The 121,896-nt window shown below is 49.5% G+C and overlaps 1 protein-coding gene across 11 annotated transcripts; it reads right to left on the minus strand.

Moving 5' to 3' along the window:
- Window positions 1–60,944: 60,944 nt before the first annotated feature.
- CTNND1 (catenin delta 1) lies at window positions 60,945–119,897 on the minus strand. 11 transcript variants are annotated; one of them, XM_043548554.1, is made up of 21 exons: window positions 119,684–119,886; window positions 119,294–119,352; window positions 90,827–90,945; window positions 89,434–89,745; window positions 86,807–86,878; window positions 85,588–85,746; window positions 84,767–85,299; window positions 76,926–77,389; window positions 76,658–76,841; window positions 76,126–76,243; window positions 75,274–75,427; window positions 74,575–74,643; window positions 72,761–72,888; window positions 66,346–66,496; window positions 65,709–65,901; window positions 65,443–65,557; window positions 64,430–64,517; window positions 63,928–63,975; window positions 63,588–63,688; window positions 63,207–63,269; window positions 60,945–62,958 (listed from the first exon to the last, which is right to left on the minus strand). In XM_043548554.1, the coding sequence occupies exons 4-21, from the start codon at window positions 89,626–89,628 to the stop codon at window positions 62,947–62,949; spliced, it is 2,847 nt and encodes a 948-aa protein (XP_043404489.1). In that variant the 5' UTR covers window positions 89,629–89,745; window positions 90,827–90,945; window positions 119,294–119,352; window positions 119,684–119,886; the 3' UTR covers window positions 60,945–62,946. The 11 variants fall into 11 exon arrangements, with proteins under 11 accessions (XP_043404489.1, XP_043404496.1, XP_043404491.1 ...); XM_043548561.1 differs by lacking the exon at window positions 63,207–63,269 and having other exon boundaries at window positions 60,945–62,955; window positions 119,684–119,897; XM_043548556.1 differs by having other exon boundaries at window positions 63,588–63,685; window positions 119,294–119,891.
- Window positions 119,898–121,896: the final 1,999 nt, after the last annotated feature.

The following is a 121,896-nucleotide window of genomic DNA, read 5'->3' on the forward strand; positions in this document are numbered from 1 at the left end:
AGGGAAAGAGACTTTTGGGTCATTGGACTTTTGGGACTTTGGGTGATTTGGGGTTGCTGGACTCAGAACCAAAGGAAAGAGCATGCCCCAATTTGCTTGGGGTGGGGTTTTGCTCACGGGTTGTGTTACGAATCCTGTTGGTGGTGTTTCCCCAACATAATGCCACATTGTTTCTCTCTGTTATTAAAAGGCTTTTGCTACACTCAGACTATGTGCTTGCGAGAGGGGAAGTATTGCCTCTTGGAGGCGCCCAGCAGGGGTGGTATATATTTGTCCCAGGTCACTGGGTGGGGGCTCGAGCCTGTTTGCATTGTGTTATTGGAATGAATCCCCTAGATATTGAACCTGGCCCTTGTTGCTGCCAACTCTGATGGGCAGAAGGGTTACACCAGTTAATTTCACAATCAGGGTAGGAACTCTCTTATCATCAGGGATTTCATGTATTACACACAGCCTTTCAAAGGTAGCCAGATATTCAACAATATCATAGTCTTCACTGTATGCAGGACATAAGTGTTCCCACTTGTGGATTTTTGGAGTGATGGGAGTCACTGGGGTTGGGGGGTTCTGGTTCTCTAGCAGGTCCAGTTGGTGTTTTTGCTCTCTCTCTCTTTCTTCCCGCTCTCTTTCTCTTTCTTCTCTCTCTCTCTCTCTTTTATCTCCAGTTCTTTCAGTTGCAATAATCTCTGGTGCTCCCTCTCCTTTTCCGGAGTCTGAAGCCTAAAAAGCTCCAAGTTTGCAATCACTTCACTGCTTTCACTCATTTTCCTGCTTTTCTGTTCCTACTTCTCTTTCCCGAAATTAGCAAACAGAAAATAACAAAACTGTGATCTCCTCCTGACTGTTCTTAACCACTGCACTTAAGACTCACTTAAAATCACAAATATCGGTGCTTAAAGTATGAACTTCGCTTGGAGTAACAAGCCGTACACGCACCCTGCTCGTTGTGCCACTGTGACGTTCCCCTCTGTTGTTATCCGGACTGGTGATCTGCTAGGCCACTCCAATCCTTGACTCTGGGAGCCAGCCTTACCCTGCTCTGTATGAGAACCCCCACTCCTGGGCTGGTCACGCACAGCCTCTGGCATGTAAGCTGCTCCCAGCTACTTGCAAGCAAATATCTCCACTTGCAAATATCTCTCTACTTGCACTAGCCAATATCTCCAGTCAGTGCCGGGTTTACGATGGCTCCATGGAGCCGGGCCCATGCTCAGAAGGGGCCTTGGCCTGCTCCACTTGCATTGCGCCCCAAGACCCCACTGGCTCCCCCTGCCCACCACTTGCTCCTCTTGGCCTGCCTGCGAGCTGGCCGAGGGTTCCTCTCTGCTCCCTGGCCCCACCCCCTGCTCCTCGGCCCCTGGCTGGACCCCAGTGCACCTCCAGCTCTGGGCAGCCTCTGCTTCCTACCACCTGGGGGGCCCTGCCTGTCTCCACAGAGCTGAGCCACCTGGGATTGGGGCAGAAGCCTGGCCTGTCTCAGCTGGGGGGGAGGGGTGAGGCAGGAAGACAATGTGGGGGGCTTGGCTGGGCCCCTCCAGGCAAGTGCACCTTGAGAGAGGCTGACTGGGGCAGGCCCTGGCCTGGCTGATTGCACCACTCCCGAATGTTAGGATATAGATATTCAGGCCTGTCTGTAAAGGCCTATACTCTAAGAATTTAGGTGTATTCTTATCACTTGGCTAGTTCTAGAGGTATAAAAGAGAGAATCAAAATCACTGTCTGCTGGTGTAAGGGCCTTCTCTTACTGTGACAGTCTGAGGCCCTGTGCTTAAGCTAAGGCCTTTGGCTAAGCAGCAGAGGCAGCCATAAGCTAGGAAGCGACAGGTCACATCCTCACATTCCAAACTAGTCACATTGAAAGAAGGTGCTATTGGGCTGTTAGGAATACAATCCTGTCCTGATAATGCCTATCACCTCCAGAGAAAGGGAAGTGCCTAGAAAATGTAAAAGGAAACAGCATCCTGTCTGGCACGAACTCACTTATCAATACTGGGATGTGAAATCCTCACTTCTGTATTGTTTTGTCATTATAGTTCCCACTTTGTTATTGTTTGTCTGTATAATCTCTGTCTGGTTCTGTGATTGTTCCTGTCTGCTGTATAATTAATTTTGCTGGGTGTAAACTAATTAAGGTGGTGGGATATAATTGGTTACATAATCATGTTACAATATGTTAGGATTGGTTAGTTAAATTTCAGGAAAATGATTGGTTAAGGTATAGCTAAGCAGAACTCAAGTTTTACTATATAGTCTGCAGTCAATCAGGAAGTAGAGGAGGGGGCCTTGGTGGGAGGGGGTGGGCGTGGGAGAGATGGGAACAGGGAATGGGGGTGGAGAAATTGGAATCATGTTTTGCTAAAGGGGGAAATGGGAACAGGGAATGGGAGTAAGGAAATTGGAATCATGTTTGGCTAAGGGCAAGAATGGGAACAGGGACACAGGTGTAAGGCTCTGTGGTGTCAGAGCTGGGAAGGAGGATACTAAGGAAGGAAACTGGAATCATGCTTGCTGGAAGTTCACCCCAATAAACATCGAATTGTTTGCACCTTTGGACTTCGGGTATTGTTGCTCTCTGTTCATGCGAGAAGGACCAGGGAAGTGAGTGGGTGAAGGAATAAGCCCCCTAACATAAGCCCCCTAACACCGAAGGGATGGAGCGATTTCCAGCCCCGGGACCAGCCTTAGCTGTGCTGCCAGCTGAGCCCAGCAGACACAGTTGCCTCCCATCAGGCCAGTGAGTGAGGCCGGGAGGTAGAGTGTGGGGGAGTGGGTCTCTTGAGGATGGGGGGGGCTGGGCTGTGAGGGGGTGGGGAAGGTGTGTGTGTTGGGGCACTAGGCAGTGGGGGTTCTGTGGGGGTGCTGGGCAGTTGTGGTGGGGCTGTGAGCAGGGGTGGTGTGCAGGGCACTGTGCATTTGTGGGTGGGTCTGGGGGGGCACAGCAATAGTGGGTGCGGGAGGGTTCTGGCCATAGGGAGTTGGGTGGGGGAGGCTGTGTGGTGTGGCATGGGCCTGCCCCCAAGGGGAAGGGTATGCTGGCAGCACAGGGCCGGGCAGGCCACTGTGCATCTGGCAACTGCCGGTTTGTAAATAGTGCCCTTGCATTGGGCGGAGCAGGGGGTGCCTGCTGGCTGGACCCTTGCTCCAGACACTGACCTCTCTGCGCCGTGCTCCATTGCCTCCATGGGGGCCCACAAATATGTTTGGCGCCAGGCCCACAAAAGGTTAATCCGGCCCTGTCTCCGGTCCCAAACACAACCCAAGGAACCTCCGTCTTGCAGTGTCCAGTTATGCCCACTGGACGCTGCAAACTTATATTAGTTCATCAATTTAACAAAGAAATTGATATGTACCAGGCTTGTTCTCCCAAGGGGAGCCTCTGACACACTGCAAACCAAACACACTACTTCAGGTAGAATAAGCAAACAGATTTAATAACTATAAAGGTAGATTTTAAGTGATTATAAGTCAAAGCACAACACGTCAGAGTGGTTACTAAAAGAAAAGAAAATATAAGCACACAGTCTAAACTCTCAACCCTATTAGACTGGGCAGCAACTAGATTAAGCAGTTTTTCTCACCCCACTGGATATTGCAGTCCCTTATACAGGTTTGTTCCTTAAACTGGGCCAATCTCTTGTGTTAGAGTCTTGTCTTCTTCCCAGCGTCTTGGTTGCTTGTGGCAGAGCTGGGGGCAGGAGAAGGGCCCAGTATGTGTCCACTCTGCCTGTTTTATACTCTCAGTCCACGTGCTTGTTGAATATAAGTCCTGGCAGGTCTGTGTGGCATTGCTGAGTCTCTTCAAGCAAGGTTGAGCAATTCCCCTGGTGGTGCCTCATGCAGGTGAGTCATTGCATTGTAGCTCCCTTGCTGGACAATGGCTGCTGATGGGTTGATGGACACCCCAACTGGGCATTGGTTACTTTCCTTGCTGTTGCCTCTGGGGAGCTAATATCTGGCTGATTCCCCAACTTACAGAATGCTATAGTGACCACCATACAGCACACTTCTCATAGCTACATATGCATTCATAATACACATATCTGGGTAGAGAAATGACTTTCAGCAGATCATAACCTTTCCTTTACAAGTCATGCTTTATATGTGAGATCATGATCTGCTGAAAGTCATTTCTCTAATGAAAATGAAGAATATAGGGGTTATAATATGCTCCCCCAAGGTACAGAATGTCACAGTGTATCATTAGCTTTCAGAAAAGGCCGCACTCTATACACTTTTATAGGGCAGTAATATTGTATACAGTTGATTCAATTGCTTATCACTTGAGGTTCAGACCACATGTCTTTATGGACCAGTAAACCTTTGCAATGTATTCTTGCAAGGGTTAGCCCTCCAAGTAAAGTTTATTCAAGCTGTGAGGAAGGCGACACGGAGTCTGGTGGGGAAGGAAGCTCCATGCTCTTTCTTCCCCCATGTGTTAGCATAATAGCTTTGTTTACCTAATGTGTAAGAATGCACCTTCATTGTCTTTGCCTGAAAACCGGGCTGGTCAGAGAATAAAATACACATTCCTTTGTCTGAGCCAGACCTGCTTACCAACTTCCCCCACCCCACCCCGACATGCCTGGCTTGAACACATTTTAGTTATCATTCCAGCCTATATCCATGACTCTTACTCCGTGGACATACATCACACATGGTTATTAGTGATCAGTGAGTTATTAATTTTCCAATGACACCTCACGAGGCATATTTTGTACAAAGATTATTACACTAGTGTGTAGAGTGTGAATACGGGGTGCTGAGTGTCACATCAGACCCAGCTCCACACACCCCTATGCCTTCTGGCAAGAGGTTCCCGGGTCACACCCTAGCACTGCAGTAACAATGGCTAATTATTACAGCCACAGCTAACCATTTGCTATTCACCCGCCCCACCCCGGCTTCATCTACACTGGAGCAGGTGGTGTCATGTCCAGCTTTCCGTGCTAGCTCTGTTCGCGCCAGGGTGTTAAAAACAGCGGTGTAGCCACTGCAGCACAAGCAGCAGGAGGGGCTAGCCGCCCAAGCACGTCCCTATGGTGTCAGAGGGGCTCACTCTCGGACAGCTACCCCCGCCTGCCATTTGCACCACCACGGCTACGCTGCTACGGGTAGCTCGCTCACTCGACTGGGGTGGGGATGTCAGCCGGAGCCGGGTATGACATCAGCCTGCTCTGCTGCAGACACAGATTCACGGGCTCCCGGAGGAAGCACTGAAGAGATTTAGGATTAGGAAGGCTGGGCCCACAGACAAGACATTGCAGGCTCCGATCGAGTCCACGGGCACACCCACATCCTGGGACGGAGCATCCGGAGGGAGAGATGCTCAAAGAAAAAGTGTCTTACCTCGCTCGCAGCTCATCAGGCACAAGTAACGATGTGTGAGAGGGGAGGCTTCAGAGTGTGTTTTAGAGGGACACGGACCCCCACCCTCCCTTGAGAGCTATCCCCACCTTTTGCAAAACCACTTATAGAGACTTAAGAATGTCACCATATGTGATGAAGCGGGACTATGCTTAATGTTTCCTCTGAATATTGTGGGGTACCTCAGTTTCCCCTATGCAGTTCTTAGGTATCTAGGTGGTGGGATAAGGGTGTATGATCATTGCAGAGCCCTAGAGGGCAGGTGTGTGCAGGGATCTGGACACAGAGAATGGCCAACACCCTGTTTCCTGGCAACTGGTGGCCTGGCCCTTCCCCCCTGCAAGGTGAGAGCTAAAGGGTTGGAGAACAAAGAATCAGGTGACCTCCTGGCCCGGGAAAGGGACAAAGCCCAGAGGAGGAGGAGGGGCTGGAGGGAGTTTCAGTTTGGGGCTGGCTGGGGACATGGAGTGAAGTGCAGACGTGGTTGTCTGGCTCACTGCCCCCCAAAATGGACCCAGCTGAGGGGTCCCGTTCTCTGCACCTGCAAGCTCTGTTTTAGACCATGTTCCTGTCGTCTAATAAACCTTCTGTTTTACTGGCTGGCTGAGAGTCACGTCTGACTGCGAAGTTGGGGTGCAGGACCCTCTGGCTTCCCCAGGAACCCGCCTGGGTGGACTCGCTGTGGGAAGCGCACGGAGGGGCAGAGGATGCTGAATGCTCCCAGGTCAGACCCAGGAAGGTGGAAGTTGTGTGAGCTGTGTGTCCTGAAGACAGGCTGCTCACAGAAAGGAGACTTCCCCAGAGTCCTGACTGGCTTCGTAGGGAGCAGTTCCAGAGCATTGCCCGGGGACTCCGTGACACCATAAAAACTGAAGCTCATCGGCTGGGACTGATGTCGCCCCGGAGCAGCTCAGAACCAGAGCTCCCTCTTCACCTTCCTGGGGAACCAGAGAATCAAAAGTTTCTACCCTTCTGTACAATTCTCCTCTCTGACTATTAAATGTGTTCCGTCCAGGGCTGGATGAGTGTCGACTTCCCCTTTACCTGGGGGGTGCTCGACCCCCCACCTCCGCCTCAGGCCCCTTCCCCACTCCACCCCTTTCCCCAAGTCCCCACCCAGCCTCTTCCTGCCCCGCCGCGACCCCGCCTCTTCCCCTCCTCTTTCTGCCCCCTCCCCCGAGCGCACCCCATCCCCACTCTTCCCCCTCCCTCACGGAGCCAACCTGCACGCCATGAAACAGCTGTTTGTGGCGGGCAGGAGGTGCTGGGAGGGAGGGAGGGGGAGGAGTGATCAGTGGGGCTGCTGGTGGGGGAGAGGCCCTGGGGGGGAAGGGTGGAGTTTGGCTGCCAGTGGGTGCTGAGCACCTGCTAACTTTTCTCCATGGGTGCTCCAGCCCTGGCGGGGGGGGAAAGTTTTAGAGTGAATGTAGGGGACTCAGAAAAAATACAGCCAAGCCCTCTGAGCCCTTTTCGTTACATTCAGAAAAGGGGGAGATTTGGAGGTGTAGGTGAAAAGAAGGGGCCAAAACCCAGGGAAGGGATAACCGTGGTACAGAGAAGTTCCCATCACCTTAGTATCTGAGTGCCTCACAAGGTCTAACCTATTTCTCCTCACAGCCCCTCAGTGAGGCAGAACAGGGCTGTTATCCCCATTGTACAGATGGAGCAGTGAGGCACAGAGAGACTAAAGGCCAGACTTTCAAAGGTATTTAGACACCTAGTGAGATTGTCAAAAGCGCATAGAAGGTTAGGTGTCTGTAAACCCCACTAGATACCTAACTGCATCTTTGGGAGCCTAAAAACCTTTGAAACTCTGTCCCTAAGACACTGGCCTGAGATCATACAGAAGGTCCACAGGGGGAGTAGAACTCAGGTCTTTCAGAGCTAGCTTCCTATCCAGCAGACCAGCCTCTCTCTCTGCTGCATGCTGCAAAAAAAGAGGACTCTGGTAGATGGGAGCAAAACTAAGGCAGCCAGTTCTCTGAGACTCCAGCACACGGTCCCAGGAGGTTGGGATGGAGGTCGTGGTGAAAAGCAGCACAGAGGCCAGGAAGGATGGAGAATGAGAGTCAGCTGAGAGGAGATCACTTAACTCCTAAGGGGTTTCAGGTTCTGCCCCAGGCTGGGTTGTAGAGCGATGGCTGCTGTGCAAGTTTACATTTTAACTGAAAACCATTTTGTTTTGTCATTTTTTGGTTCTGAGTTTGAGAAAAGGAAGAAATGAGAAAGTGTCATATAAGTATCAGATGTGTTTATGCCTCAAATGTTTAGGGTTTCAGCTATATCCAGGCCAAATCCAGAACAAAGAACAGAAATTGCATCCTCAGAGGCCATAAAATCAACAATTATTGTCATGATTTGTATTATTCACTGGGCACCATCTGTGTGCTCAGCACTGTTCAGAATATTCCAGACAATGTAGTCATAGAATATCAGGGTTGGAAGGGACCTCAGGAGGTCATCTAGTCCAACCCCCTGCTCAAAGCAGGACCAATCTCAGTCCCTGAGAGCCACTGTATTTTCTACTACATGCATCCGATGAAGTGAGCTGTAGCTCACGAAAGCTTATGCTCAAATAAATTTCTTAGTCTCTAAGGTGCCACAAGTCCTCCTTTTCTTTTTGTGAATACAGACTAACACGGCTGCTACTCTTGAAACCTATGTATAAAATAGGTAGCCCTACATAAGATGGCTGATATTTAAGTATGAAGTGTATAGTTATTAAGCGCATGTTAATATCTATGAGTGGAGGCTCTGATGGCAAAAGAAGTTTTACTGGATTAAGGACTAGAAGATTTCACTCTCCAACTTTCTTTTTAGAGGAAGAGCTGCCCAGAGCTCCTGTGCCTCTTTATTTTCCTTTCCTGCCTGCAGTGGCCCTGATATACCTCAGAAGTCTCAGTTTTTTTCTCAACTTTAAAATATAGAATTGTCTTGGGTTTTGGTTTTAAATATTCTCCTGTGAGAACTGCAACCCAATTACTGTAGTGTTGTGCTTAAGAGCCTTCTGGAAAGTAACTAGACTTTAAACAGAAGTAAAAGCAGTGTTGACAACGCTCATGATTTGGTCATGAGTCTCATGATAATTGTTTTCCCTAAAGCCCCAGCTCCTGGAGTCAAGTGGATATGTGATGATTTCAGCCTTCATTCTTAAAGAAAAATGAAACTTCTAGCCCTCGTGGCTGTGGAGAAAGATTTGAAATGTGACCCCAGTGCACCCTAAAAGCTCAAAAAGCAGAAGTCAAATGAAAAGAAGACCAAATCGATTATTTTTATATAATCTCATGATTTTAAAGCCAATTTCATGATTTTTGATGAACCTGATTCATTATTTTTGAACATTTGCGGTTGACAATATTGTGAAAGTGACTTGAAAGTGTCAGTTTCACTCCTGTTTAAGGTTAGTTTCTAGTCTATTATTTGTAGTGAGGTAACACCCCTAGAACTCCAGGCACATGTAGGGTGACCAGATGTCCCGATTTTATAGGGACAGTCCCAATATTTGGGGCTTTTTCTTATATAGGCTCCTATTACCCCCCACCCCCTGTCCCGATTTTTCACACTTGCTATCCGGTCAGCCTAGGCCTGTGCAGTATAAATTCGGGGGGGGTTGCCATAGTAGGATGTTTCCAAAGTTAAATGATCTATTTCCTTGATGAACTGCAAAAAAGTGATAAAAAGTAATCTACAGTTGTTGTATTCAAGAGTTAGTAACAAAGAATATACATTACGATATTAAACCTAACCAGTGTTCCTTAAGTGACTTGACAAAAGATTTGAGAACATGTTAGTATTAGAGCTGAGTGGGTCTAATATTTATTTAATCCTCTTTTTTTTTATATCAGAATTAGATACTGTGCCCTACCAGCTAATTTCTAAGTTATCTGCAAAAAAACCCCAACCCTAGACTTTTCAGGTGCTTAAGTAGCCCCTGGATTCATGGTTAAAGTTGCCCCCCCCCCAAAATCTGAAATGGCGCCCCTGCAGAGTTGACGCCTATATGCCCTGACATTGGATCTCCCATGGCCCCACATCCCATTGGGAAAGGTGGGGGGCTGAGGGGCGCTTCTCTCCTCCAGAAAGGCACTGGCAGCAACATGGGGTCCCCCTCCCTCAGAGACCATGGGTTTTCTGTCCCCAGAGAGGCAGCAGGCCCTGTCACAAGAAATTTGGGGCCCCAATACATCATGTTCACTGTGATCTCCTTCCCATTTCACAGACATTACAGACAATTACACCTCTCAGGGCCTTGGTACAATTGTCCCCCTTTTCCTCCCCTCTCATCAGCCCTGGATAACTGGGGCCTGACAGCCCTATCTCAGTCGTGAGCTCAGTTGTTGAAAAGTGGGTAAAGGTTTATTCTAAAATGTCACCATAATCTGCCCCAATGAATATCTATGGGCAAAGGTACAAAAGGAAGAGACTGAATTAGTCCAAACCAAAAAAGCCTCCTGCTCTAGCTCCAGGCATATGTTGAGATCACATCTGGTACATAAGAGGATGGGCCCGGAAATCAACGGACCAAAATTGGTTTGTGGGAAATTAGCCTAATTGGTGAACAAAATAATGAGGGGAGGGACCATCGCTCCCTTTTTGAGTTCTTAAAATTAATTAGCTGGCAGGTAGGCAGGTGGGTGGACAGGAAGGAGCAAGCTTCACCGTCATGACTGCTACCCCCACCCTGTCCTGTGAGCCCTGGCTCCACTGTGACAGCTTTGCACCTTCCTTGTCTTGATCATGAGGGATGTCCTGACAAGCAGGGCCAGCCTTATGTAGGGGCGAACTGGGCGAAATCCCAGGCACTGTTATAAACGGGGCACCTCCGGAGCAGGCATCTGCAGCCCCACGGCTTTGCCCCCTGCCTTGGAGCCGCCCCTGGCCCACTGCTCCTAGGCGCTTCCTGTTCTGTACGGGGGAGGGGTGGTGATGTCAGGGTGTCTCCTGCCCTCCCACTCCCCGGCCCATGTACCCCATCTCCGCACAGCAGGTGGTGGGGCGGGGGAACAAGCCCCACCAAGAAAGGGACTGAGCTGCTGGCAGGTGCTGCTGCATCTGAAGGAGCTTTCCTTCAGTCTGGTGAGTGCCACTCTTTTAAAGGGGCAGCGTGCGGTCTCTCTCACACTCCCCCAGCTCACACACGCTCTCTCTTTCACACTCATCCCCCAACACATCCTTATATTCTTGTTGTTAGTTGCTGCAATACATATATGTTCTCTAATTTTATTCTTTCCAAGTGCTGTTATTTTAGTTTTTTGACTGGTCTGTGCATTTCATAATTTTATTTCTCTCTCATGCTTACATTTAATTCTTTGAATAGTGAGTTCTAAAATGCCTAACCTGTCCTGGCTGGAGTAATTATCATTATTACTTTTATTATTATATTGCTTTTTGTCATTCATTATTTAAAGTGGTCCAATCAAATAATAGTATCCTTCTAGAATGTAACTTTAGCTTCTACTAATCTTAGCAGTGCCAGTTTAAAAAACATTAGCTGAACACATAACTTTAGACACGGGGCAGATGAAGGTCGCTTATTTTCAAATTGTATTTTTAGTTATATCTGTAAAACAACTTAAAATTTGCATGAAAATAAATGCAGTTCCAACTATGATACCAATAGCAATGATGGAGTCACACACATGATTGTGATTGGTAAACATAAATGCCAAAATAATTAGAACAACAAATTCCCTTTCTTAATAAAAGAGAAAAAAAAAAACCTTAAACAAATATAAAATTATGTTTTTAGTGAAAAACAATTAACTAAAATAGAGTAGGTAATGGCAGTAACACAGATTTTAAACAGATTTTATTTATTTTTATGTATCTCTACTAAAGATAGCGTACAAAGTATCAAACGTGTGTTTCTGATGTCTGTGTTAAAGCTCTAGAACTGATACCTCAAGGCTTGGGATTAGGAATATCTTGCTGTATTAGCTCCTGATTGTTCTAAATTTACATATAAACTTTAAACGTGGCTTTAATTGGAGTTTGTATATATTTTTTCTTTCTTTATATAACAATTAGACACAGTGCTCCTGTCAGCTAATTCCTCAGTTATTATGTGCAAAAAACTTAGAGTTTTCAGGTGCCTAAGTAGTCCCTTGAATCATGGTTAAAGTTTCCTTGCCCCGCTCCCCAAATCTGAAATGGTGCCCTGGATGAGCCAGGAGGGCCATGGGCTCTGGAAAGATGCAGCTCCCATGTGACAGCTCAAAGCCTGTGTCATAAATATAAAGGGAAGGGTAAACCCCTTTAAAATCCCTCCTGGCCAGAGGAAAAATCCTCTCACCTGTAAAGGGTTAAGAAGCTAAAGGTAACCTCGCTGGCCCCTGACCAAAATGACCAATGAGGAGACAAGATACTTTCAAAAGCTGGGAGGAGGGAGAGAAACAAAGGGTCTGGGTCTGTCTGTATGCTGCTTTTGCCTGGGATAGAACAGGAATGGAGTTTTAGAACTTTTAGTAAGTAATCTAGCTAGGTATGTGTTAGATTATGATTTCTTTAAATGGCTGAGAAAGGAATGTGCTGAATAGAATGACTATTCCTGTCTGTGTGTCTTTTTTGTAACTTAAGGTTTTCATAGATTCATAGATATTTAGGTCAGAAGGGACCATTATGATCATCTAGTCTGACCTCCTGCACAACGCAGGCCACAGAATTTCACCCACCACTCCTACAAAAAAACCTCACACCTATATCTGTGCTATTGAAGTCCTCAAATTGTAGTTTAAAGACCTCAAGGAGCAGAGAATCCTCCAGCAAGTGACCCGTGCCCCATGCTACAGAGGAAGGCGAAAAACCTCCAGGGCCTCTTCCAATCTGCCCTGGAGGAAAATTCCTTCCCGACCCCAAATATGGCGATCAGCTAAACCCTGAGCATATGGGCAAGATTCATCAGCCAGATACTACAGAAAATTCTTTCCCAGGTAACTTGGATCTTACCCCATCTAAAACCCATCACAGGCCATTGGGCCTATTTACCATGAATATTTAATTACCAAAACCATGTTATCCCATCATACCATCTCCTCCATAAACTTATCGAGTTTAATCTTAAAGCAAGATAGATCTTTTGCCCCCACTACTTCCCTCGGAAGGCTATTCCAAAACTTCACTCCTCTGATGGTTAGAAACCTTCGTCTAATTTCTAATCTAAATTTCCTAGTGGCCAGTTTATATCCATTTGTTCTTGTGTCCACATTGGTACTGAGTTTAAATAATTCCTCTCCCTCTCTGGTATTTATCCCTCTGATATATTTATAGAGAGCAATCATATCTCCCCTCAGCCTTCTTTTAGTTAGGCTAAACAAGCCAAGCTCCCTGAGTCTCCTTTCATAAGACAAGTTTTCCATTCCTCGGATCATCCTAGTAGCCCTTCTCTGTACCTGTTCCAGTTTGAATTCATCCTTCTTAAACATGGGAGACCAGAACTGCACACAGTACTCCAGGTGAGGTCTCACCAGTGCCTTATATAACGGTACTAAAACCTCCTTATCCCTACTGGAAATACCTCTCCTGATGCATCCCAAGACGACATTAGCTTTTTTCACAGCCATATCACATTGGCAGCTCATAGTCATCCTATGATCAACCAATACTCCAAGGTCCTTTTCCTCCTCCGTTACTTCTAGTTGATGCGTCCCTAGCTTATAACTAAAATTCTTGTTATTAATCCCTAAATGCATGACCTTACACTTCTCACTATTAAATTTCATCCTATTCCTATTACTCCAGTTTACAAGGTCATCCAGATCCTCCTGTAGGGTATCCCTGTCCTTCTCTAAATTAGCAATACCTCCCAGCTTTGTATCATCCGCAAACTTTATTAGCACACTCCCACTTTTTGTGCCCAGGTCAGTAATAAAAAGATTAAATAAGATTGGTCCCAAAACCGATCCCTGAGGAACTCCACTGGTAACCTCCCTCCAACTTGACAGTTCACCTTTCAGTAGGACCCGTTGTAGTCTCCCCTTTAACCAATTCCCTATCCACCTTTCAATATTCCTATTGATGCCCATCTTATCCAATTTAACTAATAATTCCCCATGTGGCACCGTATCAAACGCCTTACTAAAATCTAAGTAAATTAGATCCACTGCGTTTCCTTTATCTAAAAAATCTGTTACTTTCTCAAAGAAGGAGATCAGGTTGGTTTGGCACGATCTACCTTTTGTAAAACCATGTTGTATTTTGTCCCATTTACCATTGACTTCAATGTCCTTAACTACCTTCTCCTTCAAAATTTTTTCCAAGACCTTGCATACTACAGATGTCAAACTAACAGGCCTATAATTACTTGGATCACTTTTTTTCCCTTTCTTAAAAATAGGAACTATGTTAGCAATCCTCCAATCATACGGTACAACCCCTGAGTTTACAGATTCATTAAAAATTCTTGCTAATGGGCTTGCAATTTCTTGTGCCAATTCTTTTAATATTCTTGGATGAAGATTATCTGGGCCCCCCGATTTAGTCCCATTAAGCTGTTTGAGTTTCGCTTCTACCTCAGATATGGTGATGTCTACCTCCATATCCTCATTCCCATTTATCATGCTACCATTATCCCTAAGATCCTCTTTAGTCTTATTAAAGACTGAGGCAAAGTATTTGTTTAGATATTGGGCCATGCCTAGATTATCCTTGACCTCCACTCCATCCTCAGTTTTTAGCGGTCCCACTTCTTCTTTCTTTGTTTTCTTCCTATTTATATGACTATAGAACCTTTTACTATTGGTTTTAATTCCCTTTGCAAGGTCCAACTCTACTTGACTTTTAGCCTGTCTCACTTTATCCCTACATATTCTGACCTCAACAAGGTAGCTTGCCTTACTGATCCCTCCCTTCTTCCACTCCCTATATGCTTTCTGCTTTTTCTTAATTACCTCTCTAAGATGCTTGCTCATCCAGCTTGGTCTACAACTCCTGCCTATGAATTTTTTCCCCTTTCTTGGGATGCAGGCTTCCGATAGCTTCTGCAGCTTTAATTTAAAATAATCCCAGGCCTCCTCTACCTTTAAACCCATAAATTCTTCAGTCCAATCCACTTCCCTAACTAATTTCCTTAATTTTTGAAAGTCAGCCCTTTTGAAATCAAAAACCCTAGTTGCAGATTTATTTTTGTTAATCCTTCCATTCAGTTTGAACTGAATTAGCTCATGATCACTTGAGCCAAGATTATCCCCTACAACCATTTCCTCTATGAGGTCCTCATTACTCACCAAGACCAAATCTAAAATGGCATCCCCTCTAGTCGGTTCAGCAACTACTTGCTGAAGGAATCCATCAGCTATCGCATCTAGGAAAATCTGAGCCCTATTATTATTACTAGCACTCGTCCTCCAGTCTATATCTGGGAAGTTAAAGTCTCCCATGATCACACAGTTTCCATTAGTATTTACTTTATTAAAAACATTAAAAAGGGCTCTATCCATATCCAAATTAGATCCCGGCGGTCTATAGCACACCCCAAGCACTATCCCAGGGGAGGCTCTAATAGTTTTCTTCCCCAATTTAATTTTTGCCCAGACAGACTCAGTCATATCCATTTCATCGCTTCTTATTTCTTTACATTCTATCTCATCATTGATATACAGTGCTACTCCACCACCTTTACCTTTATTTCGGTCTTTCCTAAACAGCACATACCCTTCAATACCTGTAGCCCAGTCATGACTACTATTCCACCAGGTCTCTGTTATACCTATAATATCTGGTTTCACTTCCTGCACCAGTAACTCTAGTTCCTCCATTTTGTTACCTAGGCTCCTTGCATTAGTGTACAAACATCTTAATTTTTGCTGTTTAGCCTCACTCACATTCTGTACCCTATTAGGCACGGTTATTTTACTACCAGTATAACCTATTAGACTTGTATCTACACTGCCCTTCCTCCTACCTACAGCTGTATCCACTCTTACTTCATTTTCTTTCCACTCTATGCTTAATTCTGGCGTGGAGATTACCTGGACATCTCCCAACCATCTCCCCCAAATTCCTAGTTTAAAGCTCTCTTAATCAGTTGTGCCAGCCTCCATCCTAGAAGTCTATTTCCTTCCCTACTCAGATGAAGTCCATCCCGAGAGAACTGTCCTCTATCCATGAATGCCTCCCAATGGCCATACATCCCAAAGCCCTCCTTATAGCACCACTGCCTAAGCCATCTATTGATAGTCATAATCTTGTCACACCTTTGTTGCCCTTCTCTAGGAACAGGCAGAATCCCACTAAAGATCACCTGAGCCTCAATTTCCTTAAGCGTCCTCCCCAGCCTAGCATAGTCTCCCTTAATACTTTCCAGCGAGAATCTAGCCGTATCATTTGTTCCCACATGAAGGATAATTAGGGGATTCTTTCCCGCTCCCTTTAGAATCCTTTTCAACCTCAGGTCTACATCCCGTATCTTAGCACCCGGAAGACAGCACACCCTCCTATTTTCTGGATCAGCTCTGGTTACAGGCCTATCTATTCTTCTCAGTAAAGAGTCCCCAATCACATAGACCTGCCTTTTCCTAGTGACTGTGCTATTCTCCAGTCTATCCCCTGTTCCCTCTGGCTGCAAGTTCTTTCCATTCCCATTCTCCCTTGTAATCCTTTTTAACCCATCCTGTATCCTCCTGGGGCTCATATTTGGTGTAATCTCCATTAACTCTTCCCCTTTTCCTATAGGACTAACCTCTCTTCTCTTCTTCCTTGCCCTGTCACCTTCAGTGACTACCTGCTGAGCCCCTTCTTCATTTTCCAACTCTGCAAACCTATTCTTAAGCTCTATTTCTCCTTCACTAGCCCGTCTTTTCCTCTGCCTAGTTCTTTTAGTCACATGCTTCCACTGACCACTTTCCTCACCCAGTCTCCCCTCAGAATTCCCTAGTCCTGCTTCCATCTGCAAGTCTGAGCTTTTCCCTTCAGATACCTCATGTCTTTGCTCCATAATCTGCTCAAACCCCTTCCTAAACTCTACCAGACTTTCCACCTGCATCTCCAAACCTTGGATCTTTTCCTCCATCAGCTCTATCAGACGGCACTTCATGCAGACAAAACTCTTACCAGGTGCCCCCTCCAGGATCATGTACATACCACAGCTTCCACATCCAGTCATCTTCATTGTGTCTTCTGCTACATGGGTCACTCCCACTGCCACCTCTGTATCTGTCATATCCTTCCCACCTAAATCCTGTTAATCTGGGAAACACAAACCACACCAAAACACCACCACCCACAGCAAAACCAAACCCAACACAAGCACCGCAAGACAAACTCCCCTTACAAACTCCCACTCAAACTCCCCTAGAGGGATTCTCTATGTTTTGAATCTAATTACCCTGTAAGGTATCTACCATCCTGATTTTACAGAGGGGATTTCTTTACTTCTATTAAAAGTCTTCTTGTAAGAAAACTGAGTGCTTTTTCATTGTTCTCAGATCCAAGGGTTTGGGTCTGTGGTCACCTATGCAAATTGGTGAGGATTTTTACCAAACCTTTCCCAGGAAGTGGGGTGCAAGGGTTGGGAGGATTTTGGGGGGAAAGACGTGTCCAAACTACGTTTCCCAGTAAACCCAGTTAGAGTTTGGTGGTGGCAGTGGAGATCCAGGGACAAAGGATAAAATTAATTTGTACCTTGGGGAAGTTTTAACCTAAGCTGGTGAAAGTAAGCTTAGGAGGTTTTCATGCAGGTCCCCAAATCTGTACCCTAGAGTTCAGAGTGGGGATGGAAACTTGACAGCCTGTCTTGCGCCACATGCCGAGCACCAGGCACCACAAGCCACAGCGCAGAAAGGTGGCAATACACCATATACCGTGCCACCCTTATTTCTGCGCTGCTGTTGGAGGTGGTGTTGCCTTCAGGGCTGGATGCCCAGCCAGCACCCACCGGTATCAGGTCGCCCTCTCAGAGCTTAATTTGTGCCAGGGCTGAGCTCCAGCCTCTGGCATCTCTTTCAATATAAATTAAACACTAGGGGAGCCAGCGGGGCCCAGAGATGATGGGTGGGGGAGAAGCCCAGGGAGCCTGTGGGGGCCAGGAGTGATGGGGGGGGGGAAATACAAGTTTGCTCAGTGTGCCATTTTCCTTAAGGCCGGCCCTGCTGACAAGACTGGGCCAGAGGGATGGACCCATCCGACATCACCACCTCCTGTGACCTCAGCTGACCCCTAGACTCCTCCTGCAATGTGAAATTTAGTCAATCCATCCTTCCCCCAACGTGTGTCCTTTCCTTCCCCACCTTAATTCTTCTCTTTCCCCTGTTGCCTTTGGTTTAATAGGAGTCTGGCTTAGCCAACCAAGACGGTGTTTTTCAGGGGACACCATCATAGGGCCTAATCACATCAGCCATACTATCAAAGGCTTATTCACCTGCACATCTACCAGTGTGATATATGCCATCATGTGCCAGCAATGCCCCTCTGCCATGTACATTGGCCAAACTGGACAGTCTCAACGTAAAAGAATAAATGGACACAAATCAGACATCAAGAATTATAACATTGAAAAACCAGTCGGAGAACACGTCAATCTCTTTGGTCACTCGATTACAGACCTAAAAGTTGCAATTCTTCAACAAAAAAACTTCAAAAACAGACTCCAACGAGAGACTGCTGAATTGGAATTAATTTGCAAACTGGATACAATTAACTTAGGCTTGAATAGAGACTGGGAGTGGATGGGTCATTACACAAAGTAAAACTATTTCCCCATGTTTATTTCCCCCCCACCCCCACTGTTCCTCAGATGTTCTTGTCAACTGCTGGAAATGGCCCACCTTGATTATTACTACAAAAGGTCACGTCCCCCCTTCCCTCCCCCCGCTCTCCTGCTGGTAATAGCTCACCTTAAGTGATCACTCTGGTTACAGTGTGTATGGTAACACCCATTGTTTCATGTTCTCTTTGTATATAAATCTCCCCACTGTATTTTCCACTGAATGCATCCGATGAAGTGAGCTGTAGCTCATGAAAGCTTATGCTCAAATAAATTTGTTAGTTTCTAACGTGCCACAAGTCCTCCTTTTCTTTTTGCGAATACAGACTAACACAGCTGCTACTCTGAAACCCCCAAGTAAGTTTGGCCATGTCCTTTTCCCCTCAAGGTCTTAAGTCCAGCAACCCAATAGTCACACACACACACCCCCGCCCCCAGTTTCGGTCCTTGGTCAGTGCAGCCCCTCCCCCCAAGTTCAGAAATTCATCTGCAGAGTTTACCTCCCAGCCTGGGCGGAAGCGGAGGGAGGTATGGGCGGGCATCTTACACGCTCCTCTGCTCGATGGCCAAGTGCCACACCTCTCCATGGGGCTCTGCTGTAGTCTTCACCACCAGCCACACCGCTCCATCAGCTGCCCTGCTAGCCCCACCACTCTGCACCTCTTTGCTAGCTGTCCTCTCCTCTCCACCAACCACCCACTATGCTCTTGCCATCCACTCACCAACTTCTCTTCGGGCCCCCCCACCCTTACTTAACACAGCTCTCAGCTGGTAGTAGTAGGAGCCACAGTACTGGTACACCACTAGCCCAAAGTAGGTCTAATGCTTAGATCTAGGCATCAGTGATTTCAGCTCTGCAGCATGTAACAAGACTCCTAATAGAGCCAAAATTAGCTCTGTTATTACACCATAGAGAGGTCAAAGTAGTGTTTTGTGCCACCAGGCCCACACTATGAGGTACACATACCTGTCCCCACCCTCTCTCAATTGACTGGGTTTTGGAACCCATGTCCCTTGCCTAGCAAGTGCTACTTAGTTGAGGGCGAGTCCCTCCATCATAAAATGCCAAGTACAGTTCTACTGTCCTTGATTCACATAACCAGGATAACAACGCTTTATTACTCCTACCCCAATAACAGAGAGACTGGGGATCCCACAGCAGCCAAAGTGACCATTTGGGCAAGCAGTCCATCATGCTAGGCAGGGTGGGTGTGCCCATGCAAACAAGAGTGCCCATGCAAATGAGATCAGCCCTTGAAGTCCTTTTCCACAGCTCACCACCAGATGTCAGGGTAGAGCTCATTCTGACTCTGCTTACATGTGTTTGCCATGGGATGAAGCACGCTGAGGTCTCTACCTACCAAACCCTGAACCTTGCTTAACTGTTTAATATTCTACAGTGACAGGGACATATCAACACCTTTGACTCCAGGCCTATTTATTCCATCAAGATTAATACGACAAGTTTCTTGTTTGGCCTCACTGAACTCTTCCTCTGTTGGGGTCTTTTGCTCTTTATACAACAACATGAGGAAAGCACACAGGCACAGTTGGGTCCCAAATAACAGACATGCCAAGCCTGGTGACTAACACAAGCTGTTCTGGCAGGTTTGTGGCAGCTTCTAAAACACAGAGAGCGCCACTAGAAGGCTCACCTCCTGTTCTTGTACATCAGACATACCTCCTCCTTTGAAGGACTTATTTCAAAGAGTCACAACCACATTGCTGTCACTCAATGCACAACTTCAGTCTGAGAGGTGGCTGACGACCTCTCTGGACAGCAGCTCGTAGGCATCTCCACAGTATCTGGAGCAGTGTCTGCACTTTCTGCGGTAGCTGTATGAGCAACAGCTCCCTGTTCCATGACGTCAGGGCCACTTGTAGTAACGTCAGGGGCAAGGCACTGATTTGATCACAGATTACTGGCTTGCCGCTATTGAAGGCTTGGTAAATTCAATAGACATCACTGGTGTGGAACGTCCTGCGGATAGGGTGACCAGATTGCAAGAATAAAATATCAGGACACATTGGGTGGGGGCAGTCACAGGCTCACAGCCCACATCGGAGCTATGGGGAAAGGGGGCGCACAGCCCAAGGAAGCTACAGATCAGGGGTGCACGGCCCCAACAGCAGCCCCCATGCTGGGTTTACAATGGCACCAGCGGCACCATGGAGCCGGGCCCATGCTCAGAAGGGGCCCTGGCCTGCTCTGCTTGCACTGCGCCCTGAGACCCCACCAGCCCGCTGTCTCCCCGTCCTGCTTACTTCTTGCTCCTCTCCACCTGCCCATTGGCCAGCCGGGGACTCCTCTCCATCCCTCTGGCCCCACCTGCCAGCTTTTCTCTGCCCCCTGACTGGACCCCAGTGCGCCTCCAGCTCCGGTCAGTTTCTACTTCCTAACACCTGTAGGGCCCCACCTGTCTCCCCGTATCTGAGCCACCTGGGACTGGTGCAGAAGCCTGGCCAGTCTCGGCTGGGACGAGGGGCTTACCTGGGCCCCTCCAGGCAAATGGGTCCTAAGGAAGCCCGGCCGGGGCAGGCCCCTGCCTGGCTGATCGCGCCACACCCAAGGGGCTGGAGCGATTCCCCGCCCTGGGATCTGTTATGGCTGGGCTGCCGGCTCAGCCCGGCAGACACAGGCACCTCCCAGCAGGGCCAGTGAGTGTGGCCGGGAGGCAGGGCATGGGAGAGTGGGTCTCTGGGGGGCCTGGGACAGGGAATGCTGGGCTGTGAGGAGGCGAAGATCTCTGTGTGTTGGGGCACTAGGGAGTGGGGTTCTGTGTGGGGTGCTGGGTAGTTGTGGTGGGGCTGTGAGCAGGGAGGCACTGGGTAGGGATGGTGTTGTGCAAGGGGCTGTGCATCTGTGGCAGGGTCTGGGAGGCTCTGGCCATAGGGAATCGGGGGGGGGAGGTTCTGGTGTTGGGCGGGGGGGGCTGTGTGGCATGGCATAGGCCTCCCCCTGATGGGAAGGGGCACTCTGACAGCACAGGGCTGGGCAGGCCTTTGTGCATCTGGCAACTGCCTGTTTGTGTAAATAGTGCCCTCACACTGGGCTGGGCAGAGTGGGGCCATCCCTGCCATGCCATGCCCTATTGCCCTAGCTGACCCCTCGCTCTGGGAACTGACCCCCCCATCCCCCTGCGCCATGCTCCATTGCCCTCATGGGGGCCCACAAAAGCTTATTCCAGCCCTGGAAGCCTCTGGCCACAGCCTCCTCCACAAGCTGCAGATCGGGTCACACAGCCCCAAGAGCAGTCCCCAGCCCCGCCTCAAGCTGGTCCAGGATGCATGGGCTGTAAGTTTGTCAGAGGTGCATGGCCCTGGCCCTGGCCCCTGCCACAAGCTGGTTGGGGCTTCACAGCCCCGGCTCCGACCCCGCCGCATGCCGCAAGTGAGTTGGGGATGCAGGGCCCCAGCTCCAGCCCCACTGCAAGGCGGGGGTGTCTCAGGGCTGGAGCAGGAGATTGGTCCGCAGGGGGATTCAGGGTGCTGACTCTGGGAGGGAGTTTGGGTGTGGAAGGGGGTGCGGGCTGGCGCTTACCTCAGTGGTGACATCTCCCACTGGGTCCTAGGGGGAGGCACGGCCAGGCGGCTCTGCATGCTGCCTCATCCACAGGCGTTGCCCTTGCAACTCCCACTGGCTGTGGTTCCCAACCAATAGGAGCTGCAAAGCAGGTGCTCATGGCAGGAGCAGCACGCAGAGCCTTCCTGGCCATCCCTGCGCCTAGGAGCCGGAGGGAGATGTCACCACTTCCGGGGAGCTGCTCAGAGCCGGGTAGGGAGCCTGCCAGCCCTGCGCTAACCAGACACCTGGCAACTTTACAATATGGGGACAAATGGCGTCCCGATCATACATTGGTCGGGACGTGGGACAAAAAGTTAAATATTGGGACAGTCCCGATTTTATCAGGACATCTGGTCACCCTACCTGCAGAAAACGTGCTCCCAAGCTGGTTTCTGTCTGCTCCATGGTGCGTTTGATCCAGCTTCTACCCGATCAGTCAAGAGGACCAGACTGAAGTGTTGCTCTAGCTTTTCACAAATCATCTCAGTCGGCTCTTTCTAAGACTCTTTTCTCCCCCCTGAAACGCTGTGCAGGCAGGTGTGGCTGTGGCCATTGGATACCACCATTTCTCATGTTGTTCTGCTACTTTGATGAAGCGTACACTGTTTTGTACAAAGGATTTTTATTTTACATTTGGAAAACAACTGTTAGTGGTTGCTGTGTTGCCGAGAACTGCACTGGGTCCTGGCTTTGCATTGTCCTCTGTTCCTGTAAGATGTCTGACTATACATTCCGGCTTTCTGATCCTTCCCAGGCATATGCATTAATTCATTAGCATATGCAGCACACCCTTCCTTTACAAAAAAAACCAAAAAAACACCAAACAAACTAAACGATACAGCGGTGAGACATGGTGCCCCTGCTGCTCAGCAGCTGTCACAGGGGTCGGCAACCTTTCAGAAGTGGTGTGCCAAGTCTTCATTTATTCACTCTAATTTAAGGTTTTGCGTGCCAGTCATACATTTTAACATTTTTTTAGAAGGTCACTTTCTATAAGTCTATAATATATAACTAAACTATTGTTGTATGTAAAGTAAATAAGGTTTTTAAAATGTTTAAGAAGCTTCATTTAAATTAAATTAAAACGCAGAGCCCCCCGGCCTGGTGGCCAGGACCCGGGCAGTGTGAGTGCCACTGAACATCAGCTCGTGTGCCGCCTTTGCTGCGCGTGCCATAGGTTGCCTACCCCTGAGCTTTCAGTTCGCCTCTGGTTTTTTGACCATTTTGCTACAAAGTGTTCTCATCTCCGCTGAGCCCGGTCTGATGTGTAGATGGTTTTACTCGCAAATCCTGCACTGCATGTGGCAGTAGCTCATCTGGGACATTTATCATGAGAGATGCTTACGGTTCCATCTCAGCAAAATTCCCTTTTCTGTTATGATCTTGGAGCAAGCTGCCGAATCACCTCAGCCTTATCTCTCTAAGAACCATTATTCCAAATCTGAATGGCTTTTCCAGGGTATAGTTCCTTCCGGTGCACTGCAGTTTTGTCATAGTAGGACTTTTTTTGCCTTTATGTCTTCCCTTTCCTTCTGCACCCATTTATGCATTTGTTCCTGAGCTGCACCCTATTTGATCTTCAGCTGATGAAGTTTAGTTCATATCCCTTATCCCTGGCAAGCTGCAGAACTTTCACCAGCCTCAGTGTGGTCCTGCTCTGTAGTGCCCCAGAGGAGACTCTCATCTGTGCACACCATGACACCTTCAATGCCATCCAATCAGTGTTGCATGGTTCTGTGGAATACTTCAGGTGCAGAGCAAAAAGGTAGGGGTCTGAAGCAGCATCCGCCAAAAGGAATGTTAAAAGTACACAGCCGTGAGCTCTTAGAGGTCCAGGGAATTTGCCAAAATGGTGAAAATTTGGCACCCACCATCCCTCCCAAGATTTCCTTTCTGATCATACTCCCTTCTTATGTTAGCATTTAATTAACTGGGATTGAGACACAAGCACAAAGATCCAGATTTCTTTTGGACTATCACCAGTGAGTGCCCCCCCTCTGTAGGTTCCTCAACTCTTTAGTTCCATGGCTAGGAGACGTTGCAGTGCTCGCTGGAGTCTGCCTCTCAGGGCCACAAGTACCTTCCTGGCTGGGTGAATAACAGGGTTTGCACCCTTCTTCAAAGTGACTTTGTGCATGACTGGCAGTTTTCCCAAGCCTTTGAACACAGCTGTATGTTTCTTTTCTAAGGTTCTGATGCCTTGCGACAAGTTGTGTTCTATATTAAACTGTTTGCATGTTAGTCCTAATTTTTGACTGGCTTCCCAGCCCAATACAGGCATTCCTGTAACAATAACAAAGCTGTCCTTTGTCTTCTCTTTCTTATGTGTCAGACTGAGCCGGCATCTGCCCACCACAGGAATAGGGAGCCCATTGCAAGCTGTCAAGACATTTGCCTGTTTCTCCTGCAGGGACTTAGATTGTAATGTTTGCCACAATTGTGCTGGGGGTACATTGGTATCAGCACCTGTATCTACTTTATATGTGATTTGTTAGCCATGAGTGATGAACCAGTTCTTGTCTACTGGCAGCCGTTGCTGTATGGCATCAACATATGCTGGCTTCTCCGTGGAGCTCTCACCATATTCCTGCATTGCATCCATGGCTTTCTCTTGTCTGCAGTGGTTAAAAAAAAGGTTGTACTTGAAACATACTCTGCACGTTGTCCAAATGCTGGGCATTGTCTGTATGCATGCTTAGGTCCACACTTCCCACACATTTGTTTGGCCTGGCCGTTCCAGAGAATTGTTTTCCCACCCTCCCTTATATATGTAACCCTTCTGCCAGGCCAAGTTGATAGCAGCAAGGGCCGGGTTCAGTACACAGGGGTTCCCTCTCATCAAAGTAAATACAAAACTGGCTCGAGCCCCCACCCAGTGACCTGGGAAAATCTTACACACCCCCTGGGCGCCTCAATGAGGCAATACTTCCCCTCTCGCAAGCACAGAGTCTCGGTGTAGTAGAGAATCTTTAATAACATGAGGTAAACGACATCAGCGTTAAATTGGGGAAACACCACAACTAGTGTTCATTAACCAAACCATGAGCAAAAACCCACCCCAGAAAATTGGGCCACCTCCTTTCCCTCAGGTTCTTGAGTCCCAGAACCCAAACGTCTCTTGAGTCCAGCAATCCTCAAATCACCCAAAATCCAAAAAGTCCAGCCCCAGAGTTCAAAAGTTCATCTGCAGAGTGTTACTCCCCAGTCTGGCTAAGATATGCCTGTGTGTGGGGGAAAGAGGTAAGGGGTACCTTACGTGTCCTGAAGCTGACTGCCCCACAGGGCTCTGCTCTGCTACGCTGTCTCACGAACGGCTCTGCTCCACCACGACCGGCTCCGCTCTGCACAGCTCGCCGTCTCACGAACAGCTCCGCTCAGCTCAGCTCAGCTCGCCGTCTCACGAACAGCTCCGCTCTGCACAGCTCGCCGTCTCACGAACGGCTCCGCTCTGCACAGCTCGCCGTCTCACGAACGGCTCCGCTCTGCACAGCTCGCCGTCTCACGAACGGCTCCGCTCTGCACAGCTCGCCGTCTCACGAACGGCTCCGCTCTGCACAGCTCGCCGTCTCACGAACGGCTCCGCTCTGCACAGCTCGCCGTCTCACGAACGGCTCCGCTCTGCACAGCTCGCCGTCTCACGAACGGCTCCGCTCTGCACAGCTCGCCGTCTCACGAACGGCTCCGCTCTGCACAGCTCGCCGTCTCACGAACGGCTCCGCTCTGCACAGCTCGCCGTCTCACGAACGGCTCCGCTCAGCTCAGCTCGCCGTCTCACGAACGGCTCCGCTCAGCTCAGCTCGCCGTCTCACGAACGGCTCTGCTCAGCTCAGCTCGCCGTCTCACGAACGGCTCTGCTCAGCTCAGCTCGCCGTCTCACGAACGGCTCTGCTCAGCTCAGCTCGCCGTCTCACGAACAGCTCCGCTCGCCGTCTCACGAACAGCTCCGCTCGCCGTCTCACGAACAGCTCCGCTCGCCGTCTCACGAACAGCTCCGCTCAGCTCAGCTCGCCGTCTCACGAACAGCTCCGCTCTGCACAGCTCGCCGTCTCACGAACAGCTCCGCTCTGCACAGCTCGCCGTCTCACGAACGGCTCCGCTCAGCTCCGCTCGCCGTCTCACGAACGGCTCCGCTCAGCTCCGCGTCTCACGAACGGCTCTGCTCAGCTCAGCTCGCCGTCTCACGAACGGCTCTGCTCAGCTCACCGTCTCACGAACACGCCGCTGTCTCACGAACAGCACCACTGCACTCTAGATCTTCTGGCTCCCCACTACTTGACACAGTGCTCTTAGTGATTTCAGCTCTTAGTGATTTCAGCTCTCAGTGATTTCAGCTCATAGTAGTGGGGGCCTTAGTGCTGGTGCACCATAAGGCCAAAGTGAATGCAGCACAGTGCCTGCAGCAAGACTCTTAATAGACCCAAAATTAGCTCTGACATTCCACAGTGGAGAGAGACAGAGGTGCAATTGGTGCTTCAGGCCCTCACAAAGGGGCCCACACCACCAGGTACTAATACCTGTCTCAAGTCTCTCTCAATTCACAGAGTTTTGGAACCCATGTCCCTTGCCTAGCGAGTGCTACTCAGTTGATGGTGAGTCCCTCCATCATAACAAAAGGCCAAGTACAGTTCCAAGCACAGTTCCCATAATCAGGGTAATAACAATTTACTCTTCCTGCCCCAATAACAAAGACACTGGGGATCCCACAACAGCCAAAGTGACCATTTGGGCAGTTATGGCCTCATTCTAGGCGGGGTGGGTGTGCCTATGCAAATTGAGATCAGCCCCTGAAGTTCTTTTCCACTACTTGCCACACCTCACCACCAGATGTCAGGGTGGAGCCCATCCTGACTCTGCTTACATCCTCCCCCCAGCCGAGAATTTGGCGTCCCGACAAATCATACTCCCTTTATACCAACTCATTGGTTTCCTCCAAAGGGCCTCAGAAAGCCCACTTTGGCTTCCACAATCCTGTGTGCTAAATGTATTGGCTCCTCACTAGTCACCCCAGGTGCATCATAAGTCAACCGTTTTACTGGTCTTATCACCCTGTCTCGTCTATTGAGAATCTCTGTTGCCGAGGTAGGGGGAACATCCTCTTGATTGACGGATGGAGAGGCTTCCTTTGAGGGTCCCTCGACTACTGGCGTAGGCCCCTGCACTCCTAGTTCTAACGCTGGAGGGTCCAAGGTGCCCAGGACATCCTCTACCTGTGTGTCTCCACTGTCCAATAACCTGTGTGTGTCGTCACACGAGGGTCTCATCAGCGGCACAGGGGTGTCAGAAATGGGCCTAAATAATTCCGCCATGGGGTTTAGGGTGGAAGAGGGAAAACTCTCGTTTGGTTCAGCTGATCGAGACTGAAATCTTGTCTCCATCCCAGGATACACCAGGGTTGTGTCTTCCTCCTCAGACTCACTCTCAGATGTGCAGAATAGGGGTAAGTTAGCTGCACGGGGCCCGCTGTCTGTGTTGGATGGCGGCTTTGGTCTAGCACCTCTGTTCTGCCCGGCTGCCCTGTCGTGGCCCGTCTCATAAGGGATGCTTACCAATTCCCCCACAGGGAGCAAAAGGTTTCTATGCACCGTCTTTATTTGCCCTGGACCGTCTTCAGGTTTGATCTTGTAGACTGGCAGATCTCCCAGCTTTTCCATCACCAGGTAAGGTATTGCCTTCCATCTGTCAGCTATCTTGTGTTTGCCAGCAATACCCAAATTTCGCAGCAGGACTCTGTCCCCCGGCTGGAGCTCCTGCGAACGCACTCTAGCATCATATCGATGTTTGTTGCGGTCCGCGTTCTTCCGAGCTGCAGCGGTAGCTAAGCGATAAGCATCCCGCAGCTTTTCTCTTAGTTGGGATACATATTGCTGGTGAGTTTCATAGCTATCTCCATCCTCTGATACACCAAAGCACAAGTCTATGGGTAATCTTGGTTCTCGCCCAAACATCAACAGATATGGGGTGACTCCCGTAGCATCGTTCTTTGTGGCATTGTAGGCATGCACCAGAAATGCGACATGCTGGCTCCAGGTTGCCTTCTGCTCTGGTCGCAAAGTTCCCAACATATCTAATAGGGTTCGGTTGAACCTCTCTGGCTGAGGATCACCTTGGGGGTGATAAGGCGTTGTCCTAGACTTTTTAATTCCTGCTATATTCAGCACCTCCTTCAGAAGGTGACTCTCAAAATCCCGCCCCTGATCAGAGTGTATCCGAGCCGGGAATCCATAGACTGAGAAATATTTGTCCCACAATACTCGAGCGACGGTCGTGGCCCTCTGATCACGTGTGGGATATGCCTGTGCATACCGTGTAAAATGGTCAGTCACTACTAGAATGTTCCCAACATTCCTCTTGTCTACCTCTACAGACAAGAAATCAATGCATACCAGTTCCAAAGGTTTGTTGCTGGTGATGTTCTTGAGATATGCAGCCCTCGTGGGCAGAGTTTTCCTTTGAACACATCGAGCGCAAGTCTCACATTTCCTGCGAACATCTTCAGCCATTCGGGGCCAATAGAACCTACTACGAATAAGTTCCAGGGTCCTCTCCATCCCTAAATGCCCAAAGTCATCATGCAGAGCCCTCATGGCCAGGGCTCTGTACTTTTTTGGCAGCACTAGTTGTGCTCGTTGTTTTTGTAAAGGGTCAGTGGTCATTCGGTGTAGCACTCCCTGAATCAGTTTTAGTTTGGTCCATTCTCTCAATAGTAGTTTACCCTCCGGGTTAGGTGGGACAACCGCAGCTGGGCTTCGCCCCTCCCTTTTGGCAAGTAGTGTATCACGAATGTCAATATCTTGTCGCTGGGCTTCTTGCCAGTCAGCCGCATTGAGCATGGGCAAAGGAGATTGGTCCAAGGCAATATAGTTCACTGAAGCAGAAGGCATGCATTCAGGGGGCAGGCCCAAAGCTTCTGCAACACATCCCTGAAGGCTCTCACGGGCCTCTGGCTCTCGGCGACTCACACTGCAAATAGCTCTCACTCCATCTGTGGGTATCACAGCAACTTCTGGAGCCTGCGGACGCCTGGACAATGCATCTGCATCTACATTGCTTCTCCCTGATCGGTACTGAATGCTGAACTCATAGCTAGCCAAGGCGGCCACCCATCTCTGCCCTGTAGCATCCAGCTTAGCACTTGTTAACACATAAGTCAGTGGATTGTTGTCTGTCCACACCTGGAACTGAGCACCATACAAGTAGTCTCGAAATTTCTCAGTGATGGCCCATTTCAGGGCCAAAAATTCCAGCTTGTGGGTGGGATAGCGAGTTTCACTATCAGACAATCCTCGGCTGGCAAAGGCTACAGGTTTACGTTTGCCTTCCACTTCCTGGTACAGGACTGCTCCCAAACCCTCCAAACTGGCATCAGTATGCAGGATAAATGGTTTGCTTGGGTCAGCAAAAACTAGGACTGGAGCATGAGTTAGGCAAATAATGATTTCTCGAAAAGCCCTTTCACATCTCTCATCCCACCGTGGCCCAAATGGTTCAAATGGGCCATAGTGTCTCTGCACGGGGGGCTTTGGGGACCTCCCCTTATTCTTGGACTTAGATTTGTTCTTGCTGGACTGATGTCCCCTGGTAAGATCATTCAGAGGCTTTACAATTGTAGCATAGTTTTTCACAAATCTGCGGTAGTAGCCACTAAATCCGAGAAAGGTCTTGAGTTCTCTGTAGTTACTTGGACGTGGCCATGTAGTGAGTGCTTCTATTTTATCAGGATCAGTACTCACACCCTCTTGGGACACGATGTGACCCACATACTTCACTGAGGTTCTGCAGAACTGGCATTTGTCAATTGAAAGCTTCAGACCATAATCCTCCAACCTATCAAGCACTTTAAGAAGTCTTTCTTCATGCTCCTCTAAGGTTCTTCCAAACACAATCAGGTCATCCAAATAAACTAACACTTGCAGTAAATTCATGTCTCCCACAACTCTCTCCATGAGACGTTGAAAGGTGGCAGGTGCTCCAGAAATCCCTTGGGGCATGCGTTCAAACTGATAAAACCCTAATGGGCAGATGAAGGCTGTCTTCTCCTTATCTTCTTCTCCCAGAGGGATCTGGTAGTACCCACTTCGAAGATCCAACACAGAGAACCACTGGCTTCCCAGCAAACAGTCTAAGGCATCTTGCACTCGAGGCATAGTGTACTGGTCGACCACAGTACGGCTGTTTAGGGTGCGATAGTCAATACACATCCGGATTTTCCCATTCTTTTTACGTACTACCACAATGGGTGAGGCGTATGGGCTGCGGGACTCTGTAATGATGCCATTCGCAGCCAGCTCTTGAAGATGATGTCGCACATCTTCCATCTCAGAGAGAGCAATCTTCCTAGATCTCTCCCTGAAAGGTCGAGAGTCATGGAGTCTGATATTGTGTTCTACTCCTTTTGCACATCCCACATCCCACTCATTCAGTGAGAACACCTTGGATCTTTCACAAAGTTTCTTCCTCAGGCGATCTTTCCACTCCTCGGACACTGGTGAATCTCCAAAGTCAAACTTTGCTGGGTCTATCATTGGAACTTGAGTTTCCCACTGGGGGGTTACAATTGACTCGGGCTCAAAGAGGTCTGCTATCTTTTGTCCTTGCTTCACAAAAATATCACGACTTGTTTCATTAGCAATCAGTATAGTCACCTCTTCCTGGGCTTCAGCAGGTAGGGTTATGACTCCACCAAGAACCAGCACTCCTTCAGGGAGCCCTCCCTCGGTCGGCTGCTCTACCACTGCTAATGTTCTCTTACTGCCTTTCAGGCAGGTACTCATGACAATCACCTCCTTTTCTGTCATTGCAGGCACCACTAAGGGGATCGGGCCTGTGTACCTCAATGCTCCCACCGGCAAATCAGGCATCACTCTTTTTGCGTCCTCAATTTTTCTGTAGGCTGCGGCACAATGTGTGTGTATCACCAAGGTATTCAGGTATTGGTCCCCTGCTCGTTGTCTGCAGTAATCTGCAAGTACCTTAAAGAGGCTGGAGTTGGTCCCTATTAGCACGGACACATCAGAGACACCTTTAGGGTCGGGGCATATTAAAGCTGCAGTGTCCACCTCCTGTCTTACCCCAGCGATCTCTTCTGGGAATTCCAGGTGTACAATGACATACCCCTGATACGGGTATTCATCCATGCTGAGACCACACAGGCCAAGCCCTGTCAAGGGCTGTATAGGCAGATGCATAAGCATCTGCTGGTAGAAGGACTGGAATATGATAGTCACTTGGGATCCCGTGTCAAGCACTGCTCTACATTCTGTCCCTTCAACCTTTACAGTGACCTCTGCTCGAGGTCCTATCAATCCTGGTGGGATTCGGGTGGCATGGTTCTTCGCAGGGGAGCCTCCAAACCCTGCAGGCCTAGGCGGCTCCCTTCCCAGGCCCTGGGGCCGTTTCCCGACTTTCCCCAGGTGGTCCTCAGCTTTTGGTATACTAGCGGGGGATTCTCTGCATTCTGACACCTGGCAGCAATGTGCCCATCCTGGCCACACCGGTAGCAGAAGGAGGATTGCCCTTTCCTGTGTTGCCGGGGTGGGGCAGAGGTTCTAAATGTAGTCTTCTGGACCGCGGTAACGCGGGGTTCCTTGTACCCTGAAGTCTTTGCTGAATCGATAGTATTCTCTAGTTCAGCCACTTTCTGTGTCAGGACCTGCACTCGTTGGGTAAGTTCCTCTTGAGGATTCACCATCAGCGTCTTGGGCATTCGTATGGATGTTGTGGCAGTTGCCTGGGGTGGCTGAACCTCCCAAACCTCACCAGCTGCCTGCCTCTCTTCCTCCTCTCGGACCTCTTTTATCAGTCGAGAGTAACCCGGTGGATTGTCTTGGCGCTCCCTTAATCGAAGGTGGAGAAGGATTGGGTTCTGATATTGAATTCCCCTCACAATCTGAGCCAATCTAGTCCGGTCCATTTGCTCAACCGCTACTGCTCCCCTCATGATGGCTCTCTGTAATAATTTCTCCAACCTCTGCATGTAGGCAGAAACTTTCTCTCCCTTCTGTTGCCTGGCATTGAGGAACTTGCAATAAACATCCTCTGAGCCCTCGGTTCTCCCAAAGGCATGATCAAGGGCCTCTAGGCAGTCCTTTACCTTGACCCCAGGGTTACTGAGCTTCAGGGTGCGAATCACATCTAGGGCTGGCCCCCTGAGGCACTCTACTAGTCGCCTTCTCTTTTCAGCATCAGGTACTGCCCACTCCTGCAGCATTTCAGTGGTGTGTTCCAGCCAGGGTTCAAATGCTTCCTCCCCAGGTATTGGGGTGGGACCCCCAGAAAACAACCTTAGTTTACGATAGGGGCTTGACTCAGGATGGGGTGGCACAACCTTCTCTAATGCTTGCCCCAAAGCCTTCACCCACTCATCAGGTGATGGAGCAGCCTCCCGGGGTGGGACTCCTGGGTCAAGGCCCAACAGACCCGGCATATCAGCCAAGGTCTTCCCCTCTTTCCCCAAAAAGGCTGACATTTTCTTTAAAAACTCCACTTCAGAGGCAGGGGCTGGTGAGGGCTGGCTCCCAGTAGTTATTACCTTCCACTCACCATCTTCCACTGCTATCGTGCCTGGAACCTGTAGAGGGTCCACAGCCGACGGCAGTTCACACAGTACCGCAAAATCTCCATCCTCCCTCACAAATATGCGCCCACGCATTTTACACTTACTCAGGTACTCAGTGGATGCCCTTAAGGTAGGCTCTATAACTCTGTGAATTGAGAGAGACAGAGGTGCAATTGGTGCTTCAGGCCCTCACAAAGGGGCCCACACCACCAGGTACTAATACCTGTCTCAAGTCTCTCTCAATTCACAGAGTTTTGGAACCCATGTCCCTTGCCTAGCGAGTGCTACTCAGTTGATGGTGAGTCCCTCCATCATAACAAAAGGCCAAGTACAGTTCCAAGCACAGTTCCCATAATCAGGGTAATAACAATTTACTCTTCCTGCCCCAATAACAAAGACACTGGGGATCCCACAACAGCCAAAGTGACCATTTGGGCAGTTATGGCCTCATTCTAGGCGGGGTGGGTGTGCCTATGCAAATTGAGATCAGCCCCTGAAGTTCTTTTCCACTACTTGCCACACCTCACCACCAGATGTCAGGGTGGAGCCCATCCTGACTCTGCATACATCTAGACTGTTTTCAGTGTATTGCTTTTTTGTGGGTTTCCTTCTTGCCTTACTGAGCAGCGAGCTGTGTTTCTGTGATCCTCTTTGCTTAAATTCTGCACTTGCAGTTTTGCCTGGCCCACTGATTTGCAGATCTTTATGGCTTGTTCCAAAGTTAAGTCACTGTGTCGCAGTAGATGCTCCTATAGAATCATAGAGCCATAGGGTTAGAAGGGACCACAAGGGTCATCTCATCCAGTGGTACATATATGGGGGTATGTAATGGTCTTCCAGGGGGTACATCAAGTCATCTAGATATTTGCCTAGATTTACAACAGGCTACATAAAAAGCACTAGCAAAGTCAGTACAAACTAAAATTGCATACAGACAACGACTTGTTTATAGGGCTCTATGTACTATAGTCTGAAATGCAGGTATAATATATTCCAATTGATTTATTTTATAATTATATGGTTAAAAATTAGAAAGTAAATTTTTCAGTAATAGTGTGGCTATGACACTTTTGTATTTTTATGTCTGATTTTGTAAGCAAGAGGTGAAACTTGGGGTATGGAAGACAAATGAGACTCCTGAAAGGGGTACAGTAGTCTGGAAAGGTCGAGCCACTGATCTAGTCGAACCCCCTGCCAAGATGCAGGATTTATTGTGTCTGTTTGCATTACTGGAGCCTGACATCAACCTACCTCTAATCAAGGAATCTCTTATAGGCCCAAAGCTGCAAGACTGGCTCTTATGTTTCAAGTCTGTGATGTCATCCTCAATGCCTTTGTGTTCCTTGTATGTGGAAAAGGAATCTTTCACAAGTTTCATTCTCTTGAGGAATGCAACGAGTCTCAGATTGTGTTAAGACCTTATTAAAATCTTCACTGTCCTCAGGGGAGAGCTGGAAGCTGTTAAAAAGATCTAGCCCTGGTCTACACTATGGGGTTAGGTCGAATTTAGCCACGTTAGGTCAATTTTATAATGAATGCATCTACACAAGCAACCCCATTCCGTCGACCTAAAGGGCTCTTAAAATCCACTTCTGTACTCCCCGGCGAGGGGAGTAGTGCTAAAATCGACCTTGCTGGGTCAAATTTGGGGTAGTGCGGACGCAAATCAACGTTATTGGTCTCCGGGAGCTATCCCAGAGAGCTCCAATGTGACCACTCTGGACAGCACTTTTAACTCTGATGCACTAGCCAGGTACAAGCCCCAGGAAATTTTGAATTTCATTTCCTGGTTGGTCAGCGTGGCAAGCTCAGCAGCACAGGTGACCATGCAGTCCCCACAGAATCGCAAACGAGCTCCAGCATGGAGCGAACAGGAGACACTGGATCTGATTGCTGTATGGAGAGAAGAATCTGTGAAGGCAGAACTCCGATCAAAAAGAAGAAATGCTAACATATATATATGCCAAAATCGCACAGGGCATGGTGGAGGGAAGCTACAACAGGGACACACAGCAGTGCCGCGTGAAAGTCAAGGAGCTCAGGCAAGCCTACCAAAAGACAAAGGAGGCAAATGATCACTCCGGGTCAGAGCCCCATACATGCCGCTTCTACGATCAGCTGCATCGCATTCTAGGGGGGGACCCTACCACTACCCCACACTGTCCATGGACACCTGCAAGGGGGAGTCTCATGCAACAGGGAGGAGGATTTTGTGAATGAGGAAGAGGAGGAGGAGGAGGACAATGCACAGCAGGCAAGTGATGAATCCGTTCTCCCTGGCAGCCAAGACCTTTTCATCACCCTGGAGCCAATACCCTCCCAAGGCGGGATCCCTGACCCTGAAGGCGGAGAAGGCACCTCTGGTGAGTGCACATTTGTAACTACAGTACAGGGTTTAAAAGCAATGGTGTTTAATGTTTGATTTGCCCTGAAGAGTTGGGATGCATTTGCGGCCAGTACAGCTACTGGAAAAGTCTGTTAACATGTCTGGGGATGGAGCGGGAATCCTCCAGGGACATCTCCATGCAACTCTCCTGGAGGTACTCTGAAAGCCTTTGCAGAAGGTTTCTGGGGAGGGCTGCCTTATTTCGTTCTCCACAGTAGGACACTTTACCACGCCAAGCTAGTAGGAAGTAGCAGCACAAAGCATGGCAGCGAATGGTCCTGGATTTTGGTCACATTCAAGCAACATTTGGTCTATATCTTTCTGTGTCATTCATAGAATATCAGGGTTGGAAGGGACCTCAGGAGGTCGTCTAGTCCAACCCCCTGCTCAAAGCAGGACCAATCCCCAACTAAATCATCCCAGCCAGGGCTTTGTCAAGCCTGACCTTAAAAACTTCAAAGGATGGAGATTCAACCACCTCCCTAGGTAACCCATTCCTGTGCTTCACCACCCTCCTAGTGAAAAAGTTTTTCCTAATATCCAACCTAAACCTCCCCCACTGCAACTTGAGACCATTACTCCTTGTTCTGTCATCTGCTACCACTGAGAACAGTCTAGATTCATGGTCACTTGGTTGAAAAAGGGGAATTTTTGTAAGGGAACAGTAAAAGGACCCCATTCATGCTGAGCTGTTTGTGCTTGGCTAAAAGGGATCATCCCTGAGAATAGCCACGTGGCATGGGGAGGGGTGAAGGGATCATCCCAAATAGCCATGCGGAGGGGTGGTGGAAGGTGTGTGCTGCACATCCACTCGAAAACCGCAGCCCCTCCTTTTAAATGGCAAACCCAACCAGCATTGCTTGCTATGGGAAAGGAGGGCGCTGCAATTGAAAACATTCCCACATGTTATGAAGGTGTTAGAAGCTAAACCCGCATACCCTTTGGCTTACCATGGCTGCCTGGAAACCAAATTCTGTTGCCCAGCCATGTGTGATGTGTCACCATATTGGCAGGGGCTCAATATAAAAGGCAAAATGCGACCTTGTACCTAAAGAACATGTGCTGTCTTCTATGAATTGCTTGATTCACTGTGAAAGAGTCTCCCTTTTGTTCTCAGATATGTATCATCTTAAATTTTACTCTCCCTTTTTATCCCTCTGCAGATGCAAATGTTTCCATGCTCCCCCTATCATCTCTGTCCCTGAGGTTATCGCAGATTAGAAGGTGAAAAAAACACATTCACGCTGACATGTTTTCCGAGCTCATGCAGTCCTACCACACTGATAGAGCACAGCTGAATGCATGGAGGCATTCAGTGGCAGAGGCCAGGAAAGTATTCAGTGAGCACCATGAGAAGAGGCAGGATGCAATGCTGAGGCTAATAGTGGAGCAAACGGACATGCTCAGGTGTCTGGTGGAGTTGCAGGAAAGCCAACAAGAGCACAGACTGCCGCTGCATCCACTGTACAACCGCCTGCCCTCCTCCCCAAGTTCCATATCTTCCTCATCCAGATGCCCAAGAACTCCGAGGCGGGGTGGGGGAGAAGAGGCTCCAGGCACCCAGCCACTCCACTCCAGAGGATGGCCCAAGCCACAGAAGGCTGTCATTCAAAGAGTTTTGATTTGTACTGTGGCTACAATAAGCAATGTGCCCTTGTCCTGCCCTCCTCCCCCACCCCATCCTACTTGGGCTACCTTATCAGTTATCTCCCTTTTTTTAAAATTAATAAAGAAAGAATGTATGGTTTCAAAACAATAGTGACTTTATTTCCTTTGCCAGCTGTGATCAAAGGAGGGAAGGTGGTTGGCTTAGAGGGAATTAAAATCAACAAAGGGGGTGGGTTTGCAGCAAGGAGAAACACACACAACTGTCACAGGTAGCCTGGACAGTCATGAAACTGGTTTTCAAAGCTTCTCTGATGCGCAGTGCACCTAGCTGTGCTCTTCTAATCGCCCTGGTGTCTGGCTGCTCAAAATTGGCAGCCAGGTGATTTGCCTCAATCTCCCACCCCGCCATAAATGTCTCCTCCTTACTCTCACAGATATTATGGAGCACACAGCAAAGCAGCAATAACAATGGAAATATTGGTTGCGCTGAGGTCTAACCTAGTCAGCAAACAGCAACAGCGAGCTTGCAAACGTCCAAAGGCACATTCTACCATCATTCTGCACTTGCTCTGCCTATAGTTGAACTGCTCCTTACTACTGTCCAGGCTGCCTGTGTATGGCTTCATGAGCCATGGCATTAAGGAGTAGGCTGCGTCCCCAAGGATAACTATAGGCATTTCAACATCCCCAATAGTAATTTTCTGGTCTGGGAAGTAAGTCCCTTTTTCCAGCTGCTCAAACAGGCGGGAGTTCCTAAAGATGCGAGCGTCATGCACCTTCCCTGGCCATCCCACGCTGATGTTGGTGAAACGTCCCTTGTGATCCACCAGTGCTTGCAGCACCATTGAGAAGTACCCCTTGCAGTTTATGTACTGGTTGGCAAGGTGGTCCGGTGCCAAGATAGGGATATGGGTTCCGTCTATCACTCCACCACAGTTAGGGAAACCCATTGCAGCAAAGCCATCCATTGTGACCTGCACATTTCCCAGAGTCACTACCCTTGATAGCAGAACATCAGTGACTGCATTGGCTACTTGGATCACAGCAGTCCCCACAGTAGCTTTGCCCACTTCCCTGGGCAGCGAGTTATATTCTCTCATGGTGCCCAGGCTCCAGGAATATTCAAGGCTGGGGGCCCTGCTCCACCAATATTTGGATCTGGGACTCTCCCCCAGCCCTGGCTTGAGTGGACCCCAGCTCCCCTGCCACCCCCAGCCCCAGAGCGTCCCTGCTTGAATGAAAGCGGCAGCGCAGGGCTCCCCCTTGTCTGCCTGCGCTGCCAAGCGCTGCTGCTGTCAAGGTTCCTTCCCCACTCTGAACTCTAGGGTACAGATGTGGGGACCTGCATGAAAACCTCCTAAGCTTACTTTTACCAGCTTAGGATAAAACTTCCCCAAGGTACAAACTATTTTACCCTTTGCCCTTAGACTTCCACTGCCAGCACCAAATGTCTAACCAGTATTATTAGGAAAGAGTCCGTTTGGAAACGTCTTTCCCCCCAAAATCCTCCCAAATCTTACACCCCCTTTCCTGGGGAAGGTTTGATAAAAATCCTCACCAATTTGCATAGGTGACCACAGACCCAAACCCTTGGACCTTAAGAAGAATGAAAAAGCATTCAGTTTCTTAAAAGAAGAATTTTAATAAAAGAAAAAGTAAAAGAATCACCTCTGTAAAATCAGGATGGTAAATACCTTACAGGGTAATCAGATTCAAAACATAGAGAATCCATCTAGGCAAAACCTTAAGTTACAAAAAGACACAAAAACAGGAATATACATTCCATTCAGCACAGCTTATTTTCTCAGCCATTTAAAACAGAATCTAAAGCATATCTAGCTAGATTACTTACTAAGTTCTAAGATTCCATTCCTGTTCTGTTTCTGGCAAAACCATCACACAGACAGACCCAGACCCTTTGTTTCTCCCCCCCTCCAGCTTTGAAAGTATCTTGTCTCCTCATTGGTCATTTTGGTCAGGTGCCAGCGAGGTTACTTGTAGCTTCTTAACCCTTTACAGGTCAAAGGGTATTTCCTCTGGCCAGGAGGGATTTTAAAGGTGTTTACCCTTCCCTTTATATTTATGACAGTGCCTATGGCAACAGCACAATAGATGCCGCTGGGGCAGCTGGCTGCTGCACCTCAGGAGGGGGAGGGGGCAGGGGCACGGGCACACACGTGCTTGCCAGCCCTCCCCTCCCGGCCCCAGCACCCACCAGGAGGAGATGCAGAGGGGGCTTCTGGGAGACATGATCATCTGGAGTATACTCACTCACCTGAGCAGCTTCTGGGGCTTCGGTGAGTGTTTGACCCCGTAAGCCACTCCCCCCTACCCACAGCCACCACTCCTGCCCCACACTGGGCAAGGGGCAGCCCTATCCCCCACCCCAGTGAGGCTATGGTGAGGGGCAATAGGGGAGGAAGGAAGCCACATGTGATGGCAGTCCCCTTCCCCCCAGCACCCACTCACCCACTGCAGGGGAGACGGGGTGGGGGGCTTCCTGCACCTGAGCAGCTGGGATTTGGGTGAATTTTGTGACACCCTGCCCTCCCCCCCAGCCACCACTCCTGCCCCATGCTGGGCAAGGGGCAGCCCCATCCTCCACTCCCAGTGAGACTACAGTGAGGGGCAGCAGGGGAAAGGAGGGGTCCCTCACCCAGAGCCCGGTGCTGCCAGCAGGGAGGTGAAGGGTGGGGGGGGTCCTCTCTGACCCTAGCCCTGGGGCAGCCTGTCTGCACCCCAAGCTCCTCATCCCCAGCTCTCCTCCACCCCAGAGCCTGCACCCCCCAGCATCCCAGCCCCAGCCCTGAGCCCCCTCCTGCACTGTGAACCACTCATCCCCAGCCCCACCCCAGAGCCCTCACCTGAGGGGGAAAAAATGCAACTTAAATTTGGCTGTCAGTTTGGGGTATGATCGTGTTTAGCACAATACTTGATTATTTTACAACCTTCAAAGTATATAATTGGTTGTATACAGGTGTTACAAAGTGGGAATGTTCTTAATTTTTTCTCTGAATACTGTGTGGGTGCCTCAGTTTCCCCTATGCATTTCTTAAGGATCTAGTTAGTGGGATAAGGGTGTGTGATTGTTATAGAGCCCTAGAGGGCCACTGTGATGGTGTCTGCATAAAGAATGGCCAACACCCTGTTTCCTGGCAACTGATGGCCTGGGCTCCTCCCCTGCAAGGTGCCAACTGAAGGTGTTGGAGAACAAAGAGATCAGGTGGCCTCCTTGTCCAGAAAAGAGAGAAAGGCCAGAGGAGGGGCTGAAGGGAGTGTCAGTTTGGAGCTGACCGGGGATACTAAACTGCTCAAGATAGTTAAGACCAAAGCAGACTGTGAAGAACTTCAAAAAGTTCTCACAAAACTAAGTGACTGGGCAACAAAATGGCAAATGAAATGTAATGTAGATAAATGTAAAGTAATACACATTGGAAAAAATAACCCCAACTATACATATAATATGATGGGAGCTAATTTAGCTACAATTAATCAGGAAAAATATCTTGGAGTCATCGTGGATAGTTCTCTGAAGACATCCACGCAGTGTGCAGCGGCAGTCAAAAAAGCGAACGGGATGTTAGGAATCATTAAAAAAGGGATAGAGAATAAAACAAAGAATATCTTGCTGCCCTTATATAAATCCATGGTACGCCCACATCCTGAATACTGCGTACAGATGTGGTCCCCTCATCTCAAAAAAGATACACTGGCATTAGAAAAGGTTCAGAAAAGAGCAACTAAAATGATTAGGGTTTGGATCAGGTCCCATATGAGGAGAGATTAAAGAGGCTAGGACTTTTCAGCTTGGAAAAGAGGAGACTAAGGGGGATATGACAGAGGTATATAAAATCATGAGTGGTGTGGAGAAAGTGAATAAGGAAAAGTTATTTACTTGTTCCCATAATATAAGAACTAGGGGCCACCAAATGAAATTAATGGGTAGCAGGTTTAAAACAAATAAAAGGAAGTTCTTCACACAGTGCACAGCCAACCTGTGGAACTCCTTGCCTGAAGAGGTTGTGAAGGCCAGGACTATAACAGGGTTTAAAAGAGAACTGGATAAATTCATGGAAGTTAAGTCCATTAATGGCTATTAGCCAGGATGGGTAAGGAATGGTGTCCCTAGCCTCCGATTGTCAGAGGATGGAGATGGATGGCAGGAGAGAGATCACTTGATCATTACCTGTTATGTTCACTCACTCTGGGGCACTTGGCATCGGTCACTGTCGGTAGACAGGATACTGGGCTGGATGGACCTTTGGTCTGACCCAGTATGGCCGTTCTTATGAAACAGGGAGAGGCCCAGAACTTGGATCTGGGCTCCCCACCCCCCAAGATGGACCTGACTGAGGGGTCCTGTTTTCTGTACCTACAAGCTCTGTTTTAGACTGTGTTCCTTCTGTTTTACCAGCTGGCTGAGAGTCACGTCTGACTGTGGAGTTGGAGTGAAGGGCTCTCTAGCTTCCCCAGGAGCCCCATCCAGGCAGCCTTGCTGCGGGAAGCACACGGTGTGGCAGACAGCATCACACTGACCCTCTAGGGCTCTACAACAATCACAAACCCTTATCCTACCACCTAGATCCTTAAGAAATGCATAGGGGAAACTGAGGCACCCACACAGTATTCAGAGAAAACATTAAGAACATTCCCACTTCGTCACAACAGGTACAACAAAATATAATATATTGTGTGCTGTGTGCTTGATTGGTTGTTTGAAAAGGGTGCGAACTGGGTGTGCTTTGTTCCAGGTGAGCCTTAAGTGGGCCTGACTGCATAAAAAGCCAGTCAGTTGCGAACCAGCTGAGCAGCGAACAGCAGAGCAGCTAACAAAAGGAGTTTCCCTGGGAGTTCGCCTAGGGAGAGCCCACTGAGGCTTACATCTTGCCAGATTCTCTGAGTAATTACAACAACTCCTGAGGAAGCTCGTAGAAGGAAGGTAATATGGAGGGGGGTGTTCAGCTGTTGTGACCTGCACTGGATGTGCTATGTTTGTCTTTCTTCCACAGGACAAATGCAACTTTGTCTGTACAAAGTGCAAGCTGGTCTCCATACTGGAAGAGAAGGTTCAAGGTCTGGAGCAACAGGTATCGACCCTGCGTTGGATAAGAGAAACTGAAGATTTCCTGGACAGATGTCAGGATAGGCTTCTACGGGCACAAGGTTCTGAAGATTCAGAGCAGGCTGCGCAGCGGGGACAGGAGGATGGTGAAGCAATTTGGCATCATGTGACCTCCAGAAGAAAAAAGGGGAACGTCCATGTACCAGCAGGGCAGATACAGGTAAGTAACTGTTTTCATGTGCTCTCCACAGGTACTAATGCGGACAGTGGACCAGATGATACATTTGAGGGAAGGGAACAAAAGGAGACTCCGCCGACTGGAAGGCATGGGATGCACTGTCCTAGGGTGGGGGTTCCATGACCACCGCTCCCAAGAAAAGGAGGCAGGTGGTGGTGGTCGGGGACTCTCTCCTCAGGGGGACTGAGTCATCGATTTGCCGCCCCGACCGGGAAAACCGAGAAGTCTGCTGCTTGCCAGGAGCTAAGATTCGCGATGTGACGGAGAGACTGCCGAGACTCATCAAGCCCTTGGATCTCTACCCCTTCCTGCTTCTTCACGTGGGCACCAATGATACTACCAAGAATGACCTTGAGCAGATCACTGTGGACTACGTGGCTCTGGGAAGAAGGATAAAGGAGTTTGAGGTGCAAGTGGTGTTCTCGTCCATCCTCCCCATGGAAGGAAAAGGCCGGGGTAGAGACTGTCGAATCGTGGAAGACAACAAATGGCTATGCAGGTGGTGTCGGAAAGAAGGCTTTGGATTCTTTGACCATGGGATGCTGTTCCAAGAAGGAGTGCTAGGCAGAGACGGCTCCACCTAACGAAGAGAGGGAAGAGCATCTTCGCAAGCAGGCTGGCTAACCTAGTGAGGAGGGCTTTAAACTAGGTTCACCAGGGAAAGGAGACCAAAGCCCTGAGGTAAGTGGGGAAGTGGGATACCGGGAGGAGGCACGAGCAGGAGCGCGTGAGAGGGGAGGGCTCCTGCCTCATACTGAGAAAGAGGGGCAATCAGCAGGTTACCTCAAGTGCCTGTATACAAATGCATGAAGCCTGGGAAACAAGCAGGGAGAACTGGAAGTCCTGGCACAGTCAAGGAATTATGATGTGATTGGAATAACAAAGACTTGGTGGGATAACTCACATGACTGAAGTACTGTCATGGATGGATATAAGCTGTTCAGGAAGGACAGGCAGGGCAGAAAAGGTTGGGGAGTTGCACTGTATGTAAGAGAGCAGTATGACTGCTCAGAGCTCAAGTATGAAACTGCAGAAAAACCTGAGAGTCTCTGGATTAAGTTTAGAAGTGTGAGCAACAAGGGTGATGTTGTAGTGGGAGTCTACTATAGACCACCAGACCAGGGGGATGAGGTGGACGAGGCTTTCTTCTGGCAACTCGCAGAAGTTACTAGATCGCAAGCCCTGGTTCTCATGGGAGACTTCAATCACCCTGATATCTGCTGGGAGAGCAATACAGCGGTGCACAGGCAATCCAGGAAGTTTTTGGAAAATTTCCTGGTGCAAGTGCTGGAGGAACCAACTAGGGGCACAGCTCTTCTTGACCTGCTGCTCACAAACCGGGAAGAATTAGTAGGGGAAGCAAAAGTGGATGGGAACCTGGGAGGCAGTGACCATGAAATGGTCGAGTTCAGGATCCTAACACAAGGAAGAAAGGAGAGCAGCAGAATACGGACCCTGGACTTCAGAAAAGCAGACTTTGACTCCCTCAGGGAACTGATGGGCAAGATCCCCTGGGAGAATAACATGAGGGGGAAAGGAGTCCAGGAGAGCTGGCTGTATTTTAAAGAATCCTTATTGAGGTTACAGGGACAAACCATCCCGATGTGTAGAAAGAATAGTAAATATGGCAGGCGACCAGCTTGACTTAACAGTGAAATCCTTGCTGATCTTTAACACAAAAAAGAAGCTTACAAGAAGTGGAAGATTGGACAAATGACCAGGGAGGAGTATAAAAATATTGCTCGGGCTTGCAGGAGTGAAAATCAGGAAGGCCAAATCACACCTGGAGTTGCAGCTAGCAAGAGATGTTAAGAGTAACAAGAAGGGTTTCTTCAGGTATGTTAGCAACAAGAAGAAAATCAAGGAAAGTGTGGGCCCCTTACTGAATGAGGGAGGCAACCTAGTGACAGAGGATGTGGAAAAAGCTAATGTACTCAATGTTTTTTTTGCCTCTGTCTTCACGAACAAGGTCAGCTCCCAGACTACTGCACTGGGCAGCACAGCATGGGGAGGAGGTGACCAGCCCTCTGTGGAGAAAGAAGTGGCTCGGGACTATTTAGAAAAGCTGGATGAGCACCAGTCCATGGGGCCGGATGCGTTGCATCCGAGAGTGCTAAAGGAGTTGGCGGATGTGATTGCAGAGCCATTGGCCATTATCTTTGAAAACTCATGGCAATCGGGGGAGGTCCCAGATGACTGGAAAAAGGCTAATGTAGTGCCCATCTTTAAAAAAGGGAAGAAGGAGGATCCTGGGAACTACAGGCCAGTCAGTCTCACCTCAGTCCCCGGAAAAATCATGGAGCAGGTCCTCAAGGAATCAATTCTGAAGCACTTAGAGGAAAGTGATCAGGAACAGTCAGCATGGATTCACCAAGGGCAAGTCATGCCTGACTAATCTAATTGCCTTCTATGACAAGATAACTGGCTCTGTGGATGAAGGGAAAGCATTGGATGTGTTGTTCCTTGACTTTAGCAAAGCTTTTGACACGGTCTCCCACAGTATTCTTGCCAGCAAGTTAAAGAAGTATGGGCTGGATGAATGCACTATAAGGTGGATAGAAAGCTGGCTAGATTGTCGGGCTCAATGGGTAGTGATCAATGGCTCCATGTCTAGTTGGCAGCCGGTATCAAGTGGAGTGCCCCAGGGGTCGGTCCTGGGGCAGGTTTTGTTCAATATCTTCATAAATGATCTGGAGGATGGTGTGGATTGCACCCTCAGCAAGTTTGCAGATGACACTAAACTGAGAGGAGAGGTAGATACACTGGAAGGTAGGGATAGGATACAGAGGGACCTAGACAAATTGGAGGACTGGGCCAAAAGAAATCTGATGAGGTTCAGCAAGGACAAGTGCAGAGTCCTGCACTTAGGACGGAAGAATCCCATGCACCGCTACAGACTAGGGACCGAATGGCTAGGCAGCAGTTCTGCAGAAAAGGACCTAGGGGTGACAGTGGACGAGAAGCTGGATATGAGTCAACAGTGTGCCCTTGTTGCCAAGAAGGCCAATGACATTTTGGGATGTATAAGTAGGGGCATTGCCAGCAGATTGAGGGACGTGATCGTTCCCCTCTATTCGACATTGGTGAGGCCTCATCTGGAGTACTGTGTCCAGTTTTGGGCCCCACACTACAAGAAGGACGTGGATAAATTGGAGAGAGTCCAGCGGAGGGCAACAAAAATGATTAGGGGACTGGAACACATGACTTATGAGGAGAGGCTGAGGGAACTGGGATTGTTTAGTCTTCAGAAGAGAAGAATGAGGGGGGATTTGATAGCTGCTTTCAACTACCTGAAAGGGGGTTCCAAAGAGGATGGATCTAGACTGTTCTCAGTGGTAGCGGATGACAGAACAAGGAGTAATGGTCTCAAGTTGCAGTGGGGGAGGTTTAGGTTGGATATTAGGAAAAACTTTTTCACTAGGAGGGTGGTGAAACAGTGGAATGCGTTACCTAGGGAGGTGGTAGAATCTCCTTCCTTAGAAGTTTTTAAGGTCAGGCTTGACAAAGCCCTGGCTGGGATGATTTAATTGGGGATTGGTCCTGCTTTGAGCAGGGGGTTGGACTAGATGACCTCCTGAGGTCCCTTCCAACCCTGATATTCTATGATTCTATGATTCAATCCCCAACCAAATTATCCCAGCTAGTGCTTTGTCAAGCCTGACCTTAAAAACCTCTAAATCTCCTTGATTCCACCACCTCCCTAGGTCACCCATTCCAGTGCTTTTTCACTAGGAGGGTGGTGAAATTTTTCCTAATATCCAATATCCTTGCTGCAGTGCCGGGGATTTTCAGTGTCAAGGGTCTCTCCCACTGGAGTCCTTCTTCAGCACCGAGTCGCGGACCAATGCTTGGGTACTCTGCATTGACGAACTCAGACCCGGGGCTAGGTGGTCCTGTGCCATGGGATGGAGTGCGGCTTCCATCAATAGTTGTTTTAAACTGAAGTCCCACTCCTGCTTGGTTCTAGGCTTGAAAGCCTTGCAAATCTTACAGCGCTCCGACTAATGCACCTCCCCAAAGCACCTAAAGGCACAAGTCGTGGGGGACAGTACTGAGCATAGGCTTCTGGCAAACATTGCAAGACTTAAACCCTGGGGCTTGTGGCATGCCCCACATCCCAAGGCAGCGTGAAGGGATACAAATGATCCCGGTCACCAATCACTACTACTACTACTAACTAAACTAAAACTAAGAAGAACTAGACAGGAGGCTAAGGGAGCACGTGCAAGCAAGTGAACGCAGTTCAACGGCTGCCACGGATGGTAAGAAGGAACTGAAGGGGGTAGGGGGGGGTCAGGTCAGCAGGGTCATATATTGAGCGCCATGAAGTCACCGCTCCAGGCGGCTCCTTAGCCAATCTAATGTAATGGTGTCCAGTTTTCAAATTAATTCCAATTCAGCAGTCTCTCGTTGGAGTCTGTTTTTGAAGCTTTTTTGTTGAAGTATTGCCACTTTTAGGTCTGTAATCGAGTGACCAGAAAGATTGAAGTGTTCTCTGACTGGTTTTTCAATGTTATAATTCTTGACGTCTGATTTGTGTCCATTTATTCTTTTACATAAAGACTGTCCGGTTTGGCCAATGTACATGGCAGAGGGGCATTGCTGGCACATGATGGCATATATCACATTGGTAGACGTGCAGGTGAACGAGCCTCTGATAGTGTGGCTGATGTGATTAGGCCCTATGATGGTGTCCCCTGAATAGATATGTGGGCACAGCTGGCAATGGGCTTTGTTGCAAGGATAGGTTCCTGGGTTAGTGGTTCTGTTGTGTGGTTGCTGGTGAATATTTGCTTCAGGTTGGGAGGCTGTCTGTAGGCAAGGACTGCCCTATCTCCCAAGATCTGTGAGAGTGATGGGTCGTCCTTCAGGATAGGTTGTAGATCCTTGATAATGCGTTGGAGGGGTTTTAGTTGGAGGCTGGAGGTGACGACTAGTGGTGTTCTGTTATTTTCTTTGTTGGGCCTGTCCTGTAGTAGGTGACTTCTGGGAACTCCTCTGGCTCCGTCAGTCTGTTTCTTCACTTCAGCAGGTGGGTATTGTAGTTGTAAGAACGCTTGATAGAGATCTTGTAGGGGTTTGTCTCTGTCTGAGGGGTTGGAGCAAATACGGTTGTATCGTAGAGCTTGGCTGTAGACAATGGATCGTGTGGTGTGGTCTAGATGAAAGCTGGAGGCATGTAAGTAAGTATAGAGGTCAGTAGGTTTCCGGTATAGGGTGGTGTTTATGTGACCATTGCTTATTAGCACCGTAGTGTCCAAGAAGTGGATCTCTTGTGTGGACTGGTCCAGGCTGAGGTTGATGGTGGTATGGAAATTGTTGAAATCATGGTGGAATTCCTCAAGGGCTTCTTTTCCATGGGTCCAGATGATGATGATGTCATCAGTGTAGCGCAAGTAGAGTAGGGGCATTAGGGGTTGAGAGCTGAGGAAACGTTGTTTTAAGTCAGCCATAAAAACGTTGGCATACTGTGGGGCCATGCGGGTACCCATAGCAGTGCCGCTGATTTGAAGGTATAGATTGTCCCCAAATGTGAAATAGTTGTGGGTGAGGACAAAGTCAAAGTTAAGGTCAGGCTTGACAAAGCCCTGGCTGGGATGATTTACTTGGGGATTGGTCCTGCTTTGAGTAGGGGGTTGGACTAGATGACCTCCTGAGGTCCCTTCCAACCCTGATATTCTATGAAAAAGTTCAGCCACCAGGTTTGCCATGACATTATTGGGGATACTGTTCCTGACGGCTTGTAGTCCATCTTTGTGTGGAAAGTTGGTGTAGAGGGCTTCTACATCCATAGTGGCCAGGATGGTGTTTTCAGGAAGATCACCGATGGATTGTAGTTTCCTCAGGAAGTCAGTGGTGTCTCGAAGACAGCTGGGAGTGATGGTAGCGTAGGGCCTGAGGAGGGAGTCTACATAGCCAGACAATCCTGCTGTCAGGGTGCCAATGCCTGAGATGATGGGGCGTCCAGGATTTCCAGGTTTATGGATCTTGGGTAGCAGATAGAATACCCCAGGTCGGGGATCTAGGGGTGTGTCTGTGTGGATTTGTTCTAGTGTGTTTTCAGGGAGTTTCTTGAGCAGATGCTGTAGTTTCTTTTGGTAACCCTCAGTGGGATCAGAGAGTAATGGCTTGTAGAAAGTGGTGTTGGAGAGCTGCCTAGCAGACTCTTGTTCATATTCTGACCTATTCATGAAGACGACAGCACCTCCTTTGTTAGCCTTTTTGATTATGATGTCAGAGTTGTTTCTGAGGCAGTGGATGGCATTGTGTTCTGCACAGCTGAGGTTATGGGGCAAGTGATGCTGCTTTTCCACAATTTCAGCCTGTGCACATCGGCAGAAGCACTCTACGTAGAAGTCCAGTCTGTTGTTTTGACCTTCAGGAGGAGTCCACCCAGAATCCTCCTTTTTGTAGTGTTGGTAGGAAGGTCTCTGTGGGTTAATATGCTGTTCAGAGGTGTGTTGGAAATGTTCCTTGAGTCGGAGGCATCAAAAATAGGATTCTAGGTCACCACAGAACTGTATCGTGCTCAACTGGAATTAATTTGCAAACTGGACACCATTACATTAGGCTTGAATAAAGACTGGGAGTGGATGTGTCATTACACAAAGTAAAACTATTTCCCCATGTTTATTTTCCCCCGCTACTGTTCCTCACACGTTCTTGTCAACTGCTGGAAATGGCCCATCTTGATTATCACTACAAAAGGTTTTTTGTTCCCTCTCTCCTGCTGGTAATAACTCACCTTACCAGATCACTCTCGTTACAGTGTGTATGGTAACACCCACTGTTTCATGTTCTCTGTGTATTTAAAATCTCCCCACTGTATTTTCTACTGCATGCATCCGATGAAGTGAGCTGTAGCTCACGAAAGCTTATGCTCAAATAAATTTGTTAGTCTCTAAGGTGCCACAAGTACTCCTTTTCTTTAGGCAAGTTAGATGCCTTCAAGTCACCAGGACCTGATGAAATGCATCCTAGAATATTCAAGGAGCTGACTGAGAAGATATCAGAGTCATTAGCGATTATATTTGAAAAGTCATGGAAGACTTGAAAAGGGCAAATATAGTGCCCATCTATAAAAAGGTAAATAAAGACAAACCCAGGGAATTACAGACCAGTCAGCTTTACTTCTGTACCTGGAAAGTTAATGGACCAAATAATTAAGGACTCCATTTACAAACATCTAGAATAAGGTGATAAGTAATGATCAGCATGGATTTGTCAAGAACAAATCATGTCAAACCAACCTGATAGCTTTCTCTGACAGGGTAACAAGCCTTTTGGATGGGGTGGGGTGGAGAAAAAGCAGTAGACGTGGTGTATCTTGACTTTAGTAACGCTTTTTATATGGTCTCTCATGACTTTCTCATAAACTAGGGAAATGCACCCTAGATGGAGCTACGACAAGGTGGGTGCATAACTGGGTTGGAAAACCATTTCCAGAGAGAATTTATCAGTGGTTCACAGTCATGCTGGAAGGGCATAACAAGTAGGGTCCCTCAGACATCAGTTCTGGGTCTGGTTCTTCTGGGTCTGTTCAATATCTTCATCAATGACTTAGATCAATGGTTCTCAACCCAGGGTCCAGGGCTCTGTACGGGCCACGAGGAGGTTTCAGGGGTCCACCAAGCACAGCCAGCATTAGACTCGCTGGGGCCCAGGTCAGAAAGCTGAAGCCCCACCACCTGGGGCTGAAGCCAAAGCCTGAGCAGCTTAGCTTCATTGGGGCCTCTGGGCATGGGGTCCCAGGGAATTGCCCTGCTTGCTACCCCGACACCGGCCCTGGCTTTTATATATAGAAAACAGGGTGGGCCATGGAGCTTTAAATAGCATGTGAGGGAGGACTCAGAGAGAAAAAAAAAAAAAAAAAAAAAAAAAAAGGTTGAGAACCCCTGGTTTAGATCATGGCATCACAGCAAGGACACTTACAAAGTCTGCGGACGGTACCAAGCTGGGAGGGGTTGCCAGTGCTGGGGAGGATAGGATGAAAATTCAAAATGATCTGGGCAAACTGGAGAAATGGTCTGAGGTAAATAGGATGAAATTCAGTAAGGACAATGCAAAGGACTCCACTTGGGAAGGAACAAATCAGTTGCACACATACAAAATGGGAAATGACTGCCGAGGAAGGAGCACTGCGGAAAGGGATCTGGGGGTCATAGTGGATCACAAGCCAAATATGAGTCAACAGTGTAACGCTGTTGCAAAAAAAGCGAACATCATTCTGGGATGTATTAGCAGGAGTATTGTAAGCAAGATATGACAAGTAATTATTCTGCTCTACTCCACACTGATTAGGCCTCAACTGAGTGTATGGTGTCCAGTTCTGGGCACCACATTTCAGGAAAGATGTGGACAAATTGGAGAAAGTCCAGAGAAGAGTAACAAAAATGATTAAAGGTCTAGAAAACATGACCTATGAAGGAAGATTGAAAAAATTGAGTTTGTTTAGTCTGGAAAAAAGAGAAGACTGAGAGGGGACATGATCACCTTGTAACTTTTTATGTATTTGAAAATGGTTGAGGGGAAAAAATTATTGTTCTTGTCCTATCCTCAGAGGTTAAGAAGAAATGGGGCTTAAATTGCAGCAAGGGAGTTTAGGTTGGATATTTCTGTCAGGGTGGTTAAGCACTGGAATAAGACTGCCTATGGAGGTTTTGGAAAAGACTTACCTTTTCCACAACTGGTGTTCTTCGAGATGTGTTGCTCATGTCTATTCCACAATAGGTGTGCGTGCTCACCACGTGCACAGGTGTCAGAAGTTTTTCCCCATAGCAATACCCTTAGGGGAGCAACCCTAGCAAACCCTGGAGTGGCGCCTCTATGGCGCAGTATAAGGGGCCCTGTGCACTCCCCCCACCCTCAGTTCCTTCTTGCCAGACAACTTGAACAGAGGGGAAGGAGGGCGGGATGTGGAATAGACCATGAGCAACACATCTCGAAGAACACCAGTTATGAAAAAGGTAACTGTCTTTTCTTCTTCAAGTGATTGCTCATGTGTATTCCAGAATAAGTGATTCTAAGCTATATCCGTTGGAGGTGGGTAGGAGTTCACAACCTCTCGGGGGGGAGCACAGCCCTGCCGAACCCGGCGTCTTCCCTGGTCTGGGAGACAATCACGTAATGCAAAGCGAACGTGTGAACCGAAGACCATGTGGCAGCCCTGAAAATGTCCTGAATGGGGACATGGGCCAAAAAGGCAGCCGACAAGGCCTGCACCCTAGTCCAGTGTGTCCTCACAGTTGGCGGTGGACAGATTCCCGCCAGGTCATAACAGGTACAGATGCACAAGGTGATCCAGTTGGAGAGCCACTGAGTGGAGATCGGCCGATCCCTCGTGCTTGCAGCTGAGGCGATGAATAGCTGCAAAGACTTCCTGAATGGCTTAGTCCATTCCAGGTAAAAAGCCAGAGCCCGTCTCACATCCAACGTGTGGAGACGGTGCGCCTCGCTGGAGGCATGGGGCTTGGGGCAGAGGATCAGCAGGAAGATGTCCTGACCTATGTGGTAGGCGGAGACTTTGGGAGGAATGAGGCGTGTGGGCGGAGCTGGGCCTTACCCTTATGGAACACCATGTATGGGAGCTCAGAGGTCAGGGCCCTGAGTTCTGAGACCCGTCTAGCCGACGTGATTGCCACCAGGAAGGCCACCTTCCATGAGAGGTGTGACCAGGAGCACATAGCTAGCGGCTTGAATGGGGGGCCCCCCCGTCAGCCAGGCCAGCACCAAGTTCAGGTCCCACTGCAGTATAGGGGGAAGAGACGATCCAACCCCTTCAGGAATCAGCCAGTCATGGCATGGGAGAATACCGTGTGCCCCTGCACCAGCAGGTGGAAGGCCAATATGGCCACCAGGTGCACCTTAATGGACGAGGGCTCTAAGGTGAAGGAGGTAGTCCAAAATGAGCTGGATTGGGGCAGCCACGGGGGAAACATCCCGTTCATCCGCTCATCAGGAAAACCAAAACCACTTAGCCAAGTAGGCTCGGAGCGTGGAGGGTCGCCTGCTTTCCAAGAGGATGCGCTGAACCCCTTCTGAGCACATCCATTCCTCCCGGCCTAACCATTGAGCAGCCACGCCATGAGGTGAAGCACTGCTAGGTTGGGGTGGAGGAGGTGGCCCTGGTCCTGAGAGAGCAGGTTCAGGTTGGACGGCAACAGCCACGGCAAGGCGAGTGCCAAGCTCATGAGGGTCTGGTGCTAATGCTGCCTGGGCCACACCGGGGCAATCAGGAGGACCTGGGCCCTGTCCGTCTTTATTTTCTCTAGGACCTTGCCTATCAGCAGGAATGGGGGGGAAAGACATAGAAAAACTGGCCTGACCAGGACAGGAGGAAGGCATCAGAGATGGCGCCCCGTCCCAGCCTCCACCCCACCTCCCGGAGCAGAACCGGGGACAGTGACGGTTCTGACAAGTCACGAACAGGTCCACCTGGGGAATTCCCCACTCTTGGAAAAGTCTATGCACCACCTCTGGGTGAAGAGACCACTTGTCTCTGAGAGGAGAAGTCCCTGCTCAAGCGATCCACCTGCAAGTTCCATGCGCCTAGTAGGTGGTAGGCCTGTAGGCAAGTGTGTGGACTATACAGAAGTGCCACAGCCTGAGGGCTTCCTGGCAGAGTGCCGGGCCCCACCTTGCCTGTTGATGTAAAACATCGAGGCCGTGTTGTCAGTGAGAAACCTGACCACGCAGCCCTTCAGGTGCGAACGGAAGGCCATGCATGCCAGCCGGACAGCCCTGAGCTCCTTGACATTTATGTGGAGGGCCAGGTCCTGCACAGACAACAGACCTTGGGTGGGCTCCCCCCACCACGTCCAATACATCAGATACCAGCTCTATCGACGGGGGCCTGCCTCTGAACGGGACCCCATGGAGCAAGTTCCCTAGGGAGGACCACCATTTTAGGGAGGCGGTCAGTGGTTCGGGCACAGTGAGGACTTTGTCCATCCTGTCTCTGGCCTGGGAGAACACCAAGGCCAACCATAGCTGGAGGGCCCTCACCCTGAGCCTGACATGGCAGACCACATATGTGCACACCAACATGTGACCCAATAGCTGGAGACACGCTCTGGCTGTTGTCACCAGAAACCTTGTGAGCACGTCGATGAGCCCTTTCAGGGTCTCAAACCTGTCCGGTGGGAGGGAGGCTCTAGCCAACGTGGTGTCCAGGATTGCCCCAATAAACTCTGTGTTGCACTGGGACTAATGTGGAATTGGTGTCATTTACCAACAGGCCCAGAGTGGTGCACTTGGACCGGAGGAGCTCCACGTGATCCCGCACCTGTGACCGGAAGCTGCCCTTGACCAGCCAGTTGTCCAGATAGGGGAAGATCTGGACCCCACGGCGCCTGAGGTAGGCTGCCACCACCAACATACACTTTGTAAATACCCTGGGGGCACTGGACAGGCCAAACAGGAGGACGTAAATTGGTAGTGCTCCTGCCCAACCCGGCCCAGACGCACTAGCTAAAACTAAAACTACTAACTGCAGGGAGTACACACAATGAACAAGAGTTCTGCGGAGAAATCATCTGTGCCCCTCGAGTATGTGAACGTGGAGGTAAGTGTCCTGCAGATCGAGGGTGGTGTACCAATCCCCGGGATCTAGGGAGAGGACGATGGAGGCCAGGGAGACCATGTAGAACTTGAGCTTTACCATGTACTGGTTCAGGCCTCGCAGGTCCAGAATGGACCTGAGCCGCCCCCCAGTCTTTGGGATAAGGAAATAGCGGGAGTAGTACCCCTTGCGTTCAAACTCCGCCGGCACCGTTTCCACTGCTCCTAGTCCAAGGAGCTGCCTCACCTCCTGCTCGAGCAGAGCCTCGTGAGAGGGTCCCAAAGGAGGGTGGTTGGGCGGGGTGGAGGTAAACTGTACGGTGTAACCCTAGGAGATGGTGTTGAGGATCCATCGGTCCGAGGTCAGCCGCAAACCATTCCAGGAGGAAAGCACACAACCAGTTGGAGAAGGGAAGCTTTACTGATAGCGGATCCCTGATGAGAATTGGTAGGTCGCCCCCAGGCGTCCCGTCAAAATCGCCGTTTCCCTGCCTGTTTGCCCTTGGAAGACCCAGGCTGGGGGGCAGGCCGAGACTGCCTCTGCAGGTGCTTCTTATAGTCCTGTGACTTTTTATAAGGGGGTTCATATTTAGAGAGTGGGTGGCCTGGGCAGGAGCTTGCTGCAACTTAAACTTAGGTTTAGCCGGAGCCGGAACATAGAGGCCCAGAGTCTGAAGAGTGGTGCAGGAGTCCCTCAGGCAATGCAGTTTTATATCAGGTTGTTCCGCAGACAGAGTCTTGCTGTCAAACGGGAGGTCCTGCAAGGAGGTCTGCGCCTCACTGGACAGCCCAGAGATCAGCAGCCACAACGCCCTTCTCATGGACACTGCGGAGGCCATAGACCATGCGGCCTTGTTCATAGCGTCCGACACTGCCTGCAGGGTAGCCCTGGCAGCTGCTGTACCTTCCTCCACCAGCGCTTTGAACTCCTTCCTGTCATGCTCCTGGAGGGAGGCCTCAAACTTGGGCAGAGAGCCCCACAGATTGAACTCATACGGGCCCAGGAGAGCCTGATGGTTTGCCACCCATAACTGGAAGCTCAAGGATGAATACATTTTCCTGCCAAATGAATCCAGCCTCCTTGAATCCTTATTTTTCAGAGTAGGGGCTGGTTGGCCCTGCCATTCCCTGTGGTTGACCAACTCGACCACCAGGGAGTTAGGAGGGTGATTGTATATGTATTCATGCCCTCTGGTGGGCACAAAATACGTGCGTTCCACTCTCTTAGAGATGGGGGCCTAATGAGGCAGGGGTTTGTCACAGGGCATTTGAAATTTTTGCCACCCCTTCATGGAGAGACAAGGCCACCCTGCCCGGTACCGAGGCAGACAGGACGTTAAAAAGGGAGTCCAAGGGCTCCTCCACCTCCTCTGCCTGAAGGAGGTTTGATGCCACCCTTTTCAATAGCTCTTGGTGGGCTTTACAGTCCTCCTGCAGAATGGAGGGAGGAGAGGCCGTAATCGCCTCATCAGGGGAGGCGAGGAGGCAGGCATGGTACTTTGCGTGTCCACTGGCATTGGAGGATCCATCACCTGCTCGGTCTCTGGGCACAGCACCAAGGATGTACGTCCCACCGGCTCCTCCCTTGGAGGTTGGGAGAGGGAGGCCGACGGCTGTTCCAAGGCTCCGGCTACCAAGCGAGCCCCCACCAGGGGCTGCATCGGGGGCCACAGTGCCCACTGGCACCATTGGGCCAGCCACGGGGCTCGGTGCCACTGCACCTGCTGTGGCACCAGCTAAGCAGGCAGTTCGGCCTGGCTGGCCTGACCCACTGATGGACAGCTATGAAGGGAGGCCAGGCTCATGTATGACCTGGACCGGGAGGATCGGCAGCGCCGGGAGCGATGCCGACCCCAAGACTGCAACGCTGACATGGAGGAATGGGGTCTGATCAGGCTCAACTGGACCCTGACCGAACCGGTCAGCTTCAGGCGGGGGGGGGGGTACAGCATGGGTGCAGGCCAGCTGTACTGTCTGGTGATCAAGCCCTTCCTCTGTCTCCTCTGCTGGAAGCTGAAGGGGTTGTTTCTGCTAGAGCTGGAGCTGCGGCTGGTCCTGTTGGCGTACGCCGACGACATGCTCCTCGTGGTCCAGGACCCGGGTGACTTGGTGCGGGTGGAGGCTTGCCAGGCCATCTACTCACCGGCCTCCTCTGCCCGGGTCAACTGGGTCAAGAGCTCTGGCCTGGGGGTCAGGAACAGCTGGCAGGCGAGCTCCCTCCCACCCGCGCTTCAGGCCATCCGGTGGAGCGTGGGTCCGCTGCTCTATCTCAGCGTTTACCTTTCTGCCACGCATCCGTCTCCGCCGGATAACTGGTATGGTTTAGAGGGCAGGGTGACAGAGCAGCTCCGGAGATGGACAGGACTACTCCGGTGCCTCTCCCTGTGAGGGAGGGCACTGGTGCTGAACCAGCTAGTCCTGTCCATGCTCTGGCACTGGCTCAACACTCCGGTCCTGGTCCCGGCCCTGGGTTTCCTGGCCAACCTTTGGACGTCGATTCTGGAGTTATTCTGGCCAGAACTGCACTGGGTCTCTGCAGCAGTCCTCCACCTGCCCCTGGAGGAGGGAAGGCAGGGCTTGAAGTGCCTACGCACTCAGGTCCAGGTCTTCCACCTCCAGGCCCTGCAGAGGCTCCTTTATGGTGCAGGTAGTCCGGTGTGGAGCATACTGGCGCACGCCTTCCTGCACCACTTCCTAGGGCTCCGATACGACCGGCAGCTCCTTCATCTCCATCCAAGAGGTCTTCCGCAAGACCACTCCAGGCTGCCGGTCTTCTACCAGGACCTCCTCCGGCCCTGGAAACTGCTCTCGGTGACCAGGTCCATGGCGGCCACCGAGGGGGCGGATCTCCTCTTGGAGCCCCTGCTATACAACCCCCAGCTCCGTGTGCAGGTGGTGGAGTCCCCCTCGGTGCGCCAGAGGTTGGTCCTGGTGAAAGTCACCAGAGTCGGAGACCTCTTGGACTATGACCGAGAAGACTGGCTGGATCCCCTGATGCTCGCTCGGCGCATGGGGCTCTCCAGGCCTCGTACTCCCTGGCGCGTACTTCAGGAGGTGAGGGCCGCTTTACCGCCTACTGCTCGGGCCTACCTCAACTGGGTCCTGCGAGAGGGCACACCCCGCTCACCCTCCACCCCAGGCCCTCCAGACCTTTTCATCGGGTCCCTGCCCCGTGGACCTACCCAGCCATCCCACCCCTTTACCACAAGCCAGCTGCATAACTTGCAGCCGGTTCGATTCCAGACCGCACCAAGGAAACATCTGTACACGCTCATGCTCCACACTTTTCACGTCTTCACCCTCTCGTCCTGCCCCGACACGAAGTGGCAGGACCTCCTGCCACCTCTGAAGGGTGAGGAGCCATGGTGGGCCAGCCTATATTCCATCCTGGTCTCGAGGCCCACCAGGGCCATCAGCTGGCGGCTCCTTCACCGAGCCATGCGCATGGGCGTGTACTTGGCCCGGTTCACCCCCGTCCCAGACACCTGCCCCTTCTGTGGCATGAGGGAGACCCCGGTGCACATTTACCTGGACTGCGCCAGGTTGCAGCCCCCACTCCAGCTCCTCTTGAACATCATGTTACATTTTTGGTTGCACTTTTCCCCCCTCATCTTCTCATCTACGCACTCCCTATCCGTGGCCCCATGAAGTCACGGGACCTCCTTGTCAGCCTCCTCCTAGCCCTGGCCAAAATGGCCATCTATAAAGCCAGGGAGAGGAGGTTGGCCGCTGGGGTCTCTCGTGACTGTGGGGCCTATTTCTGATCCTCTGTCTGCTCACACATCCAGGCAGAGTTCCTCTGTCTGGGGTCCGCTGGCTCCCTTGACACCTGCGAGGAGCAGTGGGTGCTGTCCGGGGTTCTCTGCTCGGTATTCCAGTCAGGTTCCCCTCATTCAGCTCTCTGACCTCACTCCCGTCCCTGTTTTATCTTTAGTTGTCCCCCATACTTGCTTGGTATCCTGGTCCTGTGGATACTCCCCTTAGGCTCGGGGGGAGAGAGTCTTTCTGGATCCCAATAGGATCAGTCTCCTGTAGCCATCTGGTCTGACCCTGCCACTAGCTTCAAAAAGATCTCACAAAACTAAGTGATTGGGCAACAAAATGGCAAACGAAATTTAATGTGGATAAATGTAAAGCAATGCACACTGGAAAAAATAACCCCAACTATACATACAATATGATGGGGGCTACAACTAATCAGGAAAGAGATCTTGGAGTCATTGTGGATAGTTCTCTGACAACATCCACGCAGTGTGCAGTGGCAGTCAAAAAAAAGCAAACAGGATGTTAGGAATAATTTAAAAAGGGATAGAGGATATCATATTGCCCTTATATAAATCCATGGTACGCCCACATCTTGAATACTGCATACAGATGTGGTCTCCTCATCTCAAAAAAGATACACTGGTGTTAGAAAAGGTTCAGAGAAGGGCAACTAAAACGATTAGGGGGTTGGAATGGGTCCCATGAGGAGAGATTAAAGAGGCTAGGACTTTTCAGCTTGTAAAAAAGGAGACTAAGGGGGGATATGACAGAGGTATATAAAATCATGAGTGGTGTGGAGAAAGTGAATAAGGAAAAGTTATTTACTTGTTCCCATAATATAAGAACTAGGGGCCACCCAATGAAATTAATGGGCAGCAGGCTTAACACAAATAAAAGGAAGTTCCTCACACAGCGCACAGTCAACCTGTGGAACTCCTTGCCTGAGGAGGTTGTGAAGGCCAGGACTATAACAGGGTTTAAAAAAGAACTAGATAAATTCATGGAGGTTAAGTCCATTAATGGCTATTAGCCAGGATGGGTAAGGAATGGCATCCCTAGCCTCTGACTGTCAGAGGGTGGAGATGGATGGCAGGAGAGAGATCACTTGATCATTACCTGTTAGGTTCACTCCCTCTGGGGCACCTGGCATTGGCCACTGTCAGCAGACACGATACTGGGCTGGATGGACCTTTGGTCTGACCCAGTATGGCCATTCTTATGAGGGTAGGGGGAGCACGCAGTGCCCCTTATACCACATCATAGAGGTCCACTCAAGGGGTCACTCGGGCGCTCCCCTATGGGTACTGTTAGGGGAAAACTTCCGACACCAGTGCACATGGCGAGCATGCACACCTACTGTGGAATACACATGAGCAATCACTCGAAGAAGAATCTCCATCATTGGAGATTTTTAAGAGCAGGTTGGACAAACACCTGTCAGGGACAGTCTAGATAATAGTCCTGCCAAAAGTGCAGGGGACTGTACTAAATGGCCTCTTGAGGTCCCTTCCAGTCTTATGATTCTAACGTCTAGACTTAAAAATTGAAGACGTTTCAGCATTGTCAAAATGCCTCCATTTAATATTTTCAAAGCAAACAAAAAGTTTTCTGATTTAAAATGACTTTAAAAAATGAAGCAGCCATGGTCAATCATTTCAGAAAATCAAAACAATGTTTTGGTTGATCCAAAACCAAGTATTTTTTTTTGGGGGGGGGGGGGGGGGGGGGAGGTATTTTGTTTTTTAAAGACTGTCCTAATATGGGATGGGAGGGGGAACTTTTTCATACCCAGCCCTAATTACAAATGAACTGGAAAGTAGTTCATTATCCTCACTTGTGACGAAGACAACTTTCTTTCCACATACAGACAAAAAATATATAGTGATGCAGAAAATGCAGATGTGTTAAACAACCATTTACTGTCTCCATCTGTTAACAGACATTTAAAAGGACCACTAAGATTTCCATTGTTCCCCACCCCCAATATTTTAGCCCCCTCCAATTATCAATTGTCTACACTTTAACTTCTAGTTTGTAGTGATTGCCATCCACATCACTTTCCTCCCAGATCCCATTTGTTATGTAGAAATTAAAATTCTAATTGTGATCTTCAGTTCTCAATGTGGATGGGCTTTTAACCAGGGTTGTTCTCTGGCTATTGTGACTTTTTGGGCATCTAGTAAATTCTTAACTCCCAATTTTGATTCACATTTTTCCATCTGAATTTTTGTTCACAAAGCCAATAGTCTTCTGCTTTGGGAAGCTGGCTCTTTGGCAGCACCAAGTATGTTAGCGGTTGGAACTGTTTGCAGTCCACCGATAGTGAATAAACAGGTCACAATCACGCCTGTAGGCCAGTGGTCTCCAAAGTGGGGTTTGCGCACCTCAGAGGGTGCGCAAGACCATGCCTGGGGGTGCACAGCAGGAGCGGTGCCGCCGAAGGAGCGCCACTGCCACGGCAGCTGCGGCGCTCCTGGACCTTTGGTTCTTCTGTGGTCGCTCAGCTCTCCCCGCTCCGTCTTCGGCGGCCCACGGGCGGCCGCTCGGCTCTCCCCACTCCGTCTTCGGCGGCCCACCGGCAGCCGCTCTTTTTTTTTTTTTTTGGCACGCTTCCCTAGAGCTGGCCCTAGGGTGGGCGATCGAAAAAGTTTGGAGACCACTGCTGTAGGTAACCACCACCTTTCAGACCAGTGAGCGAGGCCTGTGTTTGAGTGTGGAGTCTGGACGCGTGCCACCACCTTTTGTGCTCCCTAACATGCAGTCACACAAGGAGGAACCGTAACTGCTCAGGCCAAACCGAGTTCTGCAGTGGTACCTTCCATACTCAGCATGTCACTGCTCTCCAAGGTATTCCAATGCAGCTGCAAAGCTAGACCTTGCTTTTAGCTCCCCAACCCTATTGGTGCAATAACAGCTTAACCACTGAAGCAGCTCTAAGTTAAATATTTTACCATGGAGGTTGATAATGGAGCCAGCTAAGAGAGACTGCAGGTCTGGCTCCTTGTCAGCTCACATCACAGCAGAGGCCAGCACAGTTGCTACAGGGCAGCAAGGTCAGGGGCCCCTGAACTGGATTTAAAATAGTGTTTTCCATAATGCTGGTTTTCCAACAGAGGCCGTTGCAGAAGCCTATTGCATGTTAACAGCACTGTGACTGCAAATGACATTTTTGTAATATATTTGTTTAAACAACCCACTGGGGGCAATTGCCTACTATTCAGAGACTCGGGGGATTAAGAGCAACTGAGTTGTGCTGTTCAGAACTCCAGTTACTATATTGTTCCTGTGCATGGAAGCGTTCGCCCCATCTAGGGGCAACCTGTGGAAATTGGAGAGCAGAAGGGTTGTGGATGGAGGAAGAGGCATGGTGAGCCAAGCATTGGGACTGGCCTTATTGGGATCCAGGAAGTGGGTGGGCGAATTACAAGGGCCAGCTCACGGTCAAGACTGCTGGCACCAAAGGCCTCAGATCATGGGCACTGCTGCTATTGGTGAGGGGAGCCACCCCAGCCATCTAGATTACAGGGTTTAGGGTGAAACAAGGAGCAGTGTAAGGGGGATGTAGTGGAATCGTCGGCTGCTATGGGAATCTGGGATAAAAAACAACCCATACTATTGGGCTGGGCTGACAAGTGCTTCTTTTGTAGCCAAGAGGGAGTGTTCTTATGAAGTGTCTCACTATGAGCCAGTGGTGCTCAATGTAGTGGCCTACAACCCCAGTAATGGCCACAAGCCAACCTATGCTAGGCTCATATACCCTAGAAAGCAACATGAATTCACCCCCTACAGTAGCAGATACAAGCAAAGGGTAGGCCCAGTGCTTAGGGCACTACCCTAGGACTTAGAGACCCCAGTTCAATTCTCTTATCTGCCACAGCCTCATGTGATCTTAGGCAAGTCCCTTAGTCCATGCCTCAGTTCTCCCACCTGTACAATGGGGATAAACAGTACTGCCCTACCTCGCAGAGGTGCGTGAGGATAAAACACTGTAGCATCTGAGCTTCTCAGTCAATGTAATTAGGAGTCAGAATACTGGATAAACCCCTTCCATAGTCCTACCAGAGGACCAGCCCCACACTGGTTTGCCTTACTCTGGCACATGGCTCCAGCCTGTTCTGAAGGAGCAACTCCACTTTCCCCAGATCCACACTTTAAAAACTTTATTTATATAAAAAATCATTTTGTTTTAAAAGCATTACAAGAGAGCGCGCAGGAATCAGACAAAGAACAGGTTCCCGGCACCCCAGAACAAGGGGTACAGAAGAGAGCAAAATAGTTATTGGTTCCCCGCTGCAGGCGCTAAAGCAGTCTGTGGGGGAAAGGAGGAGTTTTTGGTTCATCTGGAATTAAAAAAGGAATTAGTGTTTTACATACATAAGAGTTAGACCCCAGAAAGACAGCTTGGATTTGTACTTCAGTCTCTTCCAAGGGAAAGAGGCTGGAAGCGACAAAGGTGGGGTTAGAGAGGCACAGAGATCTCCCAGCCCAGACCTTCCCCCTTGTGTAGTGCATGCACAGTGGGGGGGAAAATGAGAATCCCATTTGAGCATGCAAGACTAGAGCAATCCAGGTCCAGTTTGTGGCCTTAAGGGGAGGCTTCCAGTTGCACTGTATGCAGAAGAGGGGCTAGGAATGTCTTCCATGGGGAGGCAAAGACACACCCCCTTCATCAGAGCACCCATGGTTTCCTCTTCCACCTGGCTGAATGGTGTGAGAAGGCCAAGACCACTTGGTGTTCCCACCTAAGTCCCTGAAGCTTCCCAGTCGCAGGCTGACAATGCTCTCCCTTCCCCACCTCACTCCAATGAGGATTTAGGTAGGACAGAGAAGCCCTTATTTATCCCCACAACCCAAACATTCCTGGGAATCCAGCTACCCCTTGTGTCAAGGGGAGGTATCAACACAGTAAGACTAGAGCCCCAAGTGGGGAGGAGAGCAGAAGCTAGTCTATGCCAGAGATCCCCAACCCCTTGAATCCAAAACACACTCCTCCTCTACCAGGCAAGAGAGCCTACGAGTTGGAAGAAACTGTTTCACAGTGGTAAAGAAAGGCACATGTCGAGAGACCGACAGACACTGCTGCATTCACCCAAGGTGTATGGGATGGGGATAGTAGTTACAAGTCAGTTTTTGCTTCCTATCACCATCCCTCCCAATCCATCACCCCCTTCTCCCGGCATACCCTAAGCCATGGCACTCTCAGACTTAAGACAGTTAACGAAACAGTGCACCTCTTAAAAAACCTGACATCCTCTTCCCATCTGAGAGCCAGCCCTGCCCTTGCTACATACCAGGATCTTCTCCCTCACATCCCTCGCCACTTTCTTCCAAGCTGGCTCCTCTCTCAAATACCTGCCCCGAACAACCCATCCGGATGAACGCTCACCCAGGCCCCACTAGAGAGTGGAAAGCAAAGTGTTCCAATCCCCACCCTTGCACGTCCATTTACACACCTCTCCTCCCCCATATAAGAGGCGGTAGGCCAACTAAACAGAACGCAGCTCAGGACAGACCTTCCCCCAAACAATCATCTGGCATCCAAATGCAATCAATCATGAGACAGGAGTATTGTGATTTCCCCCTCCCCACAACTGCCAGTCCCTACCCCTCCCATCACCACTGCCTGGAATGTTCCCGTATTCCCAGCATCCTTTGTTGCAAAGTGATCACACACAAAAATATATTCTATAGGCTAAGAGGAGGCAGTGGGCTTTAACCCCTGCCTCCACGAGCAGAGCTGATGTCTCTTAAAGGAAAAGCAGACCCAGTTCAACAGGGCTCCACTGAGATCCACCTTGCGCCGAGAGTGCAGCAGGAGATTGTGGCGTCAGGGGAAGAGTTCCTTGAAGAGCCTGCCTTAGTCGCTCCAGTGAGATCCATCGGAAGTATTTGGTCTGCAGGAGTTGCTCTTGGAAGGAAAGATAAAAGGCGTCCAAGGATCGAGGGGCAGCCGTCTACAGAAGGGAGTGGAGGGCCCCGTCCGGATGTCCCCCACCCCCAGGCAGAAGGGGTGCAGATGGCCAATCATTTGGCTGGGTAGTTGGCACAAAGAGTCCAGCAAAAGTAAGGTAAAAATCAGTCCATTCCACCACAAAGAGTTGTATATAACATACTATAAGCCCAAACTGAGCGGAGGCAGGGAGGAGACTAGATCTTCTGCTGTGGGGAAAGAGAGAGAGAAATGAGAACTGGTTAGCACCAGGGGGGAGGAGTTGTCATCAAGCAGGAGCACAATGCACACCAAGCAAAACAAATCAAGGCAGATTATGGTCACAGATCAGCAAGTGATTGGGATCTGGAATAGAGTATGATTTGACTGGCCAAGCACCACTAGATTGCCCAAGAAAGTTATCCTCCAGCTTCCTGGTGTACATGAGCAGGAGACTCAAAAAAAGTCTGGGACATACCATAGGGGGATAAGCCAACAAGTCGTCATCCTCCTCATGCAGGGATTCCTGCCCTTCATCCTCCTGCAGACACATATTGTTACTGGGGTGTGGGGAAGGATGCAAGACAAAGGAAGGGGAAAAGGGAGGCTGAGAGGGAAGACAGGGACTGTCCAGGCAGCAGATAGGGCAGAGCAGAAAAGCAGAGTCACCTGACGAAGCCTGGGTCCTCTCCTTGGCTCCTTCCAACACAGAGGCCAATAAGTATCCTCCTTCCAGTTTGCCTGTCCTGACGACCTAGGTCCAGAGCCCTTCCCTCCCCACCTGCCCCAGGTTTCTGGGATTCAGTAGAGCAGAAGTAGCAGGGGACTAAAGAGACTCGAGAGGGGTAGCAGGTTTTACCATCAGTGGTGCTCCCTTCAGCGGCTCCACATCGCCCAGGTCTCCAGACCGGTCTAGGGTCCTGTTGTGGTCTCTCTCGTCCAGCGTGGAGTAGTTGTTGTCTGGATTAGAAGGACACATGGCAAGTGAGACAGACCCCTCCAACCAGCAGCTGGGAGCTTAGGCCGCAAGAAGCTGGTAGTGCCAGTCAAGAGTTATTTACAATGACTTTCCTGACCCTTTACACATTCCCTCCCTCTCCAGTGTTGGCTCTGATCTAAGCAGCAGGACATGTTCTAGGCAGATCCCCACATACTCTAGTCTGCGTGTCTGTGCCGTAAGCCAGCTGCCCGTTTCTTACCTGGTCCCATGTTGCTCATCTGGATCTCCTCTCGGGAGGATTTCTTATCTAGAGAAAGAGGATGGGAGTTTCAGACTCCAGACCTCAAGGGTACTCACCCAGCCTGCCAAACTCTCAAGCAGCAGATAAGCTGGTTCATTGTTTGGGCTCACTCAGGTAAGCAAGAATTACCTAAACCTGCAGTGAAGTCAGATGGCTCACAAACTCAATGCAAGATGCTATAGGGCCTTTATAAACACCAGCTACATTCTCAGTCTAACCCATGGACTGTTAAGTTTGGAGCATAGACACTGTCAGAGGTGCTGAGCAAACAGCTCCCAGTGAAACCACCAAGAACGAGGTGCAGAGGCAGCTCTTGGAACATGGAGCCCACTAACTGCACTGGACAACAGGTTGGGTTTTGCAGAAAGAGCAACTGAAGCAATCTGAACGTAGGGGGTCAATAGGTATGACTGGACTTGTGAGGGCTGCATGGCTGTCTACAGGGAGTGGCGTGACATACCTGCTTTTTGGTTCCTGTCAATGAGGGGCAAGGTGCTGTCATCAAACGAGTTACCTCCCTGGCTCCGAGAGGCATTGTTTAGATTCACCTGAAACAGGAGGGGGGCCTGTAACATCCATGACCCACACATCCCAGTTTCTAGATCACACAGACATAGGTCCCTTAGCCTGCCACACCAAGATACCCAGGCCTCTACAGCTGGAGCTCAGCAATGGCAGAATCCAGACTGATCCAAGCGTGCTGCCCTCTAGTGTCTGAAGAGAGGTCAAGCCCATTCCAGGGAAGGCTGGGAACCGCTGACACGAGAGGTTCAGTATGCAGTGGAAGACAGGATTTGGCCTGGTGAATAAGCTTCTTTGCATTTTGACTCTTCTGCAAGGAGTTGTGAGAATAGCGGTCTATCAAGGGGGAAGTTTAGTGCCATCTAGGAACTTGCATATGTATGTGGGATCCAGTATCTGAGCACCTCAGATACTTATCTCATGCTAATCATGAAGCCCCACAGAAAGGCAGGAAATGCCCATCCCCATCTGTCAAATGGGAATCTGACAGGGATTCAAGCCAGAATTCTAAGATCTGTTCCTAGAGAAGTAGACAGATTGTCTGGAGTTCTCAGCACACAACAGTATCTATTTAAAACAAGAACCTTCCCAGCTGCACTCAGAATGGAAGCTGCTAGCTTCCGAGTATCTGGCCCCATGTGACTTGCCCAAGGTCACACAGGGGGAGCTGGGAACTGAACCCAGACGTCCAGAGTCCCAGGCCAGCACCTTAGCCACAGGATGGCCTTCCTCCCCAGGATTTCAGCCCACCATGAGGCAGCAGGGCTACTGGCCAGCTTGTGTCAGAAGGCTGGCCATTGCTCATCAGCAACAGGGAAGGAGTCTAAACATGAAGCATTATTAGAAACATGCTAGAAGGTCCAGTGGAGTTCCCCTCCCCAAATACCAACCTTGTCTCTCCTCTGAAAGCCAATGACCCCACACCAACAACCTCCCAGTCACCTCAGGTACCTGGAAGTCAGATTTCTTCCATCCTTCCTTCTCCAGTGGCTTCCGCAGTTCCTTATACCCCCAGATTGTCTGCAAGACTAGGGCAGCAGCTCGGACTTCCCTCTCTGATCTGTTCCTGGAAAGAGCAAGACATGAATGTGAAGATGCAGTACGGGGTAATATCCAGTCCCCTCTGAGTCATGCATGGAAAGACAGAGGGTGGGAAAAAAGGGGGCAGGAAGTCTCAGGCAAGATTCCAGCATACCCTTCCCCTGGGAAACACCTACCCAGATTTGTTGATCAGCACCAGCTTCTCGATGCCCTGAGTCTCACGCAATTTTTTTGCGGCCTCCAGGTTGTCCACAATGACCTCGTTGATAGTGTTCAGGATCGACACCACTGTGTCCTCAGACAGGTTCTTGGCTGGGGTTTGCTGCCCACCTGGCAGGTTCTTCACTAGGTTGGGGATGGCATGTTTACCTGGAGCAGGTGGGAGAATTAGGTCAGTGACAACTGGATCAGAAGGCATGATGAACACTAAGCAGCCAGATGAATTGGGGGAAGCCATGCAGGAGGGAAGATGAGTCAAGAGGATCATCATGGATGGACAGAAGTGTTTGGCCATGCTTGGTTCTGATGCTTTTCCCCCTCCCTCCACAAAGCCTACTGGAGTCATTCTAGAAGATAGCACAGCACCCATGTTAGACATGATTGGGGTCAGAGGAATGGAACAGAAGTCAGCAGTTCCCAGAGGAATGAGGGGCATCACAGTACCCTTGAGGTGGCAAGGGCAGCAAGCAAGAACCATGACAACTCCTGGCTGATGCAGAGAAAAGACATGCCCTCTTGGTTGAGTGGAGTGTAACGGGGCGGGGGGTGGCGGGGAAGCAGCTACAGAGCAGACATTGCCTCCACAGCTCTTACCTATCAGTTCTTTGTTGCGGGAATCCACTGCCAGGTTACGCAAGGCTCCGGATGCCGCTTTCACCACCCGCTCACTGTCATGGGTCAGGAGGTCGGCGACAGCAGAAAGCCCCTTCTCCTGGCGCAGCGCTGAACGGATGTACCGGCCATACTGCAGGAGGATGAGAGCAGGGTGCCATGGGGTTACAAGGGAAGGCAGGTAATGGGTCCTCACTGACAGCATTGTGCCTTCCCCCCCCTTCCATCTCTAGGGCTGGCACCCAGCCCCATACATGAATGGGGTGGGGAGGGTGGTGGTTCAGTGGAAGCAAGGAGGGTCCTCCCCAGGACGACTACAGGAATCATCCCACTCCAGCAGTCTGGTATTGAACAGCTAACACTAGATGCTACCAAGGTGGGCAATGCCCCCTAACAGCCTAATCAATGCAATACTACAGCAGAACAGAAGTGGGAAGGTTTCCCTGACCCCAGCTAATGAACAGTTTTCTGGCAGGTCTGTGCACCTCAGCAGTCCATAGGAGTATTTGGACTAGGAAGCTATGGTCATTCAGGGAATGAATGAGGTACTCCAATAATGGCTGAATCACCACAGGAGAGAGACTTGGGTAACCTTGTCTGGAAACTAGCAGTACACGAGTCCCTTAGATTAAACAGCACAGGAGAGACCAGGTTCTGCTTTGATGGACTTAAATAGCGCAAATTAACCACGTGTTCAGCCACAACACAGGAACCAGAGCTGTGTTGCAAGTACCACTAAGACAGAAGGGTAAGTGGTCATACATCAGAGCATGAGCCATGGACTTACTGCCCAGGGTCAGGAAGAAACTGCATATGGGACCAGTCATTAAGAGTTGTCCATTATGGCACTTCTCACACCTTTATCTGACACAGCTGGCCTGACCACATCAGAGACAGGATACACTGCTGGAGAGACCATTGCCTGACATTTGCAGGAGCATGGGTAGAGGCCTCAACCAACTCAGGAGTCCATTGTGCTAGACGTGGCAAGGGACAGTTCCCATCCCAAAGAGTTTGAACCAAAAATACAATTTACTATGCAGTTATGGGCAACTCAACCATTGACTAGAGAAGTTGCATTTAATGCAGGGTCAGTCTGAAAAAGGAAAGCAGAGGCTCCCCAAGAAGCTAGGCCCCAAAACAAGCTATGTTATTCAGACAGCTTGCACAGCACATGCAAGACGCTGCTTCAAAGGCACAGATGACAACTAGTTTAGCTAGACTTCGGCATCTGACTCACAGCTGTGGGACTCAAGACACTAAGCACCCCTTTGTGGGACACAGAAGTAGCTGTGGATGCTCCACTTTAGGTCTAAGTCTGTGCGTCCCTGCGCCGCAGATCGGAAATTTTAGGTAGCAGTGCTCGGTTGGGGCATGCGCACACAGCAGCTGTCTCAGTGTCACTGGTGCCTCTTGTAGCGTGCGCACAACCCGAGCCCCTCCGTTCCTTCACCACCGCGGAGTCAGATAGCAAAAATTCCAAAGCAGAGGGGAGGAGGGCGGGTAGTGGAGCATCCACAAGGGGACACATCTTGAAGAACCATAGTTACTGCACAAGGTGAGTGACTACTTTGAGTAGTGTCCCTGTGGGTGCTCCATTTTAGGTGTCTGTAGAACACTGCCTCCCTGTGGATGGTAGGGGCTTCGGCGCGTCCGTTTCTCTCTCTCACTCACACACCATTAAAGGGATATTGTTTAGGAAGGCTATTGATGTAGCCATAGCACATTTCTAGTGGTAGATCGTCTGCTGTTTAGTAATCTCCGTTTCACTCTTTCTGAACAGTCTAGTTCTCCATTTTGAAACCACGTAGGAGCCATGATTTGAGGTGGAACTTCTCCGGATGGGGATGGAGTGTTTGGCCCTTGTTCTGTGACAGAAGATCCGCCCATAAGGAAAGGGTGTGTGGAGCACACGCTGCGAGGTGTGAAAGGTAGGGGAACCAAGTCTGTCTGAGCCAGGTGGGGACAATCAGAATGGCGTGCACTCTGTCAGTCCATATCTTGTGAATCAGTCGTGAGATTAAAGGTATCGGCAGGAATGCATACAGGAGTGATGTGTTCCACAATATGAGAAAGGCATCCTTGTCAATTAATATAGAATATGCATGTGATGTTGTCCGTTAGTATGCAAATTGATTTGTTTTGTATTATTGGCAGGAAGTGATGACATGCATTGAGCTCTAGGAGGTTGATGTGAAGTTGAGTTTCCATCACCAACCACTTGCCCTATATGATGTGGTGGTCCAAATGAGCGCCCCAACCCATCAGGGACGCGTCTGTCGTGATAGTGAGCGATGGAGGGTCCTGTTGAAAGGGGATGCCCATACAAACATTTTCTGGTTTCATCCACCAGTGTAAAGATGTGAGGGCCTTTGGAAGCAATGTGACTCTTTTGCTTAGGCTGTTTGCACTGGGCATATACACAGCGCTCAGCCAGCCCTGAAGACAGCGCATGTGGAATCTTCTGTGCTTTACGATGAAGGCCATGCCCGCCATATGTCCCAGGAGCTGAAGGCAAGTCCTCACAGAGGTTTGTGGATTCATGGTGATAGTCGAAATGAGTGTGTTCATTGTCATGAACCTGTGGTTTGATAGTATTGCCTTAGTTTGTACTGAGTCGAGGTAGGCGCCCATGAACTCCAGGCGTTGTGTTGGGGTTAGAGTTGATTTCTTTGAATTTATCTGAAACCCTAGCTTATGGAACAGCTCTATGGTTATTTGTACCATGTGTGTCGCCTCCTCCCGGGTCGTACGTTTCAACAGGCAGTCATCCAAGTATGGGAAGATCAGCACCCCTCTGGGTTGTAAGTCTGCAGCTATTACCGAGAGAGTGTTTTTTAAAAAAAAAACTTGAGGGGCAGTGGAGAGGCCAAAGGGTAGGACTCAGTATTGGTTGGATCCTACTGTGAACCTCAAGAATTGTCTGTGGGCCGGATGTATGGCGATATGAAAATATGCAACTTGAAGGTTGAGGGCTGAAAACCAGTCCCCCCTCCCCCCCACACCCATCTAGTGCTGGTATGATTGTGGCTAATGTAACCATTTTGAACTGTGGCTGTGAAAAAATTTGTTTACCTTCTGGAGATCTAAGATGGGTCTCCATCCACCGCTTTTCTTTTTGGTGAGGAAGTAGTTTGAGTAGAAATCCTTCCCTTCGTATTGATTTGGAACTCGTTCCACAGCACCCAGATCCAGGAGGTGGTCCACCTCCTGTTGTAGGAGGTGCTCGTGAGAGGGGGTCTTTGAAGAGGGATGGGGAAAGGGGAAGAGTGGGTGGTATGGAGAGGAAGGAGATAGCATAACCAGATCTTATGATTTCCAGTACCCACTGGTCCTTTGTTATAGCTGCCCAAGTGCGGTAAAATGGGCATAAGCGGTGGCGAAAAATGTGCATAAGTGTCTGATAGTGCTATAGTCTGGGGGAGGTCATTCAGACCCTTGACCTAGACTTCAAAATTGAGGCTTCGTTGTGGATGGTTGAGAAGACGAGGCCTGATGTTGCAGGGCTCTATGTCTTTGAGGACGTTGTTTATTCCGATTATGGTCAAAATGCCTCTGTTGTTGGGGGTGGAAAGATGTGTCTTGTTCTTTGATATGGTGTGAAACGACGTCGTTTGCTAGGCAGGGTGTATGCGCCTATGGTATGTAATATGGCCTGAGAGTGCTTCATAGTACATAAGACCTCATCTGTTTTAGACGAAAAGAGCTTTTCACGGTCAAAAGGAAGGTCTTCACTTTAGCTGTAGTTCTTTCAGGATTCCCGACGCCTGCAACCAGGATGCTCTGTGCATCACCATTGTTCGTGCGGCTGTGTCTGCCACATCCATTGAGGCCTGTAGAGCTGTGTGGGCTATTATCTGTCCTTCCGTCATGATGGCCTTGAGCTGGGGATGTTTGTCTTCAGGAAGATCCTCTAAGAATTCCTGCAGTTTGCCATAATTAGAGAAGTCATAATTTGCCAAGAGGGCAGAATAGTTCACCACCCTGAATTAGAGTGGGGCTAAGGAGTATATTTTACAACCAAAAGAGGTCTAGTCTATGTTCCTTGTTCTGTGTAGAATGGAACTGGGGTTGCTTGCTGCTGTGATTGACAGCTTCCACCACTAGGGAGTTGGGCTGTGTCCCATTCTCTGGCCAGGAGATTGCACTGTGTCAAATAGGAGCGATTGCGGTGCTGAGGAGACCATTATGTCCCTCTGGTGTAAAAATAGCACCAGTTCTGCTGTGGCCAGTGACATGTTGGTATTGCGGTCAGTTTTCGCGGAGGTAGTTGGTGCTGTTGAAGGTCGATCTGTCAGTGCCTACAAATGAGTCAGTGCTGGTAGCAGCAGCATGGGAGTCAGAGGAGCTTTCGGCACCAGCTTCTGCACCAGGGTAGTCAGTGCTATGGAGGAGACTTGGTGCCTCTATTCCGAGCCGGTGCATCGGACTTGGCAGAGGTCCGCGAGGGGACAGTGCCGGAGGTGCCTGGGGTCTCATAGGAGCTCTCTTTGGATGAGCTCGGCACTGAGGGCAAGGACCTCACTGGGGAACTCCTCTTTAAGTAAGTGTCCTATTTCAGGAGGTCAAATCTCACTTCCTTGACGTTTTGGAAGGCTGAGTATTGCCCTTGTCAGAAGTTTTGCTGGTCTGTGACTGAGTTGTTGGTGTCTCCTGAGATGGGTGCAGGGACTTTTCCATCATAATCATTTTAATGCAGAGATCTTTGTCTCACCATGCCCTCGCTTTTAGACTTGTACAGTGAGTACATTTCTGGGGGATACGAGTTTCCCCCGGGCAGCGGACAGAAGATGCGTGGCTGTCAGAGACAGGCACTGCCTTGGGGCAGGAGTCGCATCTCTGAAAACCAGGTGAGCCAGGCATATTGTGTCCTATGCTTTTTCCCTGCAACTGGGTCGGGAAATGTGAAGAAAAATGTAGAAATCGGTTAAACAAAAAAAACTATTTCTACTGCTAATCTAAGAAACTAAAACTAAAGGGAAAGAAAAAAGAAAATTCCACCCCCCCACCCCCCCCAAATAACTCCTTAAGTCAAGTCTAATCAAACTAAGCTAAAACTACGATGTAAATGATTTTTTTTTCCTAAAGATTTTTGAAGAGGCAGCACTGCCATTGAGCTCCGTCTGCAGCAGAGGATGACAGAGAAGGAACGGAGGGGGTCAGTTTGCGTGCGCGCTACAAGAGGCGCCAATGACACCGCGAGACAGCTGCTGCGCACGCCCCGAACAAGCACTGCTACCTAAAATCTCTGATTTCCAGCGCAGGGACGCACCAACACCTAAAGCGGAGCACCCACAGGGACATACTTGAAGAAATAAAAGCTCCTGATTGGTCTTCCCTGCAACATCACCCTCTGTCATTTCTCCTGTCTCTCTCCTCCTACAGCAGGAACTGCTCAGCACTCCTGCATGAGGCTTAACCTCAGAGACAACCCACCACCAGCTTGTGCAACCAGTTATACTGCACACTAATACAGAGTCGATGCCCAGGGCACAGATGGCTGAAGATGTTGGGCAGACGGGGAGACGTTGGCACTTATACTGAAGGAGTGCCCACGCATGGCTCTGGAGGGAGGGGTATGTGCTAGAATTAGAGTTAGTATCTCTCCACGAGATTACCCGTGTCTTTGACTTCGGGTTGGTCCCAGTAATGAGTCTGGGAGTGGGACATGGCTCCTACAGCAGCTTTGATGTCATGGTAATGCTGGAAATCAGTTACACCAATGCCCAGGGGCCCAAGAAAGACCACCCCCCTCACCCCACGCAGCGGAAATCTGTTGCAGAAGGGGAAGCTCCAGCAGCAGCGCCCACCCCGGTCCCCAGCAGCGCTGGGCAGTCCCCAGCGCCCCTCCCCCCACCCGACAAGCCGCCACATCCCCCACCCATGCCTCGTCCTGGGCAGAAGCTTTGGGGTGCCAAGGGAAGCCCCAGTGCTCCCCACCCCCTGCACCGCTCACCCATGTCCTGTCCCAGGAAGAAGCCTTGGGGCAGCAGGGGAAGCCTGATTGCCCTACACACCCCCACACCATCCCTGGCAGAAGCGCAGGGGTGGCAGGGGGAAGCCCCAGCACCTGGACACCCCCTGCAGCCCTGGAGGAGCTCTCTCACCACTGCAGCCCTAGGGCCAAGACACAAGGATAGAGCTTCTTGGGGCTACAGTCAGGGGTGGACCCTGGGTGGAACAGGGGTTGGCCCCAGTAAGGGGAAGAAAGGAGGGCTCACTTGTTCTGGCCCAGGAACCCTTAATCTGCCTCTGGGTGCCTGGACCCCCTATGCCAGTACTGGATGGGTGATCCCTCCTTTCTGATGTGCCCCAGCCCCACCCAGCTCCAAGGCTTCATTCTCTCCTCATTTTTAAGATCAGGTTCCCAGTCTGTCTCTCCTTGGAAGTGACTCACCGTCCAGCGACCAGCACACAGGTTCTGGATGGCTCCTGCTGAGGCCTCTAGGATGGCAGGGGTCTTGCTCTCCTTCAGCAAGGAGATATATATCCGGACTACTTCTGGTTGGAAGAGGAGCTCATACCCTAGAAAGTGAGACAGGGAGTAACAGGTAGGGCTTATCCGAGAGGTTCATTAAGTAGCAGAGTAAGCAATGGCCTATCCAGTAGGTTAGACAATTGACACAAGGTGCATGTTTTGCCTCTCCCCTTTATCTCCCCCTGATTAGAAGTATAAGAACTAGATCAAAACAATTTAGTTTTTAAACCATTGCCCCATAGCACTGGAAACCCGGATAGCACAGCACTGTGGCTGGCACTCCTGCACTAGCCCAGACAGTTACTTCAGTCAAGTGAAGCAGCAGAGCACTCAGACAGGTGCTAGAATAATTTTTAAAATTTAAGGTGTTACTAAGAAAGGGTAAGGTTTAGCTATTTGATGCGGCATGCCCCTTTATGCCATTCCTCTTACACCAGGCCAGATTTAGGGGAGGTAATGGTCACAGCAGCCAACCACAGCAGTGTCCGAAAGCTTGATACAGGGAGAAGAGGGAGGACTCAAGCCTCATCACCAGTAGATACTCTTGGCACCTACAGAACTAGTTCAAGCAACTGTAATGTTTACAGAAGCCTTTCCCGCCAACACATGAGCATAGCAGGAACACTTCAACAGTGTTCACAGCCACAACTGCACAGAACAGGTCTTCAAACCAGATCAGCTGGAAGTGCTGGGGTTGCAGTGACATCCAGGTGACATTAGGCAGAGGGGTTTGGTCTCCAGTCCTGCGAAGTGCTTTACTGAAAAAGACTAGTCTACATACTGATTAGGGTGCAAAGTCTCATGAGCACCTGTTCCTTTGTTTGGAGTAAGGCCGGTAAAGTTTCATTTGAAATTTTCATTTTTAAAAGCCAAAGTTTCCGCAAGAGTTTTCTGAATTTTCTCATTTTGTCAAAAATTGAGTTTTTAGGTTTATTTCTTCTCCACACCTCATTTTCCAGTGGAGAAACAGAGAGAGAGAGCCAAAAATTCACAGATGTTTGAAGAGAGCCCTTTGAACTTCAAACCCTGTACCTTTCCCAACCAGTTCTAGTTCTGAATGCCTGCAGCTCCTGGAGTTTAACACTCACTCTTTGTTTTACCAAAAGGTGTAATGTGCACAGTCTCGTCCTGGTTTCAAAAGAATCCAGGACATTTGCCAATACCACTGCTGCACTTGTTCTGCACAGCAGGAAAGTCAAAGTTAACAGTAGCTACTAGACACTTGCCATGACAACGGTATACCTGTTATTGCCCTTACCTTGGTCATGTGTAGCTCCAGTCACCCATGGTGCTTATCTGCTCTCCCCCCACACACCCCAAATCACTGTAGTATCTGAGTACCTCATAATCTTTAATGTATTTATGCTCAACACCCCTTGGGAGGCAGGGTAGTGTTGTTATCCCTGTACAGATTGGGGACTGAGGCTAAGTTATTTTCCCAAGGTCACAGTATGGCATAGCAAGAAATTGACCCCAAGTCCTAGGCTAGTGCCCTGACCACGGCACCATCCTCCTCCTTATAAGCCAAGCAGAAGTGGCTCTTCCCAAAACTCCTGTGTGTCATGGATTTATTACACTAGGCAGCATTTATTTTCGTGTAATTTAGTTGTCTGTATCTCCACCCCTCCTAAAACCGGTCTTTGTTTAACTGGCTTCTATTTAACGGAGTTTGAGATAATATCACCAGGAGCTGGGGGAGGAGAAGGGTAGAGCAAATGCACTGGGGAGCATACCTTTTGCAGGGCTTGTTCTTTTGGGAAAGTCCACTGTATCAGCACCAGGCTCTTCTAGAGGCTTTTTGCCTTCAAAAGGAATGAAAGTAGTGAGTACAAGGTATTAGCATAGCTTATTCCACCACCTCCCAGCCAGATCCCTTATTTCCTCTCACTAATTGGAACAAGTGTATCAGAATAAATCTTCAGGTGCTGTTGGGATAGTGTGGGCATCTCCTACAGAGAGCATTCCTTAGCCAGTGTTGTGAACATCCACCCCACATGCACTCACTGGGAAGTGGGCAGAGGAGAGAACCCAAACTAACATGAGGGAAAAAGACAAGAGAGTACTCACCTCTGGAGAACCACTCGTCTATTGGTGAAGCAGAGAGAAGGACAGGAGAGAGAGAGGAAACAGGAGAGGATAGGTACCAACAGGATCACAGGGTGGTTTGGCAGGAAAGCAAGGAGAAGGGAGAGGGGAAAAAAGGAGATAGGAAAGGCCTGAAGTTAGTGGAGATCCTTCTGTTATTTCCCTGATAACAGCACATCAACCCACTACAGGGCCCTGAACACCAAGGGCTAGAGATGCAGGCAGGGGCAGTCTCACTGCTGTTACAAGAGGTCTTGGGGAAAACAGTGATTTAGCCTTCTTGCTAGAGATTGTTAGCGCATGATGGTAAGAAGCCTCATTTTCCTCCCCACTAAGACAGGCATTACCTTTGCCTTTCTTGGCACCAAAGCAGCTGGCAGCGTGGGGCCCAGCATTGTTGGCGGGGTTAAGGGACGTCTCCTGGTAGCGCTCGGCGTGCGGGATCTCACGGTGGACTTGATACGATAGGTTCCGCAGCAGGCAAACACAATTTTCCACCAGCTGAAGAGAGGAAGCCGGGGGGGGGGGGATGGGGGGGGGTGAGGAGGAGAGAGAAGGGAGGGAGTGTCATTCACAATGAGACAAGCTGGCTTACCAGTCACCTGATACTTCAGAGCCATAAGGGATAGTGTGAAGGTTCAGAGGTCACAGGGAGGAAGGGGCAACTGTTACTTGGCTTAGGGCAGTAGCTCTCCAGCACTTCCATGCTTCAGGCTACTGCTTAAGAAGATAATTCCATCATTACCTCTCCTTCCCAGCCTCAGATCCCCCAGCCTGGTGCTTGATCCTCAGATCGTGCTTTGCTCTGTGGGCACCAAGGCTTGGTCACCTGCTGGTGATCAACCCATGGACCAACGTTTGGATACCATTAATTCAGAGCAGCCTCTACTTCCAAGCACAGAAAGATCAGCCCAGGCTGCAAACCATTCTGAAAAACTCAGTCCCGTCCCGTTTTAAAGGTGGGGACGTCAGGTAGGTCCAGAATCTCTTCCCCTCCTGGCCCTAGAAGGGAACTGATACTGAAAAGGAGGAAGGAAAGTCACAGGAAGGAAAGGCAGTGACTGAAGACAGGTCAGTACTACATCTCTTCCTACAGGCACTGTCAGAAACAAAAGCAGAGCCAGATGCCAGAACAGTCACTGGTTTGGCCCCCGTAACATGCTCCCATCTACTGGGGATGGAAAGTGTTGCTCCATTACCTTGCTGTTGCAGTCTTTCTGGCCAATCTCTGACTGGACAATGTATATCAAGGCATCCACCAACCCATCGCACTCACGCAGTTTCCGACGAGCCTCGCTTCGCTCAGAGCTCACATTTCTAGAGGGGAAGAGAGCATTGGAGGGTGAGACGGCCGAAGTAGCAGCACCTCAGAGCATCTGAAGGACTAGATTGCTCTCATGTTCCTGCTCCCCACCAAGCTGAACGACCCAAGTCTCTCCCTGACCTAGAGAAGGACTGAGCTAGACAAGCCATAAAAGGCACAGCAGGGACTGATCATGCATTGGAGAGGCAATTAATATCTTCCCATCACCAGCACTACCACTGCCATGCAGTTCTGCCTCTAGTCATCCAGATACCAAGTCTAGAAATCTCCCCTTCCCCAAAGAGCTATGATGAAGAAAAAGCCACCAGCCTCCCGAAGGTGGGAGGGGAATTCCAGTTACAGCACAAGCTCAGCCTGAGGTGCCACAGGCTCAGATGCCACCTTCCCGTCACCTCTCCAGCATATACCTAAGGCAGCCAGCGGTGTTGGTGAGCACCGACCCCCACTCTATGTGGCGTGGCTTGGAATCCTCGTTGGGCTCTCTTTCCCAGCCGGAGCGTGGGATGATGACCTCGTCAGTGAGGGCATGCAGCGCGTGGTCCACAATGGCCATCTTTATAGAGTCATGAGAGGAGAGATTCCACAATGTCCCTGAGACAGAGCACATGCAGCCAGTGAGACCAAGGCACTACACAGGTCCCCCTCCCCAGCAACCACTCCCAGACCACCCATTACCTGTGATGACCTCAGTGAGGTCCATGTCACGGGCCTTGCGCAGCAGCCGCACCAGGGCAGGGACACCATCACAGTTCTTGATGGCAATCTTGTTGTCCTGGTCTCGGCCAAAGGAGATATTCTTGAGGGCCCCACAAGCCCCGTAGTGTACCTCCTTCTTGGGGTGGTCCAGCAGCCCCACCAGCACTGGGATGCCCTTCAGCTTTCGCACCTCCGTCTTCACCTTGTCATTGCGATAGCACAGGTGCTGCAGGTAAGCTGCCGCGTTGGATTTAACCGCGTCCAGACGGAAGTTCAGCATGGCAATCACCTCAGGCAGCTCTGGCTGGCGCCAGTTGGCTGGCAGGGTCCCTCCCTTCCGCAGGCTGTCCAGGCTCGCCAGGCTGCCCCGCTCATGCTGGGCCAGTGGGGCCCAGTAGTACTGATCAGGGACCACCTCATCCACCAGCATATCCTCATAACTCCTGCAGAGGAGAGAGGAATGGAGTTAGAAAGGGAAACAGAGTTTGAGCTCCGTGAAGGGGAGTGGACCTCAGTCTCCATCCCCTACCGCTGGGAAACAGCGGAACCAGAGAGGCTAACAGAAGTTCCATTGTGAGACTGGGACTCTGAGAACACTAGAAACCATGCGCCTCTGCACAGGTAGTATCAGCATCCCTTCATACAGGCCCCCAGGACTAGAGAGCTCTTTCCCTCTACAGAAGGGTAATTCTGTCTTTATGGTTCTTGGCTTCTACAATGAATAGTCTCCATTGGCAATTGCGGTGAAGGGGGCCAGATGTGGGTTTCTGTCTGCTTGGAGCTGGACTGTGGCCAGCCAGGTATACACCCTCTTCCCCTCAGCCCTTCAACCTAAGCCATGTGATGGTAGCAGCTTCCTTTGCCTGGACAGATAAATGTACAATAGCAGGACCAATGCCCAGGGCTCTTCCTGTCTGCCCTTTGGGGCAGCATCTTACTAGGCTTAGAGCACCTGACACAACAGTAAGTCAGGGCACCTGGATGTTACATCAGCATGTCGTTATTATCCCCAGAGACCCTAGAACCACAGAAGCAGCAGCTCTACTTTCTTAAGACAGAACGGTCTGCGAAACAGTTCCATCTTCTGGCCGCTAGAGGGCAAGCTGATGCCACCAGTGTAAATCCAGATAAGTCAGAGACGGAAACAACCTATTAGGTCATCAAGCCTGCTCTCCCCACCCTAGCGAAGGATCATTCCTATTTAGTGTTCTCCAGAGCCTCTGCCAGGCTGGTTCTAAATATTTCATGCAAAGAGGACTATTACAGAGTCATTAAGTGGGTACAGCCTCCTGTTAGGTAGCTGGATCAGATTTCAAGAATACTCAATTCCTATGGGATACAATAAATGTCAATACTGCTGCTGCTGCTGCATCAAGACAGTCAATTCCTCCCTTTGCCAGGAGTCGTCATGTAATGACGTTGAAGATACCAAAACACGCACAGTTTGAGTGCAAAATTGCTTTTCACAAACGCTTTGAGAAGCCAAATATGGACAGAGTTGTTTTCACATAACTAATTTTGAAGTCAAATATCAGAGGAGTTCGCCCTGGTGGTGGTGGTGGGGGAGGGGGGGGGGGGGGGAGGGGAGGGCAGAAGAGAAGAAAGAAAGGTTTCAGAGTAGCAGCCGTGATAGTCTGTGTCTGCAAAAAGAAAAGGAGGACTTGTGGCACCTTAGAGACTAACGCATTTATTTGAGCATAAGCTTTCGTGAGCTACAACTCACTTGCATCTGATGAAGTGAGCTGTATGTAGCTCACGAAAGCTTATGCTCAAATAAAATTGTTAGCCTCTAAGGTGCCCCAAGTACTCCTTTTCTTTTTGGGGGGAGGGAGGGAGGGAGGGAGACAGACACACACACACACACACACACACACACTTAAAAAGCAAAACAAAAAAAACATTCTCCCTGAACAGAATGTGGTGCTGATCCTGGCCTAGGGGCTAATGCAATATAAACAAAATTACAGTCTTCCTACATGGAGACTAGCAAGGGAAAAGCCTATACGAATGTCAGCTTGTGGTTACAGCACTGGAGTGTGACTCTGGAGATTTCACGTCAGTTCCCAGTCCTGACACAGACACTGTCACCCTGGCCAAGTCTCTGTACATCTTGGCTACCCCTCTTCTGCAGAGTGGAGAAAGAATACTTCTCCCCCATACTTTGACTGGTCTATTCAGGGCTGTATGCTCTTTGAGGCAGGGGCTATCTCCATTGTACATGTGGTGCCTAGCACAATGGGGCCCTAGGTAACCAGGAGCAACACTGACCAGTCTAATGTCACTTTTTACTGGACGCAGACAGAGTAAAAAATAGCACACATGCTGACAAGTCCATTCTGTTAACCTTCTCAACTGCGTTGGGTTTGTTTTAGGACTGTCAATTAATCGCAGTTAACTCATGTGATTAACTGAAAAAAATTAATCTGGATTAAAAAATTAATCTGGATCAACTGCAATTAACAGTGCAATTAAAACTGAAATTAAGAATTTTTGGCAGTTTTTCTACATTTTTATATATTGTATTCTGTGTTATAATTGAAATCAAGTGTTTATTTATTATAACTATTTGCACTGTAAAAAATAGTATTTTTTCAATTCACCTCATACAAGAACTGTAGTATAATTTGTTGTGAAAGTGTGACTTACAAATGTAGATTTGTTACATAACTGCACTCAAAAAACAATGTAAAAACTTCAGAGCCTACAAGTCCACACAGTCCTACTTCTTGTTCAGCCAATGGCTAAAACAAAACAAGTTTGTTTACATTTACAGGAGATAATACTGTCCTCTTCTTATTTACATCACCAGAAAGCGATAACAGGTATTTCTATGGCACTGTTGTTGCCAGTGTCACAAGATATTTATGTGCCAGATGTGCTAAACATTCGTATGCCCCTTCATGCTTCAGCCACCATTCTAGAGGACATGCTTCCATGCTGATGGCGCTCATTTAAAAAAAAATGAAAAAAAGTGTTAATTAAATTTGTGACTGAACTCCTTGGGGGAGAATTGTATGTCCCCTGCTGTTTTACCCACATTCTGCTATATATTTCATGTTATACAAGATTTCACAAAACACAAAGAAGGTACCAATGTGAGATTTCTAAAGATAACTACAGCACATGACCCAAAATTTAAGAATCTGACGTGCCTTCCAAAATTGGAGAGGGATAAGGTGTGGAGCATGCTTTCAGAAGTCTTAAAAGAGCAACACTCCAATGCGGAAACTACAGAACCCAAACCACCAAAAAAGAAAATCAACTTTCTGCTAGTGGCATCTGACTCATATTATGAAAAATGAACATGCATCAGTCCGCATGCCTTTAGATAGCTATCGAGCAGAACCCATCATCAGAATGGATGCATGGCCCCTGGAATGGTGGTTGAAGCGACATATGAATCTTTAGCACATCTGGCACGTAAATATCTTGCGACACCGGCAACAACAGTGCCATAAGAACACCTATTCTCACTTTCAACAAGAAGCAGGCAGCATTATCTCCTGCAAATGTAAACAAACTTGTTTGTCTGAGCGATTGGCTGAACAAGAAGTAGGACTGAGTGGACTTGCCGGCTCTAAAATTTTACACTGTTTTATTTTCGAACACAGTTTGTTTTGTTTTTTTCACACACAATTCTACATTTGTAAGTTCAATTTTCATGATAAAGAAAATCTAATACAAGTACTATAGTGCCACTGAAAGTTTTTACAGTGCAAATACTTGTAATCAAAAATATAAAGTGAGCACTGTACATGTTGTATTCTGTGTTGTAACTGAAATCAATATATTTGAAAAAGTAGAAAACATGCAAAAAATATTTAAATAAATGGTATTCTATTCTGTTTAATCGCGCGACAGCCCTAGTTTGTTTCAGTCCCTACAACGTTGAAATTAAATCTATCATCCCAGGCACAAAAATATCCTCCTACTTGCCTGCCCTTATTAGGAGAACAGAAAAGGTTTTTGTTTTTTTTTTAAACAAAGATTTGCCCCTTTGTAACTTGGATTGCAGATCTAAGCAGCCTAGTTTAAAAGTAAAGCCAGCCTTAAGAAAGAGGCATTGCAGTAAGAGGCTGCTTAAAATGCCTTGCATGTGCAAAACTCATACAATGCAGTGTTCACACAGGTGTTGACCAGGCCTGGAACATGCCAGCACAGTTATATCAGTGTAAGCACTAGTACAGATATACCTATACTGACAAGAACTTTTATGCCAATATACTTTGTCAGAGAACTAGTGTAAATTATGCCAGTAGAAACCACTTTAGATGCAGCTTGTACAGCCTGGCATACACTAGGAGGGCTTGCTGGTATAGCTACGCCCGCAAAAACTTTTCTAGTATGGACAAGACCCCAGCCAGGTCCTGTACCTTGGATCAGCTTTGCCTAGAGGAGTTTTTGACTGATCGTGCAGTTGTCTCTTTGCATCGGATCAAGCGTAGGACATGCCCACTCTTACATTACAACCATGGATTATCTGAAGGGTTTCTGATTCCACTCACTGGTGAGCATGCTGGATATGTATTAGACAGAAGGAGTAACGGTCTGATCAGTGGTACAGCTTCAGGTCAGACCAGTTACTCCTGTTGGGGTGGCAATTCTGTTTGAGTCACCCTCGGAAGCCATTTTGATTGGCAAGTTCTGGGTCAATGGAGATTTTGCTGCTTCGCCACCATCAGTGGTTACCCTGCAATCTAGTGCCCCGCAGCCATGTGCCATGGTGACAGGGCATACAGACTGACTGCCATGTCACCCTCTGCAGTCTGTGAAAAAGGCTGAAGCTCTAGCTCCACAAGACCTGATCTCAGTAACACGCCACACTGAAGACAGTTGGTTCCTATGCCATGGCTGTGGTCAAGACGGAGTACTCCTTAACTGTTACATCTAACTCCAGTTCAGCTCAGTATTAAGCATCCACACTAAGCTGGGCTGCATCAGGACACTGGCAGTTCTGAATGCCTCTTGCTACAGTGAAAGGTCAACTTGTTTCTATTGACTCAGGACAGTCTTAGTGTTTCCATGGGAAAGCAAAGGACAAAAGAATTCATCTACAGTGCTTTGATCTCATTCAGTTTCATGTCCTGAGGTTTTGTGCATGCTTAACAAGTTGCAACTAGACATGCAAGATGGACCCGTGTCCGTCATGGCTGATTATAGCCAGTAGAGACACTAGGCACACCGGGGGTGGGAGAAAGAGATGGATTGTTAATGACTTCCTTCAGGAGGGCAATTTGCCAAGCACACTTCAAAGTAAGTAATGTTTAGGACCTTGCTCAAAAAAACATCTTGGGGTTGTTAATCTTGCCAGGTACCATCCCCAAAAGCAGGAGATTCGAAACAAAAAGGTAATTGAGATAGTGGTGATGAGCCAACTCCAACAACGCTTGGATTCCATGGATTTCTGTGATCTTTATCAGCCAGTCTGCAGATAAAAAACAGAGCCTGTTCCACAGCTGGGGAGCTGGAGGACAAGGGCATGACAGCCATACAGATTCTGCAGTTTGTGACACCAGTGATGACAGAGTACTGCTAGCTGCCAGGTGCAAGGATGCTGACATGGCGTGACCCTTCAGTGAGTTCAGTTCTTCCCAGATGAGAGCCCATGGGGCTGTGCTAGGACACTGCTTCTTCTCCCCAGAGCATGCCCCACAGAGTTCATCTAGTGCCCCTTCCTGTTTGGTGTCTGCATAAAGCCACCAGGGAGCTTGAGAGCCCTTTGCAAGTGCTGCAGCAACCCCAGAACACTTGTCTATATCATTCCTTTCACTGAGTATGGATCTTACAGCCTTCCACTCCTCCCAGACTGACAGAGTGGGGGACCTGGATGGAAGAGGGGCTGTTGCTCAGCCTAGATAAGAAGGCATCAAGATGCCAGAGTCCAGAATGGCTGCAGAGCAGGTTACTCAGAAAAGATCTCTCATCCCTAGTCCAGACTCAGGACTCGCAAATTTGATCCCTCTATGGCGCTGAGTGGCAGGGCTTCTAGCCTTTGGAATTTGTTCCCCTTGGCAGCCCAGAGCCAGAACTAAGTGACCTTCAGGACTCAGAGAGATGCGAGTGGGGTTAGCTGGATGCTGAACCAGGCCTTTATAGTTTCATTCTCTACAATCAAAGACTAGCTCTACGGCAACATGCATGCTAGGAATTTTACTGAGCATTCAGCTTCGAGGCTCAGACCCCCTCAGACACAGCAGCACCAAGGCAGTGAGTAAACCTAGAGCTTCTCAGCTAAAAGGAGCCAAGTCCCTTGCACAAAGCCAAAGCCTTTCCACAGATCTTTTATTTTATTTTTTTTAAACCACACACGCTGGAGCAGGTTGGAGCATCAAATACTTAGATAGCATCGAAGTGCAGGCAACAACTTCCTGTGGGGATGTTCCTGTCTGGTTCCCTTCCTCACATTGGCTCCTCAGTTTATTCTGTGTAAATAGTACATTAGCAGCACTCCTGCGACAATACAGTGTCACAGAAGCAGCAATGCCAGACTTTTATAGGACCCCAGAGTGCAGTCATCCCGTCAAAGCGGCACTTGGCTAATCAGCTAGGGAAGTGACTGATTTGCACAAGGCACAGGGGATCCAATTGCTATTGTCAGATTTGATCGCTTCTCCTCCCCAGTGTGTTCCTTCAAGGCGCTGTGCACCCCAAGTCAGCCACCTGCCCAGGAATCAATCCTCCTCCAGCCTGACCCCTCACACCCTAGAATCCCAGCTCAGCGGTAGCTGCAAGTTTAAGTCAACACTCTGCGGAGACGTTCACGTCTTTGCATCAATGTGCAGCAACAGATTTGATGCTGCTGTGCAGTGGCATTAACCAAAATGCATTCTTTGACAGCAAACTTATTTTGTCCAACCCAAGCAGACTCAGGCTATAGGGCACAGGTGGGCAAATTACAGCCCGTGGGCCACATCCGGCCCACGGGACTGCCCTGCCCAGCCCCTGATCTCCTGGCCCAGGAGGCTAGCCCCCAGCCCCTCCCCCGCTGTCCCCCCTCTCCCACAGCCACACGGCCGCACAGGCAACACTCTGGGCGGCAGGGCTGCCTGCTCATACAGGGCAGCGCGGCAGTGTATCTGGCTCCGGCCAGGCAGCACAGTGGCCAGATATGCTGCTCTGAGCAGCATGGTGAGGGGGCCGGGGCATTGGATAAGGGGCAGTCAGGAGATGGGGTGCTTGGATGGGGTGGAGGCGGTCAGGGGGCAGTAGCCAAGCTGTTTGGGGAGGCACAGCCTTCCCTACCTGGCCCTCCATACAGTTTCGCACTCTGATGTGGCTCTCGGGCCAAAAATTTGCCCACCCCTGCTAGGGCCAGGCTTACAGGAACAGAAACCCCTGCCAAATTGGCAGGGCGCATCTTGACACAATGCAAAGGGGGCTGGGGAAGGAAAGAGAGATCAAGGCATCTTAGGACTCACAATCAGTCCCTGTCTCCCTCATTAAACTTTGCCCACCAACATCAAAACCATGGGGCATGCGATCAAGAGACAGTAAGTCCAGAACAAAAGCCTCCAGACAGTGCACGATAACTCTGTAGTACTCATTGCTGCAGGGAGGTTAAATGCCGCAGCTGCATAATTTGAGCGTCAACTAGATGCCACAGCTATGACAATTAGGCTCAGACATTCAGGAGTAATAACCACAGCCCCAACACATCCACAAGCTATTAACAGTTGCCTTATGGAGGTCCACACCTTTGTTGGAATCACCGACTGCTGGGCACGAGGGGGGGGGGGGGGCGGGAGGAGAGAGAGAAGAGGGGAATAATACTCAGCAGAAAAAAGTGTTCTGCTACAGTGTGTAAAGCCTGCTGTTCCTACCTGAGTCGCCGCCTGGGGTCTGAGGGAGTCCCCGCCCGCCTGGCCGTGCCGTAGTCCGGCATCATCCCATAGTCCAGGTCTTCGTAGCCAATGCTGCGCTGGTCGTCCTCCAGCCCATACGGTTCTGGGTGAAAGCGGTTCAGGTCCACGTTGCTCCCCCCTACCCGCACCTGTGGCTGGGGACCATAGATATCCTGACGGCTGGGGGCCCGGTAGCCATCCATGGTGGGACGATAACGTTCATCGATACGGGTCACACGGGACAGGCTGCCATAGCTGTGGTCGCTGCCAGGGTAGCCGTCCTCATAGGGGCGACCATAGCCATCTGAATAGTGATAGTTGCGGGGGAGTGTGGCAGTGCCAGGCTGGCTCATGTAGCTGCCAGGCCCCCCATTACCATTTTTACGGAAGTTTCTGTCCACTGTCTGGATGTAGTTATTGGAGACAGGAGAACCCTCCACAGGTAACCCATCTGGCCCAACGGGGACCTGCTGTACTGTCCGCGTGGTCACAGTCTTCACCACCTTCTTCACCTGAAGAGATGGGGAAAAGGATATGCTCTCAGATCACAAATGCAAGGGCTGCTGATGTCCCCTAATCATCCAAACCCCCCTGCTATCTCAGGCCTGAACTCCCCCAGCTCTGCTTGTGCCCCTCCATCTTGACCAGTAGCCCTCATCCCCAGCTTCAGTTAACAGTGCTACAGAAACACGTAGGATAGAGAGTTTAGTGTACAGGCCATCTCACCAACCCCGGGGGAGGGCAGGCCAGATCAACACTACTGAAGACAAGACAATCCCCTTTCTTTTACTGTCCCTCACCGTGGTCTCTGTGCGCCGGGTGGTCCCATCATCAGATGTCTCCACTGAGACAACCGACATGGCACCCTCTGGGTCCTCCTCCATGGTATACGTCTCCTCCACAATCTGGCCCGGGTCCTGCATCCTGGGGATCGTGCTGTAGAGGAGGTGGCTGCGGTCCTGGGATGAGGGAAGAGCACACCAAGTCAGCCCAGATTGTGAACAGTGCCAGATCCCACCCACAGGAGACAGCATTTCCACGACCTTAGCTCTCTATCTGTACTGTCTAGGCAAGGATGCACTGAGCCATCTCCTGGCTAGAGTAGCATTTCCAAAACAGTGGGTCCCAACCCACCAGTGGGTTGGGGGAAGGATCTAGGTGGGTCACCTGTCATTGCCCCCCCAACCCCACAGGCCCCAGATGCTCCCCCAACCCCATTCTCACTGTGCTAGGCTGGCACAGTAGGCAGTAGCATCTGGGGAGCAGCAGCAGCCTGGCAGCAATGGTGGCCAGACCAGGGGGTGGGGGGGGAAGCCAAGCAGGGTGCTCTCTTCAGCTTGATGCAGGAGGAAGACAGATTGCATGGTCCCCTTGTTGGGAGGGAGATCGGTGTCATTTGGGAGTGGTGCATAAAGGAAATAAGAGGATCTCAGAACCTGGAGGGCTGTTCTGTGTTTCCTGTTGGATCCTGTCTTCCATTCTCATTTAACGGAGTGATAACTGAAACTACATGGGTGTAGCAGGAGCCCTTTATTAGAGTTTTCTATCCACAACACAGTGGGGAGGGTCTCCCCCCCCCCACACACACACACACTTTAAATGGAAACCACTAGATACAAGAGGAGACTGGCCCTGTGCTGACACTGCCCCTCACGTATTTGGTTGCCTGCAGAGCCCAGTTCTCCACCACAGGCCAAGCCCATCCCTCCAGCTTCTACTACAGGGCATATACCCTAGAAGTGAAATGGGAGGAGTGCCCAGGATGAAGGGATTTGTGGTAGGGCTTTCTGCCGAAAGCCAGAAAACATCTACCCAAAAGAGAGAGGCTTCCCTGGCATCACTGTTGCTTGCTGGTGGCTGCAGAGAATGCACTATGGCACAGATAGGGGTGGGGAAGCCTTGCCAGCAACACTTAAAAAGATGGGTCCCTTCCACAAGGAGGAAAAACCAGCCACTGTGCCCCTGAACTCAGGCCTTGCCCCCAACAAGAGATCCCAGCTCCTCCCAGAAGTCCTTTACCGGTGGTCCGTTGAGTTTCAGATCTGGAAATTTCTGCCTCTCCAAGTCAGCATCGCCCAGGAAACGGCCGTTCTGAAACAAGCCACATCAGCTCGTTATAATGCTTCCTAGTCCACCGCCTAGGATGCATCGTCCTGTTGCCTCCCAGCAAGAAAGGCCAGGCCTCATGCCCTTGGGATTAGTGCCCCACTCCACCTTGTAAGGACAGTACTGACAGCCTCACACCCTAGTCTCAGTTCCAGACTCAGCAGCATCCAATTCCAGTGCCCCAGAGGTTAGCAGCAGGTAGAGGTGGTAAAGAGCAGCCAGGGCGATTCCATGCCCTGAGATCTCAATCCCCTAGGTGAAGGGCATGGTGCTGCAGAGATTGTGCTACACAGCCAAGCAGGAGACCGATGCTATTCCCCAGTGCAGTCTGGAGAGTCCCCAGGAGGAGTTAAAAAGCAGCCATTTCTAGTGCTCCACCCTCCAGACATCCCAGTGCTCCACATGGCAGCCAGACTCTTCAGAACTCCATGTACCTCCTACCAGAAGGGCTAAGGCCCCCTTCTGGGTACACACACCCCAACTCCATCAGAGAGAGAGAGAGAGACACAAGACATTTCACATCTTCTTTTGATGTGGAAGCCACAGGCCACCAGATGAGACATACCAGCATTTCAGGGAGATTAGAGGGAACAGAACAGCGTGGAGAGTCAAAAGCAGACCACAGAGCGTAACGGCTTTTCACTGCCTATAATATTCACATACGTTCACTTCTCCTCCCACTTACGGCCCAGGGAACTGTTCTCCCCCCCCCCCCCCGCCACTTTGAAGAATAAAAATCCACTTGTCTAACTCCAGTGTGGCCTGGGAAGTTTCTCAGTAGCACCAGTATCCTCAGCCGGACAACCAAACCCTCTGTGCATTGCCAGTGCAGCTGTCCTCTGGCCCTTTAAAACAGGGGCACAGAGGGTCTTGACTTCTACCCCTTAACAAAACCCAACAGTACAGAGTGTAAGATAGCCACAAGAAGAGAAAGGAGATCAAGCCAAATGTACTGCCTGCTGCAGTGTAAGTTAAGAGCCCTGGAGACTCAGGCCAGTTAAGAGCCCTGGAGACTCAGGCCAGTTAAGAGCCCTGGAGACTCAGGCCAGTTAAGAGCCCTGGAGACTCAGGCCAGTTAAGAGCCCTGGAGACTCAGGCCAGTTAAGAGCCCTGGAGACTCAGGCCAGTTAAGAGCCCTGGAGACTCAGGCCAGTTAAGAGCCCTGGAGACTCAGGCCAGTTAAGAGCCCTGGAGACTCAGGCCAGTTAAGAGCCCTGGAGACTCAGGCCAGTTAAGAGCCCTGGAGACTCAGGCCAGTTAAGAGCCCTGGAGACTCAGGCCAGTTAAGAGCCCTGGAGACTCAGGCCAGTTAAGAGCCCTGGAGACTCAGGCCAGTTAAGAGCCCTGGAGACTCAGGCCAGTTAAGAGCCCTGGAGACTCAGGCCAGTTAAGAGCCCTGGAGACTCAGGCCAGTTAAGAGCCCTGGAGACTCAGGCCAGTTAAGAGCCCTGGAGACTCAGGCCAGTTAAGAGCCCTGGAGACTCAGGCCAGTTAAGAGCCCTGGAGACTCAGGCCAGTTAAGAGCCCTGGAGACTCAGGCCAGTTAAGAGCCCTGGAGACTCAGGCCAGTTAAGAGCCCTGGAGACTCAGGCAGACTCTTCCCTCATCCCCTCCTGGCACTTGGCCTGCCCCATCTGACTACTCAGTGTTTAAAGGTGCTAGCCTGGGACTTCAGAGTAGGGTATTGAACCCAGGTCTCTGCCACACTACACTTGCTGGAGCCTGGGAAAGTAATTTGATCTTTTTGTCTCAGTTCCTGATCTGGAGCTATGGGGATAACAGCAGCTCTGCCTGCCACACCAAACACTAGGGGGTGAATAAGTACATTGAAGATTATGAGGTACCCAAATACTGAGACAGTGGGGGCCACAAATACAACATGGCCTCTAGAGTGGTGCAGCAGCAGATCTCTTTTTTTCCCGGGGGGGGCGGGCGGAGGAGAGAAGTAGCACTTAGCTAGAGCCCAGAGTGCCACTCAAAGCCACCTGTGAGAGTTCCTGGGCTCTGCCTGCCACATCCCCAGGGTGGGCACTTTGTACAACAGGTGTCACGTCATCAGGTTATAGAGGGTACCAGGCAAGCACCCCAGGAGAGCAGAGACGCCGGTACCTCTGGCCTCACAACTAGTTATAGGGCTTCTGGGGCAAGGGAGCCAGAGGCCCCTGGTTTTCTGGGCAGGGCTGCATCTGTCGTGGAGTCCCAATCCACAAGTCTACAGCACTATGGAGGCTGGCCCATGCAGCTGTTCCCCAGCGCACTAATCCTACACTCAGATGTATGGAGGGCCCTCTGTGCATCATTGAGAGGTCAAGCAATGCCACCTCACGCCCCCAGACCTGCAGTTCATCTGGTAAGTTCTTACAGCAGTTACTCAAATCTATGAGGTGCAGAGACAGCTCCTCTGTGAGCCAGTTGGGAGGGGACAGGGCAACTCTGATAGGAGCCAGACTGCCAAATACTCCTCCCGCGTCCACCACAGTTCATGCAGGAGCAGCCAAAAGGGCTCTGCCAAGCCCACCTCTCCCCCAAGGGGGTTTTACCTGATGCCGGCGGGTGAGGGTGCCGTTGGCCATCGTCTGGCTGGCATCCTGCGGGGAGACCCGGACGCGCTCCAGCTGCGCCGAGACGTGGCGCCGCTCCTCCTCCAGCGCCCGGGTCAGCTTCTCAAACTGTGCCTCCTGCTCCTTGACGGAGGCCAGGATGCTGGCAGTTGACTCCACTTCCGAGTCGTCCATGGTGACGAGGGCCCCACACAGGGGGTGGGGAGGAGGGAGGGTGTAGGGCACGGGGCGTGTGAGAAAACCAGCGTCAGACGGGTGGGGGGGGGGGGTAAGAGGGGAAGGAGCCCCTCACTTCACGACATACAGTTGAGGGAAGGAAGGAGAGAAGAGATCAGAGGAGACAGATGAAATATCAATCCCAAGGCCAGGTTCTCTCAGCACTCAAAGAAAGAGCAAGTGTCAATTCTGCCACCCCTCCCATGGGACAATAGCAGCGGCTGGCCAGGGCAACTGTCCTGCCATACATGGCAGAAGTGTCACCTCTACTACAGGAAACCCTGATCTGTGCTCTCAGCAGCTCCTGCCTTCAAGTCTAGGAATTAGACTTTTCAGTCTCCCTTCTTTGACGAAGGCCTCACCAGGGTAGGATCTGTACAGGCAAGGCAGTTCTATACCCCCCTGCCCCAGTGCAGTCCTGCCAGAGCCAATCTTCTCTCCTCTGAAAGGATCCCCTGATGGATAGGAAGGGAGCCAACCCTGACCAGGAGAGAAGCATGAGTAAGTAGCCCAGAGGGAAATCTCCAAAGCCAGTAGTGCTTAAAACACTCCCATTTTATTCGAGGGGCATCTAACACTCCCCTCTCACGACCTGGTGGAAGACAGTGAGTGAGTGAGTGACAGTCATAGGACAGGTGGTGATAAGTCTGGCTGGAAGGGAAAGAGGAATCATAGGCTCCTTCACCAGCTCCAGGTGAGAAGAGGCCCTCTAGGGAGGTGTTTTGACTAGAGTTTTGGTGGGTATCTGCTCTGGTAAGGGGAGAGGCTTCTTGCCACCCCATTCATTGATGGAGGCAGAGTGCTGCAGTTTAGAGGATTACCTACTTGACCTGTGAGACCCAACCCAGTCCATGCTAATTCAGTCCAGAGTTTCACAAACCCCATTAGACACTGCTCCCCTGATGGGTCCCTGCCCCATGAGGAACATTTAGCTTCCACATTAACTTTATGAATCTCAACCCAGTCAGGCCTATGACAGTCAGACAACCTGTGAGGAACATCTGTGACCCTAAGTCCTAAAGGGGCAGGAGTCGCACTGCCCTCTGACCCACCTTCTGTATTTGCAGAGAATTACATTACATATAGTGAAAAAGGAAGAAATCAAAGAGTTTAATTAAATATTTAAATAAATAAATAAATAGTTTTCCATACACACCTGTAAGGAAGGAAGGTCGGATTTGATTGGCTAAGGCACAGCACAGCCAGGTCTAGATGCAAAAAATCATGGGAGAAGCAGCCCAGCCACCACCAGTGAGGAAGCAGGAGGGAAGAGAGCTGTAGAGACAGTCAGGGAAAACCAGAGTGAACGTAACGCAGGGAGGGAGGCAACAGACGGCAGGCTAGAACTGAACAGTAGTGAAGGGGATTATGGGAGGGGACATGGAATTGCTCAACGTGACCTCAAGTACCATTTCCAACCCCTTCTGCAAGGGATGGGGATGGTCATGGGAGAAGAGAATGCCTCTCATCAGTGGGGGCTTCTCAGGGTCAGCTGTACACATCTTATGCAGCATCCAACACAGCAGATCTTTACCTCCTGCTGCAAACTGGTGCTAACCAGACCTGCCCCAGTGCTGCCTACCCGATTCCAAAGGTTGCTGGTCCCGACTACTTCATATGGTCATCCAGATGCATTCCCACTAGTTTACCAGGACAAGGTAGCCTTTCACTGGCACCCTCAGCACCCACTCTCCTGAGAAACCTACACTGATGTAGAGGGGTGGGCCCCTCCTTCACCCATCTCAGAGCGACCACGTCCCAGCATATCTGCTAAGATACTTTAGCAACAGATACAGCCATGAAAGGGCTAGTCTGGCCTCTGCACCAGCTGCCTTGGCTCACTTTCCCACGCTCCCCAGCAAGACACCAGTATGTGGAGAGTGGGCTGCAGGCAGGCTGTGCACCAAAGTTACAAGGAAGACATAGGCACTGTTTGAAAAACAGACACAGGGTGCAGGGACAGGAAGTTTGTGCTGTATTTCTTCCCCTCCAAAGCATGCTCTGCCCCATTCTTGCTGATGTCCCGCAGCCCATTGCACCCTGCTATTCCAACCCTGGGCTCCACCTATGCCCCTCAAACCTAATATACAGCAAACTCAGTTACTCCAATGCACGGATCTCTAAAGCAGAGGCCTTCCAGTCATTTTACTTGTAACAGTAAAACCAAACCAGGCTTGCCCCTTTTAGCAGGTCTTATTCCTTCACTGTCCAAGACCTCTTCAGACATACAATAGCCTTCTTGGCTTCAGTTCTTATCAGGCACTACAGCACAGAGAGGACTTTGAGCCCAGCAAGAGATTTTTAATTTGCTTTGGAGACAGTCTGAACTGCATTTTAACATCTGGTGGCCTCCGCCCTGTAATCTTCCTTCACCAATAAAAAAAATCCAGTTCTACTGCTGTGCACATACGAAGCATGAGCAGAAGAGACCGTGATAGGCACGGACACACCTATCCCCACCAGCACGTGCCTCTTCTCCCAATGCACAAATCAATTTGCTTTATCTTCCAGCACCATGGTTCTGGGGTGAGAAAGAAGGAAGTCTGTCCAGAGAGAAGTGATTGCAGGCTGCCTGCTAGCCCCAAATGGTTGGTGAGAGTGACTTTCTACTGCCACTCTAAGCAAGGGTGAGGGCTGGGCCCCAGGCTGCCCATGGGCTCCAGCATTTATGGGGTACTGGGGCACAGGGGAGGGGGACACAGACTTGTAGTTAGAGAGACTGCAAGCCAAAACTTTGAGACAGGGCAGCACTGCTGACTTGACAGACAGAAACCTCCTCCCCCTTCACTATCTATTAGCCAGTGAAAACACAGGCAACCAGCTCCTTCTCCAAGGATTGAGCATAATCACACCCCTTGGGTCTCATCAGCAAAGGGGCTTCTGAAAGCCATTGCCAGAACCTTTGGCCTATTTTTTTTTTTTTGCTTCTCCAACGTTAGTTTTCAGAGCAGAATTTTGCCCTGTGCTCCACCCTGGAGAAAAGCCACCCCCTCCGCAAAGATTTTTTTTTTTTTTTTTTTATGGTGTCTGCCAACCAATCCCAGCAGAGTCATTATTAGACAGCTAGTCCTGTCACTTCATAGCACATTTGTGATAACAGCTCCCCATCCTCTCCCCCTTTGCATCAGCTGCCCTGTTAGCCATGTGGAATAGGTAGTTTTCAAAGCAGAGAGAAGAGGATGAGCCTAGGACTTGGGAGCCCTGTGTACGAGTCCCTCCTCTGCCACAGACTTCCTGTATGGACCTTGGTGAGTCATTTATCTGTATTGTACAGGAGGGAATTGAGGCAGAGAGCAGCTAATAGCTCCATCCTGCCTCACAGAGATGTTGCAAGGATAAGTATTTAAAAGATTGTGAGGTGCTCAAAATACTATGGTAAGAGGTACCTAAAAGATATTGCAACCTTCTGCCTAGCTGCCAGCTTAGGCCCAACTGAATGGGCATCTGTTGTCACTGGCATGGATCTGCACAAGAGAATACTTAGCAAGCCCATGCCCTTTGGGAATCTGGTTTTAACAGGTGCATTTAGCCAGTTCTTTAGTTCCTAACTTAATGCAATGAACAGAATGGTTAGGAGTATGATGTACAAGATATGGGAATGTAGCAATAATGAGGCAGTTTCCTTTGTCTCCTTCACATTAGAGGCTGCGAGACACAAAGAGAAGGGGCAAGAATTCAGTTCCTTGCCCACTGTGTCCTTATTCCTGTGCTATACCCAGTCATGTTGGGCTTCTCCAAGACTCAGCCAGGCACCCTTCTGACCAAAATTACAATCCCAGTGTTTTCCACGCAAGAGAAAAGGGACAGACCTGCCATTACATGGAGGGAAAGGGCTATGACACCCTGAAATCTATGATCCCACCTCCCCTCAGGGGAAGGACCAGCACTGTAGAGAGATCAGTGTTCCCAGTCAGCCAGAGAGCACTTAACAAGATGGTGCCTTTGCTTCCCTCTACCCACGGTAGAACAAATCTGTGTGAGCAGCACTCCAGACCAGGCAGACACCCACATGTCAGTCTGGTTCACTTGTTCAGGCTCTGCCTTGAGGACCAAACTGCATCAAACACTCAAGTCCACCAAATCAGGCCTGTCAAGTATCCATGATGAATGGATACAAACAGCCCCACGCTGGCACAAGTACTCCTCAATCAGAAACAAGGTACAATCTTCCTCCAGAGGAGTGTGTGTAACATGGAACCTTGGCAAACCAAGTGTTCGTGGTTATTACCCCTTTATCACAGTAGCACCTTGGAGTCCTGTTGTGCTAGGTGCTGTATATACGCTGAGTTGTATAAGCCCTTCAGGTCAAGAGCTATCTAAAAAGGCAAGACAAAGGGCAGGGAGGTGAAACAGGCAAAGCAACATGTGCAAGGCTTCCCAGCAGGTCAGTGGGAGAGCTGGGGAAAGAACCCTCCTGAGTCCCATGCTAAGGCTTAGCCACTAGAGAATATTGCTTCTTTCGATGTCTCCTTCTGTATAGGCTTCAGAGATCTAGGTTTTCATTAGCACTAAGCAGTAGCAGTTCTAGAATAGATTACATACAGAACACCCTAATCCCAGACACCATTCACGCCACAGTATAGCAGCATCCTACCACATTCAGCACTCAGAGGTTAAAATTTTCAGACAGATGCCCTTAAACTTTGTTTGCATGCAAGGCTGAAGCAGCTCCTTCAGCCTTACCTCTCTCGCACTTTTCAACACCAAGAATGCCCTACTCACCCTTCCCCACACCCACTCTCCAATACCCCTCGAGTGTACCTGAAGGGAGCAGTTTTCTGAGATGCACCCATGAATAGTACCTCATTACCCTTAATTCATACAGTGCAGCAGCACCTCATGCAGTCTCTCCAATGGCTGCTAGTCTACACTGGGAACGCTCTCCCAACACTTTTTTTTTTTTTTTTTTTTTTAAACAAACAAAAACAAAACACACACCACAAACCACCCACCCCACCTCCACGAGGGGCACGGCTCCCAGGGCTGGTGCACTGTCTATACTGGCGCTTTATGGCACTGAAACTTGCTGCACTCGGGGTGTGTTTTTTCACACCCCTGAGCAAGAAAGTTGCAACACTATAAATTGCCAGTGTAGACAAGCCCTCAGCTTCCGATGATAGTGTTAAGACTTGGTCCCAATCTTCAAAGCAGTAGCAAAATCAAGCCTCAGCTCCATTGGACCAAATTTTGATCTATGAACCACTGACAGCTGTGCACAAAGATGTGGATGTGGATCATAAAGCATGGAAGAGCTATGGGGTAGAACTAACTTCCCGAGGAAACCAAGCAAACCGAGAGTCTGAGCATTTTTAGGAAATGCAGCAAAACCTTCCTCTTCTACAGCCTTGTCACCCCCTAAAAATGGCTTATGACACACTTGGACCCAAAACAAAACATTTACCTGGAAACACGTCAGCCTTAAAACAAAAAACAACCAACCAACCACACACATTCCTCCCCCCCCACCCCAGAGACACACTACCCCCCGCCCCCAAGGTACATCTCCACAATGGTTTATTTTGCACAGGTCAGCAAGAATCTTCGGATTGATAAATGCAAACTGAGTAAGATAAGGGCTTAGCATCTTTCAGGGCTAACATCAAGACCCCCTCTGTTCCATATATAATCCCTACTGAGAAGCTAAACACAGAGTATATCTTCACTACCAATGTTGAAGTGCAGTGCTTTAATGCAGCTGCGTAGTCGCGGCACCAGCGCTAGGAGAGAGCTCTCCCAGTGTGTATGTGTGGGGTGGGGGAGGGGGGTGAAGCAAGCCACCCCCACGAGGGGAGCAGCTCCCAGCACTGTCTACACTGCCACTTTACAGTGCTGAAACTTGCATCTCTTAGGGGTGTTTTTCACATCCTTGAGCAAGAAAGTTTCAACGCTGTAAAGTGCCAGTGTAGACATGGCTTGAGTACTTTAGAGCAGAGTTTCTCAAATGCCACTACCAGGGGCTTTTATTGTGGCCAAAGCCCCTCCCCTGGAGCCACAAAATGACAGAGGAGTAGGCAGCTGGGTGGGAGTTCCCCACCTTCCCGGGTTCAGTGAGTCTTGGGCTTCAGCCCTGGGGTGGTGGGCAGCAGGCTCCATCCCCCTGCTGCCTCCTATACATACCCCTGCTGCCTCCCTACCCACCGCCCCATCCAGAACTTAATTTGTCCCCCAGCTTCCCAGAATTGAGTAAGTCTGCTGTGAAAACTGATATGTTTATATCACTTTTAACAGCAGACTTAGTAGCTAGCAAGTCTTTTTTTTAAAAAAAAAAAAAAAAAAAAAAAGCGCAATGGGAACAACATGCAAAGCACCTTAATTGTGTTTCTATTCTGTTTTGGTCCAGTAAAGAATAGACACAACTATACATTATTTTTACTGAGTCTGCAAAAAAACCAAAACCCTACATAAATGAGTTACAATTTGAGCATGTATGTGGGCATATTTGTTTTTCCTAGAGTTAAGTATTTTACGAAAAATTGTCAGAGCAGCCACCAGCAAGAGTTGGTGGCTGAAATCTGAGGCCACCAAAAAAATTTGTTGTGACAAAAAACAGTTATTCACCTTCTCGTAACTGTTGTCGTTAGAGATGTGTTGTTCATGTCCATTCCAATCAGGTGCACACGTGTACAGTAGCCAGAAGATTTTTCCCCTAGCAACAACCATAGGGTCAGTCTGGGCACCCCCTGGAGTCGTGTCTTCATGGCATCCAGTATAGAGCCCTGCCGACCCCGCACAGTTACGAGAAGGTGAGTAAGAGTTTTCTGTTCTTTGAGTGCTTGTCCATGTCAATTCCAACCAGATGACTCACAAGCTCAAGTTCAGGAGGTGGGGACAGAATCTTCCACTGACTGGAGCACTGCTCGTCAGAAGGCCGCATGTCTCTGGCCTGCTGGGTAATGGTATAGTGCGTGGTAAAGGTGTGGATGGAGGACCACATTGCTGCTCTGCAGATTTCCTGAGTAGGGATCTGGGCCAGGAAGGCTGTTGATGAAGCCTGCGCCCTGGTGGAGTGCTTGGTGATCGGGGTGTGGGAACCCCTGCAAGGTTGGATCACATTCTACATATGCGAGTGCTACAGGAGGAGATGCATTGTGAGGACACGGGTACGCCCTTCATTCTGTTTGCCACTGCCACGAAAAGCTGGACTGATTTTCTAAATGGCTTTGTTCTTTCGATGTAGAAAGGTAGCGCCTCGTGAACATCTAGTGAGTGAAGCTTCTGCTCCCTGCCACTAGAATATGGTTTAGGGTAGAATACCAGGAGAAAGATGTCCTGGTTGATGTGAAATTGCAAAACAACCTTCAGGAAGAAAGCAGGACGGGGCCTGAGCTGAACCTTGTCCTTAGAGAACACGGTGTAAGGAGGCTCTGATGTTAGGGACCTGAGCTCAGACACTGTCCTGGCTGAGGTTATTGCTACCAGGAACGCCACCTTGTAAGAGGTAGAGCAGGAAGCATGTCACTAACGGTTCAAAGGTGGACCCCCCTCCCATGAGTCTAGAGAGGGCTAAGTTGAGGTCCCAGGCAGGGATAGGCTGACAGACATTAGGGTATAGCCTGTCGAGTCCTTTTAAGAACCGGCTGACCATCTGGTTAGCAAACAGAGCGGCCCTCCTCACTCGGGTAAAAGGCCGAGATGGTGGCTAAGTACACCCTTATTGATAACGAAAGCCCTGCTGCTTCAGATGGAGGAGGTAGTCCTGAATAAGCGGCACTGAGGCTAGCGTCAGGGGCGAATGGTGCTGCACTGACCAGATTGAAAAGCTCTTCCACTTGGCAAGGTATGTGGCTCTTGTAGAGGGTTTTCTGCTGCCAAGGAGTACTTGCCTAACCTGGCCTGAACAGGAAAGCTCCATCAGGTTTAACCATGGAGCTTCCACACCATGAGGTGAAGCAACTCGAGGTTTGGATGTTGAAGACATCTGTGATCTTGCGACAGAAGGTCTGGGCAGAGTGGCAGGGTGATCGGGGCTTCTACGGACATGTCTAGGAGAGAGGTGTACCAGTGCTGATAGGGCCATGCTGGTGCTATCAATATGACCTGAGCTCGTTCCCTCCAGATCTTGAGGAGTACCCTGTAAACAAACGGAATAGGAGGAAAGGCGTATAGGAGGCAACCTCCCCAATGGAGGAGGAACGCATCTGCACTGGAGCCCGGGCTGCAATTTTAGAAGCAGAACTGCTGGCACTTCCTGTTGTACTGAGTGGCAAATAGACCTATCTAGGGAAAGCCCCGCCTCTGGAAGATTGAAATCTCAACATCCAGGCAAAGGAACCACTCGTAGCTATGCCAGGGTTCCATGTTACACACTCCTCTGGAGGAAGATTGTACCTTGTTTCTGATTGGGGAGTACTTGTGCCAGCGTGGGGCTGTTTGTATCCATTAGTCATGGATACCTGATAGGCCTGATCTGGTGGACTGAGTGTTTGATGCAGTCTGGTCCTTGAGTCAGAGCCTGAACAAGTGAACCAGACTGATACGTGGGCGTCTGCATGGTCTGGAGTGCTGCTCACACAGATATGTTCCACTGTGTGTAGAGGGAAGCAAAGGCACCATCTTGTTAATTGCCCTCTGGCTGACTGGGGAACACTGATCTCTCTACAGTACTGGTTCTCCCCCTGAGGGGAGGTGGGAATCAGATTTCAGGGTGTCATAGCCCTTTCCCTCAATGTAATGGCAGGTCTGACCCTTTTCTCTTGTGTGGGCTACGATGTGGAAAACACTGGGATTGTTATTTTGGTCAGAAGGGTGCCTGGCTGAGTCTTGGAGAAGCCCAACATGACTGGGTATAGCACAGGAATAAGGACACAGTGGGCTGAGGTGGTCTGCCAGCTCATTCTGTACCCCGGGGAGGTACAATGCCTGCAGGTGTACTGAATGTTCGACGCAGACGTCCCACAGCATGAGGGCTTCCTGGCATAGGGGAGAGGAGCGTGCACCCCTCCCCCCAACCCCATTTGTTGATATAGAACATTGCCAGTCATGACCGATACACATTGTCCCATTAAGCATGCTCGGAAGGTCTGGCACGCCAGAAGCACCACTCTCAGCTCTCTGACACTGATGTGGAGAGCCAGATCTGCCTGAGGCCTCGAGTCCTGTGGTCTCCCAGATATGCACCCCAGCCCAAGTCTGATGTGTCCGTCACTAGTGACAGAGATGGCTGTGAACTGGTGAAGGAGATGCCTGAGCATGCCTCCTGAGGGTCAAGCCACCACAGGAGGGAGTTGAGGACCAGGCGAGGCAGGGTCACTATCCTGTCCAGGCTGTCTCTGGCCAGGCAGTACACGGACGCAAGCCACAACTGAAGTGGTCGAAGCCTGAGCCTAGCATGCTGCACTACACAGGTACATGTAGCCATATGACCAAGACGCCTCAGGCAGTTTCTTGCTGTGGTGGTGGGAAACCATCTGAGGTCTCAAATCAGGGCCTGAAACCTTGCTTGTGGTAGGTATGCCCTGGCCTGGGTCGAGTCCAATATTGCCCCTATAAATTCCATCCTCTGGACTGGGGACAGAGTGGATTTCGCTTCGTTTAGAAGACCCAGGTTGTCAAAGGTGGCTCTGATGAATCCGACTTGAGTTTCCACTTGAGTCTTGGAGCGGCCCTGGATCAGCCAGTCATTGAGGTAAGGATACACCTGTACCCGGTGCCTGCGCCGAAATGCAGCGACGACTGCCATGCGTTTGATTAAGACAAGAGGTGCTGCTGACAGGCCCAACAGAAGGACTGTAAATTGCTACCACACCACAAACCTGAGGTACTTCCTGTGGGGTTGGATGACCGCGGTATGAAAGTATGCATCCGTCAAGCTGAGGGCGATATACCAGTCTGCTGGATCCAATGAGGGAACGATGTCAGGCCGAAGAGACCATACGGAACTTGAGTTTCTTCAAACTTGTTGCATTCTTGCAGATCCACGATGGGTCTGAAGCCGCCTTTGGCTTTTGGTATTAGGAAATACCAGAAATAGAAGCCTTTGCCCCAGTGCTCCTGAGGAACCTCCTCCACTACCCCTAAAGAGATCAAGGAGGTGCAGTTGCTCCTAAGGAGCTGCTTGTGAGAAGCGTCCTTGAAGAGGGACGGGGAAGGGGGGTGGAAGGGAGGAAGCACACAGAATTTGATGGAGTATCCCCTCTACCATGCGGAGCACCCATCAGTCCAAGATGATACTATACCATGCACGGCAGAAAGGGGGTTTTGGGGATGAGAAGGTAAGATGGGGTGTACCCACTGTTAGGTGTGTACACCGTCCTCAAGCAGGCCTTCAAAAGGCCAGCTTGGACCCTGAAGATGCCCTGTCCAGAAGGTTGGCATGACCTTCCCCTGGCGTTAAGATTCCTCCTTCTGGACTTGTGTTGGCTGTTTTGCTGACCAAACCGCTGCTGGGGCTGTGGGTGGAAAATGTCTCCTTTGTGTTGAGCGAGTATAGAGGCCCAGGGACCTGAGGGTGGCTCTGGAATCTTTAAGACTGTTCAGACACTTGTCAGACTTTTCTGAGAAAAGAGAGTCTCACCCTCAAAGGGCAGGTCTTGAATAGTTTGCTGTACCTCATAGGGGAGGCCAGAAACCTGGAGCCATGCGCCCCTTCTCGTGGCCACACCAGTAGCCATAACCCTGGTTGCTGCATCTGCCCTGTCCAGCGCCGCCTGAAAGGAGGCTCTGGAGATCAGTCTCCCTTCCTCAACCAAAGCTGAAAATTCAGTGCAGGAGTCTGAGGGGGAACTCCTCCATAAATTTAGCCATCGCCAAGCAGGCATCGTAGGAGTATCTGCTGACGATGGTCTGTTGATTGGATATACGGAGTTGCAGTCCCCCTGTGGAATAAACCTTTCGCCCAAAAAGGTCTAATTTTTTGGCGTCCCTATTCTTGGGCAAAGGGTCTTGAATGTCTCTCCTGCTGGTTAGCAGAGTCCACCTCCAGGGAAACAGGCTGGGGGTGGGAAAAGAGATGTTCATAGCCCTTGAAGGGCACAAAGTACTAGTGCTCATTGCGCTTGGCCGTAGGTGGCAGTGAGGCTAGGGTCTGCCAAAGGGTCTTGTTCATGTCCATTATTGTTTTTATTAGTGGTAAAGTGATATGGGTGGGGCCAGAGGGAGCCAGGATGTCCACCATAGGGTCCGCATCATCCACAACTTCCTCTGCCTTAATGCCCAGACCCTGGGCAACTCGGTGCAGCAGCTCCTGCAACACTCTAGTAGCCCCAGGTCTAGAAGGCTCCAATGTGCCTACTAGGCTCTCATCTGGTGAGGAGGAAGAGGAAACCACCAGGGTAGGTGGTTGTTCCCTATCAGACCCACCCGAGGGATCTCTTGACCCAGTGGGAAAAGCGGAAGGCTGGCCTGGTCCCGCAGGTGCAAGAGACATGCTGTGTCTGTGCTGACAGAGTCTGGTGCGGCATGAGCGCTGGGGTTCCTGTGGGCACCGTGGCAGCTGGCACCAATGACGGAGGTGGTATCAGTGCTGGTTCCGAGGGTGTGTCTTGCACCGAGGCTGCAATGGGGGCCGCTGATACCTCCAGCGCCGAAGCAGTTGGTTGTTGTGCCGCAGTCAGCACCAGTGTCAAGAACAGTGCTGCAGGTGCTGGCATTAACGCCTGAGGCACTGGTTCTGGGACGAATGTTACGGAGACTACTGACACTGCACCTGACCCTGGGCTTGATGGAAGGCTCACGGAGTACAAAAAGGCCACTGCTGTGGATTTTGGACTGAAGGGCCCACTGGATTGGGAGGGACCGCCTATGGTGCTGCGAGGAGGATCTTCTGCTCTTCTGTACAAGTCCGACTCTGAAGACCAGGGTGGTGCTGCTCCTCTTGAGGTAGAGCATCAAGAAGCAGGGGACCAACTACACACTCTGGATGGGGGGAGGGATAGCTCAGTGGTTTGAGCATTGAACTCACAATCCTGGGTTTAGTAGGCCAATCTTTGAGAGGGCTATTTAGGGATCTGGGGCAAAAATTGGGGCTTGGTCCTGCTTTGAGCAGGGGGTTGGACTAGAGGACCTCCTGAGGTCCCTTCCAACCCTGCTTTCTATGATTCTATGGTGGAGCTAGCCGAGGTGATGGGAATTGGCATGCTATCATTTCTGGCTTTCCCTTAGAGATGACGAGGGGGGGGTCTAGATGAGACCTGCAGTGCCAGGACACTCTCCTGTCTTGTTGGAGAGAATGGCACTGTTAGCCTCAATAGGTCCCGTGCCGCCTCAGAGGTGGATGGGAGCGGCAGATGCTCCGATGGGCGTGGTGAGCAAGACGGGCCAGGACTAGACTGACTCCTGCCCAAGTGAGACAATGTGGCCCCACTTTGAGTCCCTGAGTTGTGGCCTGACTGAGGTGTCACTGGTGGCTGGTCCCTCGGTTTTGCTGAAGGAGCTCGACCTCTCTCTGACCTTTCTTTTGTGACACTGATTGGGGACCAGTGCTGAAGGCTCAAATGACCCTGAAGAGGTTGCATAACAGTGCCTAGCTTCCCTGCCAGCATCTTTCTTTGGCGCCCAAGTGCTCCGCGGTGAAGACAAAATGCTGGGATCCGCGGTGCCTGAGTCCGACTCAGATTGGAGAGCTGCCTCCATAACGCGCTCTCCCTCTCCTTGATGGCTCTTGGTCAGAACTCCTGACAGATCCTGCAGTGGTCTTTCTGGTGACCCTCACCAATGCACCTTAAGCAGGAGGTGTAGGAATTATTTTTTGGCACGCGCTTAGCGCAGATCTGGCAAGTCTTAAAGTCCGGGAATCATGGTATTCCCCAGCAACAAAATGGGGGAGGAAACCCCCTGTAACTAAAACTTCTAAGGAAACTACTAAACTATACTAACTAGTGGAAACTAATTACGCACAGCGTACAGAGTACTGCTAATCCACTTGCTGAAGCAAGAGAAGAGCAAGGGGAAATTCCAGCTACAATCACTGGCGGTAAGAAGAAACCGGGGCGGGGGTGGGGGGGGCTGCAGGGTTGGTAGGGTTCTATATTGGACGTCATGAAGACACGACTCCACGGGGTGCCCAGCCCAACCCTATGGTTGTTGCTAGAGGGAAAAAAATCTTCCCAGTATTGTGCACGTGTGCACACACCTGATTGGAATTGACATGAACCACCACTGGAGGAAGAACCTGGTGTTTTAGAGGAATAACTAAAGAGATATGCCTTGTCACTCAGACTCCAGTGTACATTGCTGGAAGGAGTGGGTTCCAGAACTCAGGCCTTCCACAGAATGCTACAGTGGAGAATGTAAACCCAAGAATTTACAGATTAACCTAGCAGATTGTGGTTTACACAACAAGCCAGGGAAAGGGTGAATTACAGAGATCTGTCAGGATAACTAGGTGCCACAGCACACAAAAGGCTCTACATGTGAAAGCCTGTCCACGTTCTAAAGCGGATCTGCAGTGCCCCTGCCACTTGTGCATTCAGACCAGTTCATCCAACTCAAGATGGGCTGTTCACTGTGTTCTAGAGATGAAGCTTCTAGGTTCCCTGAGGGTAGGGGCCCCAAGCGCAGGGATCACTCTGACAAGGTCTGACTCAGAAGAAAATAGTCTAAAGCTGGCCAGAAAGCTGCAAGAGAACTACTGCACAACTGCTACCTGAGAACTGAGATGCAGCAATGGGGTCAGTGACCAAGAACCATAGTGGCAAGATGTTTGTCATACACAGCAGTGGAAGATGACCTCACCAACTCCCCTCCATGAACATCAACTTCCCCACTTCAGTACTGAGAGCACAGAAATAGCTCCATCCCAACTAAAGGAGACTGACACCTGGACAAGATGTTTGTCATCCAAGGACCAGGACACCAGACACCCCTACAAAACCTCATGTCACAACCCCGGGGGTTTCTCCTTCCTTTGGAGAAACTCTCCTTCAAAGACCCCCAGGCAAGTTAGAAGAGCTTATTCTATGAGTGGCTTTCAATATCATAAGCAAGAATGGACACCTTACACACACAGCAATGAACTTCATAGATCAAGAAACATTTATGTTACACCTCAACACCTGAAGCCAGGCTGGTGAGGCAGGAAACACCCATGACATCAACTTGGGACTGAGCTACTTCAAGAGCTCTTTCCAAATAACCTCCTCCAGTGGTTTGAGACATGGTGTTTACGGGTTGGGTGTTATCAAGCAATAGTTTTTAAAACAGCTGATACAAGGTCAATTACCATCCCATCTTCCCAAAAGAAAAGAGATAACCCTCAGATCAGCAATAATGAACCCCAGAACTTCCCTTTAATAGCAGAGGCATCATGTTACCAAGACTCAAATCATATGCTATGGCACATTTTGTAAAAATTAAGCACAAATAATTAAAACGGTATGTGTCCACAAATTGAGTACGTGGTGGCACATTACTCTTGCTTACTTTGCACTGGTTCACCTCTGCTAATCCAGCGGAGCGCTTAAGTCATCAGCATGACTTGGATGGGGGCGGGGGGTTGTTTCTTGTTTAACACCCCTCCCCACACACACACCCCCTTGGGACTTCTACCCATTTCCAAACAGAGGCGCTGAAGAGGTTTTTACAGGCATGAATCAGCCATCACTCCCCTTTGAGGGAAGTATTAACCCTAGCATATCACTGGGAAACTAGTATCAAGAGGCAAACTAACTTGTGCAAGTTAAAGAGCCTAGGAGTCCTGACCCAGTTCCAGTTGACAGAGTAATAGTAGATGGAGGGTAAAAAATTAACCTTATTTCCACACTCAGTTCACAGTAGCACATGAAGTCAGTTTGTTTTGCCCCAACCCTCCTGAAAGATCTAGAGGCCCTCAATTCTAGTCCTCATTAATCTGGTCAAGATTGGGGGAGGGGTGCACAACAAAATGGCTGAGAAAACTCAAATTTTCACAAAAAATGTTTAACAGACAAAATTTCAGGTTAAGAAAAAGTGTCAATTTCGTAAGGGGAGGGGGACCAACTAGCAGCATAGCCCCAACCCAAAAGGCAGAACAGACCACAAGCACCACCAAATCAGAAGCTTTGATTCACCAAGACACACTCAAAGTCTGGAACCAGCCAAGTTGCTAGAATAGGAACATTTTTTGGCTTGAAGTCTGACTGTTCAATCTAGAAATGACGCAGCACCCAGAGACCAAGTACCAATGAGGGAGTACACACCTCAGAACACTACCTGGCCTTTAGCTTTTCCTCTCCTAAAGGAGATTCTGGAATAGCCTGGAGGAAGAAAGAGGTAGATAGTTTCGTACTGACAGACATGCCATTACTATTACCACATTATACCATGGCTGTTTGGTGGTCTGAGTGAAGTGAGCTGGAGTTCCCAGCTCAGTTCTCAGTGGACAGATGCTGCCACCAACACCTTCTTGTTTGAACTGTCAGGAGACATGCCAGGGTGAGCCTGGGCCATGGAGATGTCAAGGATTTTGGACTCCATGGCTGCTGCTTTGACAGCCTTCAGATTCTCCAAGTGAACTTTGGTGCTTCTGAAGCTCATCTTTGCTTTGTTTCATTCACTTGTTTCTCTGCTTCTCACTGTTGTGGCCTCACATCCTCCCCTAGGAAAGTAAAAGGGACTTTCCTAGGAAAGCTGTTATGAAAAACCACAAGCATAGTTTTTAAACACAATGTGGACTTTGCACTCCCTGATGCCCCCCAGTCAGCTGCTTCCCCACTGGGAGATCTGGATCCTCCACATGCAGGCATTTTAGACACCATGTACTCATGCAAACGCCACAGAGCCCAGCCTCCTTGGAATGAGTCACACTTCAGCAACGAGGCTCTGGCTAGATTCAAGGTGTATCTCATGGTGAGCAGAGCACTGGCCTAGGACTGAAAGAAAAAGCTGCTCCCTAGCATGTGTCACACACACAGGACTGGTCTAACTAGTCACACTGATATCAAAATGGTCTGGCTACTTCCCTCTCCCCCACTCCCTGTCCCCTCCCAGAAATGAGGATTACATACCTAAATTAGGAAGGCTTCCTGTGAGAGAGTTACCTGCATCCCTGCTTGCACCAACACCACAGCCTCACCTAACCTTATGTGGAAGGCTCAGCAACTAGGAGAGGCTGATAAGGAGGGAGAGATAAGAAAGGCAGGGCACTTACAAACCAGATTTGGGGGGGGTGGGGGGGGGCGCTAAAGCAAAAGGGAGGAGGAGGAGGAAATAGATGCAACCCCTCCTCCCCCAAGCAAGAGAGACTCAAGAATGGGACTTTACTCTCCTAAGTAGGTCTGGAGGATAAGTTTCTACACACAGGGGACTGAGCAGTCAGGAAAGGAATTGGAAGTAGAGATCACAAATGACTAGACCAGCGGAGAGCTCTGCTTCTCAGGGGAGACTGTGGAAAGCGGAATGGGAGAGTTTGAGCCAGTTTGCTGCAGGTCCCTAAATCCATCTCTGTTGCAGAGGGGAAATTCCTTTCGATCAGTAGTTCTCAAACTTTTGTACTGGTGACCCCTTTCACATAGGAAGCCTCTGAGTGCAACCCCCCTTATAAATTAAAAGCACCTTTTATATATTTAAAACCATTATAAATGCTGGAAGCAAAGCAGGGTTTGGGATGGAGACTGACTGCTCACGACCCTCCCTCCCCCCACCATGTAATACCCTCACAACCTTCGGAGGGGTCCCGACCCCCAGTCTGAGAACCCTTGCTTTAGATACACAAAAGACCCACGGAGTAACAGTGGGGATTCCCCCACACTATTGGGGTACCCAGGAAATTCAACCTCTGCATTCATTCCACATGAAGATTCTACAAACCTCTCCTTTGCCCTCATTTCCCTATCCCTCCAGACCGAGGCAATTCAGCCACCCTGCTCAGAAACACCATTGCAACAGGAGCACAACATGAACGCTGATCTTCCCAGGCTGTAACTCGGTTACACCTCCTCTCGACTTGCAGGGGGAAAGAGAGAACCAAGTGGAGCTGGCAGAAGGGAAGGAAGCTGGGCGGGCGGGTCGGCAGCAGAACAGAGGGAAAAGATTGTTCCACTGGTATGTCAGCAATCTGGCTCCAGGGCAGCTGTCCTCTCTGGCAGTCAAAGGCAGATTTGTATGCGTGTGTGTTCAAGGGCTGCCCTCCTTGGCAAGAGGCTGTGGGCTCAGCTACGCAAACGCCTGAGATGCCCCCATTCCCTGCACAGCTGGGGACCCATACAGAGTGGGAGAAAAAAATGCAGAGTAAAAAAGTTATTTATTCCATTTCTGTCTAGACAGAGGTGAATTATCCCTGTGCAGGCACTTCCTGACTCCCCTCAGAGATCGGAGAGCAAACTCCTCTCCACATTCAGATTTGAGAGTAGGTATGCAGCAGCAAATTGGAGGGGGGCCCCACTGGCCATGACGGGGCAGCCTGTCACAGGTTTCATGCTAACTGCTACTTGTTTCTCCCTGTACCCTCCTCCCTAAGGGCTCAATGCAGCTTGGAACAGAGTATCTTAAGAGCTCCCCACTTCGAGAGGAAAGAGTAGTACCATACCAAAAGTGGCTCTGAGGAGCCAAACCACTGCATTCTAGATATTACAGCCACAGGAACTAGCCTCAGCTCTCCCCTTCCTGCAGTAAAGCCAGCCCCAGCCCCTAGAGGGCATGTGGATCCCATTGCACAAGATCCACCCAGCCAGCTCCTCCTCTACTTAAACCACCGCAGTGGAATACACCTTCAAACCTGAGCCACATACCAGGACACTAATGCCAGGGTCCATGTCCCAGCAGGAGCCACACACTAGAGTGCTGGATTGATACCCCAGAGCTGCCTGCCCTCCCCACACCAGCAACCATTCACCCCAGCCTCTCTTCCAAGCATAGCAGGATCCACATAGCAGGCCATGGGCACCCATGTCAAGATTCACACTCCCAGCCCCCACCCCAGCACAGGAGTCTCACATGTTGGAAACACTTTAGCAGCACAAAGGCAGCTCTCTTCTCTGTGGGAATTTGCAGCTGAGGCTGAGCTGCTCTCTGGGGACAAAGGGATTTCACAGGCACACAGGCCTCTCCCCCTCCCTCCCAGCTTTTCCACTTCCTGTCACAGTAGCACCAGACCTAGGGCTCAGAAACAAACAAACAGAAAGCGCTGGATTCTGGGAAATGGGCCAGAGCATTCCAGAGTGGCCCATTCGCCAATCACCAGCCAGAACTCCCACTTCGCCCAGTGCAGCTCCCTGTCAAGGAAAACAGCCCTTCCCTCCCCACTGCACTGCCCCCTACGCACACCCCTAGGGCCAGCCTGAGAGGAGGCCATTTCACAACAGGCATACCAGGTGAAGAATCAGGGACTCTGGGGTTGGGGGCAGGGAGAAGGTTACAGATTTACAGTTCAGCTCAACAGCTCCTGCCACTGTGCCTACAGGGACTCCTTATGAGACAGCAGAGAACATAAGCTAGTTAAAACCCCAGATCCCATGCTCAAACCCCTCCTCCTAGCACAGCTCTGGGTCAGAACCCTGTCCCTGAGGAGCCTTGAGGCTCTTCAGCCCTTTTCCTCCTACAACCTTGAAAAAACATTTCCATCTCCCTACAGGTTAGGATGTCCCTTGCCTTCATTCTCTGCTCTCCCCACCCCTCAAAAGATGCTCAATGGGAAAGTCCACGCAGCCTCTGTAGCACTGCTTTACAGCAAACAGAGGCCCCATAAGTTCGTACAGATAAGGCCTCTCCTATCAGCTGCAAGGGAGCAAAGTCCCTCAGGGTGAGGAGGGCTGAACCCTGGTGACAACACAACACCGTGCCAGTCAGGAGTGTGGCCTTCTCACACAGAGTAAGAGTGCAGCAGATGGGAAGGGCTAGCAGAGCCACAGCACCTAAGAGGGAATTTAGAGCAGACTCTTCTGCAGAGGACCCACAACAGATGCTGCAATACTAGTAGCACATCACACTGGAAATAGCAGTTAACGAGGACAGTCTAGTTTAAGGGACATCTACGGTAGAGGGACTGCACCTGGACAGAACGTACCAAGATGTCCCCATGGCACCAACATCCCAAGACTATAGCTCTGCCAGTCACAACTGCTGCCTAGCACTGAGCCATAGGGACAATATGGGAAGTCTGAGCAAAGCAGCCAGAAGGAAAAGTGATTCAGCTGGTGGGCAGATGCCAAAGTTACATGGACTTCACTCCTGCCCCATTCACTTGCCATCATTGGTCTTCAACCCTCTGTGCTCCCCACATCCCACCTACTGGGCTCAGGCCATTTCCTCTTTGACAGCACAGCTGCAGACATAGAGGAATCCACACAGCTATGGAGCAGAATAAGGTGCTGCAGCCCAGGAGAGATAATCTGACCAACTGTTGTACCCTGCATACAGAGGGCTACCCTGCATCTGGTATGATGAGGGATCAGAGAACACATGAAGGCACACAGGGAAATAGGATGAACCGGGAGTCGATTTGTAGGGGGCACTGCACAGCTTGCGATGCACTGGCAAACTGCCTTATACAGTAAAGCTTCCATAGCTCCTACCCACCTTTAAGGTCCATATCAGACACCCAGAAGAGGGGTTTTGAATTTCTTTGATTTAGCTTAGGATCTTAAGTGAGATCCCAGAAGAACAGCAGTTGCAGGAATTGGAGCACGTTTCTGCCACCATCCTGACTGAAGAATGACTGATCCTCTCGGAAAGCCCTACAGTTTTACTTTCCATTTACAAAGTTCAGTCACAGAGAGACACCCTCCACTGCTGAACAGCTGGAAAAATAAGACATTTTCAAAATTGATTTCTACCCATTCCCTCACCCAGACATGCACCTCCTCCTCTGAGCCCATCCCTCATCTCCTCAAATGAAACCCTGCCAGTTAATTCACTGAGCTCCTGTTTCACCACTCTGAACAAACAGGCAGGTGGTTTAGAGAGGCTGAAGTCATGTTGTGTGTGGGAGTGGTGGGCAGGGAATTGCTGAAATCAGTCTAATACAGCATTTCCAGGAAAGGGAAATCTGCACAGTGAGGTGGTAATTGCCTTCCACACAAACCATGCTGCTGTGCTTGATACAAGCAAGGATGTTCTGTGGGTTGCCAAATCTCCTCTCCCTCCCTACCCTCCCCCATTCAGGTACGCTCACAAGCTGACTCACAAAGGGTATCAGAAGGAGATGGTACAAGAAACCTAGCTCAATTCAGCATGACCTCATCGGATGCCCCTTGTTCCAACTGAGCATGCGTACACACACACAGACAGATTTAGAAATCCTGATGAAAGAAAGGACTGGGTAAGGAAAGCAATTGGAGGAGCAGGATATGAGAGCCAAAGACTGAATCACCCCTAAAGGGGAAGATTCACTTCACCAACTTGGAACAGTAGCCACCTTCCCCTGGGGGTGTGGAGCTGTAGTGGGCGCTCACAGCTCTTCACACCATGGATGTACTACCAGATATCACACCACCCTGGGGTCCTGCTGAGATCCACAACCGCTCCTATGCCCACACACCCCCTCCCATAGAGAAGAGGAAAAATAGAACTATCTTGGTGAATATATCATCTGGCACAGTATTTGAGACCAGAGCTCACAATTACATGTAACTGACTGTGAGCAAGGACGAGGACTGGAATAACAGGATGCCACACGTCAGGATTAAAGTGCATCAGCAAACTGAGATGAGGGCAGAGGGAAGGAGACCTGAACAGGACCTGTCTATCCTAGTCAAATAAGGACTGAATGGCATTATTATGAATGCTAGAGAACAAAAATACAGTGCAAACAGGGTAGAGAGCTTCCCATTCCTCCAACAGCATTGGCACTGCCCTACCTCTACCTGCCCCAGGGCACACAGCAAAGCTGGAGGACTTCCATTATCCATGGGCCGTTGCTCTAACACGTTTCTCCAGAACTGCATCTGTATATCCCCTCCCCCATCCATTCCCCACCCACCCCACCCCCAAACAGCTTTCTCTGCCCTCTGTGGAGGCAGAAGGGAAGGAAACCAATATTTCCTGATCAGACAGGAAGTGACATAGAACCTTGCGGGAAAGGAAAGGCACAAAATACAACGTCCTGCCAAGCGCTGCTCCCTGCATCCCCCAAAGTGCAGAGAGGAGACTCCCTGGAACCAATGGGGAGACAGACATTGAACTATAAACCAAGGCTGCAACACAGACAGTACCATCTCTGCCACAACGTATCTGCACAAGGGGAGAAGGAGCGAGAGTGGTTTAATTCACCCACTACATCAGGTGCCAACAAAGAGGGTCATCTCTTCACTAAACTTACCCAACTCTCCACCCATGCCCTCAGAACAATGGGCAGCCAGACAAGGCCACCTCCCCCTACTGGAGAATGTCCCCTCTCCAAAGAGCACACTAAATAGCCACATTGCATTGCTAGAGCAGTGCACTCACACCTGAAACAGGAGTATCCTCTCTGGCACCATGCCCCCACATGGTTTTAGTGCCACGGTATGTCTCACTGGAGTTACTCACAAATGGGGAGTGTATGTCCCATTTCCACCTACTACTAGCCTCCTTAAACCTCTCACTTTATTGAAGCTAAAAGAATCTGTCAGGTGTGCAGCCCCTCATGTCCAACCATCATTGGTAGATGACCCCAGTTTTGGTGTCACCTCCCACTTAACCTCACAAGCACCCGGGGGAGGCAGAGAAGGGAGGAGAAATCCCATACTAGGCATTGTAGGAAATGCTAGCGGTGAAGCACTAGTAGTTGTAACCTGGGATGCTGATCAGCTGCAAGAAGTGAATGCCTATGCTTGTTCCCGACAGCATAAATTTGGGGCGCAAGAGCACAATGAAGACCCTCCTCCTTCTACCCTCTCCCCACCTGGCTTGTAGCCACATCTCCTGTTTTGCACATAGAGGTGAGCCCTTCTCAGACTGGCCACAGAGCAGGTGTTTGTGGACCAGCAGAGTGGCCTTCCAACCAGGCCATTTACTGGATACAGAAACAGGGTGAGGCTTCAGGGGAGGGAGAGAAGGTTTCCTGTTTGTTGTCAGTCTGATGTAATCTCCCAAGGACCACATCCAGTAACAGTACATTGGTAATTAAAGTCACAAGAGGGAGCATTCAAAGGAGGTGGGGCTTGGGGTCCAAGCCTGTTTCCACATCACAGAGGATCCCTCCAGGGAGTGGCCCCCTGATATGGGATTTTAGTTCATAAAAGGAAAGTGTCACTCGCTTCACCCTCCCCCTTACCCCGTAGACAAAAATCAACCTGTCTGACATCACATAGCTAGGTAGTAGCAGCAGCTTTGCATGCAGCAACACGCTCTGAGGAATGCACTCCTCCTACAGGGCAGGGGCATGCCAGAAACATGCAAACGAGATCAGTGAACTACTGATCTAGTGAAGGAAAGAGGCCTTTGCAGTTATGTATTTTCTCAGGTTGATGTGACACACCCACCCGCAGAAGTTATCCACACACTGTCGTTCTGGCTGAGATAACCCACTTTTCTCTTAGACAGAGCCCTCAGTTAAGAGAAAAGGAGTAGGGATAGCAGTGGAGGAGAGGACAGGGTGCAGAGGTTCCCCAGTTAAGGGTTCAAGATGAGACAAGAGTCTCATCAAGGAGCAACAAGATTTGTTTTGCTCCCTGCATTGATAGAGAGACCCAAGGATTAGATGGAAAGCAGTGTGAGATGGAGGTTGGTGAAGAATCCTCCTAAGTTCTGGGGTTAGAGGCACTTTCCTGCTCCTATTCAGGATGGGAATTCAGCCTCCATGTTGTTAGTGTACTCCTGGGCCACCCACAGCTCCTCTACTATAGGCCACCTAAGCTCGGGGGGGTGGAGAGCCACACACCAGCTCCTGAAGCATGTGGTATCTGTTCACAATAACCCTTCTGCAGTTGCGACAGCCACAAGAAGAAGAGAAATCTGAAGGGAAGGAAGTGGGCAGAGAAGTGGTGTCCACACCATTTCTTCCCAACCCCCACTTTTATGAAATAGCTGCCTGCTGAAAGAGCATACTAGGGAATGATATATGCCAGCAGACTTCAATCAGACTTCCAGATTCCTACAGCCAGGATTTGCTGGTGGAGGGAAGCCAGTGAACTTTGAGCAGGGTTTGCCACAATGGGTGTTACTTCTATTAGGGGTAGAGCAGCCAGGGCTGGGAAAGAAGAGATGGAGATAAGTCTTGTCCAAACGTGTTTAGCCAATGGACTGACACCAACATCCCCCATTTCCCATCCCAACATGTGGACTTCCAAATTAAGTCAACTGGATACAGTTAAGCGTGAAGCCAGAAGCGGTTTTTCACCTGTCCTGGAACATTAACAGCCATTTTAAAAGAGGTGCAAATACAGTCTCACTGCAGCTTTGGCAAATGCTGCTTGGTTTCCTAGTGCGCTACCTTCTCAGGGAAACCCCAGATATCCCTCTAATTCCCAAGTTTTGCCAGACTGCTCTAGTTGCTGGAGGAGAGGCTATTCTTTCCCTGCACTGGTATGCCCACCACACCATCTTCAAGGCTGTGCTACACCACCACTCCAGTCTTTGCTACACGAGCAGCAATAGTTTCTGCACCAAGGAGGGTCTGCCAACACAGGGCCCTCTACACCAGCCATCATGGTGGAGGATATTGTTAATAGTTGTTTTTAACAGCATGAGGGGGACAGTGTTGGAGCCAGATCTGCCTACACTACTAAGACAACCGTAAGAGCAGGGAAGGGATACCTCCCATCATTCTTGCTCAGACAGATATACCCTTAGTTTGTAGGTCTACAAAGAAGTGCTTACGACAGTACTGCTGTAGCACAGACACTTGCTACACCGGCAGAAGAGCCTCTTCCATCACTGTAGTAAATCCACCACCTCGAAAGGCTGTTCCTCCATCAACCTAGTGGTGTCTACACTGGGGTTCAGGTCAGCTTAGCTACGGTTTCTCAGGAGGGGTGAATTTTTCACACACTCACACACACACACACACACGACATAGCTAGGTCAGCCTAAGTTTTAGGTTAAGACCAGGCCTAAGAGGTCAAGGACCAAGGTCACATTTGGCTTCCAGGGTTCACACCTAGAATTTCCACTGTGAGCATCAGGGTACAGACACCTATCCATATTCCTTGCTCAAGGGCAAGGGTGGGAGCACAGATGGCACCCCATTAAAAGCTCACGTGTCTCTTCCTCTCTCCTGGGCACACTGCCTGATAATTAAGCAGCACAAGCAACCATTCTCTTCCTCTACAGCCACCCCCTCAGTTCCCTCCCTCTTCGTTGTGTGGTTTGATACAGACCACTAAATAAGAAGTGATATCACCAATGGGGAAATTCATCTCCTCCTTTAAGAGGAACCGAAAGCTGTTGTCCAAGATTTGATGACCATGTGGTGTCAATAACCACATCTAACCCCAGGCCTTGTCCCCACCCAAGACACACAGTCACAAGGGAACACAAGAAACTTAGTAAATGCTTCGGTTAACAAGATCAACAATTCTACTCAGGACAAGTCTCCCTGGCAGCAAAATTCAATAGAAACATCAACCATCTTCACTAAACCACTACTGGCAAGTGAATCACTGTGGGAAGAGGCCAGAAAAGTCTGTTGGAGCTCTGGTTCCAATCTGGCAGTGGCTGAAAGTAGACATTGGTGGCCTATGTGAAAGTAGGTGCGAGTCAGCCCATTTCCGAGTGAGACAGGTGTCCACACAAACTGGTCACCATTGCCTCAGTTGTTGTGAGTCTTCTAACCAAGGACTAGCTGGGCCAAGAGTTCCCCCTACATGTGAAGGGGGATTGTCCAATCTAAGCCCAGAATCGAGACACAAAGGCAGTAGCTTTTACTGCTATGCCAGGCCTGTGTCTGCCGTGTGAATCCAGGAGACTTTGGTTATAAGGGGCTATAAATCCCGACCTTTTCAATAGCATTATGCTTACAGAAAACATTCTTGTCCTCCAAGCCATAGCTGAGTACCTCAGAGAGTCAAGCCCTATGAAAGGCACAGAGCGGTTTCACAGGACAACTGAGGCTACCCATTTTAGCCAACGGGTTTGAGTTTTATCTCCTCATTAGCTAACATACCTGTACATTTAGAAACCCAAACTGTTGGCTGATTCCATCTATCACTGTTAGCAATTGAGGCTGTTAAAGAAATTATATGGGAAAGGATGACATTTTCTTCCAGGATAAAGGCTCACTGAAGCCATCGAGCTTCACATCTACTGATGCAGCCTTGTTGTCCAAGGATCTTAAAGTGCTATACTAACATTGAGTTAAACCTCACAACCCCCACAAAGTAGGGAGCTACTCCTCTTTTCCAGATTGTCCCTCAATTTCCCTTAGGGTAGACTGCACAAAGCCAGAAATAAAACTTGAATCTCATGACTGAGCCCTGTCCTCTAGATCAAGCTTCCTGAGCTCCACAGCAACTGCACAAGAGCATCCAGGCCTAGCATCAGAGCCAGAAGGGAGGCAGCTAGTCATATCATAGAAAACCTGCATGAATCAAGCAAAGTTGTCCAGTACACACCAAGCCAGTTGTTTTCCTCTTCCTACCCTTCCAGAGAGGCTCCTTGTAAGATTTCCGCAAGAATGCACTGCACAAGGAAAGGTCAGTCATCTGCATGCACAGGGTCCCAACCAAGTTCAATCAGACATTGAGGACGACAAGCTTCAAAACTGCTTTTAAGTATGTGAGCAAAAAGTATTTGTGACAGTCTCCTCTACTTTGCTATCTGCTTAGAACCAGCTCTGTATGCAGGGCATACAGCATGCTGGCTTCCCCACTCTTCCCTAAAGCACTCCTGTTATTCCAGTCCAGCTCCTATCTCACCCACCAACAGTTCTTTCAATGCACCTCAGTTCTGCCTTGCATCACCCTTTGCTATTCCAGACTTGTGCCTCTGAGCAGAAAGCTGGTTACACCAGGTTTTGTGGTTTGGCTATGTACACAACCATGTGCATTGGGGAGCAGGGGGTGAAATGAACAGGATGAGCCCCAAGTTCATCTTTGTGCCCTGTCTGAATTTGAAAGTGGACCTGAAAACTAGAGTCTGCATCAGTTCTAATCCCCTGCTCCACCATAAACAGGAAAGCAGCAACTTCTTTGGGGAGCTGAAGGAAAGAACAATACAGAAAATGTATATTCCTATAGTTAGAAGGGATTGGAATTCAAGACTCACAGAACCTGTTCCCAGTTCTGCCACCACCTCACCATGTGACCTTGGTGAAATCACTGTACTTCAAGTTTCTCCATCAGTAAATTTGGGACAATCATGTTTTCTTGCCACTGAGGAGGGGCTGAGACTAAGTTTAGTGTCTCTAAAATGCTTTGAGTGCCTCAGATGGAAGACACTAGGGAAAGGCTAAGTATTATTACAGCCATATCTAGTCCTGTTCCAAGTGATGAATGGGAAGCACAGAAAGGATCCAAGAATCCCGCTTCTGGTTGGGCTCAGTGAGGTGCCCAGTGATGCTCCATCCTATCAACAGCCAAAAACTACAAGCAAAGCAAGAGAGGGGGATGGAAGAAGCGTTCAAGGCCTCTATCCTACTATTAAGGAACCCATGGAATTCAAGGTATTCAGACATTATCGAGCCTGAATGCTGAATCCTGGCACCTCAAGGGACCGACAGACTCCTTCCTGGGGGGGGGAAGGATGGTCCTGTGGGTAGAGCACAGGCCTGAGATTTTGAAGACCAAGATTCAAGTCCCTGCTCTGCCATAGACTTAGGAAGCTGAGGCACAGAGAGACTCTGTAAAACAGGGAGAACAGCACCGCCATACCTCACTGGGGCGTTGGGAGTGAGGAAAAAAAAAAATACATTGAAAATTGTAAGAGGCTCAGATATATGGTGATGTGGGCCATATAAATACCTAAGACAGAATCCCTTCAAGACTACTTCCCCCCCCACACCAAAAAAAAAAAAAAATGACAGCCCCAATTCTATAACAGGGCTTTGTACGATAAATGGCAACAGTCCCTCAGAACAAGAGGCACAGAAGGGGCAGGGTGGGGAGGGAAGAGATGTACTGCTATTTGACGAGAGCTGCCAATGAAAGCAGGAAAAAAACAACTAGGAGTCCGGTGGCACCTTAAAGACTGTTAGTTAAACTAACAGTCTTTAAGGTGCCACCAGACTCGTTATTTTTGTGGATACAGACTAACACAGCTAACCCTCTGATACGAGGGAAAAAAATAGCCAGCTGCACCCAGCACACTTGGGAGTGGGCTGCTGTGGGATTTTTCCTTTACTGGAGACATTTCAATGTCACTGGTTAGACTGAGCCAGAGAAAAAGGGTTTTTTTATTATTAAATTATTATAATAAATAAATTGCCACATTACCAGGAGTCTGTGGGGGTTGTGGGTTTTTTTGCGGGTGGGGGGGGCACGCTAGATGGGCTCCACCTAGCAGTTTTGACCCTCCCTAGAGGCACAGTCCCTTCCCTGCAAGAACAAAGGAGGAGGCAAATTAGATAACAGGAGAGTCTAGGAAGAGGTAACAGTTTGAGATCTGCCCTGGCCAGCTTTAGTCTAGTCTACATAGGGTTCCTCACACACACCTAATCCCAATTCCCAACTCTTTCTCCCCTTCCAAAGGCCAAAATCTTAGGGAGGCATCACAGCACATAACCTTGGGCCCGGATACCCCCCAGCCCCCAGGAAAGGCCTCCACACACAAAATACTCACTGCTTCTAACACACATAAGCAACTTCCCTTACTTTAACAAAGGGAACTATGTTGCAGGGGGAAAGTGCAGGATACCATTTGCAATGCTAGCCGTCCCTTACTCCAACATTAAAGGCCTGTCCAAAGAGAGATGCATTCTCTCTCCTGCTCAGAATTAGGAGATTGGCACAGAAAGATTACTTCTTTTTCTCTTTTTCTTTCTTTTTTTTGGGGGGGGGGAGGGGGTTGGGACGAGAGGTCAAGGTTACATGCTTCACTCAAATCTCAGACACCCCAGAAACCAGCCAACATAACTCCTAGCATGAGAGGAGAAGGATGAGGGGGTTAGACAATGCTGTAAGGCAATAAGTGAGCCCAAGGCCACACTCCAGGCCCTACAGATAGGCCACAAGACTGATCACAGGAACAGGGTATTGCAATCAGCTTTGGGGGTGGGAAGTACCAGCAAAGAGTGGCACCACTCACGGTAACCCAGCAGAGACATCAAGTCATTCCGAATCTACTTTCAGAAGTGCCCATGTTCTTTTGCCAGCTGTCAGAGCACTTCCTCTGGGCTCCCTGGCTGTGAAAGGCTACTACAGCCAACACCATTAGTTGTTCTCAGCAGCTACCCTCTTACACCAACCCTTTATAATCCAGATAGGGAAGGAGTGGGGAGAGAAGAATTATGAGGAGTACTAAATAGAACATGAGCCATCACTGAAACCCACAGACCATTTCCAAACCTGTCCTCTAGCCACTCTCTAAATAGAACACCCCCTTTTCTTGCTCTGATGCACCCAAGACCAAAACCTCAGGTGAGGGGAGAAGAGAGACAGGTGCTTAGATGTAGGGCATGGGTCTTAACAAGTTTCCAGAAACTAGACTGCTTGCTGCTTTTTTCCCCACCTGGAAAATTCCCCCAGGATCTCTGGCCACAAGAGCCTTAAATATAACAAGACATCACAATCTGTGCACAGCAAAGTGAGGGAAAGAGAAGAGAAAGTATGTTTTTAAAAGTACGCTTAGGAGACAAATTAAACTTCCTATAATAATTTTAAACAGTAGCACAGACTGTTTCTCCGCCCCAGTTTGTTGCAATTAGTGCCATATCGAATTCCAGGCTTTTGTTTTGTTTTGAATGGAGGAGTTAAGCTTACAGATGACGACTCTCAGGACTAGAAACTAGCCCAACGTCCTAGTTCCCAGTGAGCTGGCTACATAAGTACTTTCTTAGTAGCGTCTAGAAACCCCAATCCTCAACACGCTTCCAAGAGACTAAACATAAGAGTCTAAGGAAAGTTACAGGGAAACAACTTTAAAAAAAAAAAAAAGTACATTAGACTACAAAAAAGTCTATTAGACTCGGAGTTCCTAAAGTACTGCTTCAAAATAAGTTTGCTTAAAGCCTTTTTTAATTTTGCTTTCTTCCAGTAAGTTTTAACATAAGCAAAGTCTCGGGCGTAGAATGTGAACCGGGTTTAGATTTCCACACTTAATAGAGGCTTTAAAACGAAGTCATTCCTCATCCGCTTCAACTTGTTGATTAGAACTTAGAATCTGTGAAAAATATCCCCTTTTTCCAAATCTTTTTAACCCCTCCCCCCATATTCAGCATTAAAAAGAGGTTCTAGCTCAACATGGATTCTTTTTAGAAGACTAAAAGGTGAAAGGTCCCCACCCAACTGCACCTGGGGGAAAAAATGGGATCCACCCAAGCAGAAAGTGTGGATCTGAGACATAGAGAATAGACCGCAACACTCCCAACCAGAATACAGCTTAATACAAATACTTTATCAACTGCAAAACCTCCCTACAACTCAGTTTCCCAAAAAGTTTTAAAATTAATATCTTAAAGGGCGCAAATAAAACCAAAAACCCACTTTCCAACCCCAATCACATTCCTCCCCCAGCCTGCACAGAAGACACCACAAAAAACAACAGCTTCCCAGCAACTCAGCCCAGGAGAAGTTGTTAGTTTGTAGTACAAAAGGAACAAAAATCCAAAGTGAACAACAAGCGTTAAAACAAGAGATGAGATGAATTTACAAAAAAAAAAACAAAAAAAACCAAAACCAAAAAACCACACGATTCTTACCCTGGCTTTCTCCCTTCTCAGGAGCTGCAGTGGCGAGATCTATAAGTTTGCTTCTCCTCCTTGTGGGTTTTTTTTTTAAGTACCGGGGGAAGAAATAAAAGCAAAAATAAATAAAAGTTGTCAGTGCGGCTGTTCCTCTGCCCTATAACTTCCCTTCTAATCTCTCAGGATGACAATGTCAGTCTCCAGCAAAAATTTCCCTACGTGAGACCCCTTTTTACGGTCTCTTTGCAAACACACACGCCCAAAACTCTAACGTGGACTTTTCCAACAAATCTCTAAAGGAAATGTAGGAGGCAAAACATTTGGCAAAACCCTGCCAAAATGTGGTGTTGGTTAAAAAAAAAAAAAAAAAGCAAAGCAGCCAACGTAGTGATTTTTTTCCTCCACCTCTTTCTCCTCTGGGATCTGCTGCTGTTTCTTCCTTTCTGGCTTTTTTTTCCCCCTCGCCTCCTCTTTCAGATCTAACACCTAAAATGGAAGTTGCACCCGACCCAGCCAAAGACAAGCTGGCGGGGTTGACGGTAATAAACTAAGCTTTCCAACCAAGCCCAACGCCCAACCCCTCTTTCCCTAAGTGATGTCAGCTTCTGCGAAGCTCCAATGGGAAGCAGACATCAATGAGGGACCCGGCACTATCCAATAGAAAACTTTATTGTAGAATATTAAAAAAAGAAAGAACGAAAAAAAAGAAAAAAGGGGGAAAAACCAACAAAAGGAAGAGGGCAGAAAATAACTTTTTTGGGGGGGAAGGGAACAAAATAAATAAAAATATATTACAAATATCAATTGCAAGAAAGAGGGTTAAAACAGGCTTGGCAGAATGATAAATGTATTGATGTGATATGCAATTCACAGTCCAATTTCTTTTGATCAGTATGTTTCTTTCTCCCACTCACCTCCTCTGCCTGTTTGCAAATGAGAATAAATATCTTCATTTTTATTTGTCTCCTGTGCTTTTTATTTATATGTTTTCCATCTTTGCAAGAATCATGTGAAAGGAGGAAAGACGATGGTACAAAAGATGTGTGGGGAAATGTTTGGATCTAGGGAGAATTTGGGATTTGAAATTCAACCTTGATTCTGCTGTTTTTGTTTTAATTATATGAGCCCAGATTGGGGGATTTGCAATCAGCTCTTGTTTTCTTTCAGTCAATGGCTTTTGCTAGCAATTAAGCAACTGATTTAAAAGTCTAGAGTGGGTAAGGAATTTACTTTCCTCCTTTTCTTCTCAAATCACTGAAGAAAATAGCTCTTTTGCTTTGTATTACTAATTTAATCCAATTTACAGTTTGTAAATTCCAAACCACCAATCAGGAGAGAGACAAAAGCTTCAACAAGTTTTCCTTCATCAGGGCCCTAAAGGATGTTTACTCTGATTACATTTGCAAAAGAGTGTTAACCTGGAAGATATCTAATGCTATCTAATGCACCAGGAAAGTTAGGTGCCTAAATACTTTTGAGAAAGATCAGGCCATATATCTGAATCAATGGGCAGATCGTACACATTTGTCATTTTAAAGCAAATTCTTTTATTCTGTTTTTTAAACCAAGGGAGTTCTCCACATTCCCTTCTGAGCACTGCTTTCTGCCAGAAATCCCCCATCAGTGCCAACTGGGATTCCAGAAGCAAGAACTTCCTTGTAGCAGTACCATATCAACACCCAGGGACCTGATACTCCTCTCATTTTACCTCATCTTCATTGCAGTAGTTGTATACAATTGGTATTAGTGAGAGGAGACTCAGGCCCCAGCAATGTGAGATTCCTCATAGCAGTGACCTGTCCGTACCAGCTACCACTCCTACCATGTGATCTTTTTCCTGTTAGCCTGGCTAAGGAACACCAATCTCATGGGCTGCCTTTACACTGAGGATTTCCTGAAATTCTCCCACCAAGGCTAGCAACAGTGGGTGCAGAACAATGAATGGAAGTGGAGAAAGAGGGTCAGGTTTCAGGAGTAACTTTTAGTTTGGTGTAAACACAACGAGGAATCCTTGTGGCACCTTAGAGACTAACAGATTTATTTGGTGTGACACCAGGGGCTCAGGCATGCAAGCTGGGCCAATCTGCTACCAGACAAACGTAGGCCTTTTAGCACCTAACCCTGGCCACTGTGCATGCTCAATAAAGATCTCTTTCCTACAAGCTCTGGCTGCCTGCTGTAACATATATCAGTGGTTCTCAACCAGGAGTCCGGGGACCCCTGGGGGGCCACAAGCAGGTTTCAGGGGGGCGCCAAGTGGGGCCAGCATTAGATTTGCTGGGGCCCAGGGCAGAAAGATGAAGCCCCACCACATGGGGCTGAAGCCCAGGGCCCTGAGCCCCGCCACTCAGAGCTGAACCTGAAGCCTGAGCAACTTAGCTTTGTGGGTTCCCCAGTGGCATGGGGCCCGGGCAGTTGCCCTGCTTGCTACCCCCTAATGCCAGCCTTGGGTTTTATATGCAGAAAAACAGGTGTTGTGGCAGAGGTGGGCCATGGAGTTTTTATAGTATGTTGGGGGGGCCTCAGAGAGAAAAAGGTTGAGAACCTGACTTATATTGCTTGTGTAATATCAAAGCACCAGTGTAGACTGGCCATCTGCTACATTTTCATCACTGTTC

Source organism: Chelonia mydas, chromosome 6 (genome assembly GCF_015237465.2).
Source record: "Chelonia mydas isolate rCheMyd1 chromosome 6, rCheMyd1.pri.v2, whole genome shotgun sequence".
NCBI classification, from domain to species: domain Eukaryota; kingdom Metazoa; phylum Chordata; order Testudines; family Cheloniidae; genus Chelonia; species Chelonia mydas.

Coding starts and splice junctions, on each gene's coding strand:
- CTNND1 (XM_043548555.1), bottom strand. CDS start 89,628: ATGGACGACTCGGAAGTGGAGTCAACTGCCAGCATCCTGGCCTCCGTC. Junction 77,390..84,766: donor GACCCCAGGCGGCGACTCAG/GTAGGAACAGCA, acceptor TCTCCTCTGCAG/GAGTTATGAGGATATGCTGG. Junction 65,902..66,345: donor CCGCAACAAAGAACTGATAG/GTAAGAGCTGTG, acceptor CACCTGCTCCAG/GTAAACATGCCATCCCCAAC.